The following is a 144,179-nucleotide window of genomic DNA, read 5'->3' as shown; positions in this document are numbered from 1 at the left end:
GGGTGAATCAGGTCAGGACTTGTTCATCTATGATTAATTCCTCAGTGGAGTTGCCAGCTAATACCGACAAAGGTAGAATCATTCCTTTTATCAAACACAAGGTTCAGTCAACAGTATCTCAGAACAAATCTGCATTTACTGGATAACAAAAACATGAACTAATTTTATACCTAATTACAACATTTAAAAGACCTCTGGACACATGCTTATGTAGGAAATGCATAGAGGGATACCAGCCTAATACAGGCAAATGGGATTAGCAGTTGGCATGAAGGGCCTGTTTCTGTGCTGTACAATTCTACACCTGTTCATGACTCTGCTTCCACAACTAGCATCATGCTCGCTGATTCCAAATATCATACCAGGAACAGTGCCAATTATTTTTGTAACTAAGTGTACGGGATAAATTTTAACAAAGGACATGACATCTAAAAGAAGCCGATCGACATTACTGCCAGGATGAAATGTTGGTTGAGGTTTGTAGTGAGACTTCAGCCAAAATACATAACTTATCTGCACATACACTTGTCTGTGAGATTATTCACAATCCTCCCACATCCTGGTAACACTGGAAGATCTCTAGACATTTCCACTGTGCTGAAGTGGTTTCAAGAAGACTCTTTCGATGTTTTACAGTTTCGGGTGAAAGAAAGAACTTGCATTTATAAGCCATGCTCCTTGACTTTGTAACATCCCAAACAGAATTGAAATTGTTTTCTACAGTGGCCACTATTATATGTACAGTAAGAGAATGTAAAATATCACATTTATTAGTAAATATACAACGTTTTGAAGAATTGCTGAACTGTTCACTTCTGCTAGCAGCTTTCGTTTGGAAATAGAACACATAGACCATAGATGATGGAGCACAACACAGGAACAGGCCCTTCAGCTCACATTGTTGTGCTAAACCAATTAAATTAGCAATCAAATGGCTAACTAAACTAATCCCTTCTGCCTACACAATGACCATATCCTTCCGTTTCCCTCACATCCATGTGCCTATGTAAATATCCCTTAAAGGTCTCTAATGTTTCTGCCTTTACCATCACTCTGGACAAAGAATTCCAGGCACTTGCCATTCTTTGTAAAAAAAACTTACCCCTCACATCTCCTTTGAAATAGACCCCTTACAGGGTAAATGCGTGCCTTCTGATATTAGATATTTCAAACCTTGGAAAAAGAAATTGTTTGTCTACTCTAACGATGCCTCTCACTAGCTTATAAACTTCTATCATCTCCCCTCTGACTTCGGCGCTCCGGAGAAAACAACCCAAGTTTGTCCAACCTCTCATTACAGCACATACTCTCTGTTGTAATGTGAGTGTTATTAAAAGTAAGTTAATACTAATCGGGAAGCTGTTGGTAACAAGAGGCGGGTTCTGGGGTCAGCAGGGTTTTTACTCCCAGTACACATTGTGTATGTAGTTCCACCACTCATGCCGCACGAGGTACCTGAAAACCTCGGTATTGTAAATATCGTTTGCCGTCCCAGATAAAGATGTTCTTTTGGTCATAAAATTGTCAAGTGGTCCTTTTGTAAAGTAGAAGTTACCACATATTTTTGGCAATGAGGTGAACTGGTTTTGTGGCGCATTTCGAATGGGAGTTGTGAGTGGACAAGGAGCCTCGCGTTCAGATGGCTACGTTTGGGACTATCGGTGAATTTTTGGAGGGAACCGAGGACTGGCTGGAGTATGAGGAAAGGTTGGGACACTTTTTCTGTGCTAATGGAATTACTGAGAAGGCTAAGAAGTGCTCTATTCTCCTGAGTGTGTGTGGGGCAAAGACTTACCAGTTGATGAGGAACTTAGCCACACTGCGGAAACCGGGAGAAATTCCATACAATGAACTGGTCAAGCTCGTGGGGAACCACCACAATCCGAAACCTTCGGTGATAGTTCAACGGTTCAAGTTTCACAGCCATGTCTGGAAGCCAGGTCAGTCTGTGGGCGATTTTGTGGCCGAGCTTCGGCAGCTGTCGGAGCATTTTGATTTCAGAGCTGTGTTAGATGACTTGTTCCGTGATAGATTAGTATGCGGCATTAATAATGACGCCGTACAACGCCACTTGCTGGGGGAAACCCCACCATTGACTTTCAAGAAAGCCCTAGAGAATGCCCAAGGCATGGAGATGACTGCTGATAGATAGATAGAGATAGATAGATAGATACTTTATTCATCCCCATGGGGAAATTCAACTTTTTTTTCCAATGTCCCATACACTTGCTGTAGCAAAACTAATTACAAACAATACTTAACTCAGTAAAAAAAATATGATATGCATCTAAATCACCGTCTCAAAAAGCATTAATAGCTTTTAAAAAGTTCTTAAGTCCTGGAGGTAGAATTGTAAAGCCTAATGGCATTGGGGAGTATTGACCTCTTCATCCTGTCTGAGGAGCATTGCATCGATAGTAACCTGTCACTGAAACTGCTTCTCTGTCTCTGGATGGTGCTATGTAGAGGATGTTCAGAGTTATCCATAATTGACCGTAGCCTACTCAGCGCCCTTCGTTCAGCTACCGATGTTAAACTCTCCAGTACTTTGCCCACGACAGAGCCCGCCTTCCTTACCAGCTTATCAAGACGTGAGGCGTCCCTCTTCTTGATGCTTCCTCCCCAACATGCCACCACAAAGAAGAGGGCGCTCTCCACAACTGACCTATAGAACATCTTCAGCATCTCACTACAGACATTGAATGACGCCAACCTTCTTAGGAAGTACATTCGACTCTGTGCCTTCCTGCACAAGGCATCTGTGTTGGCAGTCCAGTCAAGCTTCTCGTCTAACTGTACTCCCAGATACTTGTAGGTCTTAACCTGCTCCACACGTTCTCCATTAATGATCACTGGCTCCATATGGGGCCTAGATCTCCTAAAGTCCACCACTATCTCCTTGGTCTTGGTGATATTGAGACGCAGGTAGTTTGAGTTGCACCATATCACAAAGTCCTGTATCAGTTTCCTATACTCCTCCTCCTGTCCATTCCTGACACACCCCACTATGGCCGTGTCATCAGCGAACTTCTGCACATGGCAGGACTCTGAGTTATATTGGAAGTCTGATGTGTACAGGGTGAACAGGACCGGAGAGAGTACGGTTCCCTGCGGCGCCCCTGTGCTGCTGACCACCGTGTCAGACCTACAGTCTCCCAACCGCACGTACTGAGGTCTATCTGTCAAGTAGTCCACTATCCAATCCACCATGTGAGAGTCTACTCCCATCTCCGTTAGTTTGTGCCTTAAGATCTTGGGCTGGATGGTGTTAAAGGCACTAGAGAAGTCAAGGAATGTAATCCTCACAGCACAACTGACCCCCTCTAGGTGAGAGAGTGATTTGTGCAGCAAATACGTGATAGCATCCTCCACTCCCACCTTCTCCTTATATGCAAACTGAAGAGGATCCTGGGCGTGCCTGGTTTGTGGCCTCAGATTCTGTATTATCAGCCGCTCCATGGTCTTCATCACGTGCGACGTCAAGGCAACAGGTCTGAAGTCATTCAACTCCTTTGGTTGTGGTTTCTTCGGTACCGGGACAATACAGGATGTCTTCCACTGTCTGGGTACTCTTCTCTGCTCCAGGCTCATGTTGAAGATATGCTGTAGTGGTTCTCCCAGCTCAGTCGCACAGGCCCTCAGTAATCGTGGGGAAACTCCATCCGGTCCAGCCGCCTTGCTGGTACAGATCTTCCTCAGTTGACCTACCACCTGTGCAGCCGTAATCCTGGGCGTGGGCAAGGTCTCCTGTGATTGGCTATTTTCCTGTGAGGGAAGTAAGCCTGGTGTGGATTTCTGCGGTGAGGATGAGATTGAGCTGTCGAACCTGTTGAAGAAGTTGTTCAGCTGGTTCGCTTTCTCCACATCTCCACTTATGTTCGCCCTCCGCTTTGCACCGCATCCGGTGATGATCTTCATCCCATCCCACACCTCCTTCATGCTTTTTTTCTGCAGCTTTAGTTCTAGCTTCCTCCTATACTGCTCCTTTGCCCCCCTCATCTGTACTCTGAGTTCCTTCTGAACTAAGGGTATCCAGAGAGGACATGGGGGGGGGGGGGGTCGCAGTCGGCAGCAGTGCACCAAGTCAGGAGGGAGACTGGTAAACAGGCAAAGCAGGTGGAATGTTTTCGGTGTGGAGGGACGCACTATGCAAATGTTTGCAAATTCAAAGATACTGTCTGCCATGCTTGTAGCAAAAAGGGACATTTAGCTAAAAAGTGCAGGAGCTTAAAGGTAAGGTTAAGCCTGGACAGGGGAAAGCTCAACAGACTCAGGCAGCCACACACTGCCTAGGAGGAGCAGACGAAGAGGCAGCGTGTGCCTACAACATGTTTGGAGTGGAAACGGATGAGGGACCACCTGAACCATATTATGCCACAGTCACTGTCAAGGGAAAGGACATTAAGTTTGAGATTGATTCAGGGGCTACTGCATCAGTCATTAGTGAGGAGACCTACAGGAGGACATGGGGGTCCAACCTGCCTCCCATCAGACTGTTAAAGCTCAAACTCAGGACCTATACGGGGCAGCTCATACCTCATTTAGAGGTGTTAGATGTGGACATTTCAGCCAGGGGTCAGAAGGCTGAAGCCAGGCTGGTGATAGCTAAGGGCAGTGGACCCAGTCTCTTGGGCCGCGATTGGCTTTGCAAACTCCAACTCAACTGGCATGAAATTAAGTATGCATGCACAACGGAGGACATTCTGCAGTGGTATAGTGACGTTTTCAGGAACGAGCTGGGCACACTGAAGGGCGTGACCGTGGAACTCTATGTCGACCCTGAGGCCACACCACGTCTTTTTAAGCCCAGGTCAGCGCCCTTTGCCATGAAAGACAAAGTTGAGGAGGAGCTGGAATGTTTACAGGGGCTGGGCATCATTGAGCCCGTCCAGTTTTCAAGGTGGACGAATCCTATTGTTCCAGTTTTGAAGTCAGATAAAATGGTGAGGATATGTGGGGACTACAAGCTTACGGTGAATCAGGTCTCTAAGCTGGAGGAGTACCCATTGCCACGGGTGGATGACCTGTTTGCGACCCTGTCAGGGGGAAGCTGTTCACAAAGCTGGACATGAGCCACGCCTACCAACAGCTGCTGCTCGACGAGAATTCAAAGGAGTACGTCACCATCAATACGCACAAGGGATTATTCAAATACAGTCGCCTGGTGTTTGGAGTGGCGTCTAGCCCCGCCATCTTCCAAAGGACAATGGACTCTTTGCTGCAGGGGATTCCACATGTAGCAGTGTATCTTGATGATATTTTGATCATGGGAGCCATGGAGGGGGAGCATCTGGCTAACTTAGAACAGGTGCTGAAGAGACTCTCAGACACAGGGCTGCGGTTGAAACGCGGAAAATGTGTGTTCCTGTCTCCGAGTGTGACCTACCTGGGACACAAGATTACAGCTGAGGGGCTTTGCCCAGTGGAGGACAAAGTGAGAGCTATCAAGGAGGCCCAATGCCCCAAGAACGTCACTGAACTCAGATCATTTTTGGGCATGGTGAATTATTATGGCAAATTTCTTCCAGACCTCTCAAAGGTTTTGGCCGCACTGTATAAGCTGCTTCACAATGACACTAAGTGGCAGCGGGGTGAAGAGCAGGAGGAAGCTTTCAAGGAAGTGAAAGAACTTCTCCACTCAGCGAAGCTGCTCGTTCACTATGACCCAGACAAGGAGATCACCCTTTCATGCGACGCTTTGCCCTATGGAGTCGGGGCAGTTCTCTCACACATAATAGAGGACCGTTCAGAGAAGCCTATTGGTGTTGCTTCACGTACCCTGACGGCTGCTGAGAAGGGATATTCACAGCTAGACAAAGAAGGTCTGGCCATTGTTTTTGCGGTCAAGCACTTTCATCAGTACCTCTATGGACGTTTATTCACAACTTATATGGACCATAAACCACTGATGAGCCTTTTTAGGGAGACCAGATGCATCCCACTGCTAGCCTCAGCCAGGATACAGCATTGGGCTCTCACATTATCAGCCTACCAGTACACTATACAGTGTACAGAGCGGGAGGGGATAAGAGGGGATAACGCAAATGCCGATGCGCTGAGTCGACTACCTTTACTCGAGATGCCTGTTACTACATATGTGCCTCCAGAGACTGTGTTTTCATTGGAGAGGCTGTCAGAGACACCTGTAAAGGCGACCCAGGTCAAGCAATGGACAGAGAGGGACCCAGTCCTGTCTCAAGTCAAGACTTTCCTTTTACAAAGTTGGCCCAGAGTCGTGGAAGGAGAGGAACTGAGGCCTTATTCCAAACGCAAGACAGAACTGTGTCTGCAGGATGGTTGCATTTTCTGGGGGGCGAGGGTCATTGTGCTCACCCTGGCCATTCATAGATTGTAGAGGAAATTCATGAGACTCACCCAGGGGCGTCTCAAATGAAAAGCCTTGCAAGATCCCACGTCTGGTGGCCAAAAATGGATCAGGATCTGGAAAACAAGGTAAAATCATGCACGCAATGTCAGACCATTCAGAACATGCCACCACCAGCTCCTTTGCACCCATGGAAGTGGCCAGTCTACCCCTAGTCTAGGCTACCTTTGGACTTTGCTGGCCCCTTTATGGGACATGTTTTTTGTAAAGGTATATGCGCATTCCAAATGGATCGAAGCTCACATCATGGGCAACATCACAGCCCCTTCAACCGTAGACAAACTCAGGCAAGTGTTTGCAGTCCACGGGTTGCCTGACACTCTGGTCACTGATAATGGCCCGACGTTCACCAGTGAGCTGTTCGGTGAGTTCATGTGGCAGAATGGCATTTGTCACATTCGGACGGCCCCTTTCCACCCAGCCTCAAATGGTTTGGCTGAGCGAGCTGTTCAGACAATGAAGGAAGGCCTGAAACGGATGACAGGGGACTCTCTTAGTACCTGGCTTTCACGTTTCCTGTTTAAATACTGCCTCACTCTACAGACTACGACTGCACGCACTCCAGCAGAGATGCTGATGGGGCGTAGGCCTAAGTCAAGATTGGACCTGCTGAACCCGGACATGAAGGCAAAAGTGGAGAGAAAGCAGGAAGAGCAGAAGGAGGGACGTGATCAACATACGCGAGAGAGACAGTTAGAACCGGATGACAATGTCTATGTGACAAACAATCAGCAATGGCTACCTGGGGTTATTCTTGAGCAGAGTGGCCCAATCTCCTATGTTGTTAAGCTGACTGATGGGCATGTTTTCCAGAGACATCAGGACCATGTGCACCTGCGTCATGATTCCGGCTCAGAGGTAGACAGTTCCGTGGAGTTTCCAATGGTGAGACAGACTACTGGGGAAGCATGTCCACCAGTGAACTTGCCAGAGAGAGAGACATTGGCAGAGGGGACAGAGTCCCCTGAAGAGGATGGACATTCTCACGCGGACTCACAGACCCCTCTCGTGTCTCCAACACCAGATCCACCCAAAACATCCTCACCAGCGGTGCCTGCTGTGTCACCAGGGGTAGTGTGTAGATCGCAACACCCTCGCAAACCTCCTGACAGACTGAATCTTTGATTGGATAGTTTTTTTATGTTGTTAGATTGAATGTTGAATTTGCCACATTTTTTAGATGTCTTGTTGCTAACCTGTTGCTAATGATACCACTGTTTCTGTTTCCCAGTTCTTCTATATTTGGGGAATGTGAGTATTATTAAAAGTAAGTTAATAATAATCTAGAAGCTGTTGGTAACAAGAAGGTGGTTCCAGGTTTGGCGGGGTTTTACTCCCGGTGTGCATTGTGTATGTAGTTCCACCACCCACGCTGCACGAGGTACCTGGAAGCCTCTGTATTGTAAATATCATTTGCCGTCCCAGATAAAGATGTTCTTTTGGCCATAAAATTGTCAAGCGGTCCTTTTGTAAACTAGAAGTTACCACACTCTTTAATCCAGATAGACCTCTTCTGCACCTTCACTAAGGCCTCGACATCCTTCCTATAATGGGTCTAGAACTGTATGCAATACTTCAGATGCAAACTAACAGGAGTTTTATAAGCCTGCAACATAAATTCCTGACTTTTGACTCAATCCCTTGACTAATAAAGGCAAGCAGGCTATGGGCCATATGCCTTCAATCAAACTATGTAGCTACTTTCAGGGATCTATGAAGTTTCACTCTAAAATCTCCTGCTCATCAATCTTGCTTTTAACAACGTACAGTTTTTTGCATTTGACCTATTAAGGTGAAACATCACATTTGGCCGGGTTAAACTCCACCTGCCATTTCTCTGCCCATAACTGCAACTAATCTATATCCCATTGTATTCTTTTCTAGTCTTCTATGCTATCCACAACACCACCAATTTTTGTCTCATTTGTAAACCTGCTAACCCACCCATCTACATTTTCATCCAGGTCATTTAAACAACAGAGGTCCCAGTACATACCCCTGCGGAACACCACTAATCACAGACCTCCAGCTAGAATAAGTCACTTCGACCACTACCCTCCGTCATCTATGGGCAGGCCAGTTCACCATGGATTCCATGTATTTTAACCTTCTGGATGAGCATCCCAAAAGGGACCTTGTCAAAAGACTTACTAAAATTCATGTAGAGAACATCCACAGCTCTATCTTTATCAAACATCCTCATCACTTCATCAAAAACTCATTCAAGTTAGTAAGATCTGACTTGCCCTGTGGAAAGCTATGTTGGTTCTCCCTACTTAGGCCATGATTTTCCCTATGCTCATAAATCCTATCCCTAATAATTCTCTTCAATAACTCCCTTTTCCCACTGACATGAGACTCACTGCTCTATAGTTTCCAGGATCATCTCTTATTCCCTTCTTGAATAATGGAACTCATCAGTCATCTGGGACCTCGCCTGTGGCTAGGGAGGGCACATAGATATTGACCAAGGCCCCAGCGCTCTCTTCTCTTGCCTTTCTCAATACCTTCAGGTCCTGGGGACTTATCCACCTTAATAATTAAGGTAATCCACCTTAATGTTCTTTAAGAGACCCAAAAATTACTGATGTTTTTACCAAGAAGTGTTCTTAATGAACTAAAATATCCCTCAAATTGGAGAACTGTTTGCACACAAATATCTCATCCTCTTTGACTTAATCGCAGACAGCCAGGCCCTATCAGCGCTCTCAGAACAGCACTGTTTACAGAAACTCCCTTTTCGCTGGGTAGTCCTCATTGGAATCTATGGCCTCACGAAGCCCACACCATCCCTGGACTGGACTTACCATTGTAATGAACGGTCTAACCTCTGGACCATTCCAAGTCACTGTTGCTGATCTTTGCCAGGTTTCAAGGTTTGTTCTCGTTGCTGCATCGGGGAAGATATCAGACTTCACAGTCACTGAGCAGGGATTTCATCAGTGTGTCCTTCAGCCCTTCATCCACAGGGACCAGGCAGACTGGTGTGCTGTGATTGTCGATACATCAGCTTGCCCACAGTGCTGCTAGTTATAGACTGGACGTGTGCTGATTATCACACCCAGTCTCCCCTCCTAATATGGCACAGTGGCACAGCTAGCTGAGCTGCTGTCTCACAGCTCCTGCAGTCAGGACTCATCCTCACCTCTGACGCTGTCTGTAGTGGAATTTACATGCTCCCCCTACAACCATGTTTGTTTCTCCTTGGTGTTTCTATTTACCTCCCACATCCAAAGGACATGGAGGCTGGTAGATTAATTGATGATTAGAAACTGTCTCTAGTGTGCAGATGAGTTTTAGATTCGGAGGGGGAGTTGAATGGAATATGAGGAGGATAAAATGGGTTAGGGTAGGATTATCGTAAATAGTTGTTTTTTTTACACAGTACAGATTCTCTCTATGATTGAATGACATAAATAGTCATTAACAGGAAGGGACGATGTTCCCTCAGACCATCAGAGGATCTTCCTGGTGACCTGGCAGCTTCTACAACTCATCACTTACAGCTGACTCACTCAGGGGAATGGATTGTTGGGGGGAGTAGAGACCTTGCTCAAGGATTTCCTCTCTCCATTCTCAGCAAATGAATTAAGCTGAAATTTTACATGATTTTACATTCGTTGTGTGGATAGCCAGAGGCCTTTTCCCGGGGCTGAAATGGCTAATGTGAGGGGGCATAGTTTTTAAAGGTGCTTGGAAGTAGGTACAGGGGGAATGTCAGGGGTAAGTTTTTCACACAGAGTGGTGTGGGTGTATGGAATGCACTGCCAGTGACAGTGGTGGAGGCGGATACAATAGGGTCTTTTAAGAGACTCCTGGGTAGGTACATGGAGCTTAGAAAGATAGAGGGCTACATGGTAGGGAAATGCTAGGCAGTTTGTAAAGTAGGTCAGCACAACACTGTGAGCTGAAGAGTCTGTAATGTGTTGTTGATTTCTATGTTCTATGTTCAGTCTGACCTATAGATGATACTATAGGTTAGCTATAGTATACTATAGTATAGGATACTATAGGTTCCCGAATTAGCTGAAGATCAGGAATTAGAATGGGAGAAATCAGGAAAAAAATATAATACTTTATTGATCACTAGTGGGAAATTATTTCCAGGGCAGCAGTATTGAGCAAATTGTTGAGTGGCTTGCCCTGTTCTGATGAAACCTTAAGATATATGAGTAGAATTAGCTAATTCATCCATTGAGTCTGCTTCACCATTTCTTTTTTCAATACTGCCCTCCTGCCTTCTCCTCATAACACTTACCCCTTACCAATCCAAGACATAGCAATCTCAATGACTTGGCCTCCATAGCCCTCTGTGGTAACAAATTCCAGATTCACTACTATCTGGCTGAACAGCTTCTCCCCACCTCAGTTTTAAAGTGACTCCCTCTGATCTGGACTCTCCTACTAATGGAAACATCCTACACACACCCACTCTCTCCAGGTCGTTCAGGATCCAGTAAGTTTCAATGGGTTCTCCATTCATCCTGAACTTCATCAAATACAAGCCCTCATAGCCCTCTGAGCTTCCTCACAAGGTCTTCAAAGTAATAACTAGTGAAAGAGTTAAAGCATTGGGTTTCAAACATTGGAATGGCACGGTAACATAGTGGTTAGCACAACTCTTTACAGTACAGACAATGCAGGTTCAATTCCCACCACTGCCTGCAAGGAGTTTGTACATTCTTCCCGTGACCACGTGGGTTTCCTCGTGGTGCTCCAGCTTCATCCCACGGTCCAAAGAGGTAGGTTAATTGGTCATGGTAAATTGTCCCATGATTAGGATAGGATTAAATCGGAGAGGTTGCTGGGAGGCACAGCTCAAAGGACTGGAAGGGCCTGTTTTCAATAAAAAAATTTAACAAATTTCTCTAGATTTAAGGAAGGTTCCTTCAAAAATAGCAAAAAATTAATTCTTTAATGAAAAAAGACCAGAAACCAGGAAGTTGAGTCTAATTAGCTTGTCATCTATCACAGGGAAATAGCAAGAGTTATTATTAGGGCTGTTATAGCAGGGCATTTAGGAAAATTTAAGGTAACCAGAAAAGTCAATGTGGCTGAGTGAAAGGGGAAACATGTATGAGAGTTTGCTGAAGAAGTGATATGTGCTGTAGATAAAGGGGGAACTAGTGGATGTATGGTGCTTACACTTCCAGAAGGAATTTGATAAAGTTATGTGTTGAAAGCTTTTGATGTAAATCAAATCTCATGGTGTGAGAGGTAATAGACTCACAGTTCTATAGGGCAATGATGACAGAGGGAAAGAGCTTCTGTGTTTGTATATACTGTATGAGAGTGGGAAATATACCGTAGATTCCGGACTACAGAGCGCACCTGATTAAAAGCCGCTGGCTCTAATTTTAGAAATAAAATCAATTTTTTACTTGTAAAGGCCGCACCGGATTTTAGGCCGCACCGGATTTTCGGCCGCACCGGATTTTCGGCCGCAGGTGTCCCACGTTGTAATATGAGATATTTACACAGAAAGATATTACACGTGAGGATTTTTTAACTTTTAATTAAATCCATATGGTAACAAAAACAAATACATATTGCAAATGCTTTTTTTCGAACCGTGCCCGTAACGCAGCTACTTTTAAATATACGTTGCGTATACTTCTTTACTGAACAACATTCCAATATCTCCTAACGACTGGTAAAAAATATATATACTGCAGCCTACCAGGAAAAGTTATTGATCGCCTTTAACTTAAAAGCAGCGTTTTGGCTCCGCCGCTCCCCCCCTCCTTTCCGTTTATCGCAAACTGGCATTTTTCCCACAAGACGCGGCGAAACCGGGTGTGACGTCATAGCATCCCGCGATGTAGTACAGAAAACAAATATAGTTAAAACTCTTCTAACTTTAACTAGAAAATGAATTACTAAGCGAAAATATTATAAACTAAATAACTCCCATAAAGGCAGCACAATGCTTTTCTTCGAGTGTTTTCCATGTTGATGAGGGTGAGTACAAATGACTGATTTACAATAATTTAATTGTGAAAGTGCGCTTGATTTATCGTACAATTTCATTGGACCTCTGTGAACTACTCATCAATTTTATTGGTCTACTGTTACGAGGCAAAATGTTTACGAGGCGGCATGAAAAAAAATAATGCATTAGCTGCTCCGTATTAAAGGCCGCAAAGTTCAAAGCAGTTCAAAATGTGGGAAAAAAGTAGCGACTTAAAATCCGGAATCTACGGTAAATGTCCTTTAGAGGGAAAAAACAGAGAAAAGGCCAAGATGCAGAATATCTCTTTTGGGATTGCAGAAGTATTCAACCCCTTTAATATGACACACTAAATCATCGCTGGTGCAGCCAATTGGTTTTAGACATCACATAATTAGTTAAATGGAGATCACCTGTGTGCAGTCAAGGTGCATCAATTGATTGAGGTAAAAATATACCTGGATCTGGAAGGTTCAACTGCTGGTGAGTCAGTATCCTGGCAAAAACTACACTATGGAGACAAAAGGTTATTGAAAAGCACAAGTCAGGAGATGGATACAAGAAAATTTCCAAGTCACTGAATACCCCTTGGAGTACAGTTTAGCCAATCATCAAGAAATGGAAAGAATATGGCGCAGCTGTAAATCTGCTTAGAACAGCCTGTCCTCAAAAAAATACCGGTAAGTGACTGTGCAAGAAGGAGACTAGGGAGGGAGGCCACCAAGAGACCTATGACAACTCTAGAGGAGTTACAAACTTTAGTGGTTGAGATGGGAGAGACTGCATACACAACAACTGTTGCTTCACCAGACGCAGCTTTTTGGGAGAGTGGCAAAGAGAAAGACACTGTAGAAAAAATCTCATATAAAATCTCTGCTAGAGTTTGCCAGAAGGCATGTGAGAGATTCTGAAGTCAGCTGGAAGAAGGTTCTATGTTCTGATGAAACCAAAATTGAGCTTTTTGGCCATCAGACTAAACACTATATTTGGCATAAGCTAAACACCGTGTATCATCAAAAACACACCAATCCTACTATGACGCACGGTGTTGGCTGATTCATGCTGTGGGGATGCTTCACTGCAGCAGGCCCTGGAAAGCTTGTGAAGGTAGAGGGTAAAATGAATGCAGCAAAATACAGGGAAATCCTGAAGGAAAACCTGATGCAGTCTGCAAGAGAACTGTGACTTGAGAGAACAACACACACAAAATGCTGGTGGAACACAGCAGGCCAGGCAGCATCTATAAGGAGAAACATTGTCGATGTTTCGGGCTGAGACCCTTCGTCAGGACTAACTGAAGAGACAGATATTAAGAAATTTGAAAGTAGTGGGGGGAAGGTTTGTTTCCTAGCAAGACAATGACCCCAACCATAAAGCCAAAGGCACACAGGAATGGCTTAAAAACAATAAAGTTAATGTCCTGGAGTGGCCAAGTTAGAGTCCAGACTTCAATCTAATTGAGTATTTGTGGCTGGACTTGAAAAGAGCTGTTCACTCACAATCCCCATGCAATCTGACTGAGCTTGAGCAGTTTTGTAAAGAAGAATGGGGAAAAGTTCTGTGTCCAGATGTGCAATCCACACACACTCAAAGCTGTAATTGCTGCCAAAGGTGCATCTACTAAATACTGACTTGAAGGGGGTGAATACTTATGCAATCAATTATTGTGTTTTATATTTGTAATGAAGTTAGATCACTTGTATGTTTGTAGATACCTGTTTTCACATTGACATGAAAGAGTCTTTTTCTGTTGGTCGGTGTCAAAAAAGTCAAAGTAAATCCACTGTGATTCAATTTGTAAAATAATAAAACATGAAAACTTCCAGGGGGGAGGGGCTGAACACTCTTTACGGGCACTGTACATTGGTTGTTTCTCTTGTTCAATATATGGAAGTACCAACTCAGGAAAAGACTATTTTAGATTTGAGAAACAGTTAAATAATAATCTTGCTGCAAAGAGGGAGAGTGATCATAGTTAGATAACATTTTACATCAGGCTGAGAGGAAGAGTTCAATCAGGGTGTTAAACTTAAACAATCAAGGCATGATACGAGAGATGTTCATGATTAATTGGAAGAATACATTGAAAGTGAATTGAACAATTGGCAGTGGTTAGCATTTAAACAAATAATGCATCCTCCATCAGGAAGGATAGAGAGACTCCAGTAAAGGTTTACTACTGGATGACAGGTTTGTAGCACGAGGAGACAGTGAACAATATCTGTATTTGGTTGAGATTTGAAGAATGAGATCTCTTTAAACCATGCAAAATCGGCAGGGCTGGGGAGGTTCAACCCAGCTGATGTTTCACTTGGCTGGAAAACCATATTCTCAAAATATGGGCTCAGCTATTTAGGACAGATATAGAGAGAAATTTCTTCACACAGCGAGCAGTGATTCATCCCTCTACCCAAGAGGGCTGTGGAGAATAAGCTTCTATGCAAATCCAAGACAGAGATATTAGATAAACACAAGAAAGTCTGCAGGTGCTGGAAATCCAAAGCAACACACACAAAATGCTGGAGGAACTCAGCAGGCCAGGCAGCATCTATGGAAAAGAGTAAACAGTCGACGTTTCAAACAGAGAACCTTCATCAGAACTGAGAAGGAAGGGGGACGATGCCAGAATAAAAAGGTGGAGGGAGGGGAAAGAGGCCAGCTGGAAGGTGATAACTGCAGCCAGGTGGGTAGGAAAGGTCAAAGGCTGGAGAAGAAGGAATCTGATAGGGGAGGAGAATGGACTATAGGAGAAAAGGAAAGAGGAGGGGGGCTCAGAGGATGTAATAGGCAGGTGAGAAGTAGTAAAAGGTCAGAGTAGGGTATAGAGCAAATGTGGGGAGAGGGAAATTTGTTTACCAGAAGGAGAAATCAATATTCATGCCATCAGGATAGAGAATACCAGGATGGAATAAGGAGTTGCTCCTCCACCCTGACGGTGGCCTCGTATTAGCACAAGCGGAGGCCATGTACTGACACATCAGAATGGGAATGGGAATCGGAATTAAAATGTTTGGACACTCCCACTTCTAGAGATTCTTATAACTGGTCTCACCAATGTAGCGGACACAATAGACAACCCCAGCAGATTCACAGATGAAGTGGTGTCTCACCTGGAAGGAATATTTGGGGCCTTGAATGGAGACGAGAGAGGCGGTGTACGGGCAGGTATAGTGCTTAGTCCAATTGCAAGGATAAGTGCCAGCAGAGAGGTTAGTGGGGAGCGATGAATGGACAAAAGAATCGTGGAGGGAGTGACCCCTGGGGAAAGCGGTGGTAGGTCAAGAAACGTTTAGTGGTAGGATCCTTTTGGAGATGGTAGAAGTTGTGGAGAATGATGAGTTGAATGCGGTGGCTGGTGGGGTGGTAGGTGAGGACAAGAGAAACTCTATCACTGTAAAGGCGGCAAGAAGATGGGGTGAGCACAGATGTATAGGAAATGGAGGAGACGCAGGCAAGGGCAGCATCAATAGTGGAAGGAGGAAAGTCTGTCCTTAAAAAGACATCTGAATTCCTGAAACAAAAAGCCATGTCCTGGAATCAGATATGGTGGAAGCAAAGAAACTGAGAAAAAGGAATGGCATTTTTACAGGAATGGAAGAGGTATAGTCAAGATAACCATGGTAATCAGTAGGTTTATAAAAGATAATTAATGTTTAAATATTAAGGGATATAGAGTTAGTACAAAGAACTGATGCTAAACGAACTCAGCCGTGATCATTTTGAATAGCAGACCAGGCACTCGGGGCAAAACAGCCTAATCTACGCCTTTTTCTAATATTCTTTTATTTCTTGTCCTTCAGTTGTGGCTTTGTTGGCAGTTCTGTTATCTCAGAGTCAGAATGTTGTGGTTTCAAATCTTCCTCCAGAAATTCGAACACAAGAGTGTCGGCTGATGGATGTTTGTAAATCCCTTCATGTGGTTTGCCAATAGTTCTGTTTGCTAAGGTCCCTGTGAAGCCCCTTGGAACGTTTCTCTGTGCTGATTCCTTTGCCAGAGACTGTCGCATAGAAACCCTTTACCCACACACTCACAGCCAACACTCCCAAAGAGCAGCAGGAGAAGAATGCCTCAAAAAGAGTTAGATTTTGGTTGAGTAACAATCATGGATGGCTCACTAATTTATTGCAGCTTTATTACTTTGCTTTTATGTCACCATTTTATAACAGACCATTTCTTTAATAATTCCACATTTTAAGACTTTTTTGTGCGTCCATTATAGTATATGAATGCTTTTTGTAATTTATTTTTTATTGAAGTTTATCATCAAACAAACATTTCCATAAGATGTATTTCAGTTACTGTACATATATCATATAATCATATTTGTCACAAATCTCTACATAATAATTATCTGAGGTATCCTACTTATAGAAAGGAGAGGAGAGAAAGAACGATCAAAATAAGAAAACTATATACAAAGTAGGGAGTGATTTTTTTTACAACAGATTCATTGATTTGTGAGAATAAAATCAGGCCTATGAGGCATTATGTAGTTAAACCATTTTTCCCAGTATGAATCAAATTGTTCCAACTTATGATTAACAGATGCTGTTATCTTCTCCATTTTGTAAAGGTCTATTGTAATTTCCAACCATACATTTAAAGTTGGGCTCTCCTGTGATAACCATTTCCCTGGTAAGAGTCTTTTTACCAGCCACCAACAGTATATTCATTAAGTATTTATCTCTTTTCAACCATTCTTGAGGTATATATCCAAAATATATGGTCTTACTCTCTAAAGGTATTTCACATTTAAAGATGTAAATTTGTAGAATATAACTTAATTGATCTACTCCCTGAACAAGTAAGAGCCAAGAAACGCGAATAATAAAAAAAAAGGTAACGAAGGTGTGATTCCAAGGCTGAGGTCTCTAGATGACCCTGGGTTGAGCTATAAGAAACGTCTAGCTGTGGGGGATAGTCCCTCCTACCTGTGAGCTGAGGGCCCCCGCTGCAGTACCTATAGAAGTAAGTAAAAAAATTTATGTCCATTACGCAGAAATGATTTCCCTGTGTATTCCTCCCATGTGTGTATTCTCATTTAGGTGGGGGAAAAGGAGTGAATGAATGAATTTGAAAAATTAGTAATATAACATCCACATTATAATACGTATTTCTCGAGATAGGTATTTTTGCTATTTTTACTGTCTATTTTTGCTTCCGTTTAGTTTATCAGCACTTTTAAAGTTAGCCAAACCTAATGGCTGTTCTGGAGGAGGTGAGGGCTGTCATCGGAGAACTCAGTCTCTTCCTAATATCCTTCTCTCACCCTCCTCCCGTCCCCTGCTTTCTTGGTTCTCTTACTATTTCCCAAGCAGATCAGGATAACTGTTCAGCCAGGCTTTCCCTCGGTCTGACCACGCTAACAGGCAACCCTCTGTTATTCATGCCTGCGGTCACCTCTTCTACCGTCTGATATAGCTGTATGCCTTCTTCATAAAACACCCTCAGTTTAGCAGGGTACGGGGTTTGGAATTTAATCTTTTCTTGCTTTAATATTCGTTTCACTTCAGAATATTCCTTCCGTTTCTGTAGGACCGTCAGGGGGTAATCTTGATCGAAGTATATTAACTTCCCGTTCCAGAACACCCTCTTCTTTCCCCAGGCCCTTCGTAGAATCTCCGCCTTGCATTTGAATTGAAGGAATCTAAGTACTATTGAGCATAGCTTACTTTCTCTGTCTCCGGAAGGCTTCGGGATGAGTGCACGATGCACCCTCTCAATTTCAATCTCCATAGTCGGGGGAATCTCCAGCGCTTCCCGCAGCAACTTTTCTGCATCATCGACAAACCCTCCATTCCTTCGGGAACATTATAAATCCTGATACTTTTCCGTCGTGATCTTCCCTCCTGGTCATGCAATTTACTTTCCTGTTCATATAATATTTTTATCGTCTTACTTAGTATCTGTTCCAAGTTTTCCACGCGATCTTCCACCTTCTCAATTCATGTCTCTGCCACCGCTATTTTATGATTGACGTTGGCAAGCTCTGACTTTATATCATTGAGTTGCTGTTTTATATCTTTTTGGACTTCCCTTATCTCTTCCAAAATCCTTATCATATTTGCCGCTTCGCCTGAATGAGGCCCAGCGTCAGCCTCGCCACCACATACACATGTAGGCGAGCCGCACGTTGTACCTCTCTCTTCCATAAGCTCCTCAGTGATGCTTTTTTAATCTCCATTCTTTTTTCCCCATTCTTGACCCCCCTTATCAATTCAGATATTTTTGAAAGATCTTATATTTGATGGATTAATGGGGTAAATATGTGTTTTTCCGGAGGAGCTCTTGATTTAAGCTGCCATTCTGGATGATGACATCACCGGAACCTGTATATGAATGTTTTAAAACTGGGTATCAGTTCTGAAAATGCATTTCTAATAACGACTTCTAAATTCCAGAGATAGACTGTTTCTCCAAATTTCAGACAAACTGCTCCCCTCTATCCCTTGAGTCTCTCCTCCTGATCTACACCATTCTTCATGTAACCACCCTTGCCCCTGTCACCCTGTTTTTTCCCACTACTACCGATTCCATCTGCCCATCATCCAGCAAACACAAGGAGATTTGCAGATGATGGAAATTCAGACAACACACACAAAATGCTGGTGGAACACAGCAGGCCAGGCAGCATCTATAAGGAGAAGCACTGTCGACGTTTCAGGCTGAGACCCTTCGTCAGGACTAACTGAAAGGAGAGATACTAAGAGATTTGAAAGTAGTGGGGGTAGGGGGAAATGCGAAATGATAGGAGAAGGCCGGAGGGGGTGGGATGAAGCTAAGAGCTGGAAAGGTGATTGGCGAAAGTGATACAGAGCTGGAGAAGGGAAAGGATCATGGGATGGGAGGCCTCGGGAGAAAGAAAGGGTGGGGGAGCACCAGAGGGAGATGGAGAACAGGCAGGGTGATGGGCAGAGAGAGAGAAAAAAAACAACTCAATATGTCAGGGATGGGGTAAGAAGGGGAGGAGGGGCATTAACGGAAGTTAGAGAAGTCAATGTTCATGCCATCAGGTTGGAGGCTACCCAGCCGGTATATAAGGTGTTGTTCCTCCAACCTGAGTGTGGATTCATCTTGACAGTAGAGGAGGCCATGGATAGACCTATCAGAATGGGAATGAAGATGTATAGATGTTGCCTGGCCTGCTGTGTTCCACCAGCATTTTGTGTGTGTTCCCCATCATCCATACTCTTTTCCCATTGATTCCCCTCCTCCTACTGTTCCCATTGCCATCCCTGCATTTCTTATTTGATTCCATGCTCCCTTTCCAATCAGATTCCATCTTTTGCAGCCCTTTGTATTCTCTACCTATCATCTCCCAGCCTTTGTTACTATTTTCAGTCTGCCCTCCTCCATCTGCCAGATATCCCTCCTCTACCTATCACTTGCCAGCTCTTGCTCCATCCCTTCCATACAGACAACCTCCACTCTTTCTTTTCTGTTTAGATGAAGGGTCTTGACCTGTAATGGTGAATCTCCATTTCCCTGCACAGAAGCTGCCTGACCCATCGAGCTCTTGTTTGTTGCTCCACACTCCAGCATTTAGAGTCTTTTACATCGCCAATAACTTTATGCCTTTCTCTGGTAAAAAATCGCAGAATGCTCAAGGCATTTGATCCGTGGAAAATGCAACAACTAATAAAGATAAAAGAACTGGGGCTGTTGTGATGAGCACAGGGAGAAAAGAGAAAGTCAGGGAGTTGGTTTTAAATTATGGGTTCAGAAAATCAACACTTACAGAAATATACAACTCTGAGGGCAGAAGAAGTGACATTTGAACTCTGTCCCAAACGTTCAAGAGCCAGAACTTAAATATGTAAGACATTCCTGAAACACAATGTTTTGGACTGGGTTCTCTAAGATTGTGGTCTAAACTGATGATATCTCACTACAGAAGGAAGCCATTTTTCACACAATTCCCTTTCCAGTCAGTAAGAAGATTTATATTATCATGAATTATGGCTGGAATGGTAAAAGTCCACCTTTGATAAAGGAATTCTGCCATCATCTAATTTTAGACACACTATGATTGACATGCAAGCTGTACAACAGTCTTATCAAATAGCAGTATGAGAAAAAGGTGCTGAGAAACTGGATTACAAAGGTTGCATCTTCTTATGCTTTTGGTGATTAAACATGCATAGTTTTGGGATTAAATCATGAAAGCATAGAAATTACTCAAGTCCTGATTCTTAAAACAGCAAGACAGATACTTTTGTCCAAGTGCAGGTCAGCTGAAGACTGCAGAGTGCCATCTGAATAGAGTGCAGGTTCAGGATTTGATGTTATCTATCACCATTTCACCACGTCACCATCCACCATTGCCTGAGAATTTGGAACCAAGATTGAGACCCCCTGAGCAGTGGATTGATTTGTGCACAAAAACTTCTCTAAAATAGGTACCATTCTTCAAGAAGCACAGGTTCCTTTGCAAGCCAGTTCCCAGTTTAGACCTCCACTGAAGTTTGTAGCAGACCTATTGGGGACACAAGGACAAAAGTGATCAGAGCAGGTGTTGGCCAGATGGCCCAAATGGCTGCTTACTGTTCAATAAAATCACAATTGATCTAATTTTGTCCTCAACTCCACTGGGACCTCTTCAGGATCCAGGGAATTTTTAAATATCTCAATCAGTGCCTTCACTATTGGTGCAGACACACCTATAAGATCCCCAGGATGCAAGCTATCACGTCCAGTGCACATTAAACTCCAGTCCCATTAGTTTGCCATATTCATTTTTTTTCCAGAAATGGTGATGGTTTAAGTTCCTCCTTCCCTTTAGACCCTTAATTTCAAAGATTTGAATATGTTAGTATCTTCTACCATGAATATTTCTCATATTTCTTTATGACATTGAAGACCATTGCATCTATATTGCTCTTGGAGTCCATCAATGCTACATTAGCATCAATGCTAATTATATCCCCCTTCAACTAACTCACCTGACACTCATCTATGATAGGGGCAATCCAGAGAGCTAAGAAATCTACTAATCAACACACCTTTGGGACGTGGGAGGAAACCAGACCACCCAGAGGATGCCCATGTGATCACAGGGAGAATGTGCAAGTGCTATATAGACAACACCTGGTCAGGATGTTACTCAGATCACCAGAGTTGTGAGTCAGTTGTTCAACTGTGCCACCAAAATCCATCGTGGATGATTGGAAAGACTTTATTTCAAGGGGACGGAGAATCAATATAATCTTAACCACAATGAAGAGGTTCATGCATGAGTCCTAGAAATGCTGAGCCTGTAATGTTATTATTCATCAGGGAGGTCTAAGAGGGCTATGTTGTTTCAGAAAACCCTATTAGAATAGATTCCCATACCCAAAGACTTCAATCTAGCAAATTTGGCCATTGATGATTATCATTATATTTCAGCAGAAGGTGGCTTTTATAAATACGATTATTATGCCCTCACAGAGCAAGCATGTAAGCACAGAAAAGCATTGGAGGAAGTACCTGAACAGACCAAGCTGAAAGCACTTCTGAAAGTGACCGTACAGTTGTTCTGTGTCAGAATGTTTTTAAGTAGTCAGAATAGATCAAAGCAGTGCAACATGCTCCAAGCTGTACTCTGATTTGTTAGAAAAAGAGGTAACTTGCAACCACAGAAGTCCATTAGGAATAGTCAGTATGGCTTTGTGAAAGGCAGGTTGTGCCTTACAAGCCTGATTGAATTTTCTGAGAATGTGACTAAACACATTGATGAAGGTAGAGCAATTGATGTATTTTAGCAAGGCATTTGACAAGGTACCCCATGCAAGACTTATTGAGAAAGTAAGGACACATGGGACCAAGGGGAAATTGCTTTGTAGATCCAGAACTGGCTTGCCCACAGTGGCTGTAGACGGGTCATATTTTGCATGGAGTTCGGTCACTAGTGGTGTGCCTCAGGAATCTGTGCTGGGACTTCTACTCTTTGGGATTTTTATAAATGACCTGGATGAAGTGGAGATATGGGTTAGTAAATTTGCTGATGACACAAAAGTTGGAGTTGTTGTGGATAGTGTGGAGGGCTGTCAGAGGTTACAGCGGGACATTGATAGGATACAAAACTGGGCTGAGAAGTGGCAGATGGAGTTCAACCCAAATAAGTGTGAGATGGTTCATTTTGGTTGGTCAAATATGATGACAGAATATAGTTTTAAGGGGAAGACTCTTGGAAGTGTGGAGGATCAGAGGGATCTTGGAGTCCAAGTCCATAGGACACTCAAAGCTGCTGCGCATGTTGATTCTGTGGTTAAGAAAGCATACAGTGCATTGGTCTTCATCAATTGTGGGATTGAGTTTAGGAGCCGAGAGGTAATGTTGCAGTTATATAGGACCCTTGTCAGACCCCACTTGGAGTTACTGTGCTCAGTTCTGATTGCCTCACTACAGGAAGGATGTGGAAACCATAGAAAGGGTGCAGAGGAGATTTACAAGGACATTGCCTGGATTGGGGAGCATGCCTTATGAGAACAGGTTGAGTGAACTCGGCCTTTTTTCCTTGGAGCAATGGAGGATGAGAGGTGACCTGATAGAGGTATATAAGATGATGAGAGGCATTGATCATGTGGATAGTCAGAGGCTTTTTCCCAGGGCCGAAATGGATAGCATGAGAAGGCACAATTTTAAGGTGCTTGGAAGTAGGTACAGAGGAGAAATCAGGGTAAGTTTTTTTTTATGCAGAGAGTGGTGAGTGCGTGGAATGGGCTGCCGGTGACGGTGGTGGAGGCGGATACGATAGGGTTTTTCAAGAGACTCCTGGACAGGTATATGGAGCTCAGAAAAATAGAGGGCTATGGGTTACCCTAGGTAATTTCTCAGGTAAGGACATGTTCAGCACAGCTTTGTGGGTTGAAGGGCCTGTATTGTGCTGTAGGTTTTCTATGTTTCTATGTTTCTCTATCCAGCAAATCCATATTCCTAGTGTGTTAAGAACTGGCTACCAAAACTAAAAACACTATTTTTGTGATGTTCCCGTCTGTCGACACACTTTTAACTGGGTGATAATTTCTCTGCCCCCTCAAATTAACCCAGTATGTTAACATCTGTTCATAATCTCATCTTTTTCCATTGTATTTATCACTCTTCCTCAGAAACCTGGGGCAATAGAATGTGAATTACATAGGACCATAAATTTAATGAGTTATATCACCAGATACTTCTAAGAATTTTGATGACAAGGGCTCAAAGTAAGGTACAAGCTGAAATGGGTAAAGAACAATGTGGTTTTGTGAATGACAAAGGTACAAGTAACGCAATATTGATGTTAAGGATGCTATCAGAAGGAGTTATTCAGGTGCAAAAAGATTTGTTTGTTTTATCAACTACACAAAAGCATTTAATAAAGTGAAGCACAGTAAGTTATTTGAAATATTACAGGAAACTCTAGATCTAGATTCGAAAGACCTCCGCCTAATCAGAAATCTGTATTGGGAACAAACTGCCGCTGTAAGAATAGATGGAGAAGTGAGTCAGTTTACAAAAATCAAGAGAGACGTTAGAAAAGGGTGTGTTTTCTCCCCTGATTTGTTTAATGTGTACCGGGAAACAATATTACAAAAAATAAGAGACATCTTCAGAATCAAAGTTGGCAGTGAAAACATCAATAACTTCAGATATGTGGATGGCACTGTGTTAATTGCAAGTACTGAGGAAGAACTACAAAACTTAATTGATATAGTTGTTGAAGAAAGTGCAAAAATGGGTCCATCTATCAATTGCAAAAAGACAGAATGTATGGTGATATCCAAAAGAAGGAGAATCCTATCTGCAGGCTGAGAATAGACAGGGAAAACATAAAACAAGTACAGAACTTTTGCTACTTAGGAAGCTGGGTGACATCAGATGGCAGGTGCGACATGGACATCAAAAGAAGAATGGGGACGGCAAAAGACACCTTTACGAGAATGAAGAGTATAGGCATGACAACCCGCCTCAGAGTACTGAAATGTTACGTTTATCCAGTTATGTTATATGGCTCAGAATGTTGGACAATATCTAGTAACATGAGGAAACGAATTGAAGCAGCGGAGATGTGGTTTTTGAGGAGCATGCAAAGAATATCATGGACGAAACAAATATCTAACGAGGATGTCATGAACAGAGCAAACACAATAAGAGAAATGATGTATGAGATCATGAAAAGGCAATTTAACTTCATTAGACATATGATTAGGAAAGAGGAGTGAGAATGCATGGTAGTTATGGGAAAGATTGAAAGCAAGAGGAAGGCAAAGACAAATGATGACGGAGACAGCAACCAGAGAACTGGAAATGAATACCAATGAATTGAACAGGAGTGTGTGGGCCATGGCAGTCAAAGCTCAAACTTGGCACAGCACCTGATGATGATGATGATGTTAACATCAACTTCAGCCTCTGCAGCTGTAAGGGTAATTGTCCCATTTCAACTAGTAATGCTGAAACAGGAGATAACCTTTACCGCAGCACAACACAGTCTTAAAGCCTGTGCTTGTATCACATCCAAACATTTTAATTTGAAGATGAAGCTGATTCATAAGCCACACAACCATAATCAAGTAGAGATCTAATTAAACAAATATAAATGGTCAAGAGATTTTCATGTAGCACCCCAAGAATATTCACATAGACACCTGAAGACATTTAATAATACTGCTTTACATTTATCAATTATCTTACTGATATGGTGTTTCCATGTCAGCTTATTATCCAGCCCAATGCAAGAAATCTCATCACTGACACTTCAAGAGTTTGACTATATAATTTCAAATCAAGTGCAGGTCTATTGATCTTCTTTGTAAAACACATACGGTAACTTGTGTTTTAGCTAAAACCCCATCTATTTGTCCACTGTTCACCCAGCCTCAGCTGACAGTAATTACCAGGTAACTACTTTCATTAGACCATCCAGTTAACTATAAAACAGCCACTGGCACTCTAGTAGTGCACCACAGACTAAACATGTAAAGGAAATGAGGTTAAGATTAGGGTTGCTGTAAAAACACGAATGCAAAATTAACAATTCCATGTTTTGGAAACATAGACACAGACCTGATCAATGCCATGTTAGCTGGTGACTGAGATTGGAACAAAGGACTGAGCCTGCTGTTGGGAGTAGCTCTCTGGTAGAAGTGGGGTAGAAATGGCAGGAGGTGATGGAGAAGATGGAAGATGGAAATGGAGCAAATGGGAAGTAGTATTGAGTGGTAGGAGTTGTATGGAGGAGGGCAAATGTCAGGTTTCTGGTAAACAGAAAAATAACCAGCCGATTATAGAGGATTATAGAGGCTTATTGGTGGCTATATTTCATTAGGAGTTTGAGGAGACTTGGTATGTCACCAAAAACACTCGCAAATTTCTATAGATGTACCGTGGAGAGCATTCTAACTGGCTGCCTCAAGTCTGGTATGGGGAAGGATACTGCATAGGATCAAAGTTAGCTGCAGAGAGTTGTAAACTCAGCCAGCTCCATCACGGACACCAGCCTCTGTAGTATCCAGGACATCTTCAAGGAGCAATGCCTCAAAAAGGTGGCATCTATCATTAAGGGCCCCCATTACCCAGGTCATTCCTTGTTCTCATTGCTACCATGAGCAAGAAGGTACTGAAGCCTGAAGACTCACACTCAATGATTCAGGAACAGCTTTGTCCCATCTGCCATCCGATTTCTGAATGGACATTGAGCCCATGAACACTAGCTCACTACCTTTTTATTTCTATTTTTGCATTACTTATTTAATTTAACTATTAAACATACACATACGTACTGTAATTCAATCTCTCTATTATTACATATTGCATTGTACTGCTGCCGCAAAGAAAACAAATTTCACGACATATGCCGGCAATATGATTCACTAATGTCCTTTAAGGGAGGAATCCTACCGTCCTCACCTGGTCTGGCCTATGTGTGACACCGGACCCACAGCAATGTGGTTGACTCTTCAATATCCTCTGAAATGGCCCAGCAAGCCATTCAGTTGTATCCAACCACTAAATGGAAAATAATAAGGAATGAATCTGGACAGACAACCTGGCATCGACCTAGGCACTGGAAACGACAATGGCAAAACCAGCCCTGTCGACCCTGCAAAGTCCTCCTTACTGGGGACTTGTGCCAAAGTTGGGAGAGCTGTCTCACAGACCAGTCAAGCAATAGCCCGATAATTGTACTGAGTTAACATTCTGTGCCCCATCATCACCATCCCTGGGTATGTACTGTCTCACCAGCAGGACAGACCTAGCAGAGGTGGTGGCACTGTGGTGTACAGTAGAGACGGAGTTGCTCTGGCAACTCTCAACACTGACTCTGGAATCCATGAAGTCTCATGGCACCAGGTTAAACATGGGCAAGAAAACCTCCGGCTGATTTCTACATACCGTCCTCTCTCAGCGAATGAATCAGTACTGTTCCATGTTGAGCAGCTCTTGGAGGAGGCATTGAAGGTGGCAAGGACACAGAATGTACTCTGGGTAGGGACCTTCAATGTCCTTCACCAAGAGTGGCTCAGGAGTACCACCACAGACTGAGCTGGTCAGATCCTACTGGACATAGCTATTAGACTGGGACTACAAGAGGGAAAAACACACTTGACCTCATTCTCACCAATTAGCTTGCTACAAAAGCATCTGTCCATGACAGCATTGGTAGAAGTGACCACCACACAGTATTCGAGGATACTAAATCCCGTCTCCACATTGAAGAACCCCTCCACCGCATTGTGTGGCACTACCACAGCACTAAGTGGGATAGACTTTAAGCAGATCTAGCAGCCCAAGACTGGACAACCCCCACTCTAACATTACCCCAGGCCAGGGGAACAACCCTGGTTCAATGAGAACAACACCAGGCACATCTCAATATGAGGTGTCACCCTGGTGAAGCCACAATACAGGACAACTTGCATGTCAACCACCATAAGCAGCAAGTAATAGACAGAGCTAGGTGGTCCCACAACCCATGGATTAGATCTAAGCTCTGTAGTCCAGCCACATCCAGCTTTGAATGGTGGTGGGCAATCAAACAACTCACTGGAGGAGGAGGTTCCACAAATATCTCCATCCTCATTGATAGAGGAGCCCAGCACACCTGTGTATAGATAAGGCTGAGGCACTTACAACAATATTCAGTCAGAAGTGCAGAGCAGATGATCCAGCTTGGCCTCCTCCAGAAGTCCCCAGCATCCCAGGTGTCAGTATGCAGCCAACCCGATTCACTCCACGTGATATCAAGAAATGGCTGAAAGCACTGGATACTGCTAAGGCTATGAGCCCAGACAAAATCCTGGCAATAGTCCTGAAGACTTGTGCTCCAGAACTTGCCACATCACTAGCGAAGCTGTTCCAGTACGGTTACAACACTGGCATCTACTTGGCAATGTGGAAAATTGCCCAGGTAAGTCCTATACACAAGAAATAGGTCAAGACCAACTCAGCCAATTACCGCCCTATCAGCCTACTCTCAATCATCAGCAAAGTAATGGAAGGGGACATCAACAGAGCTATCATGCAGCACCTACTCGGCAATAACCTGCTTATGGATGCCCAGTTCAGATTCGTCAAGGCCACTCAGCTCCTGACCTCATCACCTCCTTGGTCCAAATATGGTCCAGAGGTGAGGTGAGAGTGATAGCCCTCAATAACAAGGCAGCATTTGACCAAAAATGGCATCAAGGTGCCCCAGCTAAAATGGAGTCAATGGGAATTAGGAGACAAACCCTCTGCTGGTTGGAATCATACCTGACATAAAGGAAGATGGTTGTAGTGGTTGGCGGTCAATCAGCTCGTCCTCGGGACATTATGGCAGGACTTCCTTAGGTAAGTGTCCTAGGACCAACCATCTTCAGCAGCTTCAATGACCTTCTATCCATCATAAGGTCAGAAATGGGGATGTTCGCAATTGACTGCACAGTGTTCTCCACCATTCGTGACTTCCCCAGATAGTGAAGCAGTTCATACCCAAATGCAGCAGGACCTGGACAATATCAAGGTTTGGGCTGACAAGTGGCAAGTAACATTCAAGCTATGCAAATGCCAGGCATGACCATCTCCAACAAGAGAGGCTCTAACCATCATCCCTGGACATTCAGTGGAATCCCAATCACTTAATCCTCTACTGTCAACATCTTGGGGGTTACCAATGAAAGGAAACTGAACTGGTCTAGCCATATAAACACCATGGCTACCAGAGCAAGCCAAAGGCAAAGAATCCTATGGCATGTATCTCACCTCCTGACTCCCCAAAGCCAATCTACCATCTACAAGTCTCAGGTCAGAAGTGTAATGGAATACTTGACACTCACCTGGATGAGTGCAGCTCCATCAACACTCAAGAAGCTCAACACCACCCAGTACAAGGCAGCCCACTTGATTGGTACCCCTTCCACAAGCAACCAATCCCTCCACCATCAACAAAACAGTTGGAGCAGTGTGTACTATCTGCAAGATGAACTGCAACAACACACCATAGTCACTAAGGCAGCACCTTCCAGACCCGTAACCACTACCATCTAGAAGGATGAGAACAGCAGATACCTGGGAACACCACCACTTGGAAATCCCCCTCCAAGTCACTCACCATCCTGACTTGGAAACATATCGCCGTTCCTTCATTGTCGTTGGGTCAAAAATCACGGAATTCCCTCCCTAACAGCACTATGGGTGTACCTACACCTCAGGGACTGCAGCAGCTCAAGAAAGCAGCTCATCACCACCTTATCAAGGGCAACTAGGTATGGGGAATAAATGCTGGCAACTCCCACGTCCCATAAATGAATAAATTAAATAAACTAATTCTGATTCTGTTTCTAAAAGCAGTAGACAGGAATTAAATAAAAGGAGGAAGGAAGAGTTTGAGGTTTTGTTGTGTTTTGAACATGGACCTGTTTGTTATCCAATTAGATTAACTAAGGATTTGAAAAAAGTATTAGGAAATATTGTGGGGGCAAAATCTTTAAGAGATGGGGCACTCTTAGTATTTTGTAAAGCTAGTAATCAACATGAGAAAGCTTTGGGATTAAAAGCTGTAGGAGGAAGGAAAATAACATCATTGAACAACAGTGGCTTTGGGGAGTAATTTCTGGAGTGCCTCCAGATGTATCCATTGACCAAGTTAAAAATAACTTAGCTGGGGGGAAAGTTGTGGACTCTAAACATTTAAAAGGGTTTTGTGGTGGAATAAGAACAGATAGATTATCAGCGTTGATTAAATATGCTGGAAAAAAAAGTTGCCAGATAAGGTTAATTTAGGTTATGTGAGTTATATGGTTAAAGTCTATGAACCATTCCCATCTCAGATGTTTTCAATGCCAGAAGTTTGGTCATGTAGAGGCTACATGTAAGGGTAAAAGGCGTATACAAGGTGTCCTGTATACAATAAAGCTGTGGAAGTGCAGTATGTTTGATGGAAATGGGCATATCATATGCAGAGGCTCTGCAGAAAGTACAGAAGACAGCATCAATGGGACCTATTAATATCCATAATAGATAGATTAAATTTAGTGTGTAAAGTGCATGAGATTCATTGACTGATGATGAACTAAAGTTCATAACTTTTATGGAAAATGTAGTAAATTGTACAGCACAAAAATGAAAGTAGGAGAGAAAAAAATAAGATTATATTAAAAGCTGCAAAAAACATCTATAGGTAAAAGACTTAACTCTATAAGTTATTAATGATGCCTTACAAGGAGTAAATAATATTCAGACGTCAAAGGAAGGTTGCTAATGATTTTCCTAATCTTACAATGGAATGCCAAATGATTATTAACTAATGGTCAAGAATTTAACAAATTTATTAAAAATTTACCAAATAAACCTGATGTTATATGTGTAGGGGAAATCTAATTGAAGTCTTATCTAAGTTTTAAGACACAAGGTTATGCTGATATAAGATGCGATTAAAAAATAAGCAATGGAAAAGGAATGGCTACCTTTGTCAAAAGTGGGATAGCACGTAGAGTTACGGAAATTAGGGTTGTTTATGAGTCAATTGCGGTTGAAATTTGGGAAAAGAATAGTAAAGTAATAATTTTTTAACCCTTGTAAAAGATTAACACCTGATATATTAGAAAGTATGGGTGGAAATGGGAAAAATTAGGATCTATGGTGTGGGAATTTTAATGCTCATAGTACTGTTTGGGGTTGTAGTGACAGAAATGTGAATGGAACAGTGGTACAAGACTTTCTGGAAGAGAAGTGTTTGGTGTTCTTAAATGATGGTAGGAGTACAAGGATAAATCTATTTAACAACACTGTTTCTGCTATAGACCTTACACTGATATCTGAGGATATAGCAAGTGTGTGTAATTGGGAAGTGTATAATGATACAACAGTGGGAAGTGATCAATTCCCCATTATCTGTACAATGGGGATAGATGTGTATTAGAGGATAGGTTCTCATATCTCCAGATGGAATTTTTAAAAAACCAAATTGGGATATATTTGATGATTTATGTGAAAGTAGATTTCGTGATCATTTGGTTTGGGAGGATATCGGGATGAGTAATCATAGCTTGTGCTCACTACTCAACTCAATAGCTAAGGTATCAATTCCCAGATCATTGGGAGATGATAAAAGGAGAGCTGTTCCCTGGTGGATAGATGAATGTAAAAGAGCTGTGAAGGAGCGGAATAAAACTTTTAGGAAAGTTAGATAGTGTTACTCCTATTCATCTTTTATACAAGATAAAAGCTCAAGCAAAGTTGGGAAAGTAGTGAGAAAAGCAAATAAAATGTATCGGAGAATATACTGTGATAGCATTAGGAAACAGATCAAGAGAGGGAGAGTTTGGGGTTTGATACGGAAAATAAGGGAAATTAGAAAGCTTGCAGTATTACCGGTTTTGTATAGTGGGGAGAAGGTTGCAGTTACTGACTCTGAGTTATTAGCAAAAACATATGTCAATGTACATAGTTCAGCCAATTTAAGTAAAGAAGGGAGGTCTTATAGAGAAACAATTTTGGCAAGCAATCCTCAGTTTGCTGAGAAAAAAAAAGCATGTTGCAGTTCCTGTCTGGATGCTGAATTTATATTGTCTGTACATAAAAGGGCTATTAATGGTGCTGGTCAGACATCACCTGGGAAAGATGATATTTGTTATAATATGTTTACATGGTTATTGGATTCAAAACTTATGTTGGTTTTGAAATTCTTAAATTCAATATGGGTTGAACAGTGACTTGCTGCTTCCTGGAAATTAGCAGTAGTTATCCCTATATTGAAACCTGGTAAGGACCAATCAGATCCTTCCAGTTATAGACCTATTTCACGACCTTCACATGTATGTAAGATAAGGGAATGAATGGTTATAGCAAGGTTTTTTTATTTTGTGGAAAGTAGTGGAAAATTAGTTGTACACCAACTTGGATTTCAGAAAGAGAGAATGACCATGGACTTAGTGTTAAGTTTGGACTCTGATACTCATAAGGCTCAAGTTAGTAAAGAATCCCTGGTAGCAGTTTTAGAAACATAGAAACATAGAAAACCTACAGCACAATACAAGCCCTGCGGCCCACAAAGTTGTGCCAAACATGTCCCTACCTTAGAAATTACTATGCTCTATTTTTCTAAGCTCCATGTACCTATCCAAAAGTCTCTTAAAAGACCCTATCATATCCACCTCCACCACCTTTGCTGGCAGCCCATTCCACACACTTGCCACTCTCTGAGTAAAAAACTTAACCCTGACATCTCCTCTGTACCTACTCCCCAACACCTTAAACCTGTGTCCTCTTGTGGCAACCATTTCAGCCCTGGGAAGAAGCCTCTGACTATCCACACAATCAATGCCTCTCAACATCTTATACACCTCTATCAGGTTACCTCTCATCCTTCGTCGCTCTAAGGAGAAAAGGCCGAGTTCATTCAACCTATTCTCATAAGGCATGCTCCCCAATCCAGGCAACATCCTTGTAAATCTCCTCTGCACCCTTTCTATGGCTTCCTCATCCTTCCTGTAGTGAGGCGTCCAAAACTGAGCACAGTACTCCAAATGGGGTCTGACCAGGGTCCTACATAGCTGCAGCATTACCTCTCAGCTCCTAAATTCAATTCCACAATTGATGAAGGCAAATACACCGTACGCCTTCTTAACCACAGAGTCAACCTGCGCAGCTGCTTTGAGTGTCCTGTTGAATCGGACCCTAAGATCCCTCTGATCCTCCACACTGCCAAGAGTCTTACCATTAATACTATATTCTGCCATCATATTTGACCTACCAAAATGAACCACTTCACACTTATCTGAGCTGAACTCCATCTGCCACTTCTCAGCCCAGTTTTGCATCCTATCAATGTCCCACTGTAACCTCTGACAGCCCTCCACACTATCCACAACACCTCCAACCTTTGTGTCATCAGCAAACTTACTAACCCATCCCTCCATTTGCTCATTCAGGTCATTTATAAAAATCACAAAGAGTAAGGGTCCCAGGACAGATCCCTGAGGCACACCACTGGTCACCGGCCTCCATGCAGAATATGACCCGTCTACAACCACTCTTTGCCTTCTGTGGGCAAGCCAGTTCTGGATCCACAAAGTAATGTCCCATTGGATCCCATGCCTCCTTACTTTCTCAATCAGCCTTGTATGGGGTACCTTATCAAATGCCTTGCTGAAATCCATATACACTACATCTACTGTTCTTCCTTCATCAATATGTTCAGTCACACCCTCAAAAAATTCAACCAGGATCGTAAGGCACAATCTGCCCTTGACAAAGCCGTACTGACTACTCCTAATCATATTATACCTTTTCAAATGTTCATAAATCTTGCCTCTCAGGATCTTCTGCATCAACTTACCAACCACTGAGGTAAGACTCACTGGTCTATAATTTCCTGGTCTGTCTCTACACCCTTTCTTGAATAAAGGAACAACATTTGTGACCTTCCAATCCTCTGGAACCTCTCCCGTCCCTATTGATGATGCAAAGATCATCGCCAGAGGCTCAGCAATCTCCTCCCTCACCTCCCACAGTGGCCTGGGGTACATCTCATCCGGCGCAGCGACTTAACCAACTTGATGCTTTCCAAAAGCTCCAGCATATCCTTTTTCTTAATATCTACATGTTCAAGCTTTTCAATCTGCTGCAAGTCATCACTATTATCACCCATAGCCTTTTCCATAGTGAATACTGAAGTAAAATATTCATTAAGTACCTCTGCTATTTCCGTTGATTCCATACACACTTTCCCACTGCCACATTTGATAGATCCTATTCTTTCACATCTTCTCGTCTTGCTCTTCACATACTTGTAGAATGCCTTGGGGTTTTCCTTAATTCTGCCCGCCAAGGTCTTCTCATGGCCCCTCTGGCTCTCCTAATTTCCTTCTTAATCTCCTTCCTAGTAGCCTTATAACCTTCTAGATCTCTAACATTACCTAACTCTCTGAACCTTTTGTAAGCTTTTCTTTTCTTCTTGACCAGATTTATTACAGCATTTGTACACCATGGTTTCTGTACCCTACCATAACTTCCCTGTCTCATTGGAACATACCTATGCAGAACTTCACACAAATATCCCCTGAACATTTGCCACATTTCTTCCGTACTTTTCCTTGAGAACATCTGTTTCCAATTTAAGCTTCCAATTTCCTGCCTGATAGCCTCAAAATTCCCCCTTCTCTAATAAAACACTTTTCTAACTTGTCTGTTGCTATCTCTCTCCAATGTTATTGTAAAGGAGATAAAACTATGATCACTATCTCCAAAATGCTCTCCCACTGTGAGATCTGACACCTGACCAGGTTCATTTCCCAATACCAAATCAAGTACAGCCTCTCCTCTTGTAGGCTTATCTACATACTGTGTCAGGAAACCTTCCTGAACATACCTAACAAACTCCATCCCATCTAATTCCCTCGCTCTAGAGAGATGCCAATTGATATTTGGGAAATTAAAATCTCCCATCACGACAGCTCTGTTATTATTACACCTTTCCAGGATCTGTTTCCCTATCTGTTCCTTGATATCCCTGTTACTATTGGGTGGCCTATAAAAAACACCAAGTTATTGACCCCTTCCTGTTCCTAATCTCCACCCACAGAGACTCTGTAAACAATTCCTCCATGGCATCCACCTTTTCTGCAGCCATGACACTATCTCTGATCAACAGTGCCACGCCCCCACCTCTTTTGCCTCCCTCCCTGTCCTTTCTGAAACATCTAAAACCCGGCACTTGAAGTAAACATTCCTGTCCCTGAGACATCCAACTCTCTGTAATGGCCACCACATCGCATCTCCAAGTACTGATCCATGCTCTAAGCTCATCCGCTTTATTCACAACACTCCTTGCGTTAAGATAGATGCATCTCAAACCTTTGGTCTGAGCACGTCCCTGCTCTATCACCTGCCTATCCTCCCTCACATGCTGTCTCTTATCTTTCTCTATTTGAGAGCCAGATGCCTCTTCCCCAGTCTCTTCAGTTTGGCGCCTGAGAACATTTCTATCACATACAAACCTTTGATTTCTGTCCACACAAGCAGTCCTCGCATGACCTTTATCTTCCTCCACCTCACCATCTGCTCTAACACTCTGGTTCCACTCCCCCTGCAAATCTAGTTTAAACCCCCCACCCCCCGGAGCAGCACTAGCCAACCTTCCCGCAAGGATATTAGTCCCCCTCCAGTTCAGGTGCAACCCATCCCATCAGAACAGGTCCCACCTTCCCTTGAAAATGGTCCAAGTGTCCAGAAACATGAAGCCCTCTCTCCTGCACTAACTCCTTAGCCACGTATTTAGCTGCATTACCTTCCTATTTCTAGCCTCACTAGCACGTGGCATCGGGAGCAATCCTGAGATTGCAACCCTGGAGGTCCTGTCCTTCAACTTTGCACCTAACTCCCTAAACTCTCTTTGCAGGACCTCCTCCTTCTTCCTATCCACGTCATTGGTCCCTACATGGACCATGACATCTGGCTGCTCACCCTCCGTCCTGAGAATACTGAGAACTCGATCCAAGATATCACAGACCCTGGCACCAGGGAGGCAACAGACCATCCGAGATTCTCAATCTCTCCCACAGAACCTTTTATCTGTTCCCCTATCTATCGAATCCCCTATCACTACTGCTCTCCTCTTTTCCCTTCTTCCTTTCTGAACTGAGGGTCCAGTCTCGGTGCTAGAGACTCGACCACTACAACTTGTCTCTGATAGGTCATCCCAACTGACAGTATCCAAAACGGTATACTTATTGTTGATGGCAACGGGGTGCTTTGCTCTTCCTCCCCTGACAGTCACCCAGCTACCTGCCTCCTGACTTCTAGGGGTGCCTACCTCCCTGAAACTCCTGTCTACTTCTGCCTCTGCCTCACGAATGATCCGAAGTTCATCCAGCTCCAGCTCCAGTTCCCTAACACAGTTTGTCTGGAGCTGCAGCTGGATGCACCTTTTACAGGTGTCGTCATCAGGGACAATTGTGCTGTCCCTGACTTCCCACATCCTGCATACAGAGCATTCGACTGCCCTAACTGCTGCCTCCATTACCTACTCCTAAGTTAATTAAATTAATTAAAGGAACTTACCTGACCTTACCTCACTTGGAGCAAGCTTGTCCTCTGCTCGCCGAAGCCTCTCAAGCCAAAGCCTCAAAGCTCCACTCCTACCCTGAGCCACTCACACACTGGCCGCTCCTCTTCAGTGACCTGTCCTTTTATTTGTCCCCGCCAATTATCTCACGAGCCCTTTTCTCCTCCTCTTCCTGCTGCAACGGTTTCTCGATCACACTGTCATTTCTTACGGGTCCCTGCCCATGTTGGGGTTGAAGGAAACAAGATACCAGACATTTTAGCCGAGCAATCCCTTAAAATCAAGGATGTAAATGTAGTTGTGCCTTTGCATAAGGAGAAGTGAAAGCCAGAATTAAAAAGGCTATTTTATCACTGTGACAACTAAGTTGGGATAAGTTAAAGAAAGGATGGTATTTCTATATAAAATTCAGAGGATGGTGAGAACTCAACTAGGAGATGGGTATAAAAGGGGGGAAGAAGTTATACTTACACATTTACATACTGGACATACTAGGTTGAGTAATTCCTTGTTCAGGATAAAATGCAATATCTGGGCATATGTAGGGGGTGCACTTATCAAGAAACAGTGCAGCAGATATTGTCTGAACTCAGTTCCCATGAGGTGCAAAGGAAACATCTAGTTGCTAAATTGAGATCTTTAGGACAGACATAGTTCAACATGGAAAATTTGTTAGGATATCACTGTCATCATATTGTATACAAGTGCCTATTTGACTTTCTGAAAAGCATTAGACTTTTTTAATATTTGAGTTTTTTGGGAGGGGGAAGTTAGTGGGTATACTTCCTGTCTCTTTGCTCCACACTCCAACTCAGTAAGTGGCAGTAATGCACCTTACGTTGGTCAGTCAACCACCATTAAACTTTACAAGTTGAAGAAAAGTGCCAATTCCTATACTTTCTGACCTTTGCACTCTGATGAAATTAGATCGGGGGTCGGGTGAAGTGCTCCAGACTCTGTGTGGTGATTGTGCTGAAGAACAATCTGTTGCAGTTTCTCTGAAACAGAAAATACATTATAAACATCAATTTTTCAAAATGTAATGTTTCTTATGGATTTTAAACCTAAGTTTCACTATACCTTAATCTCTCTTTCCATTCCTGATCTGACATTGAATTTGCCTAATTCTACAAGCATCCCTAGAAGTACTCCTTTCACAAGCATCCAATCCCTCCACTATCAATGAACAGCTGCAGCAGTGTGGACTATCTACAACAACACACCAAAGTTCCTAAGGCAGCCCCTTCCAGACCCACGGCCACTACCATCTGGAGGGACGAGAACTAGGAACACTGCCACTTGGAAATCCCCTTCCAAGTCACTCACCATCCTGACTTGAAAACAGATAGCAGTTCCTTCATTGTCACTGGGTCAAAATCATGGAATTCCATCCCTAATAGCACTATGGGTGTACCTACACCTCACAGACTGCAGCGGTTCAAGAAGGCAGCTCATCACCACCTTCTCAAGGGCAACTAGGGATGGGCAATAAATTCTGGCTTAGCTGGTGATGCCCACATCCCGTAAATGAATGAATAAAAGAAATTCTAACTTACACTCCCTTGTCCATCATGCAGCAATTCATTTTATGAACCTTCTGTCATGAGATGAGGAGAGACAAGTCACTTGGCCTCTTCACTATGCTCTCAGATCCTTTTGGAGTGCAATTATAAGCCTTCTCTTTCAGAAACCATGGACATACTGTTTAAGGTTAAAGTTGCTGGGTCCATGTGCATGAGCTGGACCAGGGATCGATATTGTCAATCTATGGGACTGGGCTATGTATAGATGTTGTCAATCTATCTGAGCTGGTCTACTGGAGAATGCTGTTAATCTATTAGGGATAATCTGTTGGGATTCATTCAGCTGCCCTGCTGCAGCAAAATCTCCATTTTCTTCAACAGTGTCTCCCAAACAGCACAATAGTGTAGTGGTTAGCACAATGCTTTACAGTATAGGTGACCTGTGTTCAATTCCCACCGCTGCCTGTAAAGACTTTGCATGTTCTCCCCATGACCGCATGGGTTTTCTGTGGGCGCTCCGGTTTCCTCCCACGGTCCAAAGATGTACCTGTGGGTAGGTTAATTGGTCACAATAAATTGTCCCATGATTAGGCTAGGATTAAATCGGGGGATTGCTGTGTGGCACAGCTCAAAGGGCTGGAGGGGCCTACGCCATGTAAATAAATAAATAAACCCCAACCTTAACAAATAAAAACAATGATATTGTAATGTAGCAGCTGCTCGAGATACCAGCACCTGCAAATTCCCTTCACATTGGCTCAGAAATGTGTCTTTTCTTTTATTGTTATGGTTTTCAGACCCCCCCTAATAAAGAGAACTTCAGCCAAAGACCACAGTGGCTTAAGAAGGTGCCTCACCTGCTCGTCATAATAAACACTGGCTTTGCTGGTGATACTCACACTTTACATATGAATAAAACAATGAAGTATGGCCCATCCAATATTTACATCACACTATCCACGGGATGGTCCCACTATAATACAGACATAGAAGCTCAAATTCATTCATTTAATGCCATCAATAGTGGCTAATAAATCAACAAAGACCAGTCTGAAGGATTTCATTAGCCATCATTCAGATGGAGCAGTTGTGTTTTACTATAGCAACTGGAAAGCGGCCAGAGAAAGGAAGGGAAGAAAGAATGAGATTTGCAGTCCATAGGTTAAGTGACTGGGTTATTTACTTGATTCAGTGTTCTGGAATTGCTCCAGTATTGTTCAAGCCTGCACTGATTTCAATAGCAAAACGTTTCGCAATGAGGGAACATTATTTCAATAGGAAATAAAATGCCAATTCTAGCCCAACTAATGTGTCTTTCAAGTTCCAGTTTAACTTTCTATTTATTTTTCAACTGGATAAACAGTTAAAGAGAACTCTTGCAAAGATGCACATTAACTTTTGTAACATGAAACCCACACAGAACATTTTCAGAACTTTCAAAGAGCGTCCAGTTTTATTCTTCAAATAATTCATCAGGCTGTTCAGTATATGAAAGCATCGGAATCCTAGATCATTTTCCTGCCTTTTAGCAGACGTGAAGGGTAATTGCTACACCTAATCTTATTCCATTACTGTCAAAGAAAATAGAAATTCACCTTTGGTTGCTTGTTATAAATGAATACTTTGTATTGGCAATAGAAATACTGAGAGTGGGCACAGTGTGAAACAGTACAGTAGTGGCCACTTACTGCTGTGACCAAAAACAGAATTCCATCTGCAGTAACTCATTTATTACAAAAGACACCAATAAAATACAGAGTATGTGGTTAAACTCTTAGCCTCAATGTTGTTTTCCATTAATTACCTTCTCTTTTTTTATCTTGAAATCTCTTTCTGTACAAGATCTACAGCAAATCCGATTATTCCTCTGAAGATGACAGCGCTCAACATTTATCAGCAATCTGTGCCACATATCCCTGAGCATCGGAACTCCAAATTGCTTTTCTATGCCTATTACATTTAAAAAGACTGTCTGTGGGAACTGTTCTCAAGACCTGCCATGTGCTGAGTGACTGAGGTTTGATCCTCATTTCTGTTCTGCTGGAAGATCAGGTCATCATAGCTTGAGTAGGACAAACATTCCTTTGAACTGATCACTGATTACTGCACAGGGCCGAAAGGAGCTGCAGAGGGTTGTAAGTTTAGTCAGCTTCATCTTGGGTACTAGCCTACAAAGTACCCAGGATATCTTCAAGGAGCGGTGTCTCAGAAAGGCAGCGTCCATTGTCAAGGACCCCCAGCACCCAGGGCATGACCTTTTCTCACTGTTACCATCAGGTAGGAGGTACAGAAGCCTGAAGGCACACTCAGCGATTCAGGAACAGCTTCTTCCCCTCTGCCATCCAATTCCTAAATGGACATTGAACCCTTGGACACTACCTCACTTTTTTAAATATACAGTATTTCTGTTTTTCGCATGTTTTTTCATCTATTCAATATACATATATTGTAATTGATATACTTATAATTATGATTATTAACTTTATTTTATTTATTATTTTTTTCTCTCCTATATTATGTATTGCATTGAACTGCTGCTGCTAAGTTTACAAATTTCACGTCACATGCCGGTGATAATAAACCTGATTCTGATTCTAAGTAATTGCAAAGAGTAAGTTCATTAATGTAACGATCTAATCAGCATCTACTTTCTGAATATTTTGACCAATCCACAATATTGAATAGCATAAACGATATTGTCCTTAACGATATTTAAGAAGATCTGTCATCTCTTTGTAAACCGCTCATAAAGTGCATTACTGTGACCTGCTAACTGATTTTTCCACTCTGGGTGTCAGGGTCCTGGCTGGCAGAGTTGGACTTGCTCCATTTCCACTCATGTCTCTTTTACAAAGACACCCCTGCCAGCTGGCCCAGTGTCAAATGCCCAGCATGTGCTGGATCCAGAGCCATTACTTGGCTGCAGATCTTCACATGATGCCATCACCACTCAAGGTGTGACAACACTTAGAGTCAGTGGTGGAGACCAAAGAAGATTTCACAGGAAATGGAGATTTTTGGCCATAAAAGAGGACTGGCATGAATGAAGTGGTTTTTTTGGAACAGGAAGATCTACGTAAAGATTGAATTAAGATGTATAAGATCATGAAAGGCTTAAAAAGAGTGGATATGAAGGTCATATATCTGTTAACAGAGTGGTCAATAATTAAGGCTGCTGGAAAGATAAGTGGTGAAGGTGATGTCATGGGGGACAGCATCCATCATCAGGGATCCCATCACCTAGGTCATGCTCTCTTCTTGCTGCTGCCATCAGATAGAAGGTACAAGAGCCTCAGGTCCCACATCACCAGGTTCAAGAATGCCCTAGTTGGGTGCTCTTTCATTGATCCCGCTATAGTTACTATTCTATAGATTCACTGAGTATACTCACAAGGAAATGAATCTCAGGGTTGTATATGTAATTTGATAATAAAATTTACTTTGAACTTTGAAATCGATTTCTTGAATGAGCATATTGGTATTTCTCCATATAGGAGGATATTGATTAAAGTCCCCTTAGGTCCCATAATGTTGACTTTTCTAGAACTGTCTCCCCAGTCAGCTGCAGGAACAGATGATGTTAAACTCGTAGATATATCTGGGCATGTCATACAATATAAAAGTTACCTTCAGATGTTAAATCTGTAAAGTGTCTCCAAAACTATTTATTGAAATGTCATAAGGGGGGTGTTGAGACTGGACCCAAGTGCAGGACGCAGACACTGAAGTACTAGGAACAGGGTGGGGCAAAGCTAAAGGAGGGGGCAGGTCGCAGTTCATGGCATTCGTGGAGATCCTGGGGTTTTCGGGGCTTGGTTAGAGGCTGGGGGTTCTCAAGGCTTGGCTAGAGGTTGGGGGCTCTCGAGGCTTGGCTAGGCGCTTGGGTTTCTTGAAGCTTGGCTTGGGTTCTTGGAGCTGGCCTCTTGGGTGGGCCGCGGAGCTCCTGGGCAGGACGCGGGTCTCAACCCGCCAGAGGCAAGGAACCAGAAGAAACATCACCAACCGCAGGGCAACGGCAACCGGCCTGCTTACCCGATGGAGGCGAGGACAGGAAGGGACAGAACTGGCTAGAGTCTTGGGTTCTTGGAGCTAGCCTCCTGGGCAGGCTGTGGGACACCTGGGCAGGTCGTTGGACACAACCCGACAGAGGCAAGGAACCAGAAGGGACAGAACCAACCGCAGGGCAACGGCAACCATCCTGGCTTACCCGACAGAGTCAAGAGACAAGAAGGGAGCTCGGTCTGGGGTGGCTTCAAGACTCGAGGCAGCCGGTAACCATCGACGGGCTACAAAACAGCCAAATCCTTTACTCACTGAAAGACCTCACCTTCCACTAGTAGGTTACTCCAAACAGAGACTGACAGGACACCTCCCCCAACAACTACACTCAATCCCTGAGCCACTTATATTCCCAACCCACCAGATAAGCATCAGGTGTAAATGCTTGAGTCCAAGCCGAAACAAGGGACGGTCGGAGGACCCGGAGTCCGGAGTCCGTGGATCGGACCATGAACCGGTATGCGGATTTCAGACCAGACCATGACATGAAAAGCTTTTCAAAACATCTAAGCCTGAAAATTAAATCAATACTTCTCCTTCAGTGTTGTGAGATAGTAAAAAAAATCAACATTTTCTGGACAGAAGTGTAATAACCATCATCAATAATGCCAGGACAGAGAGCACGAGAGAAACTTCTGCAACTTATGTTCAGCCAGAAGTGTGGAGTGGACAATTTGTCCAGTCCAGCAAGAATGGCAAAATTCTACCTCTGCAAGATTAAGCAGTTTCATCATCAATAATCCTCAGCAAATATTGTTCATCCAGTAGTGTATAATGGCATCTCCCACTTTCCTAGGAAGCTGGCTGCAACATGTAACTTTGTTTAGAGAGAACATTTATCAGGTTTTGTTCTTAAGTGGAGCTTGCCTGTGCACAATCAAAGTCACACCATTCTCCTGTGAGTTAAAGATCTCTCCTGCCTTTCCTAATTAGTGTCATTTGTCTCTACTTTGTGAGGGAAAAATTGATCAGTCAGGAAGCAGAATCATTGCTTTTGTGGGAATTCTGTATACTGCTTTAGACATCAAAACCCTGCCTTTCCCAAGATCTCCAGCAATCATCAGAAAAATTGCAGTGTCTTTCAATTCTACACTACCTTACAGCAATATCTTTGCCAAGACATTTCCACATAATTCTCTGCAGTTTGCTTTTGAATAATGAGAAGCTCATTTTCCAAAGAGTAGAAATTAGCAAACTGATGCATTTCACTTTCATTGTGAGGTACTTTCAAAAATAACTTCATTTTCAATGACACCTATATATAGCAAATCATTACAGATGACTTCTTTGGAGAACCATCAGGCAGATACAGCATAGAGGAGGAGATTTTCATACAGTTGGCCTCTTAAAAATTAATAGAACTGTTTGAACTTGGTCATTGGTTCTGAAGTGGTTGCACTCCATCTCACACTTCAAGTTCCTTGGACCTTGGGAATGAATGGAAAGTGCAGCCAATATATGCACACTCAATCTTTCTGACCAAAGATTAACTCCCACCGCACCCCACCACCTTAGCAAGGTGTACATAGAATAACTAATTTTTCATTAAAATTTATTTCAGATCTCTGGATAAATTGGTCTACCTCTCTACCTTGCAAAATTTTATTTAAAGCATTGTACCAGAAACAGCAGAGAGAAGTGTTTTCAGTTGAAGAGAAAGCATGCAAGAAATTTTAGTTGAGGTAGAGATGCAGAGATATTTATTAAAAAATAGGAGAAAGTGAAGTTGGTGAGGTATTACAGTGAAGGAGAAAAAAATGCAGTTGAAGGAAGGTCACCTCCTCAATACTAGAACAGCTACAGTAAGATATTTCTCACAGGGCCAGCTCTGCTGTTTGTCTTTGAGGTGGGAGAAAGGAGACAGCATTCATTTTATTGCAGGATTCTGCTCTGAGTTTTCACACCAGGCTACGTAGCATGTATGCCACAGAAAGAGGCCCAGCTAGTCGAGGTAGTCCACTATCCTCCATTAAAGTCTTTGCTTATTCAAATCTCAGTACAACTCCGAAATCCCTTCTTCTTCTCACGGTTGTCTAGCCGCCCCTTAACTTGTAGAAATCTGCCTTCTGTAGGTATCATTACAAGTTTGGTTCCTTGCTCGAAGTACAGACCATCTGTAAGGCTACAACGATGAAACTTCTCTGATATTGTAACGTGTATGCTGTCCAGTGACGTCCTCTGTAACGTTGCAAAGCCTGAGCTGTTTATTACCAACCGCCTGTTAAAGTATGCTTGTGTCAAGCAGCACTCTCCTCCAGTGAATAATCCATGTCAGTGCCATTACTGTCCCATAATTAAGCATTGCTAACCCAGATCAATACTGTTGCAAATTCCATTCAGTTATTTTGTTTTTATTTATATATATTTTGGGATCTGAATACTACTAACTTATTACCCAGCACTGTTTGTTTTTTTCCAATGAAGTTAACATGCAAGTATTATTCAATGCTGACCAGTACTGCCCTTGCTTCATATTTTTACTTGAAGTTGTCCAATATCTACTGCTCTTCTGTAACATGGCATTACTGCTGTTGTTGTCTGATATCATCCTGTGGAAAGATTCCAGTCTCAATGTTGTTCAGTCCTATCCTCCCATCAAGCTGCAAATCAAGTGCTGATTAGTACAATCCTTTTGAAAAATTGTATTGTTGAGGCAAACTGCTGGAGGAACTTGGGACTCAGGAGCCTGCCTCAGGATTGGGTCTCAGCCTGAAAAAAATCAGCCGCCCCTTTGCCTCCACAGATGATGCCTGCTGCGCTAAATTCTTCTAACAGTTTACTTTTTGTTCCAGATTCCAACGTCTTCAGTCTGTTATGTCTCCACTGTCCTTTCGTAAATTTGCATTACCAGTGCTGTCTAGCTGTAATGTTCCAGTCCCAGTTACAGTGCTGGAGCTGACTAGTATTTTACTTGTATTAAGATGTAGTGCCATGGACTGTCTACATTAAGTTCCCATACTGTGTTATCTCGCACTGCTTTTGTCAAGGTCAAAGTTGAGTTCATAGACATATGCACAGGTGCAATGAAAAACTTACTTGCCGTTGCCACACAGGCACATGGCATCAAAATGAATGCAGCATTAACGAGATAAATATAAATGAATAATGAATCATAAATTAGATGCAATTTTTACAAGAGAAAAACCAATTAGACTTTAAGACCATAACCTGGCACAATTCCAAAACCAATTCTGTCCAGTACTGTCCTTCAAATGTGCAATGTCGGTGGTGTCCAGTATGGTAAGTTGCAGCCTTATACTGAGTGCGCTGGCAATGCTGGTGGGTATGTCATTCAACAAGGTCCACTATTGTAAATGCTATTCTGCAGTGAAACTCTCACACCAGTACTGTCTCGCTGGACTTCCCTCGTGCAGGCAGACTTTTTCTGAAGCTGATGCTTTTTCAGCAGCTAACTGCATTTTTGCTGCCTCGCCTGTGTGAAATTCTTCTTTTAATTTTGGTACATCCAGGTATATGGATATAATTTTTAAAGCTAATAGCGCATCACTGGTAACAAATTATGAAGCATTAAGTATCACATTCCTGCAAAATCCCCAGCATAAGCACAGACAACACTATTAATTATAAATTCTAACCTTTTCCACTTTGAATTTTTCATTTTATTTGTTCGTTTTTAAAAAATTGAAATGCAAATGTTTTTCTCTCATAAAGATTCTCATGATATAAACAAACTTCCATCTCCTTGTGTAGCAAATTCGCTCCAATAGGTCTGTTCTTTACCAACCACTCTCTCATGTATGATATTTCAAAACGAGTGCAGTATAAACCAAATTGCAACAACTATATTAAAGCACACATCTGAGAGTCTCTTAACTACAAAGCAGGAAGGTCTTAAGGCTTGACAGTATAATAACTGGCAATGGGTTCATTTTGCATTTAATTGTCAAGCAGTAGTTGGGTTTGTTGACTTTTAGTGGAGATGGGGTGATTTGTATTGAATAATCTGGACTGAAGTGTATCCTTGTGTTATGTTTTCTAGCTCCAAAACATTAAACTAATTCAAGCAAAGACACCGGAGTCTAAAATGCAGGTCTCGCTTTGATTTTAAATGAAGCATGCCCACATCACACAGCATATACAATTCATGTATTTATACATATAACCTATAATGAATTATTTAAATGAACAAGAATACTTAATCAATCACTATATACACAAGATTACTCAAACATTACTTGAATATTAAAATAAATACCTTGCGACTTTAAGTTTTTGATTTACTTTAATTTTGCAATGAGATGTGAGCTCCTTTGCTGGCCCACATCACTTCCTCACTCTCCTTCAACTTCATCCCATTGCTAACCGATACAACCAAAGTCTCCAAACCTCTGTTGTCCTCTGTAGAGGACTTCAAACTTTGGAGGCTCGACGTTGTTAAAGTCTCACCATTAATGTGGCAAAGCATTCACAACTGTTTTATTTCCCCATGTTGTATCAAACTAATTCAAAACTTGGTTAAGTTATCTAAACAACAACACACACAAAATGCTGGTAGAACACAGCAGGCTAGGCAGCATCGAGAAGCGATGTCGACGTTTCGGGCCGAGACTAGGAGTCTTTAGATTTCTCTACAAAACTAAAATAAAATCCTGAGTTATATGACTCATGAAAAGTTAATATTGACTGAGTGCAAAAGAACCACACTGCCATCTACAGCAAGCTTTTTACCATCAATGATCAGAGCACATTTAACTCAACTTTCCTTTAACTGAACACATAAACAAAATAATCTGACCTCTGCCAGCTGGTCCCACTGATTGAAGACATCAGTTTGCACTGTGATGCCAAAGTGGGTTTGTTGATTTTTGGTGGAGGTTGGGTGATATGTATTCCAAAGCTGGGGTATTTTGGAATATAATCAAAGGCCTGGTGAGATATAGGGCATGAGCAGGCATATAAAGATAAGACCGTAAGACATAGGAGCAGAATTAGTCCATTCAGCCCATCAAGTCTGCTCCGCCATTCAATCATGGCTTATTTATTTTCCATCTCAACCCCATTCTTCTGCCTTCTCCCTGTAACCTTGGATGCCCTGACCAATCATGAACCAATCAAACTCCAGTTTATAAATATGCCCAATGACCTGGCCTCCACAGCTGTCTGTGGCAGTGAGTCCCTCAGATTCACCAGCTTCCGGCTAAAGAAATCCCTTCTCATCTCTGTAAATTACAGATCACTGAATAGGGATGCAAGTTTGAGGGGATAAGGCACCTGTTTCTAATCTTTGAACATTAGAATCGGTGCCAATTTCAGCCATGTTAATGCAAGACTCCTAACATGCACTGAACTGAGTTATGCAGAGGTAGTGTTGGGCAGGGGTTGTTGGAGAGGGAAATCCAGCAACAGTCCTGGCTCCTCAAATAATCCCCAAGAGGGTGGTTTTGGGTGTGCATGTGTACATGCCACATAAGAGAAAGACTATATTCCTTCAGTAATTGTCAGCCTTAACTTCCTCCACTGCAAACTGAATGTGAGCTACTTAATAATAGCAACAGGTTCAAAAGATTTTGGGTTTGAGATTTTCCCATCATGTTTTTAAAGGAAAACTTTTTTATCCAGGAAGCAGAAAAAAAAAACTGCTGAAGGAACTCCACAGATTGAACTGCATCTTTGGAGATGGCGGGGAAGGAATTGTTAACGTTTCAGGTTGAAATCCTGCATTAGAAGTTTCTCAGTCTGCCAAGTTCCCCCAGCAGTTTGTTTTCCTTTGTTCCAGATTTCAGCTTCTGTAGTTTCTTGTGTCTCTCCTATCCAGCACCAATTTCTGTCTCTCTGTCACAGTCAACCTAGTTTTTCTTTGATTTATGCAGTAAAATAGAAACTGTTGGATACTCATCAAGTGAAGCTGCATCTTAGAGAGACAGAGTTACCTCTCAGGTCAATGACCATACATTAGGGCATAAAAGCACATTAGAAATTGGGCCAGTGTACAGCACGCAGTTCCTTGGGTTTGTTTCACATTTACTGAGATCAGAACTGATCTGATTAGAGGCCTCAGCTCCACTTGAGCGGTCTAAACATATGTTTATTTCAGCCTTGGATGCTCTATATGACTCCAGCTTCCCAAACTGTCCATCTACTTTCCTTTGGAAGCTCTAATTAATTCTCTTCCTTCAGACAGTGAGTTGCAGGTCATAACTATTCTCTGGGTGAAAATGTTTTCCTAACAATGCTGTGTATCTTCCAGCCTTTACTTTAAAATACTACCTTTTGGTCCTTGAACCATGTACCAATGAGAACAGCTTACATTCATCTGTTCTCTCGAAACCCACTATGGTCTCATACACCCTATTTTCTCATAGCAGGACAACCCCAATTTCTGCCATTCCCCATTTACCTTGCACACCTGGAATCAAGCTGACTGATCTTCAAGCTAAGATCAATTGTGTTTTTTTTTAAATTTTGCCCATATATCCATTTCTAAATCGGTAACATTTACATGGATTTAGCCATTTCCTTCATAGGTACAGCTCTTCCTATCACTGAGGACATCAACAAGAGGCGATGACTCAGGAAGGCAACATCAGTCATTGAGGATCTCCCCAATCCAGGCCATGCTCTCTTCTCATTGCTGCCATCAGGCAGGAGGTTCAGGAGTCTGAAGCCTAAAGACCACCTAAGGTTCAATAACAGCTTCTTCCCATTGCTAAAAGGTTCTTCAATTGACCTGAAAAGCTCTAATTCTAGTATTTCCCACAACTTGCACTAATGCTATTATGTTACATACACAAGATGCTGGAGGAACTCAGCAGGTCAGACAGCATTTATGGAGAGGAATAAAGTATTGACATTTTGGGCTGAGACCCTTCATCAGAACTCAGTATGTAATGTTAACCATTGTTATTTTTGTTTATTGAGTCATGCAAGTTATGCTTAATTTATATCAATACAAGTTTATTTAACTGATATTTGTCATGTTTGTCATGTACTGTGCTGCAGCTACAGAAAGCTAAGTTTATATACTGGGTGTGCATGCCCATGACAATAAACTTGAACTTAACATATATCAGGAACAGAAGTGATGTTAGCCCTGGCCCTGTGTAACATCATGGCCTCTTCCTTCTAACCTGAAAACCAACAGTTTCTCATGATGTTTCTTTCTGTTCCTCAACCAATTTTCTTCCCATTATATCACTGACCATTTTATTCCAGGGACCTCCATTTTCTTACCAGCACTATGTCAAATGCCCTCTGGAACTTATAAAGGCAACATCTCCTGAATGCCGCTCATCAATGATATGTTACCTCATCAAAACCTCGTGCATATGAAAATAAACTCAATTTGACAACCTAGACATCCCTACAAGAGGAGTTATCCTCTCAGAGTACCACAGGAGCTTGTATGTTTCAATCTAGTCCCCCCTCACTCTTTGAAAATCGAGCCAATACATTCCTAGCCTGTCCAACTTCCCCTCGTAAGGCAATCCAATGATTCCCAGTATTGGTCGAGTAAAGCGTCTCTGCATTGCTTCCAACATATGAGCAACCTTCCTTAAGTAAGGAGATTAATACTGTACATATACTCCATGTGTGGTCTCACCAATCCCTTTATGACTGAAGCATAACCTCTTATGTATTCCTATCTCCTATCAATAAATAACATTCTATCAGTTTTCTGTCTGCACACTAACTTGAACATCTCAGAGCGCTACCATCTCCCAACATTTAAATAATATTCTTTTTATTTTCCCCACTAAAATTTAATATTTCACCTTTTTTCACATTATATCCCATCTGCTAGATCTTTGCCTGTTCATATAGCTAAACTCTGTTCCTTTGTCATCTCCTTATGTCCTCTTCACAACTCACTTTCTTCCAGTCCTTGCATCAACAGTGAATTTGGTCTTCAAATGTAAACAGATGTCAGTGAGATGTGATACACCACTGGTTATATTTTGTCAACTCGTAAAAGCTACATTTAAGCAGTTTCTAAGTTTCATCTTAGTTAGGCAATTTTTCATCACCAAGATATTACCTTCTCCAAAGTGAGCCTTTATTTTCTACAACAACATTTGACATGGCACCTTATCAAATGCCTTCTGGAAATCAATAGTACATACACTGGTTCCCTTTCTCAACAGCATATTTCATCAAAAAATTACAACAAATCTTACAAATACGATTACTCTTTCACAAAACTGTGTTCACTCTGCCTGATTATCCTGCAAAAACATCTTTAACAATATTCTGTATGACAGATGTTAAATGACCTGCCCTATTGTTTCCTTCTAACTGAGTTGCTCCCATTTTGAATGATTACTTTTCAAATTTCCAATCTAATGGAACCTTCACTCAAATATGAAGAATTTTGGAAACCTAGAATTACCACATCAATAATCTCAATAACCACTTCTTTTAAGACCCTAAGATGAAATCCATCAGCAACTGGAGACATCAGGCCATAGCTCCAACAATTCACCCAGCACCATTTTCCTAGTGATTGTAATTTTCCAAAATTCTCCATCTTTTAATTCCCTGATTTTGCCTGCTTTCAGTAAACCACAGACAACGAGTCCTTCCCCTGTAATTTTCTTCCTCTGGGGAAGGTATCTCTTCTGTGTACCTGGAAACAACCAGTATGCTGTTCTAACTAATCTTTTAATTTGCCAGTTCACCTGAGCCAACTCCGTTTTCATGTGCTCAAGCTGAGCTGTACTTCAGGAACAACAAATATGCTGAAGATATGTTTAAAGCTCATTTTGTGGTGCATTAAGTGTAGGTATCTTTAACAACTGAGCCTATGATACAGACCCTGTGCTGTTGAACTAGACACACACGTTTTATTGGGAGTTAATGCTTTCAGTTAACCTCTGTTTAATCACTTCACGCCTGTTGATTTACTACTATAAGCAGATACACAATAGAGTCTACAGAATCTACAGTGGCAGTAAGAATAGGGTGCTCCTGCTTTAGGTAGCCACATAAATGTTCTTGAGAGAGAAAAATAGAGAATGGATTCTCTAACTAGAGAGTAATTGAGGCAGGCATCAGGGATGGTAGGTAGACGGTGAAGATGGTGACTAGAACAGGTACAATCACTCATTAATAGAATATGGCCTTTATGAGCTATTGTTCATGTGGCCCCATGGGAAGGCTGCAGTTTCATCCTACAGGAGGACCTGCAGAGTCTGGGGAGAGGTTCTACACAGTACAGGACACAGAGAGAAAGTGCTGATTATTGTGGCTGAGGGCAGGAGAGGGCTGATACTGGAGAAGACCTAGTTCTGGAACTGCCCCTCGAGTGGGCAGTGATCCATGGCATTGGCATGGCAACGGAAAGCCAGGGACCTCAGTGCAGTATGAGCAACTTGTACTGTGGCATCTTTGGGTACATGGCCCACAGCTGGGTTCCCAGCTGAGCTCTCAGGTCCTAGGTGGAGAAAGAATCTGCTACGTTGAAACAGTATGATGTGCTGGTGAAGGTTTAACGGTGATTGGGAACCCCATTGCTGGACAAGCTGTGATTATGTGGGAGCTAGAAGTTACCCTGACAGATCTGTTGTGATAAAAAGTATCCTCAGCCCAGCTCAGCAGAGTGTGAAATTTCCCAACGTTTTATTTGTTTATTGAGATACAGCGCGGAAAAGGGACCTTTGAACCTCGCCGCACAGCAATTCCCCGTTTCAACCCTAGCCTAATCACAGGACAATTTAAAATAGCCAATTAACCTACCAATCAGTGGGCCTTTGGACTGTGGGAGGAAACCCACAAGGGGACGGGGAATAGGGACAATACCAGAAGTTCAAGAAATCGATGTTCATGCCATCGTATTAAAGATTCCCCATTCCCTTCCTCACCTTATCTCCTTGCCTGCCCATCACCTCCCTCTGGTGCTCTCCCCTCTTTTCTTTCTTCCATGGCTTTATTACCTCTCCTGTTAGATTCCCCCTTCTCTAGTCCTGTATCTCTTTCACTGATCAACTTTCCAGCTCTTTACTTCACCCCTCCCCCTCCCAGTTTCATCTATCACCTTGTGTTTCTTCCTCCCTCCCCCCCCCCACCCCACCTTTTAACTCTGACTTTTCATCTTTTTTCTCCAGTCTTGCTGAAGGTTCTCGGCCCAAAATGTCAACTATACTCTTTTCCATAGATGCTGCCTGGCCTGCTGAGTTCCTCCAGCATTTTGTGTGTGTTGTTCGGATTTCCAGCATCTGCAGATTTTCTCTTGGATGTGGCTGGAACTTTTGACTAAGTTTGGCCACCACGCTGAGCCTCCTTCACAGGTAAGTGGACCAAAGAAGCTCTGGGGGAAGGGACAGAGGGGATACAACTTCTAGTTTAATTGTCATTCAACCATACACATGAATACAATCAAACAAAGCAGTGTTCTTCTGGGTCCAAAGTGTAAATCACCAGTACCAACAGTCACTCACAGCACATAGCACATATAATTACAATAGTGGAAAAATGTACAGTCACTAAAAATATAGCTCAAGTTCCTGAATGGCCTGTAGATTGATTGTGCCTGGGATGCTGTCTTGAAGCCATGTTTCTGCAAGAACAAGCACACAGCAGTTACTGATCATGCAGTAGCGCAGCCACAGATGAACACAATCCAGCTCGTCTTCCACTGGGCGAACACTGGAGAGCAGCACCAATGGGAGGGGCCAGACCCCAACCAACACGGATTCCAGAGTGCTGACAGATACCTCGACTCTCTTACACCGCCTCCGGTGTCAGCACTGCTAGGCAGCTGCAACAGATAACATAGTGACATGAGGGCCCAATCCACAGCAACCGAGACAATGCAGCACCTCCACTGTCTGTCTGGTCAATGAACCCGAGAACCGAATTTGCAGTATTGTACATTACCAATCTACAGGTGAATTACACAGACAGAAATAGAGTGCATAAATTAAATATTGTACAATAGCACCATCCAAGACAAGCATTTGCACCTTTTGTTGGACCGCACACCACTTCCACACATGTCCAGGTGACAACCTGGTACACAAGCCCAGCTCTGTCACCGTCCTGCAACTCACTAGTGGGGTAGACCTGCAGTACTTGATGTTCTTAACATCTAGCAGAGTCTTGAAATGGTAAGAGGGGCGTAAAAGATGAACGATTATACCTATGGTTGGACCCAGAGAGGCTGCTGCAACCATGCGTGCTGCCATCCTACTGGAAGCCGTATAAAACAAAACATGGAGGTGAATCTTTCCTGGCTGTGGGAGTTGTGTATCTCTTTAAAGTCGGGAACACATGGTGAAGAGAGGTGACAGAATGGACTAACTAGTAACCTCACACAATTCCCTGGAAACTGATGAATAAGACAGGAGGTACAGAACATGCATTATTTTGAGTCACAAGGTGAGCAGTTGGTGCAGCCATCACCGGATTGGGCAGGAGTTGACGTATGGAACCACTAGGATTGAGGGCTCCTGCAGTGGGGAGGGGCAGATAAAACTATTCATCTTTGTGCTTAAGAAATTTCAGAGATCACAATGAGCAACAAATTAATTAAGCTTGTAATTTGTGAAATCTGAAACTGTTCATTATTTATCTCACCTATTCTATAACCTCAATTATTCCCAGCCTACAGTATGCTTATTTCACAATAATGTGCAATCTGTAATTCTAAGTAATGGTTGATAATGAATCCAATCTTGATGAAGACTGGTGTCAAGCAAGGCTATATCATCATCCTTTATTTCAATCTTTCTCACCTCAACACTGTATCCCATCTCCAACAAACCTCCCTCTGGAAAGTACAAATCTGCATAACTGTTCAATCTACATCTACTCCACTGTAGGACCAAGGCCAAACAACCTTCATAGTTGATCTGCTGCAAGCATGCATCACTTGACAATGAGTGTGTTTGGAGACTGAATTCAACATCATCATCAACACGTTCACTAAACCACATGTGAGCTTCTGCAAAACAAAGGTCCTGTACCAACTTGCCCATGCCTACAACAATAACGATAAACGTGGACCAACTCCTGCACCTCTCAGCAAAGGCAAACATCAGTGATGAGATTTACCATTGCCTTTAATGAGCCATTTGAAGAAAAAGATATTTGAAAATCAGGACCTCAGATCCAGCACGAAACTGGGAGTCTAACAACCACGTATGATCCCTGCCTTCCTGAGATATCCACTACCAACAGTAGGAACCTCAGGGCACTGGAGAGATACCACCATGCAAAATCCTACAAATCTACTGGCAGATCAAGCACACTGATGTTCTCATCCTCTCCCAGAACTGGTTGATGGATTTCTGATTAACCTCTTGCATGATTTCTCCTCCTTCCTGCAGTTAGATAAACAAAATAGCCCATTTACAGTTAAGTCATATTCTCAGCCAAATGGTTTGCAAAAGCCAAACCATCGTGTCGCACGGTCTATTTTCTTTGGCCAAGTCAATAAAACTATAGTTAACCCAATGTTCTGATCAGATCTAAATGGGATACTCTACAGATTTACATAAAGTTATTGCAGCACATAGAACTGAGATACAAGATAATGCACAGCATACAATGTCACAAATACAAACTGCTCTTAAGTATGGACCACACACAGTGTCAACATGCTAATACCCAAATGCCATTCCTTCTCTCAAATATGCCAAGTTTTTTCATGAACTCAGATGCAAAAGCTGAACCTATTAGAGGTTTATCTAATATACGTGCATCAGTGCTTATAAACTATGTGAAGATAAATGAAAGATTTCTAAGTCAGTACAAATCAATATGAAATATGCCTTTATCTTAAATGATCAAATGTTGACACAGAACAACGACAACACAAATAATCTAAGATTCCACATTGCCTTTACACAAATACTCAAAGTTCCATTGATTTGCTCTATATTTAATGTTGTTGCTCCAGGGGATTATTATACTTGATCAAAATTTCAGTAAATATTTGTTTGGTGTTTGGTTAAAAACATTATCTGCCACTCCACTGGCTTCCAACATAATGCAGAATCTCAGTCAACTGCTTCATCATTCCTGTTAAGTGAACTGTGAACAGTAAAACCTTGAACTTCCATTTGTAGACTATAGCTAACTTTAGTCAATTTTTATGAACAAATAGCCTTATATGTACTTAGAATCAAAAAGTTCCAGCTGCTGGAAAGCTGAAATCAAAGTAGAAGGTATTGGAAATGCTCAGCCAATCAGGCAGCATCTGTGAAGAGAAAAAAAGAGTTTTGTTAGAACTGGAAAAGAGTTCTTTGGTTCCAAGGGCCTTGAATGACTTATGCTATCTCCCCACTTCAAGACCACTGCACCTCCTTTAGCAGCCATCAGGTGATGGAGTTGTGAATTGAGACCACTTCACCCTAACCTTTCGCACCCCAATCCATACCCGAAATAAATTAAAATGGGGCTTGGCCTACTACCTCTGCTCCTAGCCAGACTAGGTCACTAAACAGCTTCCCAGTAGGTAATCCATCTGACATGCATTTGTGGGTAGAAACAGTCTTGGTCTCATGAAGGAAAGAAGTTGATTCTGTAGTAAAGCAGGAGTCATGTGGGGTTTACAGCAGCAATAGGGTCTGACAAGGAGAGGACGACGCCTTAATTTATACCTTCTCTCTCCCAATGTCAATGTGATTTACAGTTAACTAAGTACTTTAGATTGTAGTGCTTTTACAGTGTAGAGAGTCCTTAAGGCATTTTTCACACAGCAAGCTTCCAAATGCAGAAATAAACGATGACCAGCTGATCTTTTGAAATGGTGCTTTGAAGCGGTGAACATGACAGGGAAAGGTGAAACAACCCTTCTCTTCTTCAAAGTAGTGTGAAGGTATCAATTCTCCTGAGAGAGGAAGCAAGTCCTCAGTTTACTGACTCACGTGGAATACAGATCCTACAATGAAACACTTCATTAGAATTGCTTAGGGATATTGGCCAGCAGTGGGATTTGAACCCATATCCCTCTTCTGCTAAAGCCTTAACCTTTCCCCATCCCCTTTTCCCTCTCTCACCTTATCTCTTTACCTGCCCATCACCTCCCTCTGGTGCTCCTCCCCCCTTTTCTTTCTTCCATGGCCTTCTGTTCTCTCCTATTGGATTCCTCCTTCTCTAGCCCTGTATTTCTTTCACCAATCAACTTCCCAGCTCTTTACTTCATCCCCCCCCCCCCCCCTCCCGGTTTCACCTATCACCTTGTGTTGCTCTCTCCCCTCCCCCACCTTTTAAATCTACTACTCATCATTTTTTCTCCAGTCCTGCTGAAAGGTCTCGGACCGAAACATTGACTGTACTTTTTTCCATAGCTGCTGCCTGGCCTGTTGAGTTCCTCCAGCATTGTGTGTGTTGCTCGAATTTCCAGCATCCGCAGATTTTCTCTTGTTTCTCTCTGATCGTGACAGGAGTGTAATAATTCCATGACTTCCCCCCTATCTGCCATTTTGTTGAAAGCTGAGCTCATTATTGCAATTATTTTACTGAGTACATCCTGTGGACTTGCTCCTCCTAATTGAACATGTCTTGAGAAATCCAGGACAGATTCAGTGGGCAAGTGGTTTTGTATATTGTTTGATGCTGAGTACATAACTAGAAACAGATACAACTTAATGCCAGCAATTACAATTCTATGAACGTTAGAGCTGATAACAGTTCTTTCATTTTAATTAACATTCAAATAAAATGATTAAAGAAATAATGCTGAGATCAAGGATGTAATATTGAGGTTTTATAAGACATTGGTCAGACTGTATTTTGAGTATTGGGGGCAGTTTTGAACCCCTTGTCTCCAAAAGGATGTGCTGGCACTGGAGATTCATGAGAATGATCCCGGCGAATGAAAGAGTTATGAGGAACATTTGGTGGCTCTGAGCCAGTGCTCATTGGACTGTAGAAGAATGAAGATGGATCTCATGGAAACCTATCGAATATTGAAAGGACTAGACAGAGTAGATGTGGAGAGGGTGTTACGAACAGTGGGAGCGTCTAGGACTAGAGGGCACAGCCTCAGAATACATGTCCCTTTAGAACAGAGTTGAGGAGGTATTTCTTTAGCCAGAATGGGGTGAATCTGTGCAATTCATTGCCACAGATGACTGTGGAGGCCAAGTTCTTGGGTATATTTAAAGTGGAGGTTGAGAGGTTCTTCATTAGTCGGGATGTCAAAGGTTATGGGGAGAAGGCAGGAGAATCTGGTTGATGGAATGATAAGTCAGCCATGATGGAATGGTAGAGCAGACTCAATGGGCCAAATGCCCTAATTCTGCACCTATGTCTGAAAGCATAATGTGTGTACATTGTTTAATGCAAGAATACATACTCATAAGGAAAGCATTGTAGATGAAAAGACCTGTTTACATATTCTTCAGGTCATTTGTGCAAAAGAAGAGGTTCACATAATCCTTTACATTGGAACTTTGAAAATGTCATTATTCGTCTTATAAACAAGGCAAGTTCCCACAATGGTGCTTTGCCATTTTCAATCTACTCAAAACATGATTTACATTGAAAACCCCCGTGTCAGAAGTTTAGCAAAAGCAGAGTGAACAACTGCAGAATATCAGACATATCTTCCACCTCCTCCAATGCTGCAGCTGTCCTCTTAGCTGAAACTAACCGCAGTCAACAACAGATGTCCCTCGAGCGAGAGAGGTCTCACAGAGTCCGATAATGCAGGGCATTTTCACGGGATCGGTTACATTGAGCCAACAGATGCCTATCACTTCCGTCAACAGTTGGGAAATAATCCCAGTTTTGCAATGGATAGTTGTCACATGGAGCCATATGTGTCCAGACGGTAAAGCTACTGAGGAAAACTAATAGTCTGTTGCTCACCTGCTCTGAACTACCAGACACAGAATAGCTCTCTCAACAGTCTTGTGATGGGACTAATTCATTTAAACATCATGTATAACAAGGCTGTGGACAGAATTATTGACAAGTGAACTCCCAACCCTCTGAGCATTTTGCCTGATTTCCTTCACCCCAACAGTCATCTAACACGATAAAATAGTCTAGGAATTGGTATCACATAATAGTGCCCTATATTTAATTTAATACCTAATTACTGAAGGCAATTGGTAACTCCAAGATCACTTCATGAAATGATACAACAATTCCCCATCTGCTGACAGACTTACAATGGCCACGGGGATATGTAGTGATGTTATTTAGCAAGCACCTTTGTTGTAATTTTGCTACCCTGACCATGTGCTTCATGAACTAAGAGGGTTCCAAACTTAGTGCCTGTTTCGGTGTTTGTTAAAGAGCCTATCCCCACCTGGGCTGCTGCCGGAAAGTCCAACAAGTATTCTTCAAGTAACAACTTGATCCTTCAAGTATTCCTCCAGCACACCCTCAGGTCACCCCTCTGTAAAGGGCATCCATCTATGTTTCCTAGAGACCACTGCCCAACATGATCTCTGCTCTGTTCCGTCAACACCAGAGGCCCAGGTTTTCCCTCCCTATCGCTCAGCCACCAGGGGCAAACTTTCCACAAAGCAGCCCGGTTTTGAAACTCTGGTCCATATAAAAACCCACACCACGGTAGGAAACCTGGAAGAGACGTTTGCACTTCTCATGTGACTGGGGCATAGTGTGCATTTTATGCATGATTACATGCACAAGACCCCAGATTAATGATTCTATCGTGCACAGTGCACAGGTTGAAGCATTGCTCTCATGGAAAACAGAGCTCCTCTACTTAATCATGGCACAGCCCATGCTTTTATATAATGAATTTCAAACCAAAGATATCCCTTGTATGAATATATTAGCTTGAATTATGTTTTGAGTTGCTACTTCCTATAATACACAAAGAGAAAATGGACAGTTAAAAAGGTAGCATTTATATAGTGCCTTTCACATTCCTGTAGGGCACCCCAAATTACTTCGATAAATATCGGCTATTTCTCTTTGTCCTTGGTCCTCTGATCTCATCAGGCTAACTGCTGCCAATATGTTGCTCCTTCTGAAAACTTCCTGTCTTCTGAAACCCTGAAAATCTTCTGAACTCCTTGTCTATCTGGTCCTCTCTCAAACAAGAGAAAATCTGCATTTGCTGGAAATCAAAGTGATACACACAAAATGCTGGAGGAACTCAGCAAGCCAGGCAGCATCTATTGAAAAGAGTGAACAATTGATGTTTCAGGCCAAGACCCTTCGTGATGAAGGGTGTATTACAGTGTGTGTTAGTATCTGGTCCTCTGCCTCCTCCATCAATGAGTTGCCTTTGGGCAAACTACAGCTACCCCAACAGAGTGGTAATGTTGATATGGGACTGGATGCCTGGTATTGGCTGCATTTGTAATATTTCCTTGGACAACCCCTACGTTTCCCTTTCTACACATTACCTAACCTTGTGCTAAGTTCTGGAAGGCTCTCTCTGTGCTCTCATTTAAGATGCTCTTTAAACCCTCACTTTGAACAAGCTTTTGATCACCTGTTCTAATATCTTGTAATAAGCCTCATTGTCACGTTTAGCACAATTTATCTTCCTGCCACAAACACTGGGACAATTAAAGGTGCTGTGCATTGCAAACTGCTGTTGTTACCATTGAAATTGCCTAAAATTTGTCCTCCTCGATGTTCAATTGGTTAACATCTGGATTTGATCTCTGCCAAAGGCCTTTTAATGGCAGCTCATTCAAAGGGCTAATCAGTCTGTGGAGCTGCTGCCAACCTGACATTGCTTTGCAATTATCTCATTCCATTCATTCCCCAGAGAGCAACACTGCAGGGGAGGGAGGGGGCTGGATTGTATCCATCAAGTTCTGTAAGCTCACACACCCTGTACACTCCTGCTAATGTCATTATGTTCAGAGAGAGATAAGCTCAGGCTCTGCTGTCAATTATCCTGTCCGAAAGGCTAAGCAAATGGTCCAGTGGAAGTTAATAAATTACTAGCATTTTATTATAAACTGGCAGTTATGCTTCTCAAATACACCTTCAGCTTATAAATTACAGGATCTACACAGGGGAACAGCGTGGGAAAGTGGGAGACAAGCCCCAGGCATAACGTTTTGCTTATGGATCTTAGTCATGTGTTTGAGCATTAAAAAAATAAGTCTATGACTGTTGTTTGTCTTATTTAAATAAGCCAATAAAAATAAACAGATAAGACTATAGGCAAGGGGTTGAAATCATGACCAGATTAAGAAACGTAGCTGAACTTTCTCACATGTAAAATAGGGTTGACATATCGCTAGCCCTTTTTGATTGTTAATGTCCTCTCAAAGTTCGTACGTGGGTGGTACTTAAGAACACCAAAAGACAGCTATGTCATTGTGTATGTCACAAAGCCGTACCTTCATCACAGGGAGGCACTGCAGGAGATAAAAGGGGGAACAAAATGAAACCAGTACTGTGTTTATGAAAATGTTGTTCAGTATTGATGTCAGAGAGGAAGAGCAGGCCTGAGGTTTACAGTGAGGCAGGGGGAGGAGATAGAGCAAGCAAGAAAGAAGGAAAGAACAATGAGGTTGTTGCAAGTGAGTTTTTCATTGCATCTCTGCACACACGTACTTGTGATAATAAATTTGACTCAGCTCAATCTTTCAAAAATAAAGGGAAGAAAAGGAAGCGAGAAAGAGGAAAGGGAAAGAGAGACAGAAAAAGAGAAAGAAAATGAAAGAGTGACTGAGAAAAGAGAGCAGATGGAGAAATTGAAAGAGAAATAAGTGAAAGAAAAAGGAAATGAACACCAGCAGAATAGGATGCTGCTCTGAGGAGGGCCTCTTGCTGCCCTGGGAATGCACATTCTCCATTGTTTCCAAATAAAAATAATAATGCCTGGATAGAAGGAGTGTACTCTAACCCAGGAACACACATAAATACCAAGTACATTTATTATTGAAGTATGTATACGGAATATAAGCTTGAGATTCATCCCCTTACAGGCAGTCACAAAACAACAGAACTCGTTTTAAAAAATTGACTGTCGAACACCCAATGTGCAGGAGAAAAACAAACCGCGTAAACCATAAAAGAAAGCAAGTAACAACTGGAACTGAAGTTCATGAAAGTGAGTCCACAGCCACGAAACCAGTCACAGCCGGTCCAGGAGCCTGTTGCAGCCCACAGCCTCAGTTCATCGCAGAGACGAGTCAGCCTCGTGGAACAGGGAGCTGAAAAGTAAAGCAGAGTGAGAGGTGACTCAGGCTGAATGGTTACAGAATTGCTCAAATACTGGCAAAAATATGTTTCAAACTTTGCAGTGATCTTGAGTTATCACCAAGCACAGAACCAAGCTCTTTTGCCCAGAGTCTGCCCTAACCAAAAAGTGCCCATTTATACTGATCCTACACTGATTCCATTTTGTTCTCCTCATATTTCCATCAAGTCTCTCCAGATTCTATTGCTCACCTACAGGGCCAATTTACAGTGGTCAATTAATCAAAGTCAAGTAAATTTACTATCAAAGTACATCTATTCATTTTCTTGCAGGTATTTACAGGAAAATAAAGGAATACAACAGAATTTATGAAAAACTATATATAGACAAGGCTGACAAACAACCAATGTGCAAAAGGAGACAAATCGTGCAAATAAAAGAATGAATAATACTGAGAACGTGAGCTGTAGAGTCCTTGAAGGCGAGTCTCCATGTTGTGGAATCAGTTCAGGGTTGGTGCTTAGTGAAGTTATCTACACTAGTTCAAGAGCCTGATGGTCATAGGGTAATAATTTCCTGAAGCAGATGGTAAGGAATCTAAGGTTCCTCCTGCCTGACGGTAATTTGCACTACTAACTTGCACATCCCTGGGATGTGAACAGCTCAAGGAAGCCCACGTGATCAATGGGGAATTTACAAACTCCACTCAGCTGAGGCCAGAGGTCAGTATTGAACCTGGGCCAATGGAGCTGTGCAGCAACAGTTCTGCCAATTGTGCTACTGTGCTGGAAATGCAGAATTAATATTCTACAGATCTTCAGTGATGTTGTTCAGCGGTGAGGAAAGGAAAGAGAAGCAAAGCAGAAAGATACTGTTTAATATGTAACTGACAGAGGCACAGATGACAAAATTAATGCAAACTTTATTTTATTTTTTTGTTTATTTGCTCAATCAGAACCAACGTCTCAGTTTTAACAAAATGGTAACTGCCGCCAGTCGAGTTAATAATTTGAAGTCTCAGTTAATTAATGATAAATTTCCAATACTGTTGTTTAGCACAGAAAATTAATGTACCCTAGCAAATTACACGTACTCCCAACCATTGTTTCCAGCATGCCAAAGTACAAACTTCTGCCTTTTTTAATGATAACTTGCCTTTCTATTGAGTGTTAATATCCATGAATTTTTCACAAGAGCAGTAGCAAACAGCGTTGAGCCATGAAAGGATCTTAAAACAGGAAAGGGGGAAACATCAGAATTTGGAAGGTGACTGAAAACACAACTATCAAGTACAGATTGATTAAATTCAAGGGTATACAAGATACACATACAGTTTTAGGGTTACAGTAAGGAAGGTATTTGTAACCTGGGTGATAAAATTGATATGTCCTTGGACTGGGAACCAATGCTGAGTGGTAGGTGAACAGAACAGTGCAAAAACTAGGATGCCTGGAACTGGTTCAGCACAAGTTTAAGCTGTGTGGAAGATGGGAACTCAGATGTGTATTTTGAGGCCTGGAGGTTTCCAACAGCGGAGAGACACAGCTGCAGTTGATCACTGCCACAGAGATAGTTGTTGTTGGCACTGGTGATGGAGAGAAGGTGTATTTAATCACAGGATCAAAGGTCAAATATAGAACCAATGTAACAATTAAGCTGGCCCGTTTTCAGGTTTTATTATAGACCAAATGCTTTTCCCAGTATTTCATTAGAGTGAATTTCTGCTCATCCAGTTCTGGGAGCCATGTGAACAGCTGGACAAATCAGAGACTGCAATGGTTTGAGAGCAGGCATGATGAGTGTTTATATACCCATTTTCCTGGAACCTCCTCCTAGCAAAGCAAAAATGGAAACTCGTTCGTACCACTGGAACCGAACTTCTGAGGTCGAGAGAGTGGAACTGCTATGGTGCAACGGCTTTTCCACTTATAAAACAGGTCTCCTGTCATTGTTGGATATGACCGTACACTTGTAAAGGATGACGTATGAGTTACAGCAGCAAGTTGTTTGGTTGTAACATGTTTATTCTGCATGTACTCCAGCAACAGCACGAGCTCCCCTGCTATTGGTTCTCAAATGGAGGAGCACCGACTGCCAGGCAACTCAGTATATCCATATTCCTGTAATATTCATTCTCACACTTGAGAACACTGTTGTATCCACACCCTGTTAAACTACCAACACCGCAGTCTGGCTGAGGCCACCCAGAATCACTTCAACTACCTTAAAGGGTTTGTGCCAGATTTCCTCACATTACAAAAGCATGACTTTTGTGGATCCATACACAACAATAAACACCCTTAAATAAAACAGTCTTGACAAAAGCTCTCTGCAGTAATCAGACATCATTATCACTGAAGAACACAGGCTGCCAGTTTCACTGCAGGCGGCCATTTAAGAGCTTTGGAAACAGACAAGCAATCACTTCTACTTACATCTGCGCAACAATTTAACTATGTAATAGCCACTAATACTTCAAGCCCATTGAAATCACCCATGGAGCATGGGACATTCTGATTCTGTACAATTATTGCTAGGTAGACAAAGGTGGTAGATAGATGTTCATGTTAATTGGCCTTCATCAGCATCATTCATCGTGCAGGTACGGTTACTGTATTGGGCAATTTTGTTTATTTTCTTACTTATGGACTTGAGCCATCCGTAAAACTGGAACTTGCTCGGAACACTACGGAGGCCTGTAGACCATTAAAATTGTAAGTTCTAGTATACTCGTACTTGTTTATCTTTTTGCCTCACTGCTCTAAGGTGATGCATCACTAGATGCAGATGTAAGTTTGTTGGATCATGATGAATGGAAATCTGCAAATTCACCAAAACTGTCCCTTTCTTGCTTTTTCACTTATTTCCACATTACCTTGTGACTCATGTCAAGATCTTAACCCTTTGCTTAAAAATAGCAGAAAATCTCTATGATAATACTTTAAGTGTTTTATTTGATCTGGTTATCAAATTTTTAAAAATTTAATCATTTTTATTTTTATTATTTAATTTATTTTAAGAGTTTTTAAAAAAAATGCTTCTGAATGCAAGGCTCCCATCCAGTATTTTGATTATCTTGACAGCCTGCAAAGCTGGTGGCATAGCACAGCATTTGTAGTTGAAGCATCCGAAGCAGGCTATCAGCTTTGTCAAATTGGTTGGAATAGCCTGCATCCAAAACTACTTGGAACTTGTCCTCAGTTGGGTGGAGTATTTTTAAGATCTGTCTTACAACTGAGATGGAGCACATCCAAGGAAACAAAAGCAGATTTCTTTCCAGAACCATAATTATGCTTCTTCAGTCATCAAAATCCACATTCCAGGTTCTCTTCCAATCTCTTCTCTATCTCTCCGGTCATGAAACTATCATATAGGCATCCTATAAGACCTTTGTTTAAACTGTACATTGTCTTCTGGAATAAGCCTGTAGCTGAAGCCATCCCAAATTTTAGTTTGTTGTATTGGAAGAGTTCAAGGTGAGTGCTGGGACATACAAAGACGTAAATTCAGAGCAGGAGCTGACCAACAAGGCCCTCAAGCCTGCTTCACCATTCTATAAAATCACCATCGATCTGACTGTAACCTCAGCTCCATATTATCATCTGCCCATAGTAACCTTTCACGCAAATTCTCAGCTTAAAGATGCTGAGAGATTTTCCTACCAATCTGAAGTATTCCAAACACTCACATCCTTCTGTGAGATAAAAGATTCCTTTTGGCTGTTTTAAATGGGTGAACCCTTTTTAAACATTGATGCCCTCTAGATTGTCTTACAAGAGGAAATAGTTATCACATCAAGATCCCTCAGGATCTAACAAGTTTAAATCAAGTCCTCTCATATTCTTCTAAACTTCAGTGAATACAAGTCTAGCCTGAGTCACTTCTCACAATGAGGCAATTTGTCCAAGTATTAGACTAATGAAACTCTTCCCTTCAATTAATGTACATTCTTCTTTAAATATGAAGACTAAGCAGGACATAATATCATTAAGCCATTGAGCATGCGTGGGCGGGGCAACATCTCTCCATCTAAGGAGGATTAAACGTCTAGCCAGGAGAGAAGCAAAAGATAATATTCAACACTTAGTCGAACTCAAACGTATATCTGTCTCACCCAAAAAAACCAAACAAAGCAATTAAAGGGTTAGGTTCTAAGTGGTGATTCAGAATATAGGATAAAGTTATGAAGACATCTTTCCAAAATTTCTCTAAGCTAGGACAGGACCAGTACATATGAATAAGAGAGGCCTCGCCCCTTTTGCATTTATCACAAAGAGGACTAATATTAGGGTAAAATCGAGATAATTTAGATTTAGACATATGGGCTCTATGAACAATCTTAAACTGTAAAAGGCAATGGCAAGCACAAAGAGAGGTTGAATTAACCGCTTCATTATTCAGTTCTTAATTCGGATATAAAGTTCCATAAGGTCTGGGGACCTTTTATTGAGTACTTTCATAACCTTCCTCTTAATTAAGGTTTTTTTTTTCGGTCCCTTGCTTTCAGCTTTTTTTTGGTAGTAGGCATTATTATCTTCTGTTTTCAAGTGTATTTACAGTTTTGGGGGTTTGAATGTCCTGATTTATATTCTCTATATTTTGTTGTGGTTGGTCTGGAGTTTTTTTTTGTTGTGGGGCTTGGGGAGGATACTAACTTTACATGACTTCAATTTGGGTGTTTCTCAATTATCTTTTTTGTATTATATTATTATTGTATGTTTATTTTTGCACTGTATTAATTTTCTTCATTTTGGTTTGGGGTTTTTTCCTATCTGTAGTGATGTAGAAAATGCATAAAAAAACCAATAAAAAAAATATGAAGACTAATGATGCACTTCTGATGTGATTTCATCAATATCCCATCTAACCAAAAATTACCTCCCTGACATTATGTTCAAATCCAATAACTTTCCTATTTATTTTCTGCACCTGCGAGTATGAGCCACGCACTTGCTTTCTCTCTGCATTGTATTCTTGGTTGCACGTTTATTATGCTTATTGTGGTAACTAGTCACATGAGTGGGGGCATGATAAAAGCAAAGGGAATAAGTTAAGTATTTGTGCTTTGTTCTGGGCATTTGGGAGCTGGAGACTGACAGACGTCATATCTTTTGTTGACCGTTTAAGTTCACTTAGTTACACTTAATTACATTTTAGTTTCTAGAATGTTTGTTTTGCTAGTTGCTGATAAAGGATCAAATATAGCTCTTTGACTTTAGGAACATTGTTTTTGGAGTGACTGGAGGGCACATCATACAATGATATCAATCCATGGGGGTCACCAGCAGCAGCAATTGATTTGTTAGAATTGGCCACTACACTGCATAGTAGCCTTTTGTGAATCATGTACTAGGACACCCAGATCCCTCTACATCTCTGAGCTCTGTACTTACAGACTATCCTTTTCTACATTTCTTTCTGATGGACTGGATTACTGCATATTCCCACAATATATTCCTTTTGCCAGATTTATGTGAACTACGTATATATATCTTGCCCTGTTACAACCTTATGTTCGCTATCATTTTGCTTTCCTACCCACGTTCATGTAGCAACCTAGGTGTTTTTGTCTATGGAGGAATGGGAAAAATCTAAAGTCAATTTCGACTCAAAAACTCCTGCAAGTAGGGATTTATTATAGGGAAAAGTACTCTAGATTTTAACTTCTGGCAGTTGTTCAGGGTTGACAGATAGATTGTCTTATGATCAGTTCCAGAGTAAATGCTCATGAGATTTTTGAAAACAGATCTTTATGTTATAATTACTGTTGATTTATTTCCTTCATTTGTCATCAGACTGATTGGGAAAACAGTTTGTGACAACAGAAAACATGCTGGAAACAATCTTAACAACCAGATTGTCTCCAACCACTAAATGCATCATTATCATGTCAATACCTCAGAAAATATCTTGTTTATATAAAACAGAATGGTTTCCATACGTCTATGTCTGAATCTGGCAGCGGTCGATACTTCTAAACTGATCAAGAAGAATAAGTGGATGTAAAAACCAATAGCTGTTTCACACTAATATAGAGGAAGTGAAGATAATACACTGCGGGGAACACAAATACAAATGTAACTGCTGGGTTACTTCTACCAATAAACACAGAATGCATTCAGTTTATCTTGTGAAAGAGATATTTAAGGTTAGAGAAGGGTTTTTATATGGTGAATGTATTGCAGTGTTCAGTGCCTGCCAGCAAGACCAGAAACAGTGTTCATAAATATAAGGCCATCTAACAGCAAACTCAGGAGATGCTCCATCCAGTGCTATTAGAATGTGGAACTTGTTGTCAAGGGAGTAATTAGGGAAAACAGCATGAATGATCCATCAGAGATGGAATCCAAGCTCATGTGAGTGACAAACTGAAGTCATCAAAATGCTGTTCAGGTTATAGAGAAATTGAATATGCCACAAACTCAGTACAGAATATTGAGATCCTGTTTAGATGAGGGGCAATAATCTATTGTGTGGTGGATCACAGAAGCAGCCTGGCCATGTGGTAAGGAGAGGAGATTTCCTGAACATTCCAATAAATATTTTATTGACGTATCCCTCGTTTGACTCCTCTCCCAACCTCACTTTTGTGAGAATCTCAAGGGGACTAATATCCTTCCTGGAAGGTCAGCCGAGCCAATGGAGTCCGATTCACAGCTGTGGCTGGGAATGGTGAAGCCATCGGCCCAGAGCAATGGCTTGTGGGTCAAGCAAGGAGAGTTTGTATTGTCAGGACTACATGAGATTCAGAAATTGTGTGCTGAATCTGGTACCAACAAATGGGGACTGACGTCTTAAGCTGTTGGGGTAATTTCTGACTGGGCTTCAAGTTTCCAGATGGACAGCAGAAGAATGCAAAAAGTTTTTTTTAAACGAAAATGGAGCTGAATTGGGCTGTGCCCAGTACATCGAGTAACTTTGCAATTTGCCTATTGCCACAATAGGTCAACAGCAGATGCAATATCAATGGCTCTTTACACGGCTTTAGACCACCTGAAAAACACAAACACCTACGTCAGGATGCTGTTCATCGATTATAGCTCAGTATTTAATACCATCATTTCCACAATTCTGAACCTGGGCCTCTGTACCTCACTCTGCAATTAGATCCTCGACCTCCTAACCGGAAGACCACAATTTGTGCAGATTGGTGATAACATATCCTCCTCACTGGCGATCAATACTGGTGCACCTCAGGGGTGTGTGTGCTTAGCCCACTGCTCTACTTTCTATATACACATGACTGTATGGCTAGGTACAGCTCAAATACCATCTATAAATTTACTAATGATACAACCATTGTTGGTAGAGTCTCAGGTGGTGACAAGAGGGCGTACAGGAGTGAGATGTGCCAACTAGTGGAGTGGGGTCACAGCAACAACCTGGCACTCAACATCAGGAAGACGAAAGAGCTGATTGTGGACTTCAGGAAGGGTGAGACAAAAGAACACATACCAATCCTCATAGAGGGATTAGAAATGGAGAAAGTGAGCAGTTTCAAGTTCCTGGGTGTCAAGATATCTGAGGATCTAACCTGGTCCCAACGTATATAAGCATTTATAAAGAAGGCAAGACAGCATTACTTTATTAGGAATTTGAAGAGATTTGGTATGTCAACAAATACACTCAAAAGCATCTGTAGATGTACCATGGAGAGCATTCCGACAGGCTACTTCACTGTCTGGTATGGGGGGTGGGAGAGGAGCTACTGCACAAGACTGAAAGAAGCTGCAGAGGGCTGTAAATTTAGTCAGCTCCATCTTGAGTACAAGCCTACAACATACCCAGGACATTTTCAGGGAGCGGTGTCTCAGAAAGGCAGCATCCATTATTAAGGACCTCCAGCACCCAGGGCATGACCTTTTCTCACTGTTACCATCAGGTAGGAGGTACAGAAGCCTGAAGGCACACACTCAGCAATTCAGGAACAATTTCTTCCCCTCTGCCATCCAATTCCTAAATGGACATTGAACCCTTGGATACTATCTCACTTTTATATATTATTCCTGATTTTTTGCACATTTTTAATCTATTCAATATACATATACTGTAATTGATATATTTTTTTAAAAAATTCTATATGATGTATTGCATTGAACTGCTGCTGCTAAGTTAACACATTTCACGACACATGCCGGTGATATAAACCTGATTCTTATTCTGAATAAGCAGTAAGCAGGAAACTGGTGACAAAACCTTTTGATAAACAGATACTGGCACTAATAGATTCAAATGAATAAATTTACAACCACATATGTTAGTTTCAGTTAATTCACCAAATCTTCAATCTTCTGCTCTTTATTTGCTACTTCTTCATTTATAGAAACAGCAAGAATGCACCCGAGAAAAGACATGTGCTCATAATTGGATTAGGTATTTGGAGATGAAGATCTTGCAGGTAAAGTTACAGAGGTGTAGGGACTAATCAAGTAGCTCTTAAAAAGACTGGCACAAGTACACCATTTGCCATCTCTGGTGTGCACTCTTTGATCTATCTGCCGGAACCAACATTCACCCAAAGATGCTGGGATTAGAGATACTAGAGAGCAGAGCAATTGAGGCAGGGAGGGGAAGAAAGAAGAGGGAAGGCTGGAAGAAGGAGGTAAGGGAAAAGAGTGCAGAGAGGGGAATGGAGTAGAAGAGTCAGATTCAAGGGGTGGGGTGAGTAAGAAGGGAAGAGATGAGGAAAAGGGGAAGGGTGGGGTGAGGGTTCTGAGGGGGAATTTAGTGATGAGAACACGAGCATTGTAAAGGTTACTTAGACTACATGGATAGCAATATAGGCCTTAAATGGGCAATGGGAATCTCGGGCAGCGTGGAGTAGCTGGGCTTAAGAATCTGCTTCTCTGGTGTCTGATTCTATGATTCATAACTCATACTCAAGTGTGAGCCCAACATGATAGCCTGTTTCTCCTGATTCAGACAATGGGGTTGAGAACTGAAGGGTGGGAGCAGGGAAGTTTCATGGGGTTAGGCAACCAGTCACATGGGATTTCCCTAGAAACGCAGCAAAGGCTGCAAAACTGTGGTCTCATGGAATGTCTAAATGAATACAAAAGGTTTAATCCTGTGGCTGGATCCAAAGTTGGGATGGGAAGAGCGAACAGGAATGAACACTTCAAAGATTCAAAGTACATTTATTATCAAAGTAGGTTTGCAGTATACAACCCTGAGATTCATCTTCCCGACTGACAACAAAGAAACCATGGAATCCATTCAAAGAGAAACATCCAATTCTACACACACACACACACACACACACACACACACACACACACACACACACACACACACACACACACACACACACACACACACACACACACACACACACACACACACACACAACAAATCACAACAAAAAGAAATGAGCAAAAAAATACAAATTGAGCATATTCAACTCTGCTCAGTGTTCATTATCTGCAGGTCGCCCCTATTCAAAATCACCCAAAATAGCAACAAAAAAAGGAGCAATCAGAAACTCATTGTAACATGGACTAGTGTCCACAAACCGCGTTGATTAAACCTTACCCAAGACCCAGGGCTCTGGCATCATCCTCCACTCAAGAGTCAGAATTTTCCTTATTTGTTTTTGGGTTCTGTGCATCACTTGTGAGGCCAGCATTTATTGCTCATCACTGATTGCCTTAAGAAGTTGGTGGTAAGTCACCTTCTCAAACATCCACAGTCCTTCTGGTGAAGGTGTTCCGATACTCCAGATGGTGGGAGAGTTGCAGGATTAAAGAAAAGGCAACACACACAAAATGCTGGTGGAACACAACAGGTCAGTCAACACCTATGGAAGTGAATCAACAGTCAACGTTTCAGACTAAGACCCTTCATCAGGGCTGGAAAGGAAAGGGGAAGATGCCAGAATAAGAAGGTGGGGGGAAGGGGAATGAGTGCAAGCTAGAAAGTCAGGTGGGTGGGGGAGACAAGGGTAAACCAATATATTTCCAAGGGTACAGCCATTCCCATGTACTTGCTGCCCTTGTCTTATGTGACGGTGAGGCTGCAGGTCTAAGAGGTGCTGCTGGAATGGCCTGAGTGAGTAAACATGGTGAACTTTGTAAACAGTGCACACTGCAACCTTGGTGCTCTGATTGGTGAAAGGAGGAAATGAACCCTTGAATGTTTAGGATGGTAGATGTGTGCCAATCAAACAAACTGCTAATCAAGGATGGCATACAGCTTCTTCACAGCTGTTGCAACTGCAGTCATCCAGGTACAGGCTCACCTCACTCCTACCAAGGGCCTTGTAGATGGCGGAGAGGATTTGGGTGGAAGGAGGCGAGTCACATAACATGTGATACCAAATCTCTGGCTTGCTCTTGTAGTCACGGTATTCTCACGGTTGACAAAGGAGGGCCTGGTCAATGGTAATCCTCAGAATTTCGGTGGCATGGTACTCGGAATTGTTAATGTCATGGATAGGTGGTTAGACTCTCTTGCTGGAGATGTCATGACACTTTTGTGTATCCGGTGTAAAGTGTAAGGACGACTGGAAAAGAGAGGTGGTCCAGGAATCAAAGTGGATTGATGACAAGCCGCAGCTAAATTGACACCTCTTAAGTAGGTTTGAGGGATGAAGGGGTTAGAGCTGGTAAAGTTTAGCAAAGATATGCTGGTAATATCTGCATAACATTTCTATTTGTAAATTATTTGCATTTGTAATAACTACATTACAGAACATCAAACAAGAGCTAACCTTCTATGTTACTCATTAGGTAATGTGTAGCCAAGGTGCATATTTTTGTACACACTGTCCTTGGTCCTTAAACACAGAAGAGATAAGCTCCTATCAACAAATACGTTCTTGAAAGCAGAACAGGTCATTTTAATTGTTCACACTTTAGTGTAAAACAAGATTCTGTGTGTTGTTTTATTTCTCTCTTGTTAGTGCTAAGTTACTTTCATACTGTACACCAGTTTTGAATCTGAAGGAAGTAGGATTTTCAGGGCTTTAATGAAGAAGACCAAGTATGCAAGGGTGAAAAGACAGCCTCTGTGGAAAACCTCTGCTTCTGCACTAATTTCTTAGAAGTAGAATATCTAAGCAAGCTGTGATGTGCCCATGAAAAGACAAGAGACTGGAATGTGGAGCGACTAACAACCTGCTGGAGCAGCCTCTGTGGGGGAAAGAAACTGTCAATGCGTCAGGTTGAAATCCTGCATCAGGACCTAGAGCAGAGAGAAGAGAGGGGATGGCAAAATACTTATCGAGTTTGTCCATCATTTCTTTGTACCCCATTACTTTAAGATTAGATTAAGAGAAGATCAGCTTTATTTGTTACATCAATATTGAAACATCAAAACATACAGTGAAATGTGTCATTTGCATCAAAGAACGTGTTGTGCTGGGGGCAGCCTGCAAGTGTTGCCATGCTTCCGGCACCAACAAAGCAGATCCACAACTTACTAACCCTAACTCATACGTCTTTGGAGTGCGGGTGAAAGCCTGGAGTGTCCAGAGGGAACCCACACAAGCACAGGGAAAATATGCATTCTCCTTACAGACAGTGGTGGGAATTGAACCCCAATATTCCAATCGCTGGCATGTAAAGTGTTACACCAGTGCTTAGCGTGCTGCTCCTGCCTCTCCAATGTAATTTTCCAGTCATCCAATGTACAGTCTTGCCTCTCTTTTATGCCTTATATATCTGAAAACAAAATTGGTGTCCTCTTTTATATTATTGGCTAGCTTATCTTCATATCTCATCCTTTCTCTCCTGATTGCTTTTTAGATGTCTTCTGTTGGTTTATATAAGCTTCCCACCCATTTTTGCTGTATTGTATGTTCTCTCTTTTGTTTGTATGCTGTCTTTGACTTCCCTTGTCAGGCACAGTTGTCTATTCCTCCCTTTAGAATGTTTCTCCTTTGGGGTGATCCACTCCTGTGTCTTCTGAATTACTCCTAGAACTGCAGACGTTGCTGCTCTAGCATCATCCCTTCTAATGTCCCCTTCCAGCTCCTCTCTTGTGCTTCATTAGTTACTTTGACTCAGTAATTCATCAGTGTTGCCTGATCTGAGATATTCCTTTAGTTCCACTCACCCCCACCACCTTCCCATCTCCACCCCCCACTATTTTCTCTTCTAACTTGTTTGTCTCTTTCAAAGGGACGTGAACCTGAAGAGTTAACTGTTTCTTTTATTCCCCACAGAGGCACAAGTGGCTGCATGAACTGCTGAGTGTTTCTAGAGCAAACTGTGCGTTTTCAGTTTGCATAGGAGATCTAGAGTTGATACAGAGATGAAAAATAACTTTTAATGAGAACACAGAACAGTACAGCACAGTACCAGCCGTTCATCCCATGATGTTGTGCCCATCTTTTAACCTGCTCCAAGATCATTCTAACAACTCTTTCCCACATGAAGTTTCAGGTATAGTTAATATATTAAAGAAGTTGAATTAAACTCCCCTACTTGGAGTAAGACCATAAGACATAGGAGCAGAATTAGGTCATTCAGCCCACCGAGTATGCTCCGCTATTCCATCATGTCTGATCCCAGATCCCAGTATTGATTGAAATTCTGGTTGCCACATTACTGGAAGGATGTGGAGGCTTTGGAAAGAATGTGGAAGAGTTTTACTAGAAGGCTGCTAGGATTAGAAGGTATGACTATTGAAGAGGTTGAACAAACACAGATTGTTTTCTCTGGACTGTTGAAGGCTGAGAGGAGACCTGATTATGACCCTTCAATTAGGAGAGGCATAGATGGTGTAGAAAGTCAGAATCTTTTTCCCAGTGTAGAAATGTCAACATCTCGAGGAAGATGAGGGGGAAGTTTAAAGGAGATTTCTGGGGTGCTGCTACTTAGTGCAGAGGCTGAAGAGAGTTAGACTACGCACATCAATTCTCACAACGTTCTATAGGTGCGCAGTGGAGAGCATCCTAACATGCTGCATCACTGGTTGGCATGGGAACTCCATTGCAGCAGACAGAGCGGCTCTACAATGGGTGGTCAAAGCTGTCCAAAGCATCACCAACACCAGCCGACCCACCATCAAGGACAGCAATATCATGAGAGATCCCACCCACCCCGCTCATGGACTGCTTGCCCTAATCCCATCAGGGAGGAGGTTACATAGCATCCAGGCCAGGACCACCAGGCTTAAAAACAGTTACTTTCCCCAAGCAGTAAGGCCTATCAACGTCCCCACCCCCCCCCCCCAATCCACACACCCCATCACTGTTACTTTATCATTTCCTATCACAATCACCTTATGTACAAACACTCCTGTATCCAACATCAAGTTATGTACAAGTAATCAATCTGTGTATATAAGCTATCATATGTATTTATAGTTACTGTTTTTTAATTGTGTTCTTTTTCTTAGTGTGTTTTTATATGCTGCATTGGATCTAAAATAATTATTTTGCTCTCCTTTGCAGTTGTGTAATAGAAATTGCTTTAAACGATCTTGAATCTAATTTTTTTTTCCACATAGAACGGTGGGTGAGGAAATGGACTGCCAGTTTTAGTCTTGGAAGCAGATACAATACTGATATTTAAGAGACACATCAATAGAAAATCACTACCCACCCCCAGCAGCAGTGGTGAAAAGCTTTCCAAAATGCTTCCTTAGGTGCACTGATGTACAACGTGATCTTGGGGTGCAAATCCACAGCTCTCTGAAAATGGCAACACTGAGAGATTGGGTGTAAAGGAAGTGTATGGCATGCTTCCATTCATCGGTCAGGTTATTGAGTATACGTTAGAAAACAGTGTTGCACTTGGAGCACTGTGTCCCGTTTTGGTCACCACATCACAGGAAGCCGATGGAGAGTTTGGAGAGGATGCAGAAGAGGCTTATCAGGATATTGCCCTGATTGGGAGTATTAGTAAGAAGAAGAGGATGGACAAACTTGGATTGTTTTCTCTGAAGCACTGGAGATGGAGGGGTGACCTGATCGATGTATTTAAATAATGGAGAGACATATTTCGGGTAGATAGACTGACTTACTTCTGGTAAGATGGTGGCGCGTTTGGTCGCAGTGGCTACTACAGGGTCAACAAAGGCACTACTGTCGTATTTAAACATACTTTTAATGATTGCAAGATCCTGTTCTACATTAAGAACTTAAAGTGCTGCAGGTCTACACCATCAGTGAGTTGCTCGCTGACGGAGAAAATGAAGGAGCTCCACAACGTGCTGCTGGCTGAGTCGAAGGAGGCTTACAGTCTACTAGCGAGTGACCATCTTGGTTGCTATTCATGTGACCACAAGACCCTTTGGACATTGTTAACGTGACATGTCACAAGTTTGATTCACTGATTTGTTGGCAGTGAGCAGGGGCAGACGGCAGGGGAGCTGTGTGGCCTGGGTCACAGCAAGGACTCGACCTCAAGCCATAGTATCACCTGTTTACAATTTTACAGCTGCAGGGAGAGAGGTGTTGGAGCTGGTGCGCTCCACTGGGGGGGTGGTATCCAGGCTGGCATCACTGCTGCCCCTCCCCCCCAGTATTCACTTGGCAGAAGACATTGTGGTCGACTGAAAATTTGAATGGACCCAGGTCTATATCCTATATGAGCCTGCTATATAGGACTGAGCCTCAAGCCGGTGTTGCCTGTTTACAGCTGTCAGGGGAGAGGCGTCAGAGCTGGTGTGCTCCACCGGGGCGGCGTGGCGCAGCATCGGAGCTGGAGTTGGGGTTGCCATCCCCACCCCCCACCCCCAGAGTTCACTCGGCAGAAGACAAGCTCTATTGTGGTCGACTGAAGATTTCGATGGAATGTGTGAGTGTGCGTGAGAGTGTGTGTGAGTGTGTGTGTGAGAGTGTGTGTGAGAGTTGTGTGTGAGTGTGTGTGCGTGAGTGCATGTGTGAGAGTGTGTGTGAGTGTGTGTGAGAGTGTGTGTGAGTTGTGTGTGAGTGTGTGTGCGTGAGTGCATGTGTGAGAGTGTGTGTGAGAGTTGTGTGTGAGTGCATGTGTGAGAGTGTGTGTGAGTGTGGGTATGTGAGAGTCTGTGTGTGTGAGTGTGTGTGAGAGAGTGTGTGTGAGAGAGTGTGTGTGAGAGTGAGTGTGTGTGTATGAGTGTGAATGTGTGTGAGTGTGTGTGTGTATATGTGTGTGTGTGAGTGAATATATGTGTGTGAGAGTGTGAGTGTTGCAGCATTCAGGCTGGAGTTGGTGCTTCCCACCCCCCACCCAGCCACCATCATACATTTTTGCACGGCAGAGGACAAACTATTGTGGTCATCTCCAGATTTCTGCTGGGTTGGATGGCTTGAGTTCAGACTCTTTTATAGCATGGCTGTATCTTTCTATCTTATATATGCTATATATGCATTGAGACTGGTGGTATTGTGTTTTACACCCTGGCCCCAGAGTAACGCTGTCTCATTTGGCTGTCTTATTCACAAGTACTCATGTGTGGTTGAATGACAATTAAACTTGAATTGAATTGAATAGTCAGAGCCTTTCTCCCAGGGGAGAAATGTCAAATATTAGAGGACATGCACTTAAGGTGAGGGGAGAAACTTTAAAGGTGATGCATGAGGTATGTTTATTGACACAAAGAGTGTTAGGTGCATGGAATATGAAGTGCTGGAAGCAGGTACATCCCATCATAGAACATGAAACATAGACGGACTCTTGAATAGGTAAGGCACAGAGGGATATGGACCATGCACAGGTCAGCACAGACATTGTGGGCTGAAGGGTCTGTTCTTACGCTATACAGTTCTATGTTCTAAGAGGAAATTAGACATCAATCCAGTGGATGTGATCTAAATAATTTTAAGTTCAGGGCTTGTGGTTTCACCTGTACAGGTGATGGTTTAATGAACTATTCAGCCCAGTTGGTGCACTGCCACACTATAAAAGAGAGACTCATCACTGGAACTGCTCCTCTGGCTCCCACAGGTTGGTAGGAGAAGTACCAGTTACACCTAGACCGGTCCAGTGCAGAATTAAAAGTAAAGAGGGCCTCCCATTAGCCCCAAACCGCCATCAAAAGGGTCTCAGAGCAGAATATGAGAACACTCACTGCAGTTGCTCTATGTGCAAGTGAGGAAGCAGTCCCTGTTCACATTCCCTGTTAACCTCCTCTGTTCCACAGGAAATAGATTCAGCCTCTCTTGTCCTTTCTCACACCTGAAACTCTCCTTCCTAGGCAACATCCTGCTGAGTCTCCTCTGCACTTTCTCCAGTGCCATCAGTGTGGTGATCGGAACTGTGCACTGTATTCCAACTGAGGTTTGGCCATTGTCTTATAAAATTGGAGTACAACCTCCTTGCTCTTGCATTCAGTACACCAACTAATGGAGGCCAGTATCAATATTGACTTCTGTAGTATGTAATCTATTTGCATTCACCTTCAAAGATCTTTGGATTTATACACCAAATTCCCTTTGTTCCTTAATATCCCTGGGACCTTGTAATTCATGATGCATGTCTTATTCTCATTAGCGCTCCCAAAATTTTCATTACCATTATCTGTTTTGCTACCTTACTTTATCACCTTGTATTTTCCTTCATATACACTAGAACCCTCCTCTCAACTATTTGGTTCACAACTTTTTCTTCAGTTTTAGTTGACCTGGAAACTGGTCACAATTCAATTCAAGTGAGGCTAATTCTAACAGTCCTACAAATGTGATGATAAAGACCAGGGCTATTTTGTTTTGGTCCATATTGGGATGAATGGTCAAGATACCTATCTATAACATTCTTCACTGAATGATTGATAATTGGTTAATTAATGATTATATATATATACACACCGAGATACAGTGAAAAACTTTATTTTGCATGCCATCCATACACATGGTTTCACAACAGAAGTGCAGTGAAGTAGACAATAAGGTGCAAGAGCCAGGACAAAGTAAGCTGTGGGGTCAGGAGTTCATCTTTATTATTCAAGTGGTCCATTCAATAGTCCTACAACAGCAGGATAGAAGCTGTCCTTAAACCTGGTGGTGTGCTTTCTCAACCTTTTGTATCTTCTGACTGATAGAAAGGAGAAGAAGAGAATGTCCAGGGTGGGAGGAGACTTTATGTTAGCTACTTTTATGAGGCAGTGAGAAATGTAGACAGAGTCCATGAAGGGGGAGGCTGTTTTTTTATTGTGAAAGACTGAGCTGTCTCCACAACTCTGAAAATCCTTACAATCTTGGGCAGAACGGTTCATGTGATGCATCCATACATCTACAAAAATTGGTGAAAGTCATCAGAATCATGCCAAATCTCTTCAGCCTTCCAAGGAAGTAGAGTGACTGGTATGCTTTCATGACCAGGGTGTCTATGACATTGGACCAGGACTAGCTATTGGTGATGTTTACACCTATGAACAATCTATCTCTCTTCACAGAGCATTTGGACTTTTCAAGTGCCTGACTGGGAGAATAGGAACTTAGTGGGTCTTGAATCCACAACCCTCTGATTCTTAGGCTGTCCTATGGCCAACTATCAACAACACAGGAGAAATAAGTTTCCTTTTTAATTTTCATATAACTTTTCTATCTATTGTTCGCAAAATATCAGAAACGGGGAAGGAATAGAGATTGATTGACAGTCAAGAATAATCCAAAAGGAAAATGAATAACTAAATAGCAACTGGGTGGACAGTGAAGTTGTTCAATCGATACTACATGGAGATAGGTCCTTAGAAAACATCCCACCAGAATTAGCATTTCTAACCTACACTCCAGTCCTCTACATCCTATTGATTTTCTTTTACATCAAACAGAATTGGCATATTTAAAAAAGTCCCTCCTCCAGTGGAAACAGTTCTCCGTGGTGGTGAGGACACATCTGAACAGGAGGCAGACTAAGTTGGTGGGAGTAGGGGGGAATGAAATGATGAGGCTGATGGTGGAGGAAAGGAGTGGGTATGGATTTTGTTGAGGAACACAATAATAGTCAGATACAGTAGATTCCCTTTCTCTGAAGATCACTATCTATTATTATAAGGGGAAATCATTCAGCAAGTGGTGGAATGGCCTCCATGTATATCTTGAGGAAATATAGAAACTAGAATTTTTGGACTGAGGAAAGACAGTAACAGTGATGTTCACCAACCATCAGCTGCTGGAATAACTGTTTTCATTGAATTTTAGGTGGACAGGATTAATAGCACACAACTTGGAAATGTAGTGAACAGTGAGGGAGACGATGACAGATTTCACAAGAACATAGATAGGGTAGTGGAATACGAAAACACAGACGACAAGCTGAGGCAACAGTATATATTACCAAAGAGAGGGTAAGAACTGAGACTTGATGGCATAGATGTATTTATGTTAAAAGGTGATTAGGCAGGTTGAGAAAATGGTTAAATTACCACAGTAGTTCCTGAGCTTCATAAGTCCTGGGCACCTTGGTCAGCACAGATGAGTTGAGCCAAAGGACCTGTTTTTGTGCTGTACTAAATTATGATTCCATCATCCTAATAGTGAACAGAGCACAAGAGTTGTTTTGCCACAACTGAGATACTGAGTCCATTTCTGGGTATTGCAGACTGTGAAAGCCTTGGAGAGGAGGTAGAAAAGATTTAGTAGAATAGTTCTGGGGAAGAGGGATTCATGTCACAGGGAAAAGATGCTGGGATTACTCTCCTTAAAGCAGAGACTAAATAGTGAGGGAGTTCAGACAATAGACGGGGAAAAAGTGCCTCCATTAGTTTGAGGGCCATGTAAAATCAGAAGATCCAAAGGCAAAATGTGGAAATGCTTGCATCCAGAATGCTTTGCCTTTCAACGTGGAGGAGTCAACATTAAATAGATTAGCACTTGAAAGAAAAAGAATTACAGGGGTGGAGCTGGATGTATTATGCTTTTGGAGAGCCAACACTGATTCAAAGGCCCAAATCTCACAAGCCTGAGCTGATGTTATTCCCTGAATCTATTAATCTGTCTGATCCTACAAGCGTCAGAACTGCCCACTGCTGTCACATTAATAGTTTCACCATTACTAATACATGGAACATGATCATTTTACTAAAAAGTCATATCATACCTGAGTTCTGAAGACTTTAGATCAGGAATACATTTGTAGGCAGGACTCCAATATCCAAAGGTTGAAATAAAAATGTCTTATTTTTTCCTCCTCAAAGGGCTGATGCTCCAGTGCAGTACTGAGAGAGTGCAAAGCTGTAGGAAGAACAGGAATCCCCTAGGTTCCCCTGGAACTTGGTAAGCGTCATATTCTTGGATTTCCTGAAATAGATAGGAATAACTTCAGTTTTTCTTTGAGTCTGTTGACATCAAAGTATTGAAACTGCAAATTTCTTTGACCAGTTGGTCTATTATATCTTCCAGTAATATCTCATGTTCTGCAGAATTCACATCTGAGGTACTGAATAACTAAAGGCAGACTAATCACTAGAACACGATGTTTTACACACAAGCATTTTAAAGGAGCTGCCTGCACAGACATTGTGAGTCTTGTCAAAGAAGAAGACAGAATGCAGAGAGCAATAGGCCAGTTAAATTAATATCTGTTGTCAGAAATATGCTAGAATCAATAGTAAAAGAGGCAATAACTCATCATTTAGGAAAGAAAAAGCTTAGCAAACCTAGTTAACATGGTTTATTGAAAATTAAATCACGTTTGACAATTTTTCTCAATTTCTTTGAGAATGAGGGAGTGTTATTAATGAACCTGTAGATGTAGTGTATGTAAATTTTATTGTGAAAGGGTTGCAGTTAAGAAAACGGAAGTTTTGTTACAATTGTACAGGGCATTGGTGTGGCCATATTTGGAAAGAATGTACATAGATTTGATTCCCTTGCCTAAAGGAAGGGATATAGTCCAAAGGGTGTTCAACTCAATGACCTTTGTCTCATCAGGGAGAGCGAGGAGGTGATAGAAAGGAGTTACAGGCAGGTGGTCACACCGGGGCCACAGGAGACAGACAAGTGGGTCACAGTCAGGAGGGGGAAGGGGAAGAGTCAGGTACTAGAGAGTACCCCTGTGGCTGTACCCCTTTATCAATAAGAACTCCTGTTTGAGTACTGTTGGGGGGTGGGCAGCCTAACTGGGAGAAGCAACGGTGGCCATGCCTCTGGCACAGAGCCTGGCCCTGTAGCTCAGAAGGGTAGGGAAAGGAAGAGGAAGGCAGTAGTGATAGGGGAGTCTATGGTTAGGGGATCAGACAGGCAACTCTGTGGACGCAGGAAAGAAACTCGGATGGTAGTTTGCCTCCCAGGTGCCAGGGTCCGGGATGTTTCAGATCGCGAAAAAGATATCCTGCAGTGGGAGGGAGAACAGCCAGAGGTTGTGGTATATATTAGTACCAATGACATAGGTAGGGAAAGGGAAGAGGTCCTGAAAAAAGAATACAGGGCGTTAGGAAGTTGAGAAGCAGGACCGCAAAGTTAGTCACCTCGCAATTACTGCCTGTGCCACACGACAGTGAGAATAGGAATAGGATAAGGTGGAGGATAAATGCATGGCTGAGGGATTGGAGCAGAGGGCAGTGATTTCAGATTTCTGGATCATTGGGACTTCTTTTGGGGCAGGTGTGACCTATACAAAAAGGACAGGTTGCACTTGAATCCCAGGGGGACCAATATCCTGGCGGGGAGGTTTGCTAAGGCTACTGGGGAGAGTTTAAACTAGAATTGTTGTGGGGTGGGAACCGAACTAAAGAGACCGGGGAAGAGGCAGCTGGCTCACAAATAGAGAAAGCTAGGAGACAGTGTGTGAGGGAGGATAGGCAGGTGATAGAGAAGGGACACGCTCAGACCGAAGTTTTGAGATGTGTCTATTTTAAGGCAGGGAGTGTTGTGAACAAAGCGGATGAACTTAGAGTGTGGATTAGTACTTGGAGATAGCATGTGGTGGTCATTACAGAGACTTGGATGGCTCAGGGACAGGAATGGTTACTTCAAGTGCCAGGTTTTAGATGTTTCAGAAAGGACAGGGAGGGAGGCAAAAGAGGTGAGGGTATGAAAAGGTGGACACCATGGAGGGATTGTCTACGGAGTCTCTGTGGGTGGAGATTAGGAACAGGAAGAGGTTAATAACTTTACTGGCTGTTTTTTATAGGCTGCCCAATAGTAACAGGGATATTGAGGAGCAGATAGGGAAACGGATCCTGGAAATGAGTAACAATAACAAAGTTGTCATGATGGAAGACTTTAATTTCCCAAATATCGACTGACATCTCCCTAGAGCAAGGGGTTTAGATGGGGTGGAATTTGTTAGGTCTGTTCAGGAAGGTTTCTTGACACAATATGTACATAAACCTACAAGAGGAGAAGCTGTACTTGATTTGGTATTGGGAAATGAACCTGGTCAGGTGTCAGATCTCTCAGTGGGAGAGCATATTGGAGATAGTGATCATAATTCTATCTCCTTTACAACAGCATTCGAGAGGGATAGGAACAGACAAGTTAGAAAAGTGTTTAATTGGAGTAAGGGGAATTATGAGGCTATCAAGCAGGAAATTGGAAGTTTAAATTGGGAACAGATGTTCTCAGAGAAAAGTACGGAAGAAATGTGGCAAATGTTCAGGGGATATTTGTATGGACTTCTGCATAGGTACGTTCCAATGAGACAGGGAAGTTATGGTAGGGTACAGGAACCGTGGTGTACAAAGGCTGTAACAAATCTAGTCAAGAAGAAAAGAAAAGCTTACAAAAGGTTCAGAGAGCTAGGTAATGTTAGAGATCTAGAAGATTATAAGGCTAACAAGGAAGAAGCTTAAGAAGGAAATTAGGAGAGTCAGAAGGGGCCATGAGAATGCCTTGGCGGGCAGGATTAAGGAAAACCAAAGGCATTCTACAAGTATGTGAAGAGCAAGAGGATAAGACGTGAAAGAATAAGACCTATCAAGTGTGACAGTGGGTAAGTGTGTATGGGACCGGAAGAAATAGCAGAGCTACTTAGTGAATATTCACTATGGAAAAGGATTTTGGTGACAGTAGTGATAACTTACAGCAGACTGAAAAGCTTGAGCATGTAGATATTAAGAAAGAGAATGTGGTAAAGATTTTGGAAAGCATTAAGTTGAATAAGTTGCCGGGACCAGATGAGATGTACCCTAGACTACTGTGGGAGGCAAGGGAGGAGATTGCTGAGCCTCTCGCAATGATCTTTGCATCATCAGTGGGGAACGGGAGAGGTTCCAGAGGATTGGACGGTTGCGAATGTTGTTCCGTTATTCAAGAAAGGGAGTAGAGATAGCCCAGGAAATTATAGACCAGTGACTCTTAACTCAGTGGTTGGTAAGTTGATGGAGAAGATCCTGAGAGGCAGGATGTATGAACATTTGGAGAGGTATAATATGATTAGGAATAGTCAGCACGGCTTTGTCAAGGGCAGGTCATGCCTTACGAGCCTGATTGAATTTTTTGAGGATGTGACTAAACACATTGATGAAGGAAGTGCAGTAGATGTAGTGTATATGGATTTCAGCAAGGCATTTGATAAGGTACCCCATGCAAAGCTTATTGAGAAAGTAAGGAGGCATGGGATCCAATGGGACATTGCTTTGTGGATCCAGAACTGGCTTGCCCACAGAAAGCACAGGGTGGTTGTAGACGAGTCATATTCTGCATGGAGTTTGGTGACAAGTGGTGTGCCTCAGGGATCTGTTCTGGGACCCTTACTCTTCGTGATTTTTATAAATGACCTGGATGAGGAAGTGGAAGGATGGGTTAGTAAGTTTGCTGATGACACAAAGGTTGGAGGTGTTGTGGATAGTGTGGAGGGATGTCAAAGGTTACAGCAGGACCTTGATAGGATGCAAAACTGGGCTGAGAAGTAGCAGATGGAGTTCAACCCAGATAAGTGTGAAGTGGTTCATTTTGGTAGGTCAAATATGATGGCAGAATATAGTATTAATGGTAAGACTCTTGGCAGTGTGGAAGATCAGAGGGATCTTGGGGTCCCGAGTCCATAGGACGCTCAAAGCAGCAGCACAGGTTGACTCTGTGGTTAAGAAGGCATATGGTGTATTGGCCTTCATCAATCATGGAATTGAACTTAGGAGCTGACAATTAATGTTGCAGCTACATTGGACCCTGGTCAGACCCCACTTGGAGTACTGTGCTCAGTTCTGGTCGTCTCACTACAGGAAGAATGTGGAAGCCATAGAAAGGATGCAGAAGAGATTTACAAGGATGTTACCTGGATTGGGGAGCATGCCTTATGAGAATAGGTTGAGTGAACTCAGCATTTTCTCCTTGGAGCAACAGAGGATGAGAGGTGACCTGATAGAGTTGTATAAGATGATAAGAGGTATTGTTCATGTGGATAGTCAGAGGCTTCTTCCCAGGGCTGAAATGGTTGCCACGAGAGGACACAGGATTAAGGTGCTGGGGAATAGGTACAGAGGAGATGTCAGGGGTAAGTTTTTTACTCAGAGAGTGGTGAGTACGTGGAATGGGCTGCCAGCAACAATGGTGGAGGTGGATACGATAGGGTCTTTTAAGAGACTTTTGGATAGGTACATGGAGCTTTGAAAAATAGAGGGCTATGGATAAGCCTAGTAATTTCTAAAGTAGGGACATGTTCGGCACAACATTGTGGGCCAAAGGGCCTGTTTTGCACTGTAGGTTTTCTATGTTTCTAACAGGCTAATTCCTGTGATGAAAGTGTTGACCTGGAGCTTTCAAACACACAAGAGGGTTTGGCAGAGTCGATGTTGAGATATTTTTATACGAGAGTCACAAAAAGGGGGACATACAGTAGCTACAAAGTAAGGAGGCTATTATTCCAAACTGACATGTGGAGAAATTTCTTCTCTCAGAGAGTAATTGGCAATTTGTTATTACTTGTGCCAAGTTACAGCAAAAAGCTTGTTGTCATGCCATCCAGATAAATCACTCCATAAACAAGAACATCGAGGTAATACAAAAGGAAAACAAAACAATGCAGAATATGGTGATACAGCTACAAAGAAAGTGCACTGCATGTAACAAAGTGCAGGGATCAGGGTAAGATCCACCAAGAGCTGAAGGATAGTGAATCTCTACCCTGAGAATGGTGAAGGCCAGATTCTTATGGCAGCGATCGATAAATGTTTTGAAAGATTAAGAAATTGAGGGTTATGGGGAATTGGCACAGAAGAGGTGATAAGGGCAGCACAGATCAGCTATGATCATATTAAATAGTGGGGCAGGCTTGAGAGACCTTGTCGTGTAATCCTACTCCCATCTTCTTATGTTCTTGTGTTCCTGAAAAGGAGGTTGGGTTTGTGTCCTTTTTTATTCACTTTTGAGATGTGAGCATCACTGGCAAGTCCAGCTTTTTTGCCTGTCCCTAATCACCACTGAGAAATTGATGTTGAACCTCTTTCTTGAATCACTCTGAAGTTACTCACACTGATCTGCTGAGGAGGGAATTCCAGGATTTAGACCCAGTGACAATGAACAAAATAATATATCCCAATGTGTTATTTGGAGAGGAGCCTACAGCTGTTGTATCCATTCACTTGGTACTTCTGTCCTTGGTGACTGGGTCACAGGTTTGGGAGGTGCTACCAGAGTAGCCTGGGTAAGCAACTGCAGGGCATTTTGCAGATGGTCCACACTACAGACACTGTGATGGAGGGAATGAATGTTCAGAGTAGTAGATGGAGTAACAATCAGACCAATCAGAACCAACAGTGCTAGTAACAAAATTTAACAAATTAGCCCATTTGAGTGATTAAAGATGTATTAAAAAATTTAAGATATAAATAAAGAACAGGACACAGAATTATATCACGGCAACAGTAACTATGCTAACAATAGGTTGAAAAGTGCTGACCATTTTATATCTGTACATGACTAAAATAACCATCAAAATATTTAATATTGTCCAACCATTTAAAATGGTGATTACAGAGCAAGAGCAAGATTGAATTCACTCTCTAGTTGCTGATGAAGGGTCTTGGCCTGAAATATTGACTCTTTATTCATTTCCATAGATGCTGCCCAACCGGTCTGAGTTCCTCCGTCATTTTGTGTCTGTTGCTCTGGATTTCCAGCATCTACAGAATGTGTGTTTATGATTCCCTCTCTAGTGCCTTGTTGGATATCCATTTCAGCAAAGAAAAAACAAAAACAGGCATGTCCAAGTGTGATTCAGGATGTTCTGGCATTTGCATTCAGAAATTGCTAAAATGTAGCCTATCAACACCAAAAATATTAAGGTGAAAATAATAGTAGTCCTGCAGACCAAGAAATTTTATAACTGAGGTGAGTTAAGATTGTGGATGAATGCTGCCCTCTAGTGTTGATAAAGGACATAGGGAAGACCAGCACCTAGGGTTAATTCCACTTGTTCAGAGGTCTGAAACTTCAGCAGAGTGCAGAAACTGCAATAGTTGGTACCAAGAGGATATTGGTTAACTTAGTCTGAGCATTATGAACAGTCATGAAATTTGAGCACTATAAATTCAGCTGACATTTCAGTGCAGTACCTACGGAACCCTACCCAATTAGAAGACCGAAGATGTATTGCCTCGTACCCTTGGCAAACTTTATTCCACTCAGAATCACTAATAAAGATTATCTGATCACATTCAGGCTATAGTTTATGGAAGATTGCTATATATAAGTTGTCAACGTGTCACATTACAACAAAGACATCCCTCTATTGAAAACAAGGTACTTTGGAACAGTACGAAGCAATGAAGGGTGTTATTTTCCTTCTTACAATTGACCCATCTTCTCATTTAAGATTTGTTTGTTGTGGAATGGCTAACAGGAGAACCATGTTCTGCACAAAGGAGATTAAAATATTACCAGAGCAACAGTGGGAGGGAGAAATGAGGTCAGAACTATCAACTTCACTTCGCATTGAAATAAATGACTGCTGCACCTTCCCAACAGACAGCGAACTGGTCTGTTTGGATATTACAGCTGAATTCTTCAAGACCACACTGAACATATTCCAGGGCATTAAAATCCAGTAAATAAGTACCAGTTGGAGGGTGCTGATAGATTTAATTTCTTTGATCAGTCACTTGTACCATCTGTTGCCTGGGTTGAGAGACATCTGCTGAATAATGGGATTATATTCCAACTGCAGGTGAACTTCACTGTTGTGTGACTGAATGAAAAGGACTTGTCTGAAAATGTCACAGTTTGCCTCTCACCAACAAACAGTTCAGAACGGTTGGTTCTGAAAAGGGAAATTTGCTGCTGAGTGGGCTTGGATCACATGGATTTTCACCACGTTCATGACCATTGAAAAAGGAAGGTTTTTAAAAACAGTCCCTAACATTCCCAGTTTGGCTAGATTTCTCAGTTAGTCCAACTCACTCACACATTTTCTCCTCTAAATCATTTATCCAATTCCGTTTAGAATGTCAGATTAAATTTCCATGAGGACTAGTCCCACCAGGATTGGCCAGTCCAACAGAAAGCAAGGCGTGCCAGACACTGTTGTTCTTGTGTTAGGTCTTTATTGACAATAAACTGACTTTAGTGCAAGGAGTAGGTTTTTGTTATCCCAGTAAAATGGGAGGGGGGAAAAGAATACACAGTCCAGGTGAAAGGTCTCCACTGGAAACATTAGCTGCCTATTTCCCCATATGAAAGCTGACTGATTCACTGAGTTCCTCCAGCTTTTGTTTGTTGCTCTAAGGTGTAATGTGGGGTAACATGCATTTATACAAAGCTTTATCCTTCTGTTATCCCAACATACTTTCTGGTCATTGAGCTTAGATACGTCAAGGGTTATAGCACTAAACTGACAACTGTGCAGTTGACTGGTTGAGAAAATCAATATAAAGTGATTAATATGATTATTGATTGCAACCTCTCTGAAACACTGGCATTGCTACTCATCTACTGAACACTGTACTGCAGGAAGAGGAAAAGTATCTTGGGGAAGGTGTAGACATTTAAAAAGTAATGTGGCAGAGGATATTAGTAATGTTGTTCGTCCTTCGGAGTCGAAGACGACCACGACTTCTGTCAGGTGGAGGGTTTGTGACTGTGGGTCCGGGGGTGACTGGTGAGGCCAATCCGGGCCCTGAAAGCTCGCCCACATGTGGGACACATGAGGGTAGGTGCTGCGGTGGAAGTGGAGGTAGCACGGTGCATTTCCTATGAGCCTCTGATTTCTGCTGCATACGCTCCTTTAGTGGTCCTGCTCCACCAGGTTGGGCGGTCCAGATCAAGCGATTCCCAGCTACTGGGATTGATGTTGAGGTCTTTGAAGGACACTTTGAGGCAGTCTTTGAAACGTTTCTTCTGCCCTCCAACTGAGCGCTTGCCCTGGCTCAGCTCTCCATACAGCAGCTGTTTTGGTAGTCGACTGTCAGACATCCTGACGACATGGCCAGCCCATCTGGCTTGGGCTTTCTGTAGGAGGGTGTAGACGCTGTGGGTGCTAGCCCGCTCCAGGACCTCCGTGTCTGGGACTTTGTCCTGCCATCGTACGTGGAGAAGTCTGCGGAGGCAGCTCAAGTGGAAGTGGTTGAGCTGTTTAGCGTGTCTGCTGTAGACAGTCCAGGTCTCGCTGGCATAGAGGAGGGTGGTGAGAACCACTGCTCGGTAGACCTTCAGCATGGTGGTAAGGCTGAGTCCTCTCTGCTCCCATACATTCTCACGGAGTCTCCCAAAGGCAGCACTGGCTTTGGCAATTCTGTTGCTGATCTCTGCATCTATGTTCACCGCTCGTGATAGAGTACTGCCCAGATAAGTAAAGCTGTCGACTGCCAGTAGCTTCTGCCCCTTTACTGTGATGTGTGGTTCCTGGTAGGGCTTTTTGGGTGTGGGCTGGTACATAACTTCAGTCTTTTTGGTGCTGATTGTAAGTCCAAAGTTGTCACAGGCTCGTGAGAAGCGGTCCATTTTTCGCTGCATCTTCTACTCTGTGCTGGCGTTGAGAGCGCAATCATCAGCGAATAAGAGGTCTCTGACGACGGTCTCCTTTACCTTTGTAACAGCCTGTAGACACTGGAGGTTGAATAGCCCACCGCCAGTCCTGTATCTGACGTGTATACCATTGCGGAAGGCATCATTCAGCATAGCAGAGAAGACCATGCTAAAGAGTGTAGGGACGAGAACACATCCTTGCTTCACACCGTTCGTCACTGGGAAGGCTTCTGACTCGTCACCATCATACCATTGTGGAACTGCCGAACAATCGTGATGAACCTGCCAAACTTCTCCATTATCTTCCATAAGCCATCTCTGCTGACCGTATCAAATGCCTTGGTCAGATCGACGAAGGTCATAAAGAGGTCGCTGTGCTGCTCTTGACATTTTTCCTGGAGTTGGCGTGCAGCAAATATCATGTTGACAGTTCCACGCTCTGCACGGAAGCCACACTGGCTTTCTGGGAGGAGACCTTGCTCAAGGTGTTGGAGAAGGCGATTAAGCAGGACGCGAGCCAAGATCTTCCCAGCTATGGACAGGAGGGAGATGCCTCGGTGATTGTCACAAGACTGGCAGTTGCCTTTCCTCTTGTAGATATGGATATGCCAGAAAAGCAGGGATGGTTCCCCTGAGAACTGTAAGGCTGAGAGATGATTTGGTATAATTCAAAACCATCAAGGCTCCATTCATGTGAATCAAGAGAAACTACATCCATGGGTAAATGGATCAAGAACCAGAATACTTAGCTTTAAGCCAAGCTCAGGGGTAAGTGGAAAGCCACATTATGATTTGAAATTAGCTGCCTGAAAGAATAGCAGAAGAGAATTCAAATGTGACTTTCAAAGGATAACCAGACAGGTATTTGAGGGAGAAAAAGTTTGCAGAGCTGTGAAGAGGGGAGAGCATTGTGACTGCATTCCCTGGGCTAAATGAGGATAAGAATAGGATAATTTGGCTGATGAATATGCGGCTGAGGAATTGGTGCAGTGGGCAGGGTTTCAGATTTCTGGATCATTGGGATTTCATCTGCGGGAAGGTATGCCATTAACAAAAAGGACAGGTAACACCTGAATTTCAGGGGACCAATACCCTTGTGGGCAGGTTTTCTAGAGCTGTTAGAGAGAGTTTAAACTAATTTTCAGGGGAATGTGAACTGGAGTGATATGGCAGAGGATGGAGCATTTGGTATACAAGTAGATGCAGTGTATAGTGAGGCTGTGAGATAGGATAGGCAGTTGATAGGAAAATTGCAGTCAGTGGGATGAGTTGAAGTGTATCTTTAAACTAATTAATGGGGTGGTTCAATGGTTTGTAAAAGTGAGGCTGAAGTAAAACAGAAGGAGAATGCAGGAGAGATTATGAAAGTCTCCAGAATAAATTTTAAATCAGAAACTTTAGAAATGCAATAGAATTTAACTCCCAGTAATATGGGGTAAAATTGAAAAGGGTGATAAATACAGGACTGAAGGTGTTATATTTGAATCCATGCAGAATTTGGAATAAGGTAGATGATCGCGTAGCACAGTTAGAGATTGGTAGTTATGACATTCTGGGCATCACTAAGTCATGGCTGAGGGAAGGTCACAGTTGGGAACTGAAAATCCAAGGATACACCTTGTGTCAAAAAGACAGGCAGGTAGACAGAGAGACAGGCAGGTAGGTAGAGAGGGTGGGATGGCGCTGTTGGTAAAAAGTGAATCAAAGCCTAAGAAAGAGGTGTCTTAGGATCGGAAGATGGAAAGTCCTTGTGGATAGAGTTAAGAATCTGCAAAGGTAAAAAGACCCAGATGGAGTTACATACAGGCCTCTGTAGCTAGGATACAAATCACAACAGGAGATAGAAAAACCACGTAAAAAAGTCAATGGTACAATAGTCATGGAGGATTTCAATATGCGGGTAAATTGGGAAAATTAGGCTAGTGCTTTATCCCAAGAGTGGGAATTTGTAGAATGCCTATGAGATGGCTTTTTGGACCAGGTTGAGCACACTAGAAAAAGGCTATGCTGGAGTGGGTGTTGTGTAATGAACCAGATTTAATTATGGAGTTTAAGGTGAAGGAACCCTTATGAGGGAGTCATCATAATATGAAAGAATTCACCCTGCAGTTTGAGAGGGAGAAGCTAAAATCAGATGTGTCATTACTACAGTGGAATAAAGGGAAAGACAGAGCATGAAGGAGGAGCTGGCCAAAGTTGACTGGAAGAGAACACAAGTAGAGATGATGGCAGAACAGCAATGGCTGGAGTTTCTGGTAGTAATTCGGAAGGCACAAGAGAGAATATTCCAAAGAAAAAGAAATATTCTAAAGGGAGGATGAAGCAACCGTGCCTGAGAAGGGAAGTCAAAGACAGCATGAAAGCAAGAGAGAGGGCATATAATATTGCAAAAATAAGCGAGAAGCTAGAGAATTAGGAAGCTTTTAAAAAACCAAAAGGCAGCATCTAAAAAAAATTAAAGGGTATGCAGAGCATTTGATGGTTCTAGACATGTACTCGCTGGAATTTAGAATTTTTAAGTTTCAAGTACAATTATTATCAAAGAATGTATAAATTATACAACCTTGAGATTTGTCTGCTTACAGGCAGCCACAAAGCAAAAAATCCAAAAGACCCAATTTTTTAAAAAAGACCAACACCTGATGTGCAGAGAAAGGGAGAAAAAAAACACAAATCATGCAAACAATAGAAGTGAGTGACAACATTCCTAGTATCAATCCATCATATTAGCAAACATGGAGCACAACAGCCTGGGGCAGTCATCATAGCCTCAGTGCCATGAAGAAAGGAGTGAACATTGTGGGGGAGCAAGCAAAATTGGCACTCTATCTTTCCAGTATATCTGGGCTGGTATTTAAGTCATCCAAACAGCGTATTGTACCTCACACTAGGATCTAGGCACTGCTACAGCAAAAGGCTCCGGTCCTAGCAAACGCTGCCCCGAGACTTGATCTGGGCCCAGATTTCACCACCCAGCCCAAAGCTGATCTCACTTTCTCCAAATCAGCTTGGCACCCAGAGCAATCCAACCTCAAACCCGAACCACACCTTAGCTTCTCCTCTCCAAATGGGTCACTCCATCTATGTCGATTCTGCAACATACCAGCATGGTTCATCCCTCGAATTCACTTCACCTTCATTGTTTGCAGTGGTAATTTACTACAGAAATGGTGTTATTAGTGCTGTTGTTAGTCAAATGTCTTGCCTTTTGATCTACCGTTGCCTTCTGCACGGGTTCAATAGTCCATTCTTAAACAGGAAAAATTAGAGAAGATTTGAAAGGCCTAGATAGAGTGGATATGGAGAGAATGTTTACTATAGTGGGGTTGCCTTGGACCAGAAGGCACAGCCTCAGAAAAGAGGGACAACTTTTTAGAACAGAGATGAGGAGAAATTTCTTTCACCAAAGGGAGGTGAAACTGTGGGATTCATTACTACAGATGGCTGTGGAGGCCAAGTTATTTGGTATATTTATACTGAAAGTTGATAGGGTGTTAAGGGGAGAAGGCAGGAGAATGGGGTTGAGAGGCATAATAAACCAGCCATTGAGCAGACTCAATGAGGCAAAAGGCCCAATTCTGCTCCAGTGTCTTTTATTCTTATGGTCAATTCCTGCTATAATGATTCAATGACCATTTTCTCATCAGTAAAGATATGGAACTGTGTTCCATCTGAATAGCCACTCATTGGTTTCCATAATCTATGGTGGAACCTAGACAGTTGTAAACCAAGTCCATTGTGCACTTCAGGGATGAGACGCAAGCTAATTCTTCTTTAACGTTATACACAAGGATTCTGAAGATGCTGGAAATCCAGAGCAACGCGTAAAATGCTGGAGGAACTCAGCAGGTCAGACAACATATGGAAATCAATAAACATTTCGGACCAAGACCCTTCATCAGGACTGGAAAGAAAGGGAGAAAATGCCAGAATAATAAGATGAGGGAAGGGGAAGGAGGACAAGCTAGAAGGTGATAGGTGAAGCCAGGTGGAGAAATGAAGTAAGGAGCTTGTAGGCGATAAGTGGCGAAGGCAAAGGCCTGGAGAAGAAGGAATCTGATAGGAGAGTGGAGTGGATCATGGGAAGAAGGGAATGAGGAGGAGAACCAGGTGGCAGGTGTGGGGATGTGGTAAGAGGCCAGAGTAGGGAAATGAAGAAGCGGGAAGGAGGAGGAGGTAATTACCGAAAATTGCAGAATTCGATGTTCATGCCATCAGGTTGGTGGCTACCCAGAGGAATATGAGGTGTTGTTCCTCCAACCTGAGTGGCCTTATCATGACAAAAGAGGAAGCCATAGACCAACATGTCGGAATGAGAAAGGGGATTGGAATTGAAATGGTTGGCCACTAGGAAATTATGCTTTATGTGGATAGAGGTGAGGTGCTTGACGAAGTGGTTCCCCCATTCTACGTCATGTCACGTCAATGTTGAGTAGGCCACATCGGGAGCACTGGACATAATAGATGACCCCAACAGATTTGCAGGTGAAGTGTTGCCTCACTTGGAAGGTCTGCTTTGGGGCCTTGAATGGAGGTGATGGAGGAGGTGAATGGGCAGGAGTAGCAGTTCTGCTGCTTGCAGGGATAAGTGCCTGGAGGGAGATTTGTGGGGAGGGATGAATGGACAAGGGAATCACGGAGGGTGCAATCCCTGCAAAAGTGGAGTGTGGTGGGGGTGTGGGAGGTAAAGATGTGTTTAGTGGTAGGGTCCCATTGAAGATGGCGGAAGTTGCGAAGAATGATAGATTGGATGTGAAGGCTCATAGAATGGTAGGTGAAGACAAGAGAAACTCTATCCCTTACGGTGGCAGGAAGAGAGGGTGAGCACAGACATCCAATTAATGGAGGAGATGCAGCTGAGTGCAGCATTAGCGACGGAGGAAGCAAATCCTCATTCATTGAAGAAGGACACCTCTGCTGTCCTGGAAAAGAAAGCCTCATCCTTGACACAGGTGCAGCAGAGACAAAGGAACTGAGAAAATGGATGCTGTTTTTACAGGAGACAGGGTAGGAAGTTGCATAGCTAAGATAGCTGTGGGAATTGGTGGGTTTATAAAACATATCCAGTGATGGAGACAGAGAGATCAAAAAAAAAGGGAGAGAGATGTCAGAAATGGACCAAATTAATTTAAGGGCAGGGTGGAAGTTGGAGGCTAAGTTGGTTAAATTGACAAACTCAACAAAGGTGCAAGAAGCAGCATCAATGCAGATATGAATGTAGTTGGGGAGCATTACCAGGGAAGGCTTGGAACATGGACTGTTCCACATAGCCAGTGAAAAGGCATGCACAGCTGAGGCCCAGGGGGATGCCCATGGGTACACCTTGAGTTTGAAGAAAGTGCGAGGAGCTATAAGAGAAATTGTTGACAGCGAGGACCAGTTTGCCAGATGGACGAGGGTGGTGGTGGGGAGGGGGGGGGGAACTGGTTGGATCTGTTGTCAAGAAAGAAGCAGATAACTTTAAGGCCTTCTTGACAGGTGGTAGAAGTGGTCAGGGAATTGAAAGTTGTTGAGGAGATTGAGAGCATGTGAAGTATTGTGGATAGAGGTAGGAAAGGACTGGACCAAGGGGATAAAATGTAGTCAAGGTACACAGACACAAGTTCAGTGGAGCAGGAGCAGGCAGAAGCAGGCCGACACAGACACTAGGCTTGTGGATCTTGGGTAGGAGATAGAAATGACCAGTGCAGGGTAAAGTAACTATGGGGTAGCAGTGTCACTACCAACACCAGAATTGTTTGTGGACAGTTTGTTCTTACCAACAAATTAATAGAGTATTCAATGAGCTGGTTGACTCAAGTGATATAGAATAAAAAGACCTATTGGTTTAAAAGACTTGGATTTAACGACTGTTTCAATTAATTTTCTGAACCTCATGCTTTGTCTGTGTGATCAGTCACTATGGTGGTAAGAATTGACCAGGAGGAGAAAGAATGCAGGCAACACATTAGAATCAGTGTTGGTAGGGACAGCAAATCAGATACAGGGAAAAGCCGTGCAGCCTCAATCCCAGAGTAAGTAATTTGTTATTAGACATTTTTATATTTGCATTTTAAATGTTTTAACTCATTTGCTTGTATGTTGCCTCTTGCTTCTCTATTTTCTCTTCATTTCAATTCCTTTACTGAATTTACAAATTCCATCTCCATTGATTCCTCCTCCATTTGTTAAAAAAAATGCCAATTTGTTGCTCTCCTTAGCTCAAGCAAAATATTTCAGCAGAATGTGTGTTACAGAATATAATGACGTAAATGAGAACAGTTACCTTAGTAGTCATAACTATAAATAGGCAAAATGGCTGATTATTGTCACATGTACAAAGGTATAGAAGAAACTTAGTTTTGCCTGCCATCCACACAGATCATTTCATCACATCAGCACACTGAGGCAGTACAAGAGAAAACCAGTAACAGAACACAGCACATGGTGTGACACTTACAGAGAAATTGCAGTACAGGCAGACAGTGAGGCTATCATGAGGCAGATTGTGAGGTCAAGAGTCTATCTGATCATACAAGAAGTCCATTCAATAGAATTATGATAGCAAGATAAATGTTGCCTTGAGTCTGGGGGTACGTGCTTTCAGGCTGCCCAGTGGGAGAAGAATGTCCGGGGTACCAAGGGAAAAATGTGAAAGTACCATGTGATTTTTCTCTATTACATACTCCGTTCAAATTAGTAATTTTAAAGGATGTGTAAAAAAGTTATAAAAATAAATGAATTAGAAACCAAACTTGAACTGCCATTTAGAAAGAACAGCTTCTTTTCAAAGTGACAAAAATAAAATCTGTGTGTACAGTGTATACAAGAATGACTGAACAACAGCAATATCAATGTACTTTCCTAAATTTGCTTTGTGGGTAAACTACTGGAGTGACAATTTTCAGAATGACTGCAGAATCTGGAAATAGAAAGAGTACTGCAGCCTGAATTTAAAATGCAACCGAAGTTTGCTTTATTCCTCTCCCATTTTCCATTATCCCTGTTTATTTCAAGAGCTACTTTGGGAGTGGTCTGAGGGAGCTCCTATAATGTCAGCCACTATAATCCCCTGTATGACCCCTCCCTTAAACTCAGAGGCTACTAACAATTTTATTACCAGTATCAAATTGATGATTGATGAAGTTTCCACCTCTGTCAGAGCCCTGATACAAACACGTTTTCAGATGATTAGTTGAAAACAAGGACTGAATACTGAAATTGTGTCACTTATGTTTACTTATTGTCATTCCTGTGGCTAATATACCATACCTTTTGACCATTAGCATTGCAAACTACAGTTGATATAAATACAATTCCAGTCCATATTCCAGCATCAGAAAGTCAGTCCTGTCACATTACAAACACAGGTAAATGAATTCTCCAACACTCATTGTGCTGTGATTGCAATATTCAGTGTAGAAATAAATAAAGATATTAGAAAACATTCAGTAAAATATTTCTAAGTGTAAAGGAATTTATATTTAGTGTTGATATAAGTGCAATTATGGCTTAAATGTGATTTAAGTGCTCAAATTTGTGAAGACCCTAGTTACTGCAAAGGAATATTTCTATTGGCAGCAAAATTGGAACCACAAAATACAGATATAAGGTGACTGGCAAAACAGCTATAAGTGACAGAAGGAAAAAGGCTTATTACTCGCATTGAGAGATTATGTGTAATTTAGTGCTTGAATGGGTGATGAAAGCAGATTCAGTCATGGCTTTCTACAAGGAATTAGAAAATGTATTCAGCAGAAGCAGATTTGATCATAACATTCTACAGGGAGTTAAATAAGCAACTGAAGGGGAAAATTGCAGGGAAAGAGCCAGGAAACTGGACTAACACTCACAAAATTCTGGAGAAGCTCAACAAATCAGAGAGCATCGATAGAGGGGAATAAACAGCCGACATTTCAGGCCAAGACTCCTAACATTGGCCCAAAACATTGACCATTTACATCTCTCCAAAGATGCTGACTGGCCTGCTGAGTTCCTCCAGCATTTTGCGTGTGAGTTGTTTGGATTTTCAGCACCTACAGATTTCCTCATGTTTACAATTTCAAAGTGATACATTAAGATTCTAAATATGTTAGCCTGTGTTCAGCTTGGACAATTTGTCCAAGTAAATTTCTGTTAAACTTCCATTTTTTCTTAATGTGTCAGGGCACTTAGTGTAGTTTAATTAGCCATTGCGTGTTCTTCATGCCAGATGTTGGAGTCCTGGGAGACCCAGAGTCTCCCAGGGAACTATATCTGCATGAAGTGCATCCAGCTGCAGCTCGTTGTGTTAGGGAACTGGAGCAGCAGCTGGATGACTTCAACTTGTACGGGAGCATGAGGAGATAACTGATCAGAATTACAGGGAAGTAGTCACCCTTAAGTTGCAGGAGGCGGGTAGCTGAGTGACTGTCAAGAGAAGGAATGGGAAGGTGAATAGGCAGTTAGCGCAGAGCACCCCTGTGGCCATTCCCCTCAATAATAAGTATACTGTTTTGGATACTGTTGTGGGGAAGACCTCCCAGGGGAATGCCATGGAGACCAGGCTACTGCCACTGAGCAGGGGTCCGTGGTGCAGAAAAGAAAGAGGGAGAAAGGTGGAACAGTAGTGAGAGGGGACTCAATAGTCAGAGGAACAGACAGGAGATTCTGTGGACGTGAACGGGACACCCAGATGGTATGTTACTTCCCAGGGGCCAAAGTCAGGGACATCTCGAATTGTGTCCACAGCACTTTGGAGTGGGAGGGAAAGCAGCAAGATGTTTTGGTACATATTGGTACCAATGACATAGGAACGAAAAACAAAAAGGTCCTGATGAGAGAATTTAGAGCGCTAGGCAGAAAGCTGAGAAGCAGGAACTCCGGGGTAGTAACTTCTGGATTGCTGCCTGTGCTAAGCACCAGTGAGGGTAGATACTGTATGATCTGGCAGATTAATGCGTGGCTGAGAAGCTGGTTCAGGGGGCAGGGCTTCAGTTCCTAGATCACTGGGATCTCTTCTGGGGGAGGTATGACCCGTACAAAAGGGACGGGTTGCACCTGAACCTGAGGGGGACAAATATTCCTGTGAGCAAATTTGTTAGAGCTGTTAGGGAGGGTTTAAACTAATTTGGCAGGGGGATGGGAACTGGAGTGAACGGACGCAGGATAGGATGGATGATATAAAAACAAAGATAGTGTGCAGTCAGACTGTCAGTAAGGGCAGGCAAGTGATAGGACAAAATTGCAACCAGCAGAGTGAGTATCAGTGTATTAGGGATGCAGAATCAAAAAGGGTAGCAAATACTGGGCCCCGCTGTACATCTTCTAAATGATGACTCCCACCTTTCCCTTACGGAAAAAACACGCAAAGTCTGGCTGGCAGACCTGACTGCAGCTAAGAAGATTGTAGTCCAGCGTTGGAAACCTACCCATGATATTTCATATACTCACTGGTTTCAGAGCTTTTTGGACATTTCTTACCTGGAACTATCATCAGCAAGAGTAAATGACTCACGACCAAACACGATCTTAATGTGAACAAATTTGATATCTAACTTAAAAGATCTTCTGTTAAAATAGGAATGCTCTGTCTGTGTATGCACTACTATTCAGTTGGTTGGGTGGAGGGGAGAGGGATGGGGGAGGGGTGGAGAGGGGGTTGGGGATGAGGAACAGGATGAGGGGTGGAGGGGGAATGGTGTTGAGGGTTGAGGGATAGCTGGGTTAGACAGTCAAAATGTAATCGGCAGCTAGTTGTATTGAATGTAATTTGTTGGTGTTGCAATAAAAATTAGTGATAAAAAATACTTGAACAAAAAGGGTAGCAAATACAGTACTCAAAGTGTTATATCTCAATACACGGAGTATAAGAAATAAGGTGAATGATCTTGTTGCACTTTTACGGATTGTTGTTGAATCATAACTGGAGAATGGTTGTAATTGGAAGCTGAGTGTCCAAGGTTACACCTTATATCAGAGGGATTGGAAGGTAGGCAGAGGGAGTGGTGTGGCTCTGCTGGTAAAGAATGGCATCAAAGCAGTAGAAAGACATTACATAGGATCAGAAGATGTTGAATCCTTGTGGGTTGAGTTAAGAAACTACAAGGGTAAAAGGACCTAGTTACATATAGGCCTCCTGACAGTAGCTGGGATGTGGACTACAGATTACAATGAGAAATAGAAAAGGTGTGTCAAAAGGGTAGTCATAGAAGATAACTTATGATACCCTTACGATAGTCATAGAAGATTTTAACATGCAGGTAGATTGGGAAAATTAGATTGGTAATGGATATCAAGAGAGTCAATTTGTTGAATGCCTACGACATGGCTTTTTAGAGCAATTTGTCATTGACACTATGAGGGAATCAGCTGTACTGGATTGGGTGTTATGTAATGAACTGGAGGTGACTAAGGAGCTTAAGGTAAAGGAACCCTTAGGAGACAGTGATCACAATATGATTGAGTTCAACTTGAAATTTGATAGAGAGGAAGTAAAGTCTGGCATACCAGTATTTTAGTGGAGTAAAGAAAATTATAGTGGTATGAGAGATGAGTTGGCCAAAGTAAATTGGAAGGAGATGCTGGCAGGGGTGACAGCAAAGTAACAATGGCTTGAGTTTCTGAGAAAAATGAGGAAGATGCAGGATAGAAGTACAGTCGGCTCTCTTTATCCATGAGGGATTGGTTCCGGGACCCCTCGCGGACAACAAAATTCACGGATGCTCAAGTCCCTTATTCAACCTGTCTCAATGCGGTGGTCCTTAGGACCCAGCGGAACCCCATACCTTATTTAACCCGTCTCAGTGCGGTGAACATTAGGACCTGCTCTCTGACTGCGCAGTGTTTCTGTTCACGAAAATAATCATGATCATGATTGAAAATAAAGTGGAAATAATAAAGTGATCAGAAAGAGGTGAAACGCCATCGGTCATTGGAAAACCGTTAGGCTACAATCGGTCAACAATCGGAACAATTTTAAAGGATAAAGTGAGAAAGGCCCTGCCCCAATGAAAGCTACAATTATTACTAGGCAATGCAGTGGTTTAATTATTGAGTTTTGTGGTTTTGAGTTTTTGATCCTCCACATCAATCCGCCACAGATGGAGAGCGCACTCGAAAGCGGTCTGTCACTGGCTCGCACTCGGGAATGGTTCCCGAGCCCGGTGCTGAAACATATGTTCTTAAGTGTTTTATATGCATAGAAAGGTAAAATATATACTATATACTAAGACAAATGTTTGACTGACTGATGCTTAATAATACCGGATGTGCCTGGTCCGACTTACTTAGTAAGAGAACTTCCGATTTTTTTCGATCCCGATCCACGATAACCCATGCACATCCTCCCGTATACTTTAAATCATCTCTAGATTACTTATAATACCTAATACAATGTAAATGCTATGTAAAATAGCTGTTATACTGCATTGTTTAGGGAATAATGACAAGAAAAAAAAAGTTTGTACATGCTCCAACAACAAGTGCTGGAAGAGCACTTCCGGGTTTTCGCCATTCGCGGTTGGTTGAATTCAGGGATGCAGAATTCGCGGATAAGGAGGGCCAACTGTATTCTAAAAACAAAGAAATACTCAAATGGCAAAATAGTACAACCTTGGCTGACAAGGGAAGTCAAAGCTAATGTAAAAGCAAAAATGAGGGCGTACAACAAAGCAAAAATTAGTGAGAAATATGAAAACAAGTGAGCAAACAATATCGAAGTGGACAGTAAAAGCTTTTTCAAGTATGTAAAAAACAAGAGCTTGAAAATGAGGCCAGAGAAATAATAACAGGAGACAAGGAAATGGCAAAGGAACTAAATGAGTATTTTACAAAAGTCTTCATTATGAAAGACACGAGCAGTGTGTCAGGTGTTGAAGGGTATGAGGGAAGAGAAGTGAGCGCAGTTACTATTACAAGGGAGAAGGTGCTCATAAAGCTGAAAGACCTAAAGGTACACGAGTCACCCAGACCCGACAAACTACACCTAGAGTTTTGAAAGAGGTAGTGGCAGAGATTGTGGAGGCATTAGTAATGATCTTTCAAGAATCATTGGACTTTGGCATGGTTCTGGAGGATTGGAAAATTGCAAATGTTACTCCACTCTTTAAGAAAGGAGAGAGGCAGCAGAAAGGAAATTATAGACCAGTTGGTCTGACCTCAGTGGTTAGGAAAATGTTGGAGTCAATTGTTAAGGATGAGATTGTGGAGTACTTGGTGACACAGGACAAGATAGGACAAAGTTAGCATGGTTTCCTTAAGGGAAAATCTTGCTTGACAAACCTTTTGGAATTCTTTGAGGAGATTACAAGTAGGATAGATAAAGAGGAAGCAGTGGATGTTGCATATTTGGACTTTCAGAAGGCCTTTGACAAGGTGTCACACATGAAGCTGCTTACCAAGTTAAGAGCCCATGGTATTACAGGAAAGTTAATAGCATGGTTAGAGCATTGGCTGATTGGTAGGAGGCAGCAAGTAGGAATAAAAGGATCCTTCACTGGTTGGCTGCCAGTGACTAGTGGCGTTCCGCAGGGTTCGGTGTTGGAACCACTTCTTTTTATGTTGTATACCAATGATTTAGATGATAAGACCATAAGATAATAAAACATAGGAGCAGAATTAGGCCATTCAGCCCATCAAGTCTGCTCTGCCATTTCATCATGGCTGATCCTAGATCCCACTCAACCCCATGCACCTGCCTTCTTGCCATATACTTTGATGTCCTGACCAATCAGGAAACTATCTTCTTCCACCCTAAATATACCCACGGACTTGGCCTCCATCGCATTCTGAGGCAGAATGTTCCACAGATTCACTACTCTCTGGCTAAAAAAATTCCTCCATACCTCTGTTCTAAAAAGTTGCCCCTCAATTTTGAGGCCAAGCCCTCTAGTTCTGGATACCCCCACCGAAGGTAACATCCCCTCCATATCCACCCTATCTAGTCCTTTCAATATTCGGTAAGTTTCAACGAGATCCCCTCACGTTCTTCTAAATTCCAGTGAGTACAGGCCCAAAGCTGCCAAACACTTCTCTTATGTTAACCACTTCACTTCCAGAATCATCCTCGTGAACCTCCCCTGGACTCTCTCCAATGACAACGCATCCTTTCTGACATATGGGGCCCAAAACTGTTGCCAATACTCCAAGTACCCTGATTAGTGTCATACAAAACCTCACCATCATTTCCTTGTTTTTTTATATTCCATTCCCTTTGAAATAAATGCCAACATTGCATTTGCCTTCTTTACCAGACTCACACTGTAAATTAAACTTCTAGGAGTTTTGTGCGAGAACTCCAACATTCCCCTGCACCTCTGATGTTTGAACCTTCTCCCCATTTAGATAATAGTCCGCACTATTGTTCCTTTTACCAAAATGCATTATCATACATTTCCCAACACTGTATTCCAACTGCCACTTCTTTGCCCATTCTTCCAATTTGTGTAAGTCCTGCTGCAATATTGCTTCCTCATCACGACCTGTCCCCTCCAACTATCTTTGTATCATCCCCAAACTTTGCCACAAAGCCATCAATTCCATTATCCAAATCATTGACAAACAATGTGAAAAGTACGGGTCCTAATACTGACTCCTGAGGAACACCACTAGTCATTGGCAGCCAACCAGAAAAGGCTCCCTTTATTCCCACTCACCGCCTCCTGCCTGTCAGCCATTTCTCTATCCATGCCAGTATCTTTCCTGTAACACCATAGGATTTTGTCTTGTTAAGGAGCCTCATGTGTGGCACCTTATCAAATGCCTTCTGAAAATCCAAGTAAAAGATATCCACTGCCTCTCCTTTGTCTACCCTGCTTGTTACTTCCTCGAAGAAGTTTAACAGATTTGTCAGGCAAGATTTCCCTTTACAGAAACCATGCTGACTTTGAATTATTTTATGATTAGTCTTCAAATACCCCGAAACCTCATCTTTAATAGACTAGCCTATAATTTCCTTTCTTTTGCCTTCCTCCCTTCTTATAGAGTGGAGTGACATTCGCAATCTTCCAGTCCTCCAGGACCATGCCAGGATCAAGTGATTCTTGAAAGATCATGACCAATGCATCCGTTATCTCTTAATTTGCCATTTCTTTGGCCCCTATTGCTACCTCACCAGCATCATTTTGCAGTGACCCAATATCAACTCTCACCTCCCTTTCACTCTTTATGTAACTGAAGAAACTTCTAGTATCTTGATGGAATAGATGGCTTTGTTGCCAAGTTTGCAGATGATACCAAGATTGGTGGAGGGGCAGGTAGTGCTGAGGAAACAGGAAGGCTGTATGAGGACTTAGACAGATTAGGAGAATGGGCAAGAAAGTGGCAAATAAAATACAATGGTGGAAAATACATGGTCATGAACTTTAGTAGAAGAAATAAATGTGCAGGTTATTTTCTAAACAGAGAGAAAATACAAAAATCTGAGATGTAAAGGGACTTGGGAGTCCTTGTGCAGAACACCCTAAAGGTTAACTTGCAGGTTGAGCCAGTGGTGAGGAAGGCAAATGCAATGTTAGCATTCATTTCAAGAGGTCTGGAATACAAGAACAGAGATGTGATGCTGAGGCTTTATAAGGCACTGATGAGGCTTCACCTTGAGTATTGGGCTCCTTATCTAAGAAAAGATGTACTGGTGTTGTAAAGGGTTCAGAGGGGGGTTCACAAGGATGATTCCAAGAATGAAACCATTTGATGGCTCTGAGCCTGTACTCGCTGGAATTTAGAAGGATGAAGGGGTATCTCATTGAAACCTTTCAAATGTTAAAAGGTTCAGACCGAATAGACGTGGAGGCCAAGTCATCGGGTGTATTTAAGGTGGAGATTGATAGGCTCTTGATTAGACATGGTATCAAAGGTTATGAGGAGAAAGTTGGAGTGGGGCTGAGCAGGGGAAAAAATAACAGCCATGATTGAATGGCGGAACAGACTCGATGGGCCAAATGGCCTAATTCTACTCCTAGTCTTATGGTTTTGTTTGCCCAATTTCAGCACGGCACATAGACTGCACCAGGTTCAAATAAAATCTTCAAATTAAAAAGACTGATTTTTGATTGCACAGAAAATCAAAACTTTTTTCTGTTTTATAGCAGTGTGGTGACCCACTTTCTACACAGGCAAACCGGCTCACAAAATGGTGTGCACGTCGGCAGAGAGGCCAGCCCCAAAATGGTGCTGGGCCTTCTTCTTCACCAGCAAGGGGAGAGAGCCCGCGCGCGGGAAGAGACTTTTGTACTGCATCTCTGACGTCATTTCAGCCCGGAGATGGCCGGAACGGAACTGCGTAAAAGCCAGTGCCGCGAAGTTTGAATAGACTAGTCTGGAGTGCGACTTACAGACTGTGTGTCATTATTTCTAGCTCTGTATGTAGCACACCGCTACAGCAGCATCATTAAGAGGTGTTGGTGTGGTTTTGAGTACCAGCAGTACACTTTGTCGATGGCTCACATTGCAGCTGTTGTGTGCTGGGGGTCGAGCAAGTGAATACACAGGAACCTTTGTCACAAATAGCGTGAAGGCAAGCATATCATAGACTATCATGTTATTGACTTGTGGTTTGCAGATGGTGGAAAGGCTTTGAAGTGTGAGAAGGTGAGTCACCTGCTGTAGATAGATGCCAAGAGGATGTGTCAGACTCTCTTCTATGGCCACAGTGCTCGTGTGGCTGGCAAAATTGATTAATGGAGTGCCATTCAAAATCAAGAAAGGTTGTTATACCTTTGTCTTGCTGGAGTTGACCATTGTTTGACATTTGTAAAATTGAAAAAGAGGAAGCTCCTCAGTTCTGCTCAGTCATTCAATGAGATTATGGATACATCAACATCCTGTACTTTTTCCTTTGATTCTTTCAATAACCAAAAATCCTTCCTGCCCATTCAAACTGTCCAGTCACTTCCCACCACATCTGAGACACCTCTCATGTCCTCCACCATTTTGACAAATTCCGTGCTCCCAACCGCCACATCATCATGGATGTCCAGTCTTTATATACCTGCTTCTTTCCAGATCTTTGTTCCTGGAAGAAGTGGAGGGCCCCAAGACTGCCATCAAGAAAGTATTAGGGTCCTCTCTTCTTTCTGAAGCAAAGATCCACTAGCACTCTCATCACCTGTCAAAACTTGATATTATCATCAATAACTTCTCTTTCCATTCCTCCCAGTTTCTATAAGTTGAAGGTTTAGATGTGGGAACTAACCTAACTTTTCAGTGGTTACATGGAACAGTCCTTGTCCCACGTCTACTCTAGGTCCTCTCTCCAACTCCTTTTCCATTACATCAATGGCTGCATTGGTGCTGCTTCCTGAACTTTTGCAAAACTCAATTTTATATACTTTCTTACGAACTTGTATCTTCCCACAAACTCACTTGGACCATTTCTGATACTTTTCTACATTTTCTAGAATTCTGTCTCCATCTCATGTTTACAGAGCACTTGATGGAATGAATGGCCTGATTCTGCTTCTATGTCTCAGGGTCACATGAATTGCAGAGAAAGGAGGGATACAGATGTTGCGTAGGTAGTATGGATTAGTTGTTTAAGTACTAGTTTGATTAGCTGGACACTTCATGGCGTAAGGCCCTGTTCCTGTATTGTTCTATGTTCTCCAGTACTGAGGAGGCCACAGAGAGAACACAGAACTCAGTGAGCCATTGGTTGGCTGCATTACCTTTTTGGGTCTCTAGACAGTGAGATGGGCAGAGGTGTAAGGGCAGGTATTACAACTGTGTGGGGCAGAGAACACAGAAGGGGTACAGGGCTGGGGGGGGAAGAGGATGGAGGAGGGTTGCGTAGGGGAGGAGGGGGCTGTAAGAGGTTGGGTGGAGAGGGAGTGAAGGTGAGGAGGTGTTTGGAAGGAAGGGGAAGGGGCTGAGGGGAGGAGGAGGAGGAACTCAGGGATACATTGCCTTGAAAAAGTATTCAGCCCCCACAACTATTTTCATATTTTACTCTCTCATTTTCTAAGTTGAAAATATATTGAAGTAGCATTTTTTGAGCTAATCTACAAAACATTGCTCATCATGTATGGTATGTTATTTTCCGGGCGTCAGGGTCTGGGATATGTCGGATCAAGTCCTCAGCATTCTTAAGTGGGAGGGTGAGCAGCCAAAGGGCATGGTCCACGTAGGTACCAATGACACAGGTAGAAAGAGCAACGAGATTCTGCAAAGGCAGTTCAGGGAGTTAGGTGCTAAGTTAAAGGCCAAGACCTCCAGGGTTGTGATTTCAGGATTGCTACCCCTGCTACACACTAGCGAGGCCAGAAATAGTAAGATTATACAGTTTAACACGTGGCTAAGGGGTTGGTGTGGGAGGGAGGGGATAAGATTTTTGGATCATTGGTCTCTCTTTCAGGGAACATAGGCTATGTACAGAAGAGACTGTTTGCACCTGAACTGGAAGAAAACTAATATTCTAGTAGGAAGGTTTGTTAATGCTGCATGGTGGTGTTTAAACTAGAGTTGCAGGGAGATGGGAACCAGAGAACCAGAACAATTAATGGAGAGCTTGTGAAGACAGATGTCAGTAAAACCTCAAAGACAGGAATGAAAAGGTTAGATATGGTGCAACTAGTGTTCTGAGCTGTGTATATTTTGATGCAAGAAGTATCATAGGAAAGGCAGATGAGCTCAGGGCCTGGATCAACACCCAGAATTATGATGTTTGAGCCATTATTGAGACTTGGTTGCAAAAGGGGCAGGACTGGCAACTCAATATTCTGGGGTTCCTTTGTTTTAGACATGACAGAGCAGGACGGATTAAAGAAAGGGGAGTGGTGTTACTGGTAAGGAAAATGTCGCAGCCGTGTTCAGTCAGGACAGACTGGAGAACTCAGCTAGTGAGGCTTTATGGTTGAACTGAGAAATAAGAAAGGTATGACCACATTAATGGGGCTATATTACAGACCACCCAACAATCCTAGAGATTTAGAGGAACAAATTTGTAAAGAGATCGCAGACTGTTGCAAGAAACACAAGGTTGATTTCAACTTTCCAAATATTGACTGGGACTCCCATACTGTAAAAGAACCAGATGGGATAGAGTTTGTCAAATAAGTTCAGGGGGATAGAGTTTGTCAAATAAGTTCAGGAAAGTTTCCTTCATCGGTACATAGAAGACCCAACAAGAGTCTGTGATACTTGATCTGCCATTAGGGAATGAAACAGGGCAGGTGACAGAAGCTTGTGAAGGGAAACACTTTGCATCTAGTGATCAGAGTACCATTAGTTTCAAAGCAAAAATGCAAAAAAAAGGTCTGATTCTAAATTGGAGAAAGGCCAATCTTGATGGTATCAGAAAGGATCTGGCAAGTGCTAATTGGGACAGGCTGTTCTCTGGCAAAGGTGTTCTTGGTAAGTGGGGAGGCCTTCAAAAGTGAAATTGAGGGTACAAAGCTTGTATGTGCCTATCAAAATAAAAGGTAAAAGTGTAGGGAACCTTGGTTTTCAAGAGATATTGAGGCCCTGGTTAAGAAAAAGAAAGGAGATACATAGGAGGCATAGGCAGGTAGAAACAAATGAGCATAAGAAAGGCAAGAGAACATTTAAGAAAAAATATAGGCAGGCTAAAGGAAGGCATGTTGTTACCCAAGCAGACAAGGTGGAAGAGAATCCCAAGGAATTCTACAGATATGTTATGAGCAAATGGATTGCAAGGGACAAAACTGGCCATCTGGAAGATCAGAACGGTAATCCACATGTGGAGCAAAAAGGGGGAAATCTTAAATACATATTTTGCATCTGGATTTACTCAGGAGACAGACACAGTGACTATAGAAGTGAGATAAAGTGGCATCAACTTCATGGACCCTATACAAATTACAGAGGAGGTGGTGTTTACTGTCCTGAAGCAAATCAGGGTGGATAAATCCCCAGGGTATGAGCAGAAATTGACAGGGCCCAGGCAGAGATCTTTAAATCATCCTTAGCGACAGGAGAGGTAGCAGAGGATTGGAGGATAGCCAATGGTATTCCTCTGTTTAAGAAAGGCTCTAAACACAAACCAGGAAATTATAGGCTGGTGAGTCTGACATCAGTAATGGCAAAGTCATTGGAAGGTATTCTAAGGGACCAGATACAAGTATTTCGATAGACCTGGACTGATTAAGGATAGTCAGCATGGCTTTGTGCATGGTAGGTCATGTCTAACTAACCTTACAGTTTTACAAGGAAGTTACCCAGGAAAGTGAATGTTTTCTACATGCAAGGCATTTGACAAGATCCCGCATGGGAAGTTATTCAAGAAGGTTCAGTTGTGCAGCATTCAAGATGAGGTAGTAAATCGGATTAGGCTTTGTGGTAGAAGTCAAGAGAGTGATAACAGATGGTTGCCTCTCTGATTGGAGGCCAATGACTAATGAAGTGCTGCTGGGATTGGAACTGGGTTTGTCGCTGTTTGTCAACTTTATCAACAATCTGGATCTGTGGCTAACCAGATCAGCAAATTTGCAGATGACACCAATATCGGGCATGCAGTGGACATTGAGGAAGGCTATCAATGCTGGCAGTGTGAGATGGACCAGTTGAAAAATGGCAGATGGAATTTCATGCAGATAAGTGTGAGGTATTGCACTTCAGTAGGACCAAAGAGGGTAGGTCTTACACAGTAAATGGTAGGACACTGAGGAATGTGGTAGAACAAAGGATTATGGGAATACAGGTCCAGAATTTATTGAAAGTGGCATCACAGGTAGATAGATTCATAAAGAGGGCTTTTGGTACTTTGGTGTTCATAAACCAAAGTATTGGTACAGGAGATGGGATTGAATGTTGAAGTTGCATAACACATTGGTGAGACCTAATTTGGAGTATTGTGTGCAGTTTTAGTCACCTACCTACAGGAAAGCTGTAAATGAAGTTGAAAGAGTACAGAAAAGTTACAAGGATGGTGCTGGGTCTGGAGGATCCAAGTGATAAGTAACAATTGAATAGGTTAGGACTTTATTTCTTAGAACATAGAAGATTGAGAGGAGATTTGATAGCAGTATACTAAATTGAAGGGTACAGATAGGGTAAGGTTCCTAAGGTTTCATAGCTGGGGGTGGTAGTGGGGATAAGCTTCCACTACCTATAAAGTGCTCCAAATGGTGTGCGACTAACAGCCTCTGACAACCAAGTCCAACTCTTGGCCTTCAGGTGAGGCTTAGCTACTAAGCCCGGCAGGACTGTTTCTACTGACAAGAGAAGGAGCAAAGGCAGACCACTGGCACCTCAAAGCCAGTTGCTTTGGGCAGGTGAGGCTCATTAGCCTTGGATGGCAGCCACCTGAAAGGAATTTCTGATTTTAAACCTCCGCTGCCTTGCGACCATACCCACCTATGGGAGAGGCTTTGGGAGTAAACCCAGAGGAAGAATCCCAGCTGGAGTCCCTAAGGCAGTTTGATGTTGTTTACAACTTCACTCTGGCGATCTCTGCAACGACTCTGGTGCCAATCTGTATCGGCACTTGCCTTTCCCTTGGACTACATCAGTGAACTGGAGAGGGGGAAACCTCTGCATGGGCAATAGCCGGTTCTTCAAATCTTCCCACCCAGGCTTACACCCTGGAGAGGACACAGTCCACCAGAGGCACAAACCCATGATCTCCTGGGTAGATGGCTGCCTACAACGAGAAAGGGAAAATGCAAGCAGGCTTTTTCCACTGAGGTTGGGTGGGACTAGAAACAGGAGCTGTGACCATGGATTAAGGGTGAAAGGTGAAAAGTTTAAGGGGAACATGAGGGGAGACGTCTTCACTCAGAGGATTGTGAGAGTGTGGAAAGAGCTGCCAGCACAAGTGTTGTATGCGAGCTCAATTTCAACTTTTAAGCGGTTTAGATAGGTACATGGATGGTAGGGGTATGGAGAGCTATGGTCCTGGTGCAGGTCGATGGGAGTGGGCAGTTTAAATGGTTTGGCATAGACTAGATGGCCCAAAGGGCCCGTTTCTGTGCAGTACTTCTCTATAACTATGTCAAATCACAAGAAAAATTTCAAAACCTGTCAACAATTTACTAAAAATTAAAAACCAAAATTATGAGGCTGAGAAAGTATTCATCCCCCTTCATAATTACTACACTAACTTCCTACCTTACCAACTCACACAATTTGTTGATGTAGAAAACCGGAAGATCACCTATTTTCAATGAATTCATAAGAATTACAAAGAACCCCTCTCTTTGTAAGGTCCCCTGGTGGACTTCTAACAGACTAAACCAAAATGAAAGCAAGAGAGTATTCAAAGCAAGTCTGGGAAATGATAATTCAGAAGCACAAATCTGGAGAAGGGTACAAGACCATATCAAAGGCACTGACAAACCTCAGAGATCAGTGCAGTCTATCATGAAAAAGTGGAAAAAATATGAAACCACAGCCACATTGCTTAGGTCAGGCTGCCCCTCTAAACTTAGACACCAGAGAAGAATGACACTTGTAGGAGAGGCTAATGTGACACTAATTGTCACTCTGAGTGAAATGCAGAACTCAATGGCTAAAACTGGAGATGAAGTTCATGGCTCCACAATCTTTAAGGCCTTGCACAAAAAGGGTATAAAATAGAGAGAGTACAGAGAAGATTTACTAGAATGTTGCTGGGGTAAGTTACAGGGAAAGATTGAACAAGTTAGGTCTTTATTCTTTGGAACGTAGAAGGTTGAGGGCGGACTTGATAGAGGTATTTAAAATTATGAGGGGGATAGACAGAGTTGATGTGGATAGGCTTTTTCCATTGAGAGTAGGGGAGATTCAAACAAGAGGACGTGAGTTGAGACTTAGGGGGCAAAAGTTTAAGGGTAACATGAGGGGGAATTTCTTTACTCAGAGAGTGGTAGCTGTGCGGAATGAGCTTCCAGTAGAAGTGGTAGAGGCAGGTTCGGTATTGTCATTTAAAGCAAAATTGGATAGGTATATGGACAGGAAAGGAATGGAGGGTTATGGGCTGAGTGCGGGTCAGTGGGATTAAGTGAGAGTAAGCATTCAGCACGGACTAGAAGGGCCAAGATGGTCTGTTTCCGTGCTGTAATTGTTATATGGTTATGTGGAATATTGAAATGCCTAGACAGAATGAAATTGGTGAGGATGTTTCTATAGTGGAAGAGTTGAGGAGCAGAGGGCACAGCATCAGAATACAAGGACATCCCTTTAGTACAGAGATGAGGTGTAATTTCTTTAGCCAGAGGGTAGTGAATCTGTGGAATTCATTGACACAGACAGCTGTGGAGACCAAGTTATTGGGTATATTTAAAGCACAGGTTGATAGGTTCTTGATTAGTAAGTTTTACAAAGGCGACAGGAAGAAGGTAGGAGAATAGGGTTGAGGGATAATAAATCCATCATGACAGAATGGCGGAGCAAGCTTGATGAGCCAAATGGCCTGATTATGCTATGTCATATGGTCATGGGAGAGGAAGCAAGGGGTGCAGGGTGATGAGGGAAGAAATGGGGAGGAGGGGTGCAGGAGGATAGAGGTGTAGGGGAAGAAGGGAGGGAGGAGCTGGAGAGAGGGAGATGGAGGGTGGGGAGAGGAAGGGAGAGGAGGGAGGGGTGTGGGGAGATGGAGGGGTGTTGGGAGAGGGAGGGGTGTGGTACTGGGAAGTCAGGTGGCTGCGACAAACCCACATGAGAGGGAGCGATGAGGAACAAAGTTGCAGTAGTTTATTTTGCTTGTAAGTCATCTACCCAGAATGCCCTCTCACATTACATGACACAGAGCTTGACAGCAACCTGTAAGAGTCAAAATGTACATAAGTGCATAACATTTCCCTTCCCCCTTATTTTAAAGGTTTCTCCCCATTCCCATACAGAGACTAGCTGCTGAACTGTTAACAGTCAATGGAGTAATATAGGACATTCAACCAATAAGGTAAACTACCTCTATTCCCAGACCTAACCCTGGGGATTATTCTGCCCCACGTGCTGAGGGTTAGTCACTAAACTACAGATTCAATCTCTCTGGAGACCGCCTGTTCCTGTGAGGGTACCGACAACCAGGGGATGACGCCAAAGTCATTTTATCTCTTGGTGATGTATGCATAGATGTTGGCTTGGGTACTGCATAGTCAGTAGGTGGCACCTCAGAAAGCGCAGGTGACAGGGGAGCACTGGCTGTGTCATTTGATGTAATGGAGGTTTTACAGTCGTTTCAGAATCCTGTTCTATTTCTACAGCTGGATCTGGATTGGTCACGTAGTGCTGTTTTCTGTGGCCTCAGAAGTAGACAACAACTGATCAGCATGCCTTCTCCAGATGTTGTGGTTACTAGTTTCCACTGTGTACGACATAGGACCGGTTTGTGCCACTACCATCACAGATATCCACTTTGTTCCAGAGATGTAGTTCCGGACAAGTACTCTCCTCCTGCTGTGAAACTTCCTGCACTTTGGCACGACTCTCTGCTTCAGTTTTCTGTTCATTAGCACAATTTATTTCATGTTTGGGGTTCTAAGCATGTCAAGCCGTACATGAGCTATCTCTTCATCAGTGCAGTGACTGGAGCCATTTTGGTGGAGGAGTGAGGTGTGTTGCAGTGTATCAGCAAAAAAGTGACACCACTGGTTGAGGGATCCACTCCCCACTGAAGCCTTGAGGGCTTGTTTCATTGCATATATGAATCGTTCAACAAACTCACTGGCGACTGGATGATATGGTGCTGACTTGATGTGCTGAACACTGTTTCCATAAATGCCTTGAATTCTTCAGACGGGAGTTATGGGCCATTGTCACTTACAAGCTGTTGAGGAAATCCAAAATGGCCAAAGATGGAACGTTGCTCCTCAATGGATTTTTCAGATGTAGTGCTCTTCATGATGACAACCTCAGGCCAATTACTATGCATCCAGTATGAGCAAGAACATGTGTCCTTTTACAGGTCCTGCAACATCTTTGTGAATCCTCTGCTATGGTTCTTCAGGCCATTCCCATGGACGCAAAGGAGAGAGTTGAGGAGCATTTTTCACTCGCTAACAATGTGGGCACGTTTTGGCCTCCTCTTCAATGGTTACATCCAGTCCTGGCCACCAGAAGGAGCTGTGTGCAATTTCTTTCATGCACACTACATCGGTGATCTGCACATAGCTCGTCAAGCACTTGCTTTGATCATGGTGGAAGAGTGACAACACAGTCGCCCCATAGCAAGCATCCTGCTTGGACTGTGAGCTCCTTCCATTGAGCCTGGTAAGGTTTTAATTCCATGGTTGTCTCTCCTTTCCACTTGTAACTTATCAAGTCGAACATTTTAGTTAGAAAAGGGTAGTATGCGTGTGCTTCTGGACTTGAGCTTGAGTTCCTTGAAGTAAAAGATCTCTTTCAAGGATGACTCTGGGGCTCTATCAGCTAAGGGAAGTCTGGATAGTCCATCAGCATTTAAAAGGTGCTTCAATCTCCAGTGCTTTCTATTGTACTGATAGTAACAGAAACCAATGTTTCATTCAACTAGTGACCAGGGAAAGAAAGTCTGTATGTGAACCAAAAAAATTATGTCAAAAGGCAATGACTTGTTAGCATAAATTGTCAACCAAAGAGCATTTGATGGAATTTCTTAACTCCAAAGCCAATTGCAAGTGCTTCTTGCTCAACCTGGGCATAGTGGTTTTCTACCTTGCTTAATGTCCTTTATGTGAAACCAATTGGAGGCTCTTCACCTGATGGCATGATGTGTGAGATAACTTCCCCCAGACATGTCACAGACCAACTGTATGAACAATGATGGGTTGAAGTGTGTGAGTGCTTCAGATTGTGACAATGTTGTTTTGGCCTTTTTAAAAGTGTCTTCACAGCAATTTGTCCATTGCCAGTGTATTGATCTATTTAAAAGCTCATGAAGTGGGGTCAGCATGCTAGCCAGATTGGGGTCAAACTCTGTGTAGTATATTAGTACTCCTAAGAAAGATTTTAATTGACTTACATTCTGTGGTGATGAAGCCTCTATAATTGTCCTTATCTATGATGGTACCTTGTGAAGTCCTGAGTTGTTGATCACATGGTCCAAATATTCAATCGAAGGTCAAAAGAACTTGCCTTTCTGAACCCTTAGCCAATATTCTGTGAGTCTTTGTAGTATAGTATCCAAGTTTTGTAGGTGCCTATGCTCATAACTCCCAGTATTGAGCAAATCCTACAAATAACATTGCACCCCAGCCAAAACACTCAGGATCCGGTCATTGCTCACTGAAAAAATGCAAGAGCTCAGGTGATGCCAAACAAAAGCCTTCTGTTCCTGAACATCGATTTGTGAGTCACTATGGCCAACAGTTCCTGAGACTCAGGCTTCACATGCATTTGTAAATACACTTGACACAATCCATCTTGTTAATTGTCTGTCCTCCAGCCAATGCTGCAAAAAGGTCAACAATGAGTGGAAGAAGGTATTGCTCAGCCATAAGAACCAAGTTAATAGTTACCTTGAAGTCTCCACAAAGCCTTAAAGACCATCTCCAGTAACCGGGTAATTTTCCAGCAAAGATAGATGGATCCACCGAAGCCTGATGCTACTATTTTCAAACGTTTTTATTTATAAAGGGGCACAAACGTATGATTAATACAAAACATTCAGATCATATACGTCGTCACAACTCAATCTAAAGCACAGGTATAGTAATAATCAATCAGAAATAAGCTCTATCATTGTCTAGGGGTAATGTAGATATATATCGTTTGCTGGATATCTAAAAGTCTTTTAGATCACTGCAGTTCCACCAGCCGCCGTCGGTTGTGGTGTCGCGTTGGTGCACTTTTGTTAGAAAGAGAGAGAGAGAGAGATGTCATTAAACAGCTTCACCTGCCCGGGTCCCTACGGAGCACCGCCGTGGAATCAGAAGAGCAGGCTTCCCGGTTGTTAGTTAAAAGCGATTGTCCGTGATTCCAGCCACAGACTCCCGATCCGGAATCTAACGCACATGGCTTCCTTCAGAATGGCGTCCCGCTCCGACGGGAAGCACTATCGTGTCTTCTTCGTGTGTCTCCTTGGTGCGTCTGAGGCCCCACCTCGGCAGCCCACCTTTTATCTGGACAGGCAGGGTTGTAGATGTCAATCAGGGTGGGGGGTGAGGCAATCTTCCCCCCATCACCCAGCCCACATTGCCCTAGGGCTTTACACGTGGTCTTCATGAGACAATAGTCAGAGTCACTTTATTCTGCTTCTCGGGAGAACGTGGTCTTCCGCACGTCTCCCTCTCTTTCTCCCATTTCCTGTGTCTATTCAGCACGTCTCTCCCCCTCTTGGGTAAGTTGACCCCCCCTTGACTACGGCCTTTGCGATTCTCACAAAGGAGGGGGCTGAGGTCATAACACCTCCCCTCTTAAAAGTTTTTTTTACCAGTGGTTAAAAACAGGTTGGTACAGGAATTTTTTTTTTTCTGGACTCTAACATACTACACAAGCTTTTCTCTTCACAGAGTACTACCGTTATACATTCCAGTCAGTATCTAAACAGGTAACAATTACAGTGCCCCTTTTTTTCAATATCTTAACATCACGTACCGTACTAAAGTCTGGTAGCATCAAACTTCAGCTCAATGAGTCTTATAGGATTTTTGAATCTAATACAACACACAAGCTTTTCGTTTTAACTACAGAGCCATACATTTTACATTTAATTCAGCACCTAGATAAACAATCCGCTAGCACATTATCACTCCCCTTAATGTGCTGGATCTTAATATCGAATTCCTGCAGCATCAGACTCCAGCTTAATAACCTCCTGTTTTTATTTTTCATATTGTCCAAGAATACCAGCGGGTTGTGATCGGTATAGACCACTAGGGGTCTTTGCGCCGGACAAATGTACACTTCGAAATGTTGTATCGCCAACACAAGCGCTAACAATTCCTTTTCCACGGTAGAGTAATTCCTCTGGTGTCTATTGAACTTCCGAGAGAAATATGCTACCGGGTGCTCCACTCCATCCCCCGCTTGCTGCAATAGGACTGCTCCTGCCGCCTCATCGCTGGCGTCCGTGGCCAAGGAGAAGGGGGTTAACAGATCGGGCGCTTTTAACACAGGGTCATGGCACAATATGGCTTTTAACTTTTCAAAGGCATTCTGACAAGAATGACCCCACTCAATTTTTTCCTCCTTCTGCAGTAATTTTGTAAGGGGGAGCACAATGTCCACGAAATTTTTACAGAATTTCCGATAGTATCCTACCATGCCCAGAAACCTCCTCAGGGCCCTTTTATTGTAGGGTACAGGAACCTCGGAAATAGCCCAGACCTTCGCCTGCACAGGGGCCAATTGCCCGTCTCCCACCACATATCCCAGATAGGTGATCGTGGCATGACCAAACTCACTCTTGGCGAGGTTTACTGTAAGGTGGGCTGCCGACATTCGGGTAAACAAACTTTCTACAGCCCCCAGATGCTCCTCCCAGGTGTCATTCCAAACTACCACATCGTCAAGATAAGCCTTGGTGTGGGTTAACCCCTTTATCACAGCGTCTATCATCCACTGAAATGTCCCTGGGGCATTTTTCATCCCAAACGGCATAACGTTGTACTCATACAACCCGGACGGGGTGACAAAGGCTGAAATCTCTCGAGCCCTGTCCGTTAAAGGAACGCACCAGTACCCCTTTAACAAGTCAATTTTTGTGATGTACCTTGCCTTCCCCATTTGATCAATGCAATCATCCACCCGGGGAATAGGGTAAGCATTGGTCTGGGTAACCGCGTTGACCTTCCGGTAATCGGTACAGAATCTTATGGTCCTGTCCGCTTTGGGACAACCACGCAAGGAGAAGCCCACGCGGAAGAGGATTCGCGGATTATCCCAGCAGCTAGCATATGTTCAATCTCCTTCTCTACTAGCTGGCTCTTTTCAGAATTCATCCGATAAGGGGCTTGTTTAATAGGTTGGGTTGAGGTAACTATCACATCATGTTGCGTCCCACTACACCTTCGGGGAACATCTGGACATAAGTCTGCATGCCGGTTAACGAGCTGTATTACCTGCTCCCTTTGTTCAGGCTTTAAGTGGCCAACTTTATCCGCAAGGCTCGCCAATATGATAGAGTTCTCTAATCTGGTGGGGACTATACCTATCTTGTCAAACCGTTCTGGTCCCTCCTTACCATCCCCCTCTACCTCATCGGCTTTCATGGCCGCACCAACCACCGCGGGGGTGGGTTCATGATACCCTTTTATCATGTTCACGTGAACTAACTGAGTCGGCTTTCGTCAGTCGGGGGGTTTCGATCACGTAATTCAGCGAGTCTATTTTCTTACGCACTGTATATGGTCCTTGAAACCTCGCCCCCAGGGGGTGGGTAGCTACCGGGAATAGGACCAAGACCCGGTTGCCCACGTGAAACTCTCGTTCTCTCGCTCTCGGGTTATACCACTGACTCATTTTTTCCAGGGAAGCTTTAAGGTTTTCTTTTGCCAAGGCGCATACTTTATGCAGCCTTTCCCGGAATTTCAGCACATAGTCAATCACACTGACTTGGACGGTCGGACTAGACCACTTTTCTTTCAGTAGGGTTAGGGGTCCCCTGGGCCTGTGACCGAAAACCAGCTCGAACGGACTGAACCCCAGGGAGCACTGGACTGTATTTCGTACGGCAAATAACAAAAGGGGTAAAGCCTCATCCCAGTCTCGAACGTTCTCCTGACAATAAGCTTTAAGCATGGTCTTTAGGGTAGCGTGGAACCTGTCCAACGCTCCCTGTGACTCCGGGTGATACGCAGAGGCCAGAATCTGCTTCACCCCTAGCTGGGTCATCATCTGCCGAAATGTGCTCGACGTGAATGTACTTCCCTGGTCTGATTGTATCTCCTTGGGCAGCCCCACGGAGGTAAAGAATTTTACAAGGGCCTTCACCACCGCAGAGGTCCTAATACTACCCAGAGGCACGGCCTCGGGAAATCGTGTAGCGGCACACATCAGGGTCATGATATACTGCCGCCCACTCGCAGTTTTAGGTAAGGGTCCCACAAAATCCACACTGACTCGGGAGAAAGGCTCCTCACATGCGGGGATAGGTCGGAGGGGGGCCTTAGGGATAACTTGGTTCGGCTTACCCACCACCTGGCATGTATGACATCTTTTACAATACTCAGTAACATCTTTTCTCAGGTTTGGCCAATAGAACTCTCTCTGAACCCGCTCCACTGTCTTCTTTATTCCTAAATGCCCACCTAAAGGTCCCTTATGGGCCAAGTCAAGAATTTCGTCCCGATATATTTTCGGGACTACTATCTGATGTATCACCGCCCAGTCCTCATCGGCCGGCACCGCAGGGGGTCTCCACTTCCTCATCAACACCCCCTCCTGGAGATAATAACCCTCTGGCTCTGCCTCCAGTTCAGTCTCAGAGAGAACCGACTCTCTCAAGGCTACCAGCTCCTCGTCACCTTTCTGTTTCCGTACAAACTCTCTTCTTGCTAAGGACAGGTCTACCTCTTCCCGATTACTCTCTCTTTCCTCCCTACTCTCCGGTTTACCTTCCTCTGACTCTCGCTGGTACAGAGTCGGTAAGAACGTTTTGGCCAAATCAAAACTGGCCAGATTCAAACCGCTCTCGGTCTCAGCTACCCTTTCCAACATGCTGCGAGTGACCGCACATGCAGGATAGATTTTTTTATCTGAGGGAGGGTCTTCAACTCTCACGGGCTGGGTGGTCAGCTTCACGGCGGCACCCATCTTCCCACCCGCTAGGTCGTTACCCAGAAGGACGTCCACTCCTTCCCCTGGCAACTCCGGCAGGACCCCCAGTTCCACTGGTCCCGACACCAACTCACAATCTAGACGGACCCTATGCGAAGGCACTACCTCGGTCCGGTTTCCTATGCCTCTCAGGGCTACCTCTCCCGTCCGAGGTCCAAATTGTAACACGTTACGGCTAATTAATGATAGTTCCGCCCCCGTGTCTCTCCAAATTCGTACGGGGATTGGGGGGTCCCCTTCCCTCAAAGACACGGTTCCTTCGGACCTAAATGTCTCCCGCCCCTCCTGTATTCCATCTACCTGGGGCCTTCTTGTCGATTTTCGGATCGACGCAACACAGCCTATTGGAATAGCTGCTTTCCCTCTTTCTGGCTCCTTCCTCGGAGCAGGGCATTTTGATGCAATATGTCCCACCTTTCCACAATTAAAACAGGTTAAACCAGGAAATCTCCAAGTTTCCTGCCTGTTATCCTCACTTTTTCTGCTAGCTCCCGGCGGAGTTTCTCCCTTAGCCGGCGGACTTTCCCTACCATTCCGACGGTCTCTCGGGTAACTTTTTGGCGAGGAAAACTTTGTCTTGTGGGTTAGGGCATATTCATCTGTGAACCTAGCCATTTCTGAGATGGACTGATTCGTCCTCTCATTTAAATACATTCGGATCTCTTCCGGAACACAACCTTTAAATTCCTCAATCAAAAATAACTCCCTGAGACGCCCATAATTCTCGGCCACCTTTTCCGCGGTGCACCAACGGTCCAAGAGCACACCCTTCTCATGGGCTAGCTCGGTATACGTTTGATTCCACCCTTTCCTTAAATTTCGGAACCTTTGTCTATACGCCTCAGGTACTAACTCGTAACCTCGGAGAATGGCCTCCTTTACTTGATCATAATTCCCTTCCCCTTCTGGGGGCAACGCGGCATATGCCCGCTGTGCTTTCCCTCATAACACACTTTGTAACAACGCCACCCACTGCTCTCTGGGCCACTTCTGATTCACTGCCACCTTTTCAAAAAGCAAGAAATAACTATCAACATCCGTCTCCTCGAACGGGGGGACCAACCTCAACGCCCGACTAACATCAAACCCCTCCTCTCTCTCTTGCCCTTGAGCTCTTCGCTCTTGCTTTCGCCTGTCCAGCTCCAATTCATGGCTCCTTTGTTTCTCTTTCTCTTCTGCTTCTGCTTCTAGCTGCTTTAGCTGGAGTTCATGACCCTGTTTCATCGCTAATTCCTTTAGTTTGAACACCTGCTCCCTTTCCTCAGCCTTTTCCTTTGCAGCCCGTTCCTCAGCCCGTTCCTTTTCCTTTGCAGCTGCTTCTAGCTGCTTTACTTTAAGATCATGGTCCAACCTTACTTTCTCCAACTCTACCTGATCTGTCCCACTCGCTAATCTCTTTTCGGGGATATTTTCCAAATCCTCAGCTGCAAACACCTCCTTTTCAATGTAATACTGATTTATGACCCCTCGCACTTCCTGCTTTTTCATCGATGACCTCACCTCTGCGAGGCCTAACCCCTTTGCCAGATTTACCAAGTCTGATTTGGTAGCCGTCCCTAGCGCCTCTACAGTCAGATTTCTCATAAATTCACCCACATCCATCTTTGCTGGTTTCCTGTCTGGCTACCTGCGTAACCAGATTTAAGTTTGGACTTACAGCCCGATTCACTGACCCTCCCCTTTGGTTTCAAATCCGGGACGAGCAACCCACTTGTTACGTTCCCCAGTAACCGGGTAATTTTCCAGCAAAGATAGATGGATCCACCGAAGCCTGATGCTACTATTTTCAAACGTTTTTATTTATAAAGGGGCACAAACGTATGGTTAATACAAAACATTCAGATCGTATATGTCGTCACAACTCAATCTAAAGCACAGGTATAGTAATAATCAATCAGAAATAAGCTCTATCGTTGTCTAGGGGTAATGTAGATATATATCGTTTGCTGGATATCTAAAAGTCTTTTAGATCACTGCAGTTCCACCAGCCGCCGTCGGTTGTGGTGTCGCGTTGGTGCACTTTTGTTAGAAAGAGAGAGAGAGAGAGATGTCATTAAACAGCTTCACCTGCCCGGGTCCCTATGGAGCACCACCGCGGAATCAGAAGAGCAGACTTCCCGGTTGTTAGTTAAAAGTGATTGTCCGTGATTCCAGCCACAGACTCCCGATCCGGAATCTAACGCACGTGGCTTCCTTCAGAATGGCGTCCCGCTCCGACGGGAAGCACTATCGTGTCTTCTTCGTGTGTCTCCTTGGTGCGTCTGAGGCCCCACCTCGGCAGCCCACCTTTTATCTGGACTGGCAGGGTTGTAGATGGCAATCAGGGTGGGGGGTGAGGCAATCTTCCCCCCATCACCCAGCCCACGTTGCCCTAGGGCTTTACACGTGGTCTTCATGAGACAATAGTCAGAGTCACTTTATTCTGCTTCTCGGGAGAACGTGGTCTTCCGCACGTCTCCCTCTCTTTCTCCCATTTCCTGTGTCTATTCAGCACGTCTCTCCCCCTCTTGGGTCAGTTGACCCCCCCTTGACTAGGGCCTTTGCGATTCTCACAAAGGAGGGGGCTGAGGTCATAACAATAGTTACCTTGAAGTCTCCACAAAGCCTTAAAGACCATCCCTTTTTAGGACAGGAACAACTGGATTTGCCTATTGCAGCTTACAAATACTGGTTCCAATACCTTACTCTGGACCAGTCCTTCCAATTCAGCATCTACCTTTGGTTTGAGGGTGTCTTGCCTTCAAGCATTTGGGTATTAACCGTGATTTCTTTCATATTGCCCAGTTGAATACTTCTGCAAGTTTCTTTAATACCTCTTGTAGACCACTGCTGCCACCACTCAAAGCCACTTTGTGCCAGTTGAGTTTGAGCTGCTCCGACCTTGAGCAGCTCAGAAGCACTGGATAACGACCTTTAACAAAGTACAGTGGAAGTTTCTTTCTCTCTTTGTTAATCTCCATGGTAACATGTACTCCCCTCACTGGAACAACCTCACCAATGTTATCCTTTAAAGTCAACATTCTGGGATGAGATGCTTGTAAACCGTCTCCAGCAACGATGACACTGCAGCTCCTGTGTTCACCTGCATCCACCATGGGGTGGGGGGGGGGGGGTCACCTAATAGCCATCTTTGTGTTCTGAAACAGATAAAACATGCAAAGCTTTTTCATAGCAATACCAGCATTCTTTTGCTGAATGCCCAGTTTTGCTACAATGGTAACACTGATTGCCAATTGGTGTCTTATTTGTAAAGTCAGTAGAAACTTCATGAACCTGGGAAGATGTGCTTTAACAGCTGTGCTTCATTAGCTGCCAGCTCCATAGATGTAATAATCTCAATCACCTTCTGTATGTTAGACTATCTTCTGTAAGCAAACGTTTCTGAATTGCCTCCCTCGCAGACTACATACGAGTCTATCACAGAATGTGTCATTCAACAAATGCCCAAAATTCAGTCTTCAGAAAACTGCTTCAGCAGCCCTGCAGTAGACTAGCTAGCCTTCCTCTTCATTTCTTTTATGACATCTAAATCTCTCAGCTATAATCAAAGCCTTGGGTGAATAATGGTCCTTACGACTAATTACGTCCTCATAAGGCTTAGGAAGTTGCAGTAGACTACGTAAGAAATTAAACGTTTTTGCACCCATCAAAGATCGGAACATGAATATCATTTGAAATTTGAGTTCCCAGTACAAAATATTCAAAAATTTCAGAGCATGAACTCAACTGCTGTCATTTTTTCATACGATCCAATACTTCCAAACATTATCGCCATTTTCAAATAGAATCACGTTCCAAAGAAAAGTTAACTATTCTTATCTGTCTCTCATTCTCCTCTCTCTTACTTGATGAATTTAACCGTCCCGTTCTCTCCCTTTGGATACTTCACTCACCACGCTTCCCGTGCCCGTTTTGTTTTCGCTCACCTACATTACACCAGCATTGTACACGGATTCTTCTTGCCGAAACAAAATAAATACATGTCACTTTGTGGCCAGTTGCTGTATTTGTGTTACTGGGAAGCCGAGTGACCGTGAATAACACACAAGAGAGACGGAGAGGTGAAGGACAAAGGTGTAGTTGTTTATTTTGCTTGTAAGTCATCTGTTCAGAATGCCCCCTCACAGTATATATCAATGTACATCTATTCACAAGAAGAGGCGCGGAGGCGACTGGCGCCCCGCCCCCATCACGTGACGAACACAACTTCCGCGCGCTCTCGCTCGCGGCCGGCTCTGCGTTCCGTGGAAGACTGGGACCCGGGTCAACCCGGGAAAGGACGCTGGCGACCGGCTCGGCACCACCGGCGCCCGGGCGCAAGCACCGGGTCTGCATGGTGTCTGACTTCTTCTACCCCAATATGGGCGGTGTGGAGAGTCACATCTACCAGCTGTCACAGTGCCTGATCGAGCGCGGCCACAAGGTGATCGTGCTGAGCCACGCGTACGGCGAGCGGCGCGGCGTACGCTACCTGACGCACGGCCTCAAGGTGTACTACCTGCCGCTGCGGGTTATGTACAACCAGTCGACGGCCACCACTCTCTTCCACAGCCTGCCGCTCGTCCGCTGCGTGCTGGTTCGCGAGCGCGTCGGCGTGGTGCACGCGCACAGCTCCTTCTCGGCGCTGGCGCACGACGCGCTGTGGCACGCGCGCACTCTGGGCCTGCGCACCGTCTTCACCGACCACTCGCTCTTCGGCTTCGCCGACCTCAGCTCGGTGCTGACCAACAAGCTGCTCACTGTCTCCCTGTGCGACACCAACCACGTCGTCTGCGTCTCCTACACCAGCAAGGAGAACACCGTGCTGCGGGCCGCCCTCAGCCCCGACTGCGTCTCGGTCATCCCCAACGCTGTGGATCCCACCGACTTTGTCCCCGACCCCAGCCGGCCCGAACCGGGTACCATCACTGTGGTGGTGATCAGCAGGCTGGTGTACAGGAAAGGTACAGCCGGGCCACGTTCTTCTCTGTCCACAAGGCTTGTGTACTGAGCTGGACACCGAAACGAAAAATATGCCTACACTACTTTCTGCCTTGTCTCCCAGACAGAATTATTTTGGAATGTGAACCAAAAAAATTGCATTAGGAAAGCTTGCAAGTTGGTTATGCACTGTAAGCTCCCACAAAGAGCAGTATGATTACTGAATGATACAGTGAATAAGGTGTAAAGTTCACCATCACACAGGATAATTCGCCTGGTTTTTGTGGGATATTTTACATCAACTGACAGAGCCAACTGTTACTGTTTCAAAGTGTCCTCCAAAATTTAGCATGGTTGAAAGTTTCGCACACCCTCCATACCTCTCTGAAACTTTAGTCTGGATCTTAGTTCCTGATGGGAAGGAATAAAGTGACACAACAGAAGTTCAGAGGGAGCATTGTACATGACAGGGAGTTAAACCTGGAATTTATAAAGTAAGCATTGTACATGTCACCCTCTAATTTCAGATTTATTTATCATATGTACATTGAAACATGCATTGAAATGCGACATTTGTGTTTACAACCAAGTGTCGCCACATACTCCAATACCAACATTGCATGCCCACATGCAGAACAACATAAGCAGCATCAAAACAAAACAAGCCTCTTTCCTACCCTCCTATCCACCCACCTCCTCACACACACAGGGCAGGCTGCTGCCAATCCTTCAGTCTCTGGCCCGGACTTGCAGATCCTTTGGAACTCTAGCTCTAGACTCGCTGACTTCAGTCTTTGATCTTTGGGATTTCTCTGAAGGGATTAGTTCCTAAAGAAAAAGCCTTTATAATAAAGTAATAGGAAGATACAGCCTTTTGAGTCCACACTGCCCAACAGCCACTCATTTAAATTAATGCTTTTATTCTTCCTATATTTTCATCAACTTCCCAATCCTTCCACTTCTATCACACTTTTAATGCATGGTATCAGTCCTTTAGAGTCAATGAGACCCAATTATACCCATGTGAACAATTAACCTACTAACCTGTATACCTTTGGAATATGGGACGAATCCACGCTGTCACATGAACATACAAGCGGCAGAATTGAACGTGGATGGCTGGTGCTATAATAGCGTTATGCTACCATGCTGCCCTCTGGCCTGCTTGCATTTATTTGTTGAAGCATTGAGTTCAAGATTCAGGAAGTTAAGTCAAAGTTTTATAAAATTAGGATTTACAAGGAATGTGCAGGCATAATAAAGTCTGCATGTTCACTCTGAGAGTACCTATGACAAGGATTGAACCCCATCCCTGGGGCTGTGAGGCAACGGCTCTCACCACGTGCTCCACTGTGCCTTAATATGTGGAAATTCATATGAGTGGTACAATAAACCCTCAACTTTTTCAGGGAGATAACAGATGAAATGGATAGTAAGCAAATAAATCACAAGGTATTTCAATAAGGATGCTGTAAGTACAAAGGGAGGAGGATTGCTTTGATAAGCTGAAACTTCCAAGTCTAATGCCTGGGAGAGAAGGTCTAACTGAAATTACCAGACTCAGCAGATCAAATGCCCTCCTTTTGTAACTGAAAATCAAAAAAGATTCAGATGTTGGAAATTATTTAGAAAGAATTAAAAGAAGTTGATTAACCTTAAATGTTAACCCTGTTTGTACAAGTGCTGCTTGACCAGGGTCTCCACCGTTTTCTCTTTTCATGTAGCTTCCTTCTTCTCAATGTTTTCTACAACTAATTTCAAAGGATGTGGTTTAAATAAATGCTTCTAACAATATCTTAGCCTTTGAGTTTTAGCTTGGTGCCAGTCTTTTTCTGTGAAGTGGCACATGTAAATTAAAAAATCCAACTTAATATGAATTATCACTCAATGCCAAATTGTTCATGACTATTCAGTTAGTATTTTGGCATATTTGAAATTACAAAAGAAAAGGAGATTGTGATTTTTCTAATTTGGAGAATCTAGATATACTGTGCTGGCCCAATGTATGAGAACACACTCTAGCTATATTTTGAGCTTTAGATTATTTTTAGTACTATTATTAATATTTCTCACTATACGTCTAGGAATTGATTTGCTTGCTGGGATAATTCCTGAACTGTGCCTTAAGCATCCGGATTTACACTTTCTCATTGGTGGTGAAGGACCTAAGCGGATAGTGCTGGAGGAAGTTCGGGAAAAGTACCAGCTTCATGACAGGTAATGAGACATTGCCAAACTTGCTGCACTTGTGTGATGAGAAATAGCAGTAATGTTCGTCTTAATCCCAAAAATTGGTTTAGTTTATAAACAATATTGAATTACTGAGCAGTACTCGCTCCTATTTTGGGAATTGAAAAAAATCAACTCTCATCAACGCCATTTAAGAGCAGCAATATCCTTTGAAGGGAAATGTATTTTAAGTAAAGCAAGGTATACTTACAAAAAAAAAAGAAATGATTGCTAAGTGGTCACTTTGCACCCTGGCTCTCTATTGCTGTTCCAAAAGTACTAGATCATGCACAGGATAGAGATCCTGGTGGTAAGAAGTTGCAGAAGAGATAAGGAAGCATTTTTTCCCACTGAGAGAGAAATGAGGGTCTGGAACTCTGCCTGAAAGAGTCAGAAAGGCAGAGTGTTTTGCCATATTGAAGTACTGTGACCGGTAAAGCTGCAGACATTGTGCTGGAAGGTGAAATTACTGGCCATCTTTGTCATGAATCTTATATAAGTAATGCTAAAAGCTCACTTTAACAGTAAAGCGAAAAAAGGATAATAAACATGCTGGAATTTTCAAAATGAAAATTTTATCTGATACATTGTTTAAACTTTCTTTACAATCTCATAACAACCTTAGCCTCCCACCCCATTCTCCTCCGCTTTCCTACTGTCATTGAATTCCTAAAGATCACCACGTCTATTATCTGTATCTTTTCATCAAATCTGATAATATAGCATTCAAATTTAGGGAATGTGTCAACGTTTAGAGTAGTGGTCGCCAACCTGTCGATCTTTGAGACTTTCCCAGTAGATCCCGAAAAAAAAGGAAAAACGAATACACAAATACTGTTGAGAGATTGTTTCCGGGTTGTGGGGTTTTAGTTCCGTTCTTTCTGCCCAGTGCGCATGCATGTAGCTCCCCGCACTACACAGTGTACTTCAGTGGTCCCCAACCACCGGGCTGCGAGGAAACGATATGAGTCAGCTGCACCTGTCCTCATTCCCACTGTTGAACTTGAACACATGCGAGGTGATCAATCGCCTAAACGCAGTAGTGATACCCTTGCGCCAGGGATCACCGGTTGGCCTCGCGTGGCCGGCAGAAAGTGCCGTTGATACTGGCCCGGAGCCGTTGATACGGACAGATGGGCGCCGCCTCTAAACCTGTTTACCACACCAAATGTTCATGGGGAATCCGGTGCTAAGAAATTCGCAGACAACCTAATTCGGGCTCGGTTTCATAAGTAGCAGAGCAGCTACCGCGCTGCGATCTACTGAAACAAACTTTTGTCGGCCGATAGATCCTACAAGGGGGGCAGACGTGCCCTGTCGCACTCCTCGCTCAGTCGGTCGCTCTTTCCGGCCTGTGACCGCCACGGCCCCGGCACAGGGACCTCCGGCCTTCAGCTAGTCCTCTCACCCCACTCACGACCAGCCGCACCTGGCCAAGCTGTCTAGTGATGGGTGAATGGGAAGCTGGAGTTCGGGCCCGGAGGCTGTCTAATGAGGCAATGAAGTCCTCAGAACTGCTTCGGTACCCTGAGTCCAATCACCCTGCACTTAAAGACAAACCCGTTGAGTTTTTTCAGCGGGAAGTATCGCTGTATTCTGGTCGTGTTTAACAACCCCCCCCACCCCGTTGGCCGGTCCCGCTGTATTCAGGTCACAAGAATATTGTCAATATTAAACTGGTCCGCGGTGCAAAAAGGGTGGGTACCCCTGGTGTTTATACATTATTTCTACTTCCGGGTTGTGGGGTTTTACGTCCGGTCTTTTCTTCCCCGGTGCGCATGCGTGTAACTAATCAATCTGGGGTCGATCTCGCCTTTTACTAAGGCCGAGGTAGGAGATCTTGGGCTTAAAAAGGTTGGTGACCACTAGTTTAGAGCCATTAATTTCTCTACTAGTAATAGTTGTATTTGTTCCCTGCTCTTATTTGATTTATGGTTGCTCACTGTTTACGCTACATTTATTGTATCCTCAAAACTGATGACCGAAACAAAATATATACGGTAACTTAACAGTCATTTCCCATTTACGTTTCACCTGTCTCTGTCTCAAATGGATAAACTATTGTCTTTTTACATATTTACAGACTTTGTAGATTTAAAACTAATTCTTGTTGGCTTGCTGTCTTATTCTTACCATGTATTTGCACTGTAGTTTTGTGTCTTATAAAACATTGCTGCTTTTAGAACTTGCGCTCATACCTCCCACAAAACAAAAATGAAATTGGTCAAGATTACAATTCATTATGGTGTAGTGTGATTTATAGCTAGAAACAAGTGCTAAAAGGGACCTACCACATTATCTGATGCTTTGGCATGGAGGAGACAGAGAAGGGCGTCAGCCCTTAGATACACACTCCTGATGGCAGCCAGGCAGCAGGAACAGACATCTTGGCTGCCTCAGAGGGTACAGAGCAGAATGAGAGAGCTTCCACATTCACTCAATGAGATGCATCCAGGAGAAAGGTAATTACAAATTGAGTTATGCTGAATGTTATTATGCTGTTCATGGTCTCTTTTCCTCTTGATTTAAAAAAATGAAAGACAATTATGTTCTCTTATAAGAATTGGTTTGTTAAAAAGTAGTGCAAATATTAATAACGTTTAACCTTGTGGCAAATATAAATCTTGTTTTAAACAAATACCTCAATATTTAATGCAATTGATCTGCAATTGTTTATATCATTCACTAAATGTATATCTTTGTTTTTGGTCTGTGATGGCTTGCTCATGTTTTGACTTTCTTCATATAGAGTACGACTTCTGGGTGCCTTGGAGCATAAAGATGTGAGAGATGTTTTGGTCCAGGGTCACATTTTTCTAAACACTTCTCTGACTGAAGCTTTTTGTATGGCAATAGTTGAAGGAGCAAGTTGTGGTCTTCAGGTAAATTTCCTGTTCTATCAGAATCAGGTTTATTATCAGCGGTATGTGTTGTGAAATCTGTTAACTTACAGCAGTTCAATGCAATACATAATATAGAAAAAAAAACATAAAAATAAGCAAGTAAATCAATTACTAAACATATATATATATATAGAATAGATCAAAAATCGTGCAAAAACAGAAATAATATATATTAGAAAAGTGAGGTGGCGTTCACGGGTTTCATGTCCATTTAGGAATCAGATGGCAGAGGGGAAGAAGCTGTTCTTGAATCGCTGAGTATGTGCCTTCAGGTGATGGTAACAATGAGAAAAAGGCATGTCCTGGATGCTGGGGGGGTGCTTAATGATGGACGTTGCCTTTCTGAGTCACCGCTCCTGAAGAGGTCCTGGTTCTTTGTAGGCTAGTACCCAAAATGGGGCCAACTAAATTTATGACCCTTTGCAGCTCCTTTCAGTCCTGTGCAGTAGCCCCCCCCCCCCCCCACCCATACCAGACAGTGATGCAGCCTGTTAGAATGCTCTTCACGGTGCATCTATAGAAATTTTTGAGTGTTTTTGTTGACCAAACGCCGAATGAAGTATAGATGCTGTCTTGCCTTTATAGCTGCATCAATATGTTGGAACCGGATTAGGTCCTCAGAGATCTTGACACCTAGGAGCTTGAAACTACTCACTCTCGCCATTTCTGATCTCTCTATGAGGATTGGTATGTGTTCCTTCATCTTACCCTTCCTGAAGTCCACAATCAGCTCTTTCAACTTACTGACATTGAGTGCAAGGTTGTTGCTGCGACACCACTCCATTAATTGGTATATCTCACTGCTGTTCTATCTGTAGAGATAATAAGCATAGTACATCAAGTGTACCAGTAAACATGGAATTCACATTCTAATGAATTTGAAGATGATCTCAATATAAGTCTCCTTTTCCTTATTAATAATTGAATACATTTATAAAAAGACATCTGCATCTGGAAGAATTGGTGCTACCTACAAGACCGGCTCACCTGCACAACTGAAGTTACTAAATTACTTAAAAATAGCATGTAAGAATTGTCTTTGATAAATAGAAACCACATTGTACAAACAAAACTGTTAAGCTTCATTTCCTTCTTGTATAAACCCAACAGTTAAAAGAGTGGGCTTACAACAGAATTCTAAACCACTGAAGAAACAGTTTTGTCCAACTGAGAGTTACTGTTGGTGAAGGCCCCTCCCCAGGAATTGCTTATTTTTTTACTTTAGAGATACAGCACAGAACAGGCCCTTCTGGCCCAACTAGATGCACTGCACAGCAACCCGCCAATTTAACCCCAGCCTAGTCACAGGATGATGTACAACAACAAATTACTATCTTTGGACTGTGGGAAGAAACCAGAACACCCGGAGGAAATCCACGATCACAGGGAGAACATACAAACTCCTTACAGCTAGCGCCAGAATTGAACTCCGAACTCTGATGCTCCAAGCTGTAATAGCATCGCACTAACTGCCACACTACCATGGTACTCCTTCTGGAGAAATTCTGATTCTTAAACCAGGGGAAGCAGCAGTGGGTAATCATCAGGGGGGTTTTTTGTCTATTGTTGTCAGGAAATGATACGACATAATGTGGTTACAATTTTGAAGATTTTACCCCCCCCCCCCTCCCCAAGGCAGCTCCTTCTCTGTCCCAGTTCATTGGTGTGCTTCTTGTTTTTGAACTCTGAACTGTTAAGACAAGATATTCTCAGGAATAGTGATGAAGCCTAGAGGCTTGACTCGTAGATTCTCAAGTTCAAGTTTATTGTTATTTCAACCATGATATATATACTGCTAAACAAAAGAACATTTCTCTGGACCAAGGTACACAACACAGTACATACAACTCTCACAGAATACATTAAATAATATACCCACAAGTATATTAACAAATAATAAGATTCATTTGTGCCACAAGTTTAAAAAGTGAACAGCACAACGCTACTGGCGCTTCATACATGGTGAGGCCTGTTTGGTGACAGGGAATTCAGTAGTTCCACAGCCTGGGAGAAGTAGCTGTTTTTCCTTCCTTAACAGTCCTTTTCCTAATGCTTTGATACCTCTTTCCTGATAGTTAGGGGTGTGTGTCAAAGAAATTTTTGGACAAATCAGAGAGATCATTGATTATGCTAAGAGCCTTGCCTACACAGCACTCCTGGTAAATATATTAGATGGGTGGAAGAGCGACCCCAATGATTCCCTCATCAGTCCTTGCAGTCCTTTATAGTGTATTTTGGTCAGTTGCTTTGCAGTTCCCGTACCAGATGGTGATGCAGCTGGTCAGGACACTCTCAATGGTGCTCCTGTAAAAATTGGGTAGAATGGCAGGGTTGGGGGGAGCCTCACTCACCTCAGAATCCTCAATAAGTGGAAACACTTCTAGATTTTCTTAACTAAAGGTGGTAATGAGGGACCAGTTGAGGTCATCTGTTATGTTGTTCACTCCAAGAACTTGGTGCTCCTAACTCTCTCCGTGGAGGAGCCATTTATGTGCTGTGAGGAGTGGTCAGCCTGCACCTTCCTAAAGTCCACAGTCATCTCTTTGGTCTTGTCCACATTGAGACTCAAGATATTGTGCTCACACATTTCAACGAACCACTCTACTTCTTCTCTGTGCACCATCTCATCGTCATTGTTGATGAGGCAACCACTTGTGTCATGAGCAAACTTGAAGATTCGGTTTGAACTGTGTGAAGGACCAGGGTGAGCATAAAACTGGGAGAGCAGGTAAAGGTGAAAAAAAATAGGGGTTTTATTTACCCAAAGTGTTTACAAACTCAGCAGAACTGTTCTAGAGTCCAAACTTGAATCAGCTAAACAGAACAGAACTTGGTTACAACATAGTACAGTCGGCCCTCCTTATCTGCGGGTTCTGCATGTGTGGATTCAACCGACCGCGGATCGGGAAAACCAGAAGTTCTCTCTCCAGCACTCATTGTTTGAGCATGTACAGACTATTTTTTTCTTGTCATTATTCCCTAAACAATACAGTATAACAACTATTTACACAGTATTTACATTGTATTAGGCATTATAAGTAATCTAGAGATGATTTTAAAGTACAGGCAGTCCCCGGGTTATGAATGAGTTCCGTTCCTGAGTCCATCTTTAAGTCAGATTTGAAGTCGGAACAGGTATATCTGGTATTATTTAGCGTCAGTTAGTCAAACGTTTGTCTTAGTATACAGTATATATTTTACCTTTCTATGCATTTAAAACACTTAAGAAACATATGTATTTCAATACTTAGTACTTAAAAATAATTGTAGCTTTTATGCTCTATTAAAATTGTTCCAGTCGTTGACTGACTGTAGCCTAATGCTTTTCCAGTGACCGATGGCGTTTCACCTCTTTCTGATTGCTTTATTAATTCACCTTTATTTTCAATCGTGATCGTGATTATTTTCATGAACAGAAACACTGCGGATTCAGAGCTCCACTGCACTGAGCCAGGATAAATAAGGTCTGGGGTTCCACTGAGTCCTAAACACCACTGCATTGAACCAGATTAAATAAGGGATTTAAGGATCCGCGTTTTTTGGTATCTGCAGGGGATCCCGGAACCAATCCCCCGCGGATAAAGAGGGCCAACTGTAAATTCAAACCAAGAGACACCACTCATCTCCTGACTGTGGGTTTATATTCAATGCTGGCCAGTCCATAGTAAATTGTAGGGGAGAGAAAACATTCCCCTCCTTAAAAAGAAACGACATAAATGAAGCAGCTCTAGAGAACACCCTTCTGGCTATAGCAGAATGGCACAATCCAATTATCCAGCCCCATCTATTTAGGCTGGTGTAATGCAACAGCTCAGTCGTTTACCAGATTATCAGGAGGATGGTCAGCTACAGGACACTTTAATATACCCGATTGATGGTGTGGCTGGTAATTGCAGCCGCCACAAACTGGATCTAGCAGGACAGCTGAGCATGTAGCCCTGGGGGATGCCAGTTGTTGCTCAGCATGATGGATATTGCTGCCAATGCGGACTGACTGGTCTTTCTGTCAAAAAAAAAATCCAAAATTCAATTACAGAGAGAGATGTTGAGACCCAACAAGGACAGTTTACACACCTCTGAGAAATGATCATATTAAATGCCAAGCTGAAGTCGATAAACAGCATTCTGGCTTATGAGGCACTATTCTCCAGGTGGGACAGGACAAAGTGGAGGTCAGAGGCGATGGCATCATCAGTGGACCGAGTTGCATGATAACTAAACTGGAAGGGGTCCAATATAGCAGGAGGATAGGATTTACTGCAATTTATAACCAGCCTCTCAAAGCACTTCATTATTGTTGAGGTCAGTGTCACTGGACAGTCATTATTAAAGCAGGTTAATGTCATCCTCTTGGGCACCGGGGATGATGTTGGCTGCCTTGAAGCCTGAAGGGACAATGGACTATTCCAGAGAGATGTTGAAGATGTCTGTTAGAACCTGAAAGCTGTAATATCACCTGAACTGAAGGCAGCATTTCCGGTATCTCAGTAGTGCCTGGACCTCTGCTGTGAATAATAGCTTCTGATTTGCCCTCACAAAGATGTGGTTATAACAGTGACATCCTCAATGTCACAGATCTCACATGGTTATCAATGTTAATGTGATGGCCATCGGTGGCTGCCTTTCTGAACAGGTTTGAGTCCTTGTTTTCAAAACAGTCCTGCAATGCTGAGGAGTTTGCTACTTCTGACCAGGTCTTTATCTTCCTTTGAACTTGTTTGAGTCGTTTAATCAGTGTATGCAGGAATTAGCATAACAGATAAGTGGTCAGAGTATCCAAGGTGGGGGTGGGGAACAGCTTTGAAAGCACCATGGATATTGGTATAAACCACATCTAATGTGTTCTCACCTCTGCTAGCAAAGTCAGCACGCTGATAGAATTTAGGCAGGACTGTTTTTAAGTTAGCATGGTTGAAGCCGCCGGCGACAATAAATAAACAGTCAGGGTATGTGGCTTGGAAGTCACTGATGGCATCGTAGAGTTTACACAACATTTTGATTCATTTGCTATGACAATAAGACATTTTAGATGGATTCATCTCCTGGACCACTGCTGCTTTTGGCACCAGTCTGCTGATATTGTTGACAAACACTTAACTGAGGCAGCTGGACTGGATTACTATTTGGTTGGTGATAGTTATTGAGTTATTCCTCCACCTATCCCTTATTCTTCTGTGAACTGGTATCCTCCAGTAAATGTTATTATTTATTGCAATTGTACACTTAAAATGAACCTGTATTTGTCTATTTGTTTATACCTCAGCTTCAAAACTAATTGTTCTTTGTTTTTGCAAAAGGTTGTCAGTACAAAGGTTGGTGGGGTGCCAGAGGTTCTACCTGAGGATCTCATCATCTTACGTGAGCCCACTGTGAAGTCCTTGTGTGAAGGATTGGAAGTTGCCATTACTCGCCAACGGCTAGGAAAACTACCACCAGTGGAAAGAATACACAACAGAGTGAAGAATTTATACACGTGGAGAAATGTGGCAGAACGCACTGAAAAGGTAGATACTTACTGTAAAACAGACCTTTTAATGTATAGTTGGTCTTAACAAAGAATAGATAGATACTTTATTGATCCCAAGAGAAATTACCGTGTCACAGTAGCATTACAAGTGCACAGATATACAAATATAAGAAGAGAAATATGAAAGAAAAAAAAATAAGTTACCTCAAACATTCTAACAGGAGGGGAGTCAACACTTCCCCAGCTATAGCTTGACTCATTATAGAGCCAAAGGTAAGAATTACCTCATATAGTGTTCAACCACGGTGGCATGCAGAGGGTGAGAAACATTGTCCAGAATTGCCAGGATTTTCCATAGAGACCTTTGTTCTACCACAGCCTCCAGTGTGTCCAGTTTGGCTCCCATAACAGAGCCAGCCTTTCTAATCAGTTTATTGAGCAACTTTGCAACTTTATATATGAAAGCAATAAAACAACTTTATTATGATGTGCCATTCAGATGTTGCATTATTTTGTAAAGTGTGCATAACTAAAAAGAGGCAACCTATCCATTTCTACCATGCAAAAGAGCAACAATGTATGTATTTTACTTACTCTCATTTCAAAGGAAGTTAATTTAACAAAAATGAATACACTTAAATCAGAGTATCATAAGAAATTCTTTTTAACTCGTCAAATTCTTGTGCAAACCCTAGATTTTTTTAAAATATTTAAGAACCAAAGTTTATGACACTGAGGGAAGCCATTTAGCTCTTCATAGAACATAGAACAATATAGCAAAGTAACAGGTCTTTTACATCACCACCTCCCCAACCAAGAAGCTATCTATATATGCTCTATATCCCTCCATTCCCTGCCTCCTCATGTTTTTACCTAAATGACTCTTAAATGCTGCTATTTGCTTCAGCCGTCTCCCCTGGCAATGTGTTCCCAACATCTACTAACCTCAGTGCGTAAAAGTAAAATTGCTTTGCAAATCTCCTTTAAACTTTTCTTCTTCCACATTAAACATAAGCCATCTGCTATCTGATATTTCCATTCTGAGAAAAGAGATCTTTCTACCAATTGACAACCCTGTACCCCACTCCCAGCTAATAATCTCTGTTAAGAGAAACAGCTCCTGTACTATTTGCTCTGTGTAGGATTCTCACAATTTTATGCACCTCAGTCATGTCCACTCAATCCTTTCCAAAAAAAACGTTTTCAGCCCAGAGAGTCTGACCTCATAACTATAATTCTCCAAGCCTCTTTTAAATTTCCAATACCCACCCTTCCCATAGTATGTATGCAGTACTCTTGATTGGCCTAGTTAAAGTTTCATACAATACCACCATGACTTCCTGCTCCTGTATTCTATGTTTGGGCAAAAATCTTTCTTAGCCAATTTATCAAAATGCATTTCACCATCCTGGTGTTCCTCCACACTTTATACTCTACCATTTGCTGTTTATCCTTTTAGCTTGTTTGACCTCATGCTTCACCAGATTAGCTCCATTTGTCACTTCTTTGCCCATCTGGCTGATCCATGAATATCTGGAATGTTGTTCCTTTCTACCAACTGCACTACCATAGTTTTGGCCCTTACATTTTACTTCAAATTTGTATATAATTACCAAATGAAAGAGGCCCAGAATGAGCCTTGTAGACCTCCACTGCACACAACTCCTACCCCTCCTCTAATCCCCAGAACTAAAGTTCCTGTTGAGCATTGCACTTTGCTTTCTGACACTAAACTAATTTTCATTCTTGTCACATTACCCCAGATTTGTTGGGCTTTTTAAATGGAATTTATGTTATATAATATCCCCCATTTAAATTGTTTTTATGCTGCCATTAAATAACATTATGGCTGTTCTTTTCCCTCAATGCATTTTCCTGAGCAAATCCCGTATCCCTTGATCCCCTTAATATCATAAATCAAATCTATTGACCTCAAGGTTGAGGATGCTCAGTGAATGAGCCTCCATAATGCTCTAGGCTAGAAATGTCCAAAGATTCACTATCTTCTGAGTGAAGAAATTTTATTCTCTGTTTGCGATAGCCACTCCCTTTACCATTGCTCTGAGCAAGAAATTTTTACACATCCTGAAAACTGTGAGGCTGTTTAATTTTTTTTTGTAATATGCAAACTGCGAATAGAATGAAAATTGAAAAAATCACATACTTTTGATTTTATTTAATAATTGAAGGATATAATGAAATACAGTACAACAAAGAAAATCTTACGTTTCATAAACATTTTCTTGTCTACCTTTATTACAGTGCATTAGCTATAACCACTATGACTACAACCATTGCATTCAAATGAAATTCTATCTCCTTTACCATAGCATTGGAAAGGGATAGGAACAGACGAGTTAGGAAAGTGTTTAATTGGAGTAAGGGGAAATATGAAGCTATCAGACAGGAACTTGGAAGAATAAATTTGGAACAGATGTTATCAGGAAAATGTACAGCAGAAATGTGGCAAATGTTCAGGAGATATTTGCGTGGTGTTCTGCATAGGTATGTTCCAATGAGATAGGGAAAGGATGGTAGGGTACAGGAACCATGGTGTATAAAGGTTGTTGAAAATCTAGTCAAGAAGAAAAGAAAAGCTTACAAAAGGTTAAAAAAACTAGGCAATGATAGAGATCTAGAAGATTATAAGGCTAGCGGGAAGGAGTTTAATTAGGAGAGCCACAAGGGGCCATGAGAAGGCCTTGGCGAGCAGGATTAAGGAAAGATCCAAGGCATTGTACAAATACTTGAAGAGCAAGAGGATAAGATGTGAGAGAATAGGTCCAATCAAGTGTGACAGTAGAAAAGTATGTATGGAACCAGAGGAGATAGCAGAGATACTTAATGAATACTTTGCGTCAGTATTCATTACGGAAAAGGATCTTGGCAATTGTAGGGATGACTTACAGTGGATTGAAAGGCTTGAGTATATAGATATTAAGAAAGAGGAAGTGCTGGAGCTTTTAGAAAGCAACAAGTTGGATAATTCTTCGGAACCTGATGAGATGAACCCCAGGCTACTGTGGGAGGTGAGGGAGGAGGGGACAGGAGAGTTTCTGGAGTATTGGAGGGTTGCAGATGTTGTTCCCTTATTCAAGAAAGAGAGTACAGATAGTCCAGGAAATTATAGACCAGTGAGTCTTACTTCACTGGTTGGCAAGTTGATGGAGAAAATCCTGAGAGGCATTGATGAAGGTAGAGGAGTAGATGTATATGGATTTCAGCAAGGCATTTGATAAGGTACCCCATGCAAGGCTAATTGAGAAAGTAAGGGGGCATGGGATCCAAGGGGACATTGCTTTGTGGATCCAGAACTGGCTTGCCCGCAGAAGGAAAAGAGTGGTTGTAGATGGGCCATATTCTGCATTGAGTTCGGTAACCAGTGGTGTGCCTCAGGGATCTGTTCTGGGACCCCTTCTCTTCGTGATTTTTATAAATGATCTGGATGAGGAAGTGGAGGGATGGGTTAGTAAATTTGATGATGATGGGGGTGTTGTGAATCGTGTGGAGGGCTGTTAGAAGTTTTAGCAGGCTATCAATAAGATGCAAATCTGGGTTGACAATGGCAGATAGAGTTCAACCCAGATAAGTGTGAGGTGGTTCATTTTGGTAGGTCAAATATGACAGAATACAGTATTATCAGTAAGACTCTTGGCAGTGTGGAGGATCAGAGAGATGTTGGGGTCCGAGTCCATAGGATACTCAAAGCTGCTGCACAGGTTGACTCTGTGGTTAAGAAGGCATAAGGTGCATTGGCCTTCATCAGTCGTGGGATTAAGTTTAAGAGCCGAGAGGTAATGTTGCAGCTCTATAGGACCCAGGTCAGATCCCACTTAGAGTACTGCTCTCAGTTCTGGTCACCTCACTACAGGAAGGATGGGGAAATGGTACAGAGAAGATTTACAAGAATGTTGCCTGAATTGGGGAGCGTGCCTTATGAGAATAGGTTGAGTGAACTCAGCCTGTTCTCCTTGGAGCATTGGACGATGAGAGGTGACCTGATAGAGGTGTATTAGATGATGAGAGGCATTGATCGTGTGGATAGTCAGAAGCTTTTTCCCAAGGCTGAAATGGCTAACAAGAAAAGGCACAATTTTAAGGTGCTTGGAAGTAGATACAGAGGAGATGTCAGGGGTAAGTTTCTCATGCAGAGTGGTGAGTGCATGGAATGGGCAGCCAGCAATGGTGGTGGAGGGCAGATACAATAGGGTCTTTTAAGTGACTCCTGGACAGGTACATGAAGCTTAGAAAAATAGAGGTCTATGGGTAACCCAAGGTAATTTCTAAAGTAAGTACATGTTCAACACAGCATTGTGGGCCGAAGGGCCTGTATTGTGCTGTAGGTTTTCTATGTTTCTATGAAAGATATGTTTTAATCTTCATTAGATCATCCAAATGTTCCACTCCTTGTCTGTTTCTGGATTTACATTTGATTGAATTTATAAATCTGAATCCACATTTGCAGTTGACACAAGGAACTTACAATCTTCCAACGATGTCAACAAGAATTGACAGTTCTTCAAATTCTTGTTTTGACTTGACGGAATCGGCATTCAGTGGCACAGCAATTTATTAACAATGGCCTACTGACTTCCATTCTGTGTTTATTGTTACAATTTGTAACTGTGTTTTAACTTGAAACACTGACCATGTAAATGGTTTAAAGCACTAAAATGATTCAAAGTAAAGGTTGTGATATGTTTATTATTTAGAAAATTTATGGGTTATATTAATTAACATAATTACAGGGTATTTCACAATTATATCAACATAGACTTCAAAATTGTATTAACATACTGTAATTTAAAAATTATGTTAATATTATATAAAAGAAAATTCCAGCTGCGAAGCAACAAAGGTTCTGTGTGTGGGAGCATTTCAGTTACTGCGCGGCTGAGCATTCGCACAGCTTAAAGAGAACAGTGGTTCACACTTATTTTCTAAAGTCATAACAGTATAAACTGCCCTTCTCCTCCAGGTCATTAATACTTTAACTTCTTATCAACCAACATTAATAGTATTCCTATCACAAACGAGAAAATCTGAAGATGCTGGAAATCCAAGCGACACACACAATATGCTGGAGGAGCTCAGCAGGCTAGGCAGCGTCTATAAACAGTTGATGTCTCGGGCTGAGACCCTTCATCAGAACAGAAGAATCTTATCAATTTGCATCTTTAATACACCCAGTTTACTGACCATGCGCAGTGAATAGGGATAAAAACTGTCATAACTTTAAAGTAATTTTATCTAATTCCTGACTAGTTTGTACCTTGTTGTGAGACTTAGATTTTCCATTTAGGATAGGGAGCCATTTGGCATCTATCCTACCAAACCATCTAGGTGTTGTGTATGTTTTAATGACATCACTTCTCCTTTCTACTTCAATTGTTCTTCTTTTGATAGTTTTCATTTTCAGAATAGTTTGGTAGACCTTTGTTGAATAATCCCCAAACCAAGCATATTCTTTCTTGGATAACGCCTACACACTGCATATGAGGTCTCACAAAAACTGAACATTTCAAGAAGACTTTCTTATATGTCCCTCTCTTGCTTTGATGGCATAATAATGATCATAGGTCCAACACAAATCATAATTGGTGGATTCTAATCTTGCTTCTTTTAATTTTGTTTTAGGTTTATGACCGAGTGGCCAAAGAAGGAGTGTTGCCAATGAACCAACGACTGTACAGATTAATAACCCATTGTGGTCCTGTGGCTGGCTGCATTTTTGCTTTAGTTGCTGTTTTGGACTTCTTTTTCTTGTTGGTCCTGAGGTGTTTAGTTCCAGATGATACAATTGACATTGCTGTTGATGCTACAGGTGTGAATGGAGCCTGGAAACAACAGGGACCTTCAACAATTATAAAACATTAAAAAACTCCATCTTATACTGAAAGGGGCAATCGCAAAGTGCAAGTCTGATGCTCTATTGAATTAAAAAAATATTTATAGCAGCTTTTGTATGACAAAGCATCAGTTTATGTTATTGAAGTAGCCATTATAAACCTGAGTTGCATAGAAATAAATCAGATTTGATGTGCAGTATGAATGAAAATAAAGTAATTAATATTTCTTAATTGATATAATTGTTGCTTCCCTAAAGGTTTGAAGCTTTTGATTTTTTATTTTGTACTATTGATCACTTACTTTCTGCCTATCATTTCACTGGTGCTTAAAGCAGGATGCCAGAATAGCTCTCTGAATCATTGAGGCATGCAAGCCTCCAAACCAGGACAAGATAGTGGTCCTCCTGAAGGACTATTGATAACGTGCTGTAAAACAGGAGAAATATTATCCCTTGTAATTCTGCAGAGTTGGTTTTGAAGGTACAGACCACTAATTTAAACATAATGCCAGTAAAGTTGTTTCATTGGAGAGGGTCTAAAGGATGCTCATGAGAATGATCCCGGGAATGAAAGTGTTAATGTATCAGAAGCTGTTTATGGCACTGGACCTGTACTTGTTGGAGTTTAGAAGAATGAGAGGAAGGATTTCATTAAAACCTATTGAATATTGAAATTGAGGTAAATGGATATGGAGAGAATGCTTCCTATAGTGGGGAAGTCTTGGACCAGAGGGCACAGCCTCTGAATACAGTTATGTTCCTTTAGAACAGTGGTGAGGAGGAATTTCTTTAGACAGAGGGTGATGAGTCTGTGGAATGCATTGCCACAGACAGCTGAAGAGGCAAAGTCTTGGGGTATGTTTAAAGCAGAGGTTGATAGGTTATTGATTAACAAGGACATCAAATGATATGGGTAGAAGGCAGGAGTATGGAGTTGAGAAGGATAATCAATCGCCATGATGGAATGGTGGAACACTCTCGGGTGGCCTATTTCTGCTCCTATGTCTGATAGTCCTATTTACATTCAAGTTGTTGCATAATTCAGATTTATAGCACAAATAAGATCTTACATGATCAGGATAAGAATGCATTTTCATTCTTCAGATCTTTTTAATTGTTACCAATATATTAATGTTGTTAAGTTTCTGCATTAAATTACTGCGTGATCTTTATTCGGAGATTTGATCTGCAGTGCATAGTCTTTTCCTATAATGTCCAAGAATTGGAAATATGCAGAATTCAACAGAGGACCACAACATGAATGAGGAAAGGGAAAATAGAATATGAGAATAATCTTATCAAACAAACAAGATAAACAAAAATAGACTGAGTAAAATTTCTGTGGTAATGTAAAAAGGAAACAATTAGAAAAACATGTAGGTTGCATATAGTCTGAAAGAGAAATTGTATTGAGGGGATAAGGTATGCTAGAGAAGTTAATAAAGTATCATATCTTCTTCAAGGACAAATTTGCATAAAATCCCAGGAACTGATGAAGGATAACTGGCTAAAATGAATGAGGATCTGAAAGAAATTAGAGTTGTTAAAAAGACGAAAACTTGTACCCTGGGTCTCTGTTCAACAACACTCTCAAGGATTCTGCTATTCACTGTCTTTAGCCTGCCCTGATTTAACTTCCCAAAATATATCACTTTGCCCTTGTCCAAATTAACTTCAATCTGCCATTCCTTTGCCCACTTTCATGATTGATCAATATCCTATAGTAACTTTAAATGAACTCTTACCTTTAATTTACCTTTGTGCTTATTGAAGCCTTTTAAATTCAAATGCAACTAGTTTTCTCTTATCCATTCTGCTAGTTACAACCTCAAAATAAAACAAGAGATTTGTCAAAGATGACTTCCCTATCATAAATCCATGTTGACACTTATCAGCCCTATTATTTTCCAGGTGCTTTGTTTAAATTTACATTATAGTAAATTCCAGCATTTTCCATTCCATGTATTTTGGGCAAAATGTTCTAGGGTTTATCATTAGCTTTCTCCATTTCTTAGGTAATGAGGTTACATTCGCTACTTTCCAACCTGTGGGGATTATTGTGCCATCTATGGATTTTTGGAAGAAGACAGGTAAGGCTTGTACTATCTTCATATGCACTCCATTTAGAAGCCTTGGATGCAGGTTATCTGGTCCTAGGGAGTATCAGCTTTCGATCCCTTTAATTTCTCCAGTGCTAATAGTTTTCTGTGTGTGTGTGTGTGTGCGTATGCGCCCTTAACTCCTAGTGGAGTCGTCAGGGTGCCATCGTGACAAGCTTTTTGCACCGATCTTTTTTTTGGTGGTTGCTCATCGTGCGGCATGTCTTGGGCATCTGAAACCCGGCGGAGCCCATCCCTCTCCAGGTTCTTTGGAGCCGGCTGGATTCGAACTCGGGAGCCTTCGCTCCAAAGTCCGGCGCTGATGCCACTACACCACCAGTCGGCCAATAGTTTTCTAATGCTAACTTAATCACCATTTCTAGATACATGTGCAAACAGATATTTCTTAGACATTCATTTTCAACTCTATTATTGATTTGGTTTATATTGCCTGTATCTAATTGAGGTACTTCACTGACATGTACCTCTGATTTATATATACAATGAATTGTTTGCTACTTTGGAGTTTGTGTGCAACAGCCATCAAGATTTCCTCCTCTTTATGTTGTGAGGTGTCTGTTGGAGAGAAGGCAGATTGTTTGAACTCATATGTTAACTCTGTCATGGAAAAATCCCAAGAATGGTGCCAATGTTATGGAAACATTCTGAACCCACTTATAATTACCCCCACCTCACTATACATTGCAGCTCATCTCTGCCTTTGCTTCCTCCACAATCAACTATTCTGGCTCACCTGATATGCCAAGATCTCCATAAACTTCAGGACAACTAAAACCACTGCTGTGAACTACTTGGATTGTCAGATTTAGGCATTATCCTACCTCTGACTGGAGTTAACAAGCAAAATTTGGAGTGAAAAAATCTTCTTATTCCCTTTCCAGTATCTCTGAGAATCCTCTGTGCTCCTGCAGTTGTGTTTTTTTAATTCTGAATTTACTTTCCATCACCTCCAGCTTCTGTGATCTCAGCCTTCTTCCTACTTCCCACTGCTTCTTCCTCTATTCTCATCCTCTTCCTTCCCATCTTCTCTTCCATCAATTTCAACCCTTTCCTGTTTTTCTATTAATTCTCTCTGCTTTTCTGTTTATCTCTTGCTCACTTCTCCCCTTCCCTCACTTCCTCTTCCTTTCCTCAGCAGTCTTCATTTCCTCATCCTCCCTCATTTCTGACTTCCCCTCTCCACACCCATATCTATCCCTCCATTCTACTCCTCCCTTCCCCATTTTCCTTTACTGTTGCCAACTTCACACCACCAATCCTGGAGTTTCCACTGACTTGATGAAGGGTTTCAACTCAAAACGTTGACTGTCCATCTCCCTGTCTGACCTACTGAGCTCTTCCAGCTTTTTCCATTGCTCCACTTTCTCTCCCGTTCACTTTCTCTGTTCCCTCACTTCTATTCCTCCTCCAACATCTGGTCTCCCTTTGCTTCTCTATCCATCCCTCTGCTTTCCATCATTCCCTCAACTCATTTCCCTCTCCCTAATCCACGCACTTTCTCTCTAAACTAGAACCTTCCGATTCCTCTCTTTCCTACCTTTCACCACTCTACTTTCTGCTTTAATTTACTGTAATTTTATTTTCTATTTTAAGTTTGATACACAATTTTTGATTAGGGCACATGGATAACAGAGCGGCTATCTACCATCACCAGATACTACTACAATACAGAGATCTCCCAAAAACAGGCCTTCACAAAGATCTGCTGGCTGAATTACGCGACCTCGGCTTGCTGAGGGGAACGGGCCTACATTCCTCGGACTTGACTGATGCTGGTAGCCGGAGATGGAGACATCGAAAACGATGTGCGAGGAAGCAGAAGCGAGGCAAACGGGCAGGGGTCTGTGCCAGGCTATAAGCAAACCCTAGCCGGCTGGCTCTCCCGTCCATTCTGCTCTCCAATGTCCACTCCCTGGACAATAAAATGGACTACATCCGACTCCAACGTAATACTCGGCGGGAGTACAGAGACATGGCTCACTGATGGGATTTTGGATGCTGCCGTCCAGCTAGACGGGCTAGCCTTGTTTCGTGCGGACAGGGATGCAGCTCTCTCCAGTAAGACTCGCGGTGGTGGTGTGTGTATTTACATCAACATGGAATGGTGTAAGAACTCTGTGCTGGTTTCCAGACACTGCTCATCACTAGTGGAGTTTGTGGCTGTTAGATGCAGAGCATTTTATTTGCCACGGGAATTCACCTCTGTCCTGCACTGTTTTTGTGCATTTTATGCAGTCCTGTGTAGGTCTGTAGTCTAGTGTAGCTTTCTCTGTGTTTTTTTTTTACGTAGTTCAGTCTAGTTTTTGTACTGTGTCATGTAACACCATGGTCCTGAAAAACGTTGTCTCATTTTTACTATGTACTTGTGGTGAACTACATATACCTGTCTGGACTGCTCCTGTGGCTCCTCCCACAGACCCCTGCTGACTGCTTCTGTGGCTCCTCCCACAGACCCCTGTATAAAGGCGATTGAGGCCTGATGCCCGGCCTCATTCTCCAGGATGTAGTGTTGTTCATTCTTCCAGTCAATAAAAGCCGATATCTCGCTTCTTACATCTCAGAGTGAGTTATTGATGGTGCATCAGTACTGTACCAGCATGTATGGTCGCAATGACAATAAAGTGACGACTTGCTGTCCATCACCTCCCTTTCATCCTGTCTTCACTCACCCAATTTCCCTTCTCAATACTTAGTTGTCACTATTTTGACCAATCTTTTGTTAATCTCCAATAATCCTGCTTGAAGGATCTCAACCTTAAACGTTGACTGTACTTTTTTCCCATAGATTCTGCGGGGCCTGCTGAATTCCTGAGCATTTTGTGCATGTGGCTTGGATTTCCGGCATCTGCAGATTTT

At 42.7% G+C, this 144,179-nt stretch overlaps 1 protein-coding gene and 1 long non-coding RNA gene across 2 annotated transcripts; one reads left to right on the top strand and one right to left on the bottom strand.

Annotated features, from left to right (window-relative positions):
* Positions 1 to 60,214: 60,214 nt before the first annotated feature.
* On the bottom strand, positions 60,215 to 121,942 carry LOC140735643 (uncharacterized). Its single transcript, XR_012100787.1, has 3 exons — positions 121,763 to 121,942; positions 79,444 to 79,643; positions 60,215 to 60,491 (listed from the first exon to the last, which is right to left on the bottom strand). It is a non-coding gene; the product is annotated as an uncharacterized lncRNA (long non-coding RNA).
* A 10-nt stretch (positions 121,943 to 121,952) lies between these two features.
* Positions 121,953 to 140,381, top strand: piga (phosphatidylinositol glycan anchor biosynthesis, class A). Its single transcript, XM_073060927.1, has 5 exons — positions 121,953 to 122,779; positions 124,841 to 124,973; positions 127,735 to 127,867; positions 133,186 to 133,392; positions 138,993 to 140,381. The coding sequence occupies exons 1-5, from the start codon at positions 122,170 to 122,172 to the stop codon at positions 139,230 to 139,232; spliced, it is 1,323 nt and encodes a 440-aa protein (XP_072917028.1). The 5' UTR covers positions 121,953 to 122,169; the 3' UTR covers positions 139,233 to 140,381.
* Positions 140,382 to 144,179: the final 3,798 nt, after the last annotated feature.

The sequence above is a fragment of the Hemitrygon akajei genome, chromosome 11 (genome assembly GCF_048418815.1).
Source record: "Hemitrygon akajei chromosome 11, sHemAka1.3, whole genome shotgun sequence".
NCBI lineage: Eukaryota > Metazoa > Chordata > Chondrichthyes > Myliobatiformes > Dasyatidae > Hemitrygon > Hemitrygon akajei.
This window is presented reverse-complemented; position numbering and strand designations above follow the sequence as displayed.

Excerpts from the sequence above, each read along its gene's own strand:
- piga (XM_073060927.1), top strand. The coding sequence starts at position 122,170 with ATGGTGTCTGACTTCTTCTACCCCAATATGGGCGGTGTGGAGAGTCAC. Across the intron at positions 122,780-124,840 it reads CAGGCTGGTGTACAGGAAAG|GAATTGATTTGCTTGCTGGG; the intron begins GTACAGCCGGGC and ends CTATACGTCTAG. Across the intron at positions 127,868-133,185 it reads GAGCAAGTTGTGGTCTTCAG|GTTGTCAGTACAAAGGTTGG; the intron begins GTAAATTTCCTG and ends TTTTTGCAAAAG.